Here is a 121,896-nt window from a genome sequence, read left to right as displayed (position 1 = left end):
ATTGCTCTAATGTAGATGTTGTTTTTCTAAGTCTTCTGAAATTACATATGGGATCAACAACCTCTAGAACAGCCTCAAATTGAAGCAGAAGCGATGGTTCAAAGGTCTTGCTCCTTTCCAGAGAAGTTCTATGCTATGAAACATAGCTTTCCTATTCCCTCTAAGATTAGCTACTTCAGTGCTGGTTAGGAACTGAGCTGGGCCAGACTACCTGTGTTGCTTAAGCTCTGGTTATACACCCAATTTATTATTATTATTTTTTTTACAGGCTTTTAATTGAATGAAAAAAATGTTTAGCTTGTTAGTTATTAGAATCATATTACAACCCTAATATGTCTTTTTATTGGAACAAAACAGATTACATGCTGTTCTGATATTTTTTGTGCCTGCCAAATTTCAGTGAGATGTTCCTGATGTTTGCAATATTGCTTTCAGTAGGCTTTTCTGTTGTCTGTAATGAAAAGCAGTAAAATACTGCTCTTACAGTGCAGTGTGGAAAGGGTCTTACAGATAAAAATAGTGATTTTACTAATTTAGCCTGTGTAAGAATAATGTGCTACAGTGCTATCCCCTTTACATACTTATATTATAAATAGATATTATAATTGAAAATCTGATAATAGGACAAACGTGAAAAGGGAGAAAGCATTGTGACAAAGAGGAAAGCAGTGTGGTTATATGAAGCTTATTACTGTTTTTACAGTGCAAAGCAAGTCTAAAAAAGAATGGAACACTGATCTCAAACATACTTTGCATTGATAAAATACATATTTTTGCATAGTCTTTATCTAGGGAAATAGACATATTTTTTCAGTTAGGCTGATGCTTTAAAATAAGACATCAAATATCAATAGAAAAGTAAAAAGCTCTGGTTAACAGCTTATAATAACTAAAAATTGAAACACTTAGACAAAATAAAAGTATGCTGCATAAAAATGATGCGTGGCTTGCACAACTTGTGAGTAATTTTACGAAGCCAGGAAAAATGACCTCATGGTTAACAAACTGGCTGAATAATAATAAATATAAGTACTTCCTCTGCTACCACAGACTTTCTACGTGTGCATTGGTGAGTCACAATTCCTTCATAATTCTGTTCCTTTACAAAACCGTAATAGGATATAGCACTGCTATGCCTTAACAGAGATACTATAAGGAAAAAATGTTTATAATGCTGAGGCATTCAGATGCTACTGTGACAAACGCCATTTAAATCTTTCAAACAAATTAGCAAAATCATACATTTTCTTAAAATAAAACCTGCATCTCACATGGAACTGAAAACACCTCTGCGAATATTATCTTCACTGTTCAACAAATGGATCTCTGCCTTCCTTCGAGGACTAATTAACTCGCACGATGAACGAAGCAGGGATTCTATTCACAACTCCTCTATGTCATTTTTTCGCTTCCCTTCAAGTCTTTCTTCCGTGCTCAGAACCAGAGCTACTCACCCCGTGCCCCTTTGGATAGGGTGCACTTTTGGGTGCGCAGGCGAGCACCACAAGCCAGCCGAGTGACTCGGTGGCTCTCCCAGGCTCCGCAGAGCGCTGCCACCCACTGCGTTCCCACGCAGGGCTTTGCCCTCTCCGCTGAGTCACGCTGCTACCTTCAGCAGACTGTCGTTGGGAAATAACCACCTTTCCCACAGACACAAGGAGAAATTGCAAACACTTTCAAACTTAATCCTACTGGCTGTCTTTCCCAGTAACTACTCTCTGATTTAGGAGCTAAATAGAAGGGACTTACGAGTGACAGCATGTTTCCAACAATAAAGCACCTTCTGGCATGCTTCCACAGTTGTTTATACTTCCTGCTGCTTTCTAAGCTATTACTATAAAATCAGTGCTAAGTTAATACCTTTTGGAAAACGGCAGTGGTCTTTTGTTGGGGTTTTTGGGGGGGGGTTTATTTTTTGTTTGTTTGGGTTTTTTTTGGTTTGGTTTCGTTTTTTTTTCATTTCAGAGACATTTGTACCAAGAGGAGGAACAAATTATCCTGGCTTCCTTGGCAAGGCAAAGGCATTTGTGCAAACAAGTATGTCTTACAGAAGTGCTCCTCAACATTTTCTGATCTGTTGGCAATCAATATCGAGACATCTCATGCTGAGGCAACATTGCAATTTGCGTGCATGCCGCCATTTTCTTCTGTTAATTTTGTGTGGCTGCAAGTAATATAGGAAGCTCTCAAGGACAAGGCACAGCCCAAAAGCCTGGGGAGACATCCTCGTGGAAAGAAGACAAGTGTGTGAAAGAAAGGAGAAAACTGAATGTTCTAAATAGGCTTAAAGAAATATTTTGCTATCTACATTTCAGTGTATTCTTGTATAAACTTTTAATCTTTGACACAAAATAAACATCATTAGTTAAGTGCTTATTTAGTATGCAAATTCTTCATCACTTCTTAAACTCATAAGTAACAAAGATGAGGTGTGACTTATGATACTAGAAGCAGCTTGCCAGTGCTGAGTTTCCTATCTGTGCTCTTTTGTTAATTATAATTTTGTACACTTTAAACTCATCGGATTAAATAGCTACACGATAAATTTACAGTGACAGTTTATGAAGTACCCTCCTGGCTACTCCAAGATATACAGCAAGAGTCAAACTTTCAGGGTACTTCTAAATACTTTCTGCATAAATATGAACATTTCAATTTGCAGATACAATAGTGCCCCTGCTTATTTGAGTACAGTGTGCAATCAGATGGGCTTGAATGTTTTGTGCATACATTTTTAGGCCTGCCAAAAATCTGTTTCAAGTTCAGACAGTTATGTAATTTAAAGGATCAATCCTTTATGGTCCACTTGACCATAAAAATCTCTTTCTTGGAGTATCCTGGGTTCAGCTGGACACACTAAAATGAGCAGAAAGAGAAATCCAAGGTACTTCAGTAATTCTCACTCAAAATTCTGCAGGTGCTTCTGTCTTCTGAATTGTCATTACATTAGTTACCATACAGTGGTGCATTCTCAAAGTGTGCATGTTCTACTTGATGAACTGACAGTCTGCTCTCACAGAACTGACATAAGGAGGAAATTTTGAAAATGATGCTTTTCTTCTTTTGAAAATTGTAAGGTGATAAAAAAGACTGGGATTGGTACATAAAAAGCTGACTTGTTGAATAATTTGGAATGAAAAATTATTTCACATACATAGGTATACAAAAATATGATTATGCATTTTCCATATTAAAACCATTAGAATCTTTGAACCCAGTTACTCTCCAAAAATGAGTAACACTTGAAAGTATGTCCTTGTGTATCACAAAATATCATAAGGCTGTTTGTTTATTCTTCCTTTGCATCATTCCTTGCGTGTGTGCTTGATTTGCTGCTTCTTATTCTGCTTCTTGTTTTATTAATGCACCAGAGTTCAGAAAACATTGTGACCACTGTATATATATCTAAGTTTATAATTTTACAGTAACATTTTTTAGGCAGACCTGAGCAAAAATTTCTGCTTTTTTTTTTTTCTTTATTTCTCCATTTTCTTCTTTAGCGGTCTCTTGAAAAATCCAGCCTGCAGAAAAGAAAAAAGTGACTAAGAACTGCTCAAAACATAGAACCCATATTGGTAGCATTCATGTGCTGGTTCTTACTACTATTTTAATACTGTCAGTACAGTAAAATGTCATTTAATATTTTATCACTGAAGTACAACATTGTTTTTCCTGGAACGGAAAAACTAAAGAGACATGTCATGAAAGCAGACAAAAGGAGTACAGTTAACATATAGTGAGTGATTGCTGAATCATTGTTATGCTCACATAATGTCAAAGGCTAAAATGCTTAATAATATTTGACACTCAATAAATAATACTTTCTTTTACATATGTCAAATTTTTCAAGAGTTTATGCACGTTGAAGTTTATAAACTGTAACCTTCTAATGCAAGTACAAACTAAATATTTAGCTTGCAGAAGAGTGCCCACTTGTGGCAATACTTACACCACAAGCCTAGCATCTCCTGCACAAAGAAAAAAACTGGTTATCAAAGGCCGCGGCCAAAGCTAATTAACCCACCCCCCCCCCTTAATAAACATTTAATAGTACTAAGATCTCTTTATTTTTCTTTTCAAAAAATACTGGCAATACAGGTTTCAGTTTCAGTTGGTTAGCACTGCATGTTACACATCAGAAAAATGTAGTATTACTAGTTATTTTGTCATGTCTACCAGATAATTAGAGACTATCAGTGTCCGTGACGTTCTAGTTATCAGAAAGACATGGCAGAGAATTTAAGCATGTTTGCTTATTTTCATGAAGACAAGAATGTACAGCTTACCTTCCACAAAGCAAATATAAGCAGCGCAAGAATCAGGAGTCCAGCGAAGATACTCAGGAGGATAACCCATAAGGGGACTGTACCCGGTGGGAGTTCTTTGGAAATCTTAATCATGGTCTGCAAAGTGTTCAGAAGGTAAGCAATAAATAAGCTGTCCTTCTAAAATATCAACAGAGCAGTATGACTTTTGTCAGTATGCAGTGATGTTCCAGGGTACTGCTTCATTCTAAATACAGGAATTTGTAGAAGGGAATTGAGAAAACGATCTCCGACATGAAACCCTATATTTACATAACACCTTACACTTTGTAAGTGCATTCATCTCATGAGGGTCGGCCCTGCTATAAATCAGTAGTCATTGTTATGAAGGGTACAGGACCAAACCCGTGAGTAGTTGAAGTGTATGTTAGGGAGTTTCTTTAGTATATTCTCCATCGCTCAATGCCTGCCTCCCTGAAAGGTGTCAGTGATTAAAAATCTTCTAAACCAATTAAATGAAATAAGTGTAAAATGCTGCGTAGATACTAACCTGATTTTAAACCAGGCATATCTGGTGTAAACTAAACTGAAATAAGGAATATTTACATTTAAATAAATGTGACCATGTAGGAGTTTGAATTATTTTAACTTAAGAATTTATTAGAGACATAACTTTATAGTTCAAAAAAGCATTGAAAAGCTGAACACTAAACATTCAACTCAAAATTATGTCTTAAAAAAGGTAATTCTGAAATTTCTTGGGTTGTAAAGGCAGCTCTCAATATCTGAAAGCTTCTCAGCTGTGTTTTGACTCATGGATTGGATTTTAACCTATCACTTAAATGCCTGGGTACAATACCAGCTAATAGTTGACCTGTGATGTTTGTATTTCCAAAAATATTTTGCACAAGACATAATTCACACTGATTATTACTTTGCTATAAATTTTGTAAGTATCGTAACAATAATACCATATAATAAGACTTTTGCTTAAAAAAGTACATTGTAGTATAGAAGCCCCTGCATGCAGAAGTTATCACAGAAAAGCAATATGTGTTAACCACTATAACGTCTTGGAAGAAAGAGTATTAAAAGATAAATAACAAATCTAACAAAATGAAAGACATTTCTCTTTATACCTGACACCAGTACTATAACACCATAGACTTTCTTATCTAAGAAAATGACAGGGAACTTCTGAAAAATAAAAGATCCTGTTTCATATATATCCTGGGTAATGAAGTGGAAAGAAATAATAAATAAAGAAAAAATAAAGACAATATAATGTACAAAGTAAAATCACTTCTAAATGATCCAGGACAATTTTTAAAATACTATTGATTCCTTAAAAGAATTTTAATTATGCTTTTAATTTACATAGATGTAGGAAGCTTTTATACTGCATCAGGCAGAAATATTTCAGACAGTACTTATTCGCACCCAGGTACATTGGTAGGTAATGGGATTTTAGTATCATCATCTGACTAAATCTGACTTTTCTACTGTAACATGAAATCACTTTTAGTTAGAGTAGGGTAATACATTATAACAGGTAACAATCAGTTCACTAGTAATGAACTAAAATGAATAATTCAGTAGCACAATAAATCCTGTGAAGAGTAAATCCATGAATTACCATGTTCTTACCTCCAGTTTTTGATGGTCATTTCTCAAAATCAGTGATGAGTTCTCACTCCTAAGTAATGCTTTCACAACAAGGGTTAAGCTGTGAATACTTGCCTGGAAGAAGAGAGAAATGGCTATAGTTTACATTAGGTATTTTGAAGTAGAAAGCTTTGTAGAAATGAGAAGGGTGAAAGCAAAACTTGATGCGAAAGTTTTGGGAGATGCTGAAAAATGTGAAAGTCATTGAAGCCGCTCATGTGTGTCACCTTTGCACACACATCACTGTTTGCAAGACAGCTTTCAAAGAGTAGAGAGCAGAGATTTCAAAGAAATACTAATTAATCATGTAATACTACTTTGGTCACAGGGATTGATTTGGACTTTCTAAAATTCTTCTCTATCTCCCCTCCTGTCCTGTTATTTTCCACTGAAAAAACAAAGACACAAAAAGGAACTCAGTGTCAGAAATTTATCAGCTGACCAAAACGGACCACAGCCTGGTCATTGTTGCAACTATCAGACAACACTGAGGTGTGCTCTCTCTCTGCTCTTTTTGATCAAAAATTCCATTCTAGACTTGAGAAATATTTCCAGATTACAAATGATTTTAAAATTATATGCTTCTATGTATGCCTCCTTACCTCTGCTGAATTTACTGAGTTTGTGGATGCATACATAAATATAAAAAAAAGGACCATCAATACAGAATAAGTAAGGGGTATCTTACTATGTCCTGCTAAGTTTGAAGTACTTACTTTAAGGATAAGAAAATGCATGCAACTTAGTTTTGAGGAAATTTTAAAATAGCAAGAGAAACAATTTCAAATACTAGGGTACTGTGTAGACTTAAGAAAATGAAAGGTATAATTTTAATAGTCTTTAGAAATGTTGGCTTAAGTTTCTTAAACCTGAGAGTGTTCTGTATACAAATGCAATTTACTTACTTTTATGATGGTAGGTTTCCATACTCTTAATGAAACATTCACTTGATATGTGTCAGATGGGACCAGGGCACAATTAATAGATGCACAGCTGTATGTATCACAGTCCTGTTTAAAAGGCACCAGCATGAATTAATAGGAAGAGACTTTTCACATTACTAAAATAAAACCATGTAAACTATTATATATACAGATCATCGACTTGCTATGACACCAGTACTAAACTGGTATTATCTACTGGGGCTTTTAATGTAAAAACAATGACACTGCAGTATATAAAACGAGTTGAGATATTTGTGCTGTGGTAGAACAGACTCAGTTTCTGCAGGCTCGCTTAGCCTTAAGGAAGGCCTGTTACTGTAGGTGCACAGCAAAAGGCATCAGCAGAGCTCCTGAAGGAGGCACAGCCTGTAACAGCAAGTGTTTTTCTGCTAACACGGCTGTGGCTTCTCTGCAGCTTTTGATCCTTTCAAATCATGGGACACCTGAATCTTTCAAGCAGGGCAGGGAAGTGTGCGTGAAAATTTAAGTATCTTTTCTTCCCAGTATCATTTGCTAGCTGTGAGGGCAGACGAATTACATTCAGTACTTTGGAAACATTTGCTTAGCCTAGACCTAGGACTATGATAAGCATAGCAAAATACTCTTCTTGTGGCATGGTTTCATTTGCCCCAGAAACTCAACTTGTACCTCTATGCTGAGGAGGTAGTACCATGGTTTTCCACCCAACATGCCAACATAACTATGGCAGCAAAATTATGTTGCAACTCTTCCATCTAAATATGAGAGGCTAATTCTATCCAAATGGGATTGTCAATTACATTTCTACCAGTTGTGTGGAAAATCTGTCAGATCAGAGTGCTAGCATATGAAAGTATTTTCAATCATATGTCTAAAAAAGTTTGAGGTAGATGAGAAGCTTTTAAAATATTACCATTTGTTAATTACAATGGGAATACAGAAGGTGAAGATCTACTCAGCTGTCAAATGTGCTACTGTTATTTACACATTTGCTAAATTTTAAAAAAACCCACCAAAATACCCCAAATTCAGTTCCACTTGCAGTTTTGTAGCCAAATAAAAACTAGAGCTAGTCTACATAAAGGTGGCTTTTCAGGCTATTAAGACAAATTGAGTTTCCATAGGATACATTTTGAGAGTAGCTTTTATATATTTATTGCAGAAGTACTCAGCTCAAAGATCTGGGTTAATATCTGGAATGAATATGTATACTATATGTAGGCTTACCATAATTGTGTCCTTTGTAGGTTCTTTTATTTTTGGCAACACAAATGATTTCCCAGCACTGATCTTTAAGGGATCTACAGGGTAACTAGTTTGGCAGATGGCATTCTGTTAGCAGAAATACAAATATTATTCTTATTGTCTGAATATCCAATCTAGTACAAAAAATATTTAATAACATTAATAATATTTACTAACCACTAAATGCAATAAAACTGCATATTACAAGAGTAAAGAATAGGAAATTCAGATGGTGTAGGTAGTGAACTATTATTATTCAAACAACAAATGAGCTTTTTATGAGATAATTTAACTCAAACTCTATCCAGCTACTTAAACATCTGTAGAAGCAGACAAGGGCTTCCTGCAACATGACCACTACATGAAACAGCAAGACTTGGTTATTAAAGGAGCTAAATAGCTTTTTCATGGGAATCCACAGAGGTTCTGCCTTAGCAAGCAGAGAGGCAGGTTAAGTGAAGGATTCAGGAGTCCCCATTGCAGCACACCCAGGGAAGGGGAGTGGGTGCTGGAGCACCACTAGACCTCCATGGCTCCTTCAAAGGCAGCTGAGAAATTCTTTGGTGTTGTCGGTCCAGGGGAATTTGTTTTTTTTCAGTCAGGTCATTTCACTTTCAGATTGCTAGCATGAAGAAGATTGCAAATCCCCTTCAGTACACTTTGGCAGACTACTATCACTAGGGTGCAGCTAGCAGTAGATGAATTATACCCACAGAAAAAGCATAGATTTGTTGAGTTTATGTGCAAACTTGGGTCAAATACGATGATTGCCAAGGAATGAAAATAATGGGGGAAGGAATTTAAGAACAAACACAATTCTGACATGTATTCTAAACATGAAATATTCTGGGGCTTTTGGATTTTTTGTTTTAAAGTGAACCTTGAACTTTCACTTAGACCATTTGGTTTGTTTTTTCAGTGGTTCAACACCTCAAAACTAAGTGAAATATTTGGAGAGACGTGCTTGTGTGTGTATCCAATGGCAAGATAAAAAATTCATTAAAAATTCATAAAAAAAGTGTTTTATGTCACCACTTAGTGATGTTCTTCAGTCATCCAGTTATTGATATTGCTCTAGTTCTAGTGTCTACAAATCTGGAATCATGGGACTTGCTTGAATTGTATCTCCTCCAGCTGCTCTTGAGGAGTGAAATGGCAAAACTCAAATGACGGCTGCAGTGAAAATCATTTGAAAGACATGACCTACCATCCCCTTCAAGAGGTCTCAGTGCCCCAGAGAAGGAAGAAGCCAGAGGACTGCTAGTGCTTGAGAGCAGATATGCAGGAAGGCTAATTTCAGTAACAGAAAGAAGAAGACTAAACAGGAGATTGAGCTCTAGATGTACACAGCAGGACTAGAGCATTTGCAATAAGCACTGCTGACGGTGGAGATAATCTGAGGCTCAGTAGGCAAAACTAAGAGAGAAACTCCTGTCACTCATATCTCAGTCTGGACCTCTCATCACTTGGGAATACCTCAAATTAACCTTGTTATAGTCCGGTTATTGTTCAACACCATGTTAAATTTGCTTGATTCCTTTCAAGAAAATTTATCTCTCTGTCTTCTTAGGCACATCTGTACACCCCAGCATCTTGTCTTTTGGACTAAAAGTAATACCTACCTTGAAGCAAGGCATAATCCCAAATGTTTGCATTTTGCAGTTCCTTACAACAATTATTTCAAATTTAAATTAATCATAAAAATAATACAACTTCCTAGCTTACTTGGGAATGTGACAATGCAGTAAGGTAGAGAAGAGTGTTCTTGGCTGCTGTTACATTGGGAAATAAGATCTGCAGTGTGAGGTTTGGCATTGGAAAGTGTTCACCTTTTTCAATCTATAAAAAAAAAAGAAAAATGTTTTGATTAGTGCTTTACTTATTTTGTTGGTATGTGATTGAGAGTTTTTCCTTTCCTGTGTTTTTCTTTTCTTCTGTGTTTTTTTTAATGTTCCCACAGTCAGTTATGCAAAAAGTGGTGTGATGAACTCTTACTTTTTCCCTGAGAACAGTCAGTTATGAATTAGCAAACACATTCTTCTATGGTTTTTGGTATACAATGCTCTATCGAAGGAAATCAAAGGAACAGGATGAAAGGAGCCATTCTTACATAAATTCCTTCTTGTCATCTTTTTTATTGCATCCTCTTATCATCTAGGACTTCTATTTAAGTTCATTTCCTTTCAGTTCTTAATAAAGCCCTGTGTTGGGTTTGCGTGGCAGGGTTTTGGTGGCGGGGGGGCTACAGGGGTGGCTTCTGTGAGAAGCTGCTAGAAGCTCCCCCTGTGTCTGATAGAGCCAATGCCAGCCGGCTCCAAGACGGGCCCGCCGCTGGCCAAGGCCAAGCCAATCAGCGCCTCTGTGATAACATATTTAAGAAGAAGAAAAACACTTAGAGAGAGAGAGCTTTTGCAGCCAGAGAGAGGAGTGAGAAGATGTAAGAAACTCTGCAGACGCCAAGGTCAGTGCAGATGGAGGGGGAGGAGGAGCTCCAGGCGCCGGAGCAGAGATCCCCCTGCAGCCCGTGGAGAAGACCATGGTGAGGCAGGCTGTCCCCCTGCAGCCCATGGAGGAAGGATGAGGGGGTGTAGAGATTCCACCTGCAGCCCGTGGAGGACCCCACGCCGGAGCAGGTGGAGGCACCTGAAGGAGGCTGCGGCCCGTGGGAAGCCCACGCTGGAGCAAGTTCCTGGCCAGACCGGTGGACCCGTGCAGAGGGGAGCCCACACCAGGGCAGGTTTGCTGGCAGGACTTGTGACCCCGTGGGGGACCCCACGCTGGAGCAGTTTGCTCCTGAAGGTCTGCACCCTGTGAGAGGGACTCCATGCTGGAGCAGGGGAACGATGAGAGGAGTCCTCCCCCTGAGGATGAAGAAGTGGCAGAAACACCATGAGATGAACTGACCGTAACCCCCACTCCCCGTCCCCCTGTGCCGCTGAGGGGGGCAGAGGTTGAAGCCAGGAGTGAAGTTGAACCCGGGAAGATGGGAGGGGTGGGGGGAGGTGTTTTAAGAGTTGATTTTATTTCTCATTCCTCTACTCTGTTTTGCCTAGTAATAAATCAGATGAATTCCCTCTCTAAGTTTGGTCTGTTTTGCTCATGACAACAATTAGTGAGTGATCTCTCTCTGTCCTTATCTCGACCTGCAAGCATTTTGTTATGCCTTTTCTCCCCTGTCTAGTGAATGAGGGGAGTGAGAGAGCGGCTCTGGTGGGCACCTGGCCTCCAGCCAGGGTCAACCCACCACAAGCCCCCCAAATGCTTTAATGTGGGAGAGGAGCCTCTGTATCGGCAGTGGCTCCTGCCAGTTCCTCCTCAGGTGTGCTGAGGCAAGAGCCCTCCTGCTCAGCTGCTCCTCTCCCGTTTTCCCTGAGAAGATCACAGGACATATCTGTAAGCTGCTGCTCCTTCTGAACAGGCCTCCTGTGGCCAAGGATTGAGAAAACACCTAGGTGGAATTGCTGGCAGAGGAATTGGTGATCCTGTCTCTGAAGTGGATGAGCTTAATAAATACTCAAAAACCTGTTTAACTTTTTTCTTCTGACTACTCGTTTGTGATAAGCTGCTTGCAGGAATGAGTTTTGCTTACGAGTGCATAAGTGGTACACTCTGCAGTCCACTAGCTTTGACATTCAGAAAGCAAAGGCTTTGAAATGAGATGAATAATGTCTTAAACATCCACAAAAGCTTCAAGATTACTGGACTTGAACTTTTAGACTAAGAAAAGTAGCTGAGTAAAACACTGTAGGTGGGCTAAAAAAAGAAAGAAAAAATATCCTTTTGCCATTGCTATTTAGTGAAAGCGAGAACTTTCCCATGGCCCGTTTTTTAGAGATAAAAGTTGATTCAGAGACTTTTATCCTTTGTATATGGGACCCTTGTTCAGCTTTGGATTTGACACTGGGAAACAATGATGCTCTCAAGATAACTAAAATCAGTCCTACTTCAACTTGAGGCTGGGCTTCTAGTCCGTTAAAAATCTTTGCCAAGTGATTTTAGTTTGCAGTAATCATTCCATTAGGAAGACAACATTCTTGGAGCATGGTATTTGCCCTTTTCAAAGCCGACTGGATTTTGGAAATATCTGTTCTAAACTGCAATGAACGTAGGTCAAGTTCTCTCTGGGGCATGCTCTCTTTCCCCTGCTTGAGGGCCATAGCTCTAAACCCCACGAGAACTACTCCACGAGGACAGAGCACTCTGATTCAACTTATTCTGAGGCAACAAGAAAAAAAAAGGTGTTAAACACAAAATACCCATGTAGAAGGTTTAACAGATTTCATAGCTGCTATTTAAGTAACAGGCTATCACATTAAGTGATTCAAACCAAATTAAAAAAAAAAAAAATGAAGCCAGTACCTGTATCATACAGTTTTAATTGTTTCTTACCATATAATGTAGAGTAACTTCATCCCCAATCTGCTCTGTTGTGTTAATAGCAGTAGGGACAGTATCATTTGCTGCAATTATAACATGGTGCTCTTTGAAAACACTGTGGATTAAAAAAACACACACACAGAAAACCCCCAATAAGCACAAAACTTCATAAAACCTCTAGCAGTTAATAACTTTTTTTTTTTTCATTATTTCATTAATCCTCCAGGACTAGTCCTGCAAGTAGAAGACCACTGCTTCTTCCACTGAAGTTCAACTTATTCATTTTCTGAGTAGTCCTCACTTCTCATTATGTACTTTTTAAATCTTTTGTTCAGATAAAACTACAAAATAAGCAAATATTGTTCCCAAAAATAATACATCAGAGCTTGATTTTTGCTATTCTTATTCTAGCTGTGCAATCCCTTATCCTGAGTGAAACAGGTAGGGTCCTATAAAAAACAGAACCAAGTGAAAACAGAACAAAATCAGCATGTTCTAAATTCAATCTTATTCTCTATGGAACAAAAAGAGGCTGGATTTGAACCATGAAATGCATCCAAAATGAATTTGACTTAATTATTTACACCTACACACCATGCAATGCAGTCTACTGATAATATTTATAATATTTTTCAGGGATGAAATTTAACTGAATTCTAGCTATTTCTGAAAATAAAGTGTACTACAAGACCTGCATTAAAGTCTATGTCTGAAATGATAAAAGCAAACCCCTGAGAATCTAAAATTAAGGCTAATTTTTGAAGCTGGAGATCAAACACCACACCATGCAATGTTATAGTGATACAAACTCATGGCCATCAGGAAGCTGGAAGTATTTGCTTTCTTATGTACCTGAAACACCTTTGAATGAACAGAGCAAAGTACAAGAATTAACAAAAGCTGCTGTTGTACTTGCAAACTCCAGGTCAAATTTAAATAGATAAAATGGAGATACAGCACGATAGGGGCCGTAACTGCCCCATTATTTCATGTAATTGCTCTTTTCAATGAAGCCTGTGCTTCCTGTTCATGAGCCTAGAAGCTGTTATCAGTAGATAGCACAGCTCAACAACAAAACAATGCTATATTCTATTTGAACACCTGCTATTTACCTTGCTAGCAAATAAAAGTATAGAGAGGCATCAATACCTTACAAATATTAATCCTACTTCATATTTTACTGGAATTGTAACGTGTCCTCTGTTGTCACGCAAGGTCTCAGGGGGTTCTTCACTGTCACTAAAATAAAACAACATATGCCACTCAGGTCAGACTGTACAGATGCAACACTACTACTAGGTGGGAAGGGATCTTAAGAAACTGAAATACCTACAGCTCTGGGCATGAAAACACACTACTCTATTCCAGTTAATTACTATGTCCTAAAAATGAATTCAAAAGACTATTTCCAGTAGCTGAAACGTTAAGTCCCAGCTCAAAGACACATCTTTGTTAAAATTACAGACTGCAGTTGGCTGAATGAAAATGGATGAAGTAATGGCCACTGCTCTCACACCATCCCTGGATTTTGCAGGGACAGCAAACGCTGAGGGGAAGTGCATTCCTTTATCACAGACAACTTCTGCAATGCTCTTGCTCTTTGAAGGCTAGACCTTTTTGTTTAGCGTACTGTGATTCATGTTAAAGTACACAGTAATTTTGTAAGAGAATAAACCTTTTCTGAAGGTAAAACTACTGGAAATTATGACTCATTCATGATTCTCAGACTCTAGAGACAAACAGCTATTTAATCCACTCATTCCACTGCTGGACCGAGTACATCTGTTCAGCTGCCAGCTCTACAGATTGTTTAACCACTTCTGAGTTCAGAAAAGTCATCCTTGTTTTACCACAAAACACAAGGCTGTAGAGCTTTCTAAGAAAAAAAAAAATAAAATCGGAAGGTAAACAAGTGATGATTGCAACTAACCTTGTTGCATATACGTGAACAGTAGCATTTTCCAGGAGATATGATGCGTTGAATTGGAATGATATTTTGAAGGAAATCTGTTTGGAGAAATACATTACACATTTTAAAGGGAAAAAACCCCAAAGAAATAAAAGTACATTAATAAGGTTTAATCTGATGAAAAATGACCAAATTTTTGCTCCTTTTATCTATGGAATCCTTATTCACATTTTAACACTTTTCTATGAATGAATCCACTTTTTTGAATCTGTCCCACTAAGAAGGAAATCTAACAGTTATCACTTACTAAACAAAAGCCTTCAAATTTTCAGAACTGAGAAGCCTCAGTAAAACTTATTACATAGTATATTAGAAATACATAGCTAAATAATTCTTAAACCAACTAGTCTTGCAAGCAATTTATCAAAACTTTTTTTTTTTCTCTAATGAGGAAGAAACAAAGCTTCAAAGGCTAGCCATTACACTGGAGATGAGCTGTCTATAGAAGGCTGCTGGAATCTCACTTAATATACAGTAGAACACCTGGAATACCAAACAGAAATGTTTACAATGTAAATAAATTACTACTAGGTCTCACAAAAATTCCCTACTCATTATAACTACGGCAAATCTGTCACAATTTGGCACTGTCCCAAACATATTCCTCTTCATATCCTAACACTTAAAGGTAATTTTATATGAACCAAAAGGTTTACTATTTGTTACTGTACAGGATTTTCAGCTCAGATTTTTATTTTTCCTTTAATGTGTACAAATCTTTATTACAAAGTGACCCTGACAAAGTTTTCTTAGCTATTTCTTTATATTAAAAAAAAAAAAAGCCAGGAAAAGGCTTTAAAAAAGAATGTATTAGGGATGCTTATTAGTGAATCAGAGACTAATTGATTTCTGAATGCAAAGGAGAGTATGATATTTCTAAATTTGGGGATCTATAGCTACAGAAAAACTAATGATCAAAGCATGAAAGGAAAATGAGAAAAATCGAGTAAAGCTGGGAACGGAGTATTGTGGGCACTGGCATTGGGTAGTATGCTTATTTGGCTGCAAGACAGTAACAGTGGATTTAATTCCTACAAGTCCAAGACACAAGCTGGAACATGTACGTGGGAGTCATTGTTAGAGGACATCTCTCCTGATCCTCCCTCTGTTACGCAACACAGACCTGACATGACAGAGGAACAGACAAGAAACTGCCAGGAAAGACAGTTGGTCTTATTTCCATGCAATTTGACATTTCACAATTCAATATCAGAACTATTTAAGTGAGGCTTAGATGCCTACTTTCAAAGGCTGAGTTTAGCTGCAGCTCCCTCTGTATTCCAGCAGGAGATACAGGCTTATCACTGGAGCTCTGCAAGCTGGAGCTCGATTTTAAGTGGACTGCTTGCTGGAAAGGCCTCTCACTTCCCACTCAGCAGAGGTGAAGTCTTGATGACTGGCTTTGGCAGACCCAGGTTAGCATTTCACATACCACCCTATTCTCTTCTCACCCAACTGACTAAATTTTATATACAAAATAACTGAAGTTATAGTTATACATATTGAAAGCCACAGTATCTAAAGTCTTATCTGCATTTCCTAACGGATATCCTATACACCTGGAGACAGACCCTTCTGGCCAGGTGTGCCACTTGCCTTCTGAGAGTGTAAAGGATGGCAATATGCACCTATTACCTCCTCACATACCACAGCTGACTCCCCAGGTACTGAGGATCTGACGTTTTCCTATCTGGCTCAGTGCAGTTCATGTCAAGGATAGCTTGGGATGGGTTTTGCGGTGAACGCAAGAGAAAAGAAATTCAGACGTGATAGGGACTGTCCTGGCCTTAGAACAACACGCAGCAACGAGAACTTGCATGCAGGGTGACTTTTTACCTCTTCTGCAGGTTTTAGAAATGGATATCCCACTTTACAGGTGATGTTGTGATTAGATTCACAGCTATCTTTCTGTATATCCTAAAGAAAAAGAAAGTGAAATCATGACCTTGTGCAAACTCTTCTTAAATTTTGACTAAGCATCAAGGGCCTGTTGAACGTGTATACCATTGCCACTTTTCATCATCAAAACATCATAAGAGTCAAAGCCTTAACTGAACTGAAACAAAAATATGAAGCCACAACTTCTGCAAAACAATTTCCACCCATGGACACCTACATCAATTAGCAGCCATTATTCCCTTCCAGTGAAAGTGTTTGGAACATTAGCGATTATATACAAACTGGACATGGTGCAAATCAGTCATGGGGTCTAGCAGATCAACATATGGATAAGTACACAGTCTTTACATGTAATTTTGTAAATGTGTTCCTAACTTGGGAAAAAAAGTGACATTCATACTCCATAAATTATTGCCACAGGGTCAGAAATAGTGCTATGGATCCCTAACTTCTCATAATGTGCAATGTGAGGACAGTAGATATAGAAAACAAACTGAGGTGAATTCATAGCACATCTGCTGAGGCAGGCAGAAAAACAGCTACCTTGGAAATACTGTCTGAGGTAAGGATGAGGCAGGGACTGATATATGCTGCCCTACCAAGACAGTGCTTTTTCTATACACATGCAAAAGGTGAATTCTAGAGGCTCAGGAGCTGTTACTGACAAACAATGAGGCATTTCTGGCTCTATTGATGTACAGATGATTCATGGTGCTGACGTTTGTCTAAGATGCAGGCACTTGCAGTCTAAGTGTGTTTGTGAAACTTGTGTCTGTAGTTAACAAAGGCTAAGCAAGAGTCCACTCAGGTCAAAATAAATACAGTCTTTCAGAGGGATAATCAAGGACAGCACTCCTAGGGAATCTCTTCCAATCAACTGAGATGATGCCAGAGTAGTGAAATTCAGGCTTAATAAAAAAGCTTCCTTAGATCTCTCTAGCAATATACGTTATGGTAAATGTGATAATGTGAAAAATTCCTACCTCAATGCCAGCAAAAATAATATTTGGAGAATACTGAACCAAAACTCTGGTATTATAGGCACTGTCTTTTTTGTTCTTCACAGAGAGCTGGATGGTAAACTTATCATTGCGTGACTTTACAATGAATGGAGAAGAGCTGTAAAATAAAGTAAGAATGTTGGACGTCTTAATTTTTGAATCTATTTTTAACATAAAGAGGAACTTCTTTCCGTGTCCAGACTATATTGTTTCTGATTTGGAAATTATGCCACAGTGTTATCTTATTAGACTACAGAATTTATAATTTACATAGAAATTTTGTACAGATACCAAGTGATACAACAAACCCAGTGTAGTTACCTGTCTCCAGCTATGCTTGCTTTTACATTCAGAACAAGATCTGAAATGCATTTATTTTTGGCTCCACAATCTTTTGTGAAAGGAATCTGCAACAATAGTATTTTTATTCTCAATTTTATTGCATTTATTATTAAAATTAAATACTTACATTTTAATTCTTTATCTAATTTTATATAAGGTCTTCTGTTTGACAATCAAAGAAAGTCTTTCCTAATAGTAATAAGTTAAACATGACAATATCCTGTAAAATGCTCAGGTGAAACATACGCTTTCTACTCATTCCCTTCTACGTGATTCATCTAGATTGGAAAAGAGGCAATAGCAGAAGTATGAATGACGCCAAAGCACCATCAATGTATATGACTAACATTCCCCTGCTCTATCTATGTGAAAAACGAAAATAAAATTGCTTGTATTCCCTTCTATCTTCAGTTAACTCTGGACAGCTTTAAAGCCTGAGGCTGGTTCCCAAGCACACTGAATCAAGCTTTTCACTCCTGAAGACTCATTTAAAGGAAACAGCTGGTCAGGCTTAATGACCCTCCCTCTTTAGCCAATTTGTGGACAATACTTTCAGTTCTTGTATGGGGTATGAATTTTATCTTAAATAATTTGGTTATTAATACAGAATCTTGCTGACTTACATATTCGGATATTGAATTTGGCAGGTTGCTATCAAGAACAGGTCCACTTTCTGGATCAGAAAAATTGAACTCCAGCAAAACCTTTACAGAGTCCTGAAAGTCAGGCTTATCCTAGAATATAAAGAAAACAAAATTGCTGTTATGAACATTCACTTTAACATCTAAGGAGGTTAAAAAAAAAAATCAAACAATGCTGAGGTAAAATATTTTTCAGTCATACTGTTGCCATTCTTGTTAGAGAAGCATTTAAATGCTTGCAATTGATAATAAAGCATTTAATGTGCAAGTGAATCCTTATAAATATCTACCAATTTATGTATCTCATCTCATCATAAAAATGTCACATAGCCTAAGCATATCCAACACACTTTCGTTTCATGTCTCAGAACAGCCAACTCATAGACCTTCCTCTTTTAGTTGTTGCTAAAGGATCAGTAAGACAAACAGCAGCAGTATCACCTTGTGTGAAGTCAAACTGAGGCCTGCTGTTAGGACATATATTGCATATTCAAGCAAATTATGGGCATAATTTATCATTATTTTTGAACTGTGATACAACTGTGAAATCACTAAACATTTTAAATGTGGGTAGCTTATAATATACACCTCCATTCACTCTGCACATTAGTTACAATCTGGGCAATTTCATACTCACAGTTGCCAGTTACATTTCTGTTTTGCAGTGAATTAGTATTCTCTATCCAAAACCTAATTTGAGAGCTTTTTTACTGTATTTTAGTAGGAGGAATTGCACCAATATGCAAACTAGACTTCCAGCTGACATGCTCCTGCTGCATTTTGAATGCACCTAAACTACTAACCACACTCGCTGCTTGGTTCCACTAAGTGTATTATGCTCTTTCTTGAGACAGACACAAACAAAAGAGACAAAGGTAAATAGACTGTACATATAAGTAAATAGTTTATATCTATATACATATACGAATACATATATACATATACAAATACATAAATCCTAAGTAGGATGTGTACAAATTTTATCTACACTTCTTAAGATTAATTTTGGATGCAGATTTAGTTGTCCAATTTACAATTAATGGAATACATTCGGGTTATTAAAATGTCAACATGAGAAAAACACTTTAAATGATTTACTTGCCAACATGTAGAAGTTATGTTTAATACATTCTGACCCTTTGATAGTTATATTTTTCTGCATTTTCCTCTCATGGCTTTCTGTGAACAAGCTTCGAGATATTTGTCTTTGAGAGTCGAGAGTAATCCAATACTGCAGACCTGCAAAGGAAGTTGAGATCAATACTACGAACCAATTTGCCTCTACACATTCTTTCTCCCCCACCCCGAATATCTTAAATGCACTTTGAACAGTGAATTTAGAAGAGCTGCATTCCATTTTTGGAGAACTAAATGAATGCTAGCATAGTAGTTTTATAGCATAAAGATTCCATAGCTGAGTGCTTATCTACTTACTAGATTCAAATATATCTTCCTTCGACTTCAGTCTGGCCTTAAAACAAATTGTGGCATTTATGCATATTGTTTTTCTTTTATTTATCTGACAATTTTGTTGTTGGATATTGATGCTTTTGGGTGTAAATTGCATGGAAACATTTACTTCAGCCACATCACGAGACCTTAACAAAAACACAAAGAGAGAAAGTGGCTTGAAAATAATAGCAGCAACTTTTTTTTTAACTTAAGAATGAACTTACAAAATGTGCAACATTCAACATTAAAATACACATGTGAGGGTCTAGACAAATAATTAAATATATACTCTCTCTATAGTATCAGTAAACAAAAATTACAGAGAAAATGATCACAGGGTTTCTCCACAGTGACTTGTTTCAGAACAGATATCAGAAGAAAGGAAATATTTTCAAAAGTATTTAAGCAACTCTACACAGCCAGTCCCAATTTAAAGAGACTGAAGGCCCAGACCCAATATCAAGGGTATGCACAGATGAACATAGACACGAGCTGGAGGGTGGTGTGCCATCTCTTAGGCTGTGGATAGGTAAACAGGATGAGATTCACCACCAATCTGCTTCACTTTAACTTCCCTTTGCCCTTGTCCCTGCAATGCATTCCTGCCTCTCCCTTTCCTCTGGCTCAGCTCCCTTTCGGCCTTGAAATGGAGTATGTCAGTGCACCAAACCAGCAGAAAATTTAGCTGGCAAAATAGCTTTCTTCAGATTTGTGATCTAAACGCCATCTAATTTAATCATCTAGCAGGTGAGTTAGGTGGAACAGCGGGACAGGGAAAACAAGGAGCTGGCTTAGCAATTGCCTTACCAGTGAAAGAAACGGTTTTAGTTGTTCTTTAGAAATGAGGGATCACATGTTTCCTTGCTTATTTCTCTTACTAGTATTTTTCTCTTCTCCCTTAAAAAATATATTGCTCCTTATGCCATCTGAATCACACTCTTTTGTAAAGAAAATGAATTCACAGTTCACCGGAAAGTTTATTTATTTTTTTCCAAGATTTTCTGTAGGGAGTCAAACTAGAGTTTTCTCATTAAATAAGTTTTCCTAGTGATCCCTTTATATTTGAACCTGTCCTTGATATTGCTAATAAGATAATATGCAATATAGTGTGAAAAGGAGAACACTTAGAGGTTTTTTTCGATTTTACTTAATGCCACAAATGGAATCTGTTTCTATTTTGAATATGGTCTAGGAGGACAAGGCCTTCATACTAGGCTAATAATGTTTCTAAAAACATTCCTATATTTATTAGTGTTATCCATTAGGTTTTATACTTGTTCCTCCAGAGAGACATGAAAATATGAAGATTCACAGCCAGTGTCAAAGAATGAGATGAAATCAATGTCCTCACAACAGTCCAAACAGTTGTGCATTCAAGTTACATCGGTATCCCAAGACAAATGGTTATTTTCTGGCCTGACAGCTGCTGTGATCATCCCTACCAGAAGAGGGCAGCCCCACCAAGGCCTCCAATGGTGACATCAATCAGCCCGTCATCGTTTAAATCCATTTCTCCATGCACAGACTGGCCAAAAAATTTCACTTTTTCCCCATCTCCACCTGATGCAATACGCTGTGAAAAGCATTAAGACGTTTATGCAGTGCATATTGAATGATTTTATAAGAACATTCAAGACGCATTTGTTGGCAGTCAAATGGCTTTTAGACTCTTTAAATGTATTAAATTTTCATTACAATACTCCTAAAACAGTTACCATGATGATGAACTACTATAAATTTTCAGAACTGCAAAATATCTACTCTTCTGGCTTTACAGAAGATTTCGGAAGGTTTCTAATAAAAATGTGCAAATATACTTTCTAACATTTTTAGAGTTAAATTCAGTTAAATCAAACTGAGTTTAAAAGCACAGGGCATTTTAAAAAAGAAGCTGTCATAACAGGTGAAGTCACAGTTTGATTCTATGTTGGAAAGACATGGGAAAACAGGATTTGTTCTACATATACTTAGTGTGGCTGCCAATCTGTAAAGTTTTACTTCATACCTGAGAGTACTTTTTACTGATTGTGTTGCCATGACCATGATAAATATAAACAGCTCCCCGATGATCATCCTCTAAGGGAGAACCTATTACAATGTCATTATATCCATCAAGGTTGAGATCCTTGACTGCAGCAATTGCAGTCCCGAAGCGTGCACCGCAAGGCTCATTCTTAAAAACTTTGCAGGTGTCTTGTTTTAATGGTGAACAGCATGTTTGCTTTACAGGTTCAAGACTCATCTGATATTCAAACTTCGTCTGTGAAAGAACAGAGTTAGAGTTTATGGCTTTCCATCAACATTTTAGCAATGCAGGCTTTTAAGAGCTCCTGTCCAGAAGACTGATGAATTAAATGAAATGATTACATCCTATTCCTAGTGATTGAGCACACTGTAGAAACCGTGATTCTATAACTATAATTCAAACCTTCTTTCTGAGCAGTGGGTGTGAAAGACATTCTTGCTCCCTCTCTTTCTGCATTTAGATGCTTCAGCATGTTTCTTGAAGCTAGAGGTTCACAGGAAAGCATAGTGTCATAACAATATTTGGATGTTATTGTAAGTAAACCATTTCATTCTTAAGATAGTGTAAAGAGTTCTTCTAAAGGCATTCTCTTAATCCAAGAAGTGAGCCAAGTTTCTGATGAAACACAGATGGTAATATTCTTATTCCAGAACAAAAGACAGCATTTCTCTTACATAGACTGAATTCTGTCCTCAGTAGACACATACTCCATGGCCTAAAATATATATTCTTTGGGTCCAGTGTGCATCCTAGACCAAAACCACGCATACAGTATGGTATGTAACCAATCTTTCCAAGAGATTGGCCCCAGGAGTTCCATTCTGGAGACTAGCAGCAGCAAGCAGTTGCTGCGTCTCCTTTATTTGGAGATGGATAAAAGAAAGCACAGGAAAAACAGATTTCAAACTCTCACATTACTAGAGGATATGGAATTTTTGTTTTCTTGCCAATCCTATTCACCAGCAATTTGTTGTTAGCAACATGAATGTAGAAACTGGAAAAGTTCCTTGTCAAATAGATCCAGTCTCTTCAGGTCCTTTTCTTGCAATAGTATTTTAGGAGATCATCATTGCTAGGACATATTTTGAAGACAAAAAAGAAGGACATATTGCTATGACATATTTTGAAGAAAAAAAAGAAGAGGAAGTATGCATAGCCATTGGAAGAAGAGACTTATTGAATTAATAAGCTGAGGTGTAGCTGGTATATTCCTCAATCTAGTTGTGACATGGTTAAAAGCTGTTGGATGTATGGAGTTTAGCTCTAGGTTGGTAAGCAAGTCACAAGGATACCGGAGCACAGTGGATGGATGGATAAGCCCTACTGTTCCCTCGATAGTCAAAATCCTGTTTCTCTTTTTTCAAGAAGTCATCTTCCCCAGCTCTAATTATCATATTTCTTTAAAATAAGGATATGAAGACAGTAAAGAGCATGCTCTGTACCTGGTCAATAACCATCATCCTTACCTTGTTCAGACCATAAACATATACTTTCCCTTGCTCCTCTTTCTCAGTTCCCATATACATAGGAGCTCCAACAAGAAGAAGGTCTGTAAATGAGTCCCTGTTGATGTCAATTGTGGTAATAACACCCCCAAAGTATGACCCAATCTGCAGGAAAATACAATGTATAAATCGGAGACAGTCAGCAACAGCATGCAACATTTCTTATTCAGAGACCTGTTTTACGGTTGCTTGCAACAATACCAAATGTTAACCATGAGGCAGAAATTTTCTGTGCCACCTAGATCTTTTTGGTCTGTTTGTCTTTGAAGCTTGTTTTCTGTTTATGGTTTGTTGTCAGATTTTTTTATTTAAGAATGGCCCATTCAATTTTCAACTCTCCTGAGTGTGAAAGGTACAAATGGTGCCTTCTACCTGCTAAGGGGAGTAGAACCTCTTAAGACAGCATTTGAATAGAAGTGTCTTGGGGAAGCTAGTTTTCTCTTCAGTCCCAACAATAATACATAGAAGAAGCAAAATCGATGATCTGAGGCTTACCAGGGGAAATAGGTAGGATGGTGGGCAAAAGCTCTGAGACAACACAGTGCAGTCTCCAAAATTCCTAAGTTGCCACTAAATGCAGAGGAACAAGATCTACACAAACAGCTAGATACATTCATGAGGTGGGTACAAGGTGTGAGATTTATCTGATTGTACTTCACAGCTAAGCTAGACAACATGAGAAGCAAGATGCATCTCATCTCACAGAAGACGCTTCAAGTAGGCCAGATCCCTCAAACCTCAAAAATGCCTACTTTCCTTCATTGACTCTGAAAGGATTGATTGATTAGCTGAGTGAAAATTAGGCAACCTGAATTCTCCTGAAAGAAGTTTGTACTGCAGCCTGGGGAAACCCGAGTAGGCAGATCCTTCAACCCTCATCTGCATAATATTATACTACCATCTTTAATTCTGTGATTACATGTTGTTTTTTTCCTACAGAAACAGCCCTCAGACAGCTGTTACTCAATATAACAAGTGGCTGTTCAATATTTCATGCTATCCCAGCCGATGCTGTCTCACAGAACCCTGCTTGTTGCACCCGTTTCCTGCCATTGACGTACCCCTTCCACTCAGCAGACAGTCCAGAGTTAGCTAGTTGCAAGTACAGAGATAGCTACAACCAGTTTGACACTGGTGAAGGTTTAACCCTCAAAGAGAAAATTTCCAAGGGTCTCCGACTACCGTAGAGTCCACTTCCCATTACTTACTATACCAGAGCATCTACCCAACCTTTCCTTCTGATCTTGCTTACAACTCCGAGGTTCATTTGCTTTTCTGATGTAGAGTTCTCATTTGAAATCATTATTACTGTTTCTCATGCCATATTGCTCTCATATGTTAATCATGAATGCATACTTACTTGTTCTCCATTTAACCTCTGAAGTACTTGTACCTCTCTTCCTTCCATTGTATAAATGATAACTTGGCCAGTGTGATTGTACCGTGGCTGTCCTGCTATGTACAGTACGCCTCCAGGTGTCAATGCTGAATTCACAGTATATCCTAGGAAGCAGAAAAGAAATCAAGATGCAGTACACACAGAATGCATCAGAAATACTTGCTGTGATTCAGAGCCTTTTTAAGGCTTATTGTACAACTAGATGTTTAGCCCTACTTATGCTAGAGAATAACAGCAGAGCTAATTAAAAGGGCTGGATGTGTATTTGCCTACAGTCTCAGGGTCAGGAGCACCACTGTGTTATTAAACCTGTTCACAGGCTGGTGAGTCATGTTCACTTTGCCATTCTCACACAGTGTAAGAATATGATGGTACTGATGAAACAACTCACGAATAGCTGGCTGAAAAGCTGCTTTCAAAGAGCAGTTGTCACTGGCTCACTGTCAAACTGATGGATTCTTCCAAATGTGATCCTGGGGGAGCTGTTTAATATTAACAACAATTTGACAACTTGGGTGAAGGAAGACTTAAAAAAATTGCAGATGAATGAAAACTGTGGCAGAGTTGCAAGTATTATGGAATGTAGGATCTAAATTTAAAATGACCTTACCAAATCTGAGATATTAAAAAAATAGCTAATGGCATTCTGCAAAGAAGACAAACAGTGTACTTAATAAAAAAAAAAGAAATTATTCTAGTGTTCACTCTTCATCGGTGAAAATGTGGCTTAAATAAGATAACAGAATCATGAGGTGTAGAAAGCAAGACCTAGAGGAGAGAGCAAGGCCACGGGTGCTTTTTGGTAGAAAAGGCTGGGAGGAAAACAATAGCCTGCCAATACACAAAACATCATTATAAAAAATAGTTGTAAACAGTTGTTCTTGTCCATTGAGTGACATGAAACAGCTTAATTTTAAGCAAAGATTTAGACTGAATATTATATAAAACTTTTTAACTATCAAGGTTAGAAAAACTTGGTAAGAATACTAGAGGAATCTATGAAATCTTCTCTGAAGAGATTATACATCTGTATTGGGGAAAGTCTAGATACAGTTAGTTCTGTAAGTGTTTGTACTAGTTTTTTGATTGTAGAAGTAGTATTTTTTTAAAAAAGGACAAGAAAATCATACAGTAGACACGTCCATATATTATAAATTTTCGCAAGCTCCTAGAATATAAGATAATACTCTGTAAGATAGTCTTTGTGAATGAGATTTGAGAGAGGTCTTGTAGCATTTGTCAAAAATTTTTGTAAGATGGGCTATTTCTCTTACCTAGATAGGCTGCAAGGGGTTCATTTTTTTCTGAAAGCCTGTCACGAAAAGTGTGATTAGTTGGCATTGAAATACCACTGTCCTTCACCATGAGCACTGTGCCATTCCAGTCATATGCTCCAACTGCTCCAAGCATGATCCAGTCCTTATGCAGAGAAAAACAAGAAGCCAGTTCTCTATGTGAACCATCTTTAGACATTTATTGATCACAACGCTCATATCTGGGTAATGCTTCCTGTATGCTTACATACGTAGCTGTGTTTTTTCTATTATAGTATGGCCCCTACAATCATAGTATGTCTCCCACTTTTTGTTAAAAATGCACCCAACTTGAAAAAGAAAAAGAAAGAAAAAAAAAGATAAAGAAAAAAAAGAAAAAGAAAAGAAAAAGAAAAAAGAAAAAAGAAAAAAGAGAAAGAGAAAGAGAAAAAAGAAAAAGAAAGAGAAGGAGAAAGAGAAAGAGAAAAAAGAAAAAGAAAAAGAAAAAGAAAAAAGAAAAAAGAAAAAAGAAAAAAGAAAAAAGAAAAAAGAAAAAAGAAAAAAGAAAAAGAAAAAAAAAGAAAAAGAAAAAGAAAAAAAAGAAAAAGGGCCACTCAGGAAAAGCAGCAAATGAAACACAGGTCTTACAACTTCAGGCCACCATTCCAGGCCAAACAGAAAGACAAAAGGGAGATTTAGCAAAGCTAATCAGAGAATACAACACTTAAATGCATTCCCCAGACAAACTTTCCGAAACTTGAGCCTTACTCTGTTGATTCTGTGCATCCTGTGCATTGTGCAAGAGCCTTTAGTCAATGAGAAATGGTTTGCTGATCTTTCTTGCCTAAAGGCATGAATGTGGCCTTCTAGGTAAGACAGACAGCAGAGACCCTGAGTCTGTCAATGCAGCAAGGACTGAAGACCCACTTCTGAAGTGAGGTTCTGATGACAGCAAGTCAGTTATTTGTGACCTTCAAGAATATGCTCTAGCAAATAGATAATCTTACAAATAATCCTCATGCTCCCCATCAAGATAGTATTTGTTTCTAAGGTCTGATACACCATCTGAAGAATCATGTGTAACGTAGTGCAGACAGTAAAAATGAACGTAAAGTACTTCTGCAATAAAGTATTTATGTTAAATCATATTGAAGGTCTTATATTGTCTTTTTTGCCAGTGATACACTGAGCTGTATACAAAGCCACGTTGCAGGTTTTCCTACGCATGTCAGTTTATCTTGGATTGCTAGTTGGTTCAGTTCAGTTACTCTCCTATCGTGTTCTTTTCCACTGTCACTACTTTTATGTATCTTTAAAACTTAACTCTTCCCAGTTCTTTTGATCTCATGTTAAATTTTAATTTCATTGGTGCACACTGAGCAGATCATCACAATGATTTTTCAAGAATAAATAAAATACATAGGGTGGATTTTCTGCTAATACAGATTCCCAGGGATTTTTGTATCCCAATTTAATAAATATTCAATGAGTTAGCAGATCTAAGAATATGTTCTGTTTCTAATAATGCAGATCACATCCATGACAGAAATATCCTTTTTATGTATCTTCTGTCTAAATTTCACCAATACAATGCAATATCAATTTATAAATTAACATTTATAGAGAACAGTCTTATAGTTCATAGAATCCTAGAATGGTTTGGGTTGGAAGGGACCTTAAAGACCATCTAGTTCCAACCCCCCTGCCATGGGCAGGGACACCCTCCACTAGACCACGGTGCCCAAAGCGCCATCCAACCTGGCCTTGAACACTTTCAGGGATGGGGCATCCACAGCTTCTCTGGGCAACCCGTTCCAGTGCCTCACCACTCTAACAGTAAAGAATTTCTTCCTTATATCCAATCTAAATCTACCCTATTTCAGTTTAAAAACGTTTCCCCTTGTCTTTCTCTGTCTTAATGTATTACAGACTATTCTCCTGATAGGAAGTTCTATGGGGGCATTAAATTTATAGTTCATGTGAAGAAGGTACTTATTCTCTTAATCTTTCATTGTTTATAATCATTCTTTACATGATTTTTTACCAAAAAATAACTGGATTATGGGAAATTTCCAACAGCAAACAGGACTTTACAAAGAATTCTGAAATACTTACTGCATATTCATGCCATCACCAACAAAAATGTACTTTGTAAAAGAACTATTTTCAAACAGCTTGTTTACCTGAGAATAATGAGCACTGAAACCAGCTTGAGACATTTCCATTTCAAATGAGGCTGCCTGCTGGTCTGTTGTTGCTATTAAACAGAAAAAAATAAGTTTCAAAAATAGATTAGTTTCAATCTCAAAAAGTATCTGAATAGTGTAATGAAAATGCTCATGTGATAGTAAGGGATAGCATAATTCACTAGAATATCCAGTGAATATAGTTTGCCATAGATTTTTATAATAAATACAGAAATTAAGATCTGTATTAAATGCTACCATTAAGTATGAGAGTTTCCATTTTAAGATCATGTCTCAGAATTTGTCCAAGAAATATTTCTGGGCTAAAACTGACCAGATTTGACCTCAGGCTGATGGTAAATATGTTTGGAATGTTTGATTAATATGGTTAAGCCATTTTCCACTTGAGCTAAGCGAATAATAAAACACCAGCCATGTAACCCTGGCCTTGTATTCAAGTAACTAAAAACTCGTAGGCAGCTGGTAGAACTTTAAATGAAAAACACTTGATGTTTGTATGAATCTTTGCAAAAAACAACACAGGAAAATCTCAACTGTCCAAGATTCATAAGCCTCAGGGAAGGGCTTGGGAACTATAATACTGCCCAGAAAGTTACAAGAAAATCTTCCTGTTTCTCTTAAATGACTTTGAATAAAAAAGGTATCAGGTGATTTAGTACGACTTTCAGTATCTTGTCAGGTAGTCATACGCTAGTTATTAAACTCTAGTTGGCTGCTTTGCTCCCAGGTACACTTGAAATATCATCAGGGAACAGAAAGGTCTACCTCTTCCTCCACTTAAAAGCAACACTCAAGGACTGTTTTGCCACCTTAAGCACCACAAGTAAGGTAACGATATTCTGCATATTGATTCCTCCTTGAGAGTGACATATGGGAATAGGCAGTAGAGGGGAACTATGAAATCTGCTCTGATGCTTGTCCAGGAAGAGTTCGCAATTGGCTACCAGGTGACTGCTGAGGCGAACCTCCAACTGTGTGAATGAAACTGAGGCATAGCAAGCCATGGCTGCATGAATTTCAGGCATCTGGACTATTAAATAATACTGAACTTTTGATACTCAGCAACTAAACCACAGAGGTTGCTCCCTGGGACATGATGTCTTTGCTTATTATTGGGATTTATAGCCAGTCATAGGAAGTAGACATGATCTCAAACACAAAATGTTTGACACACAAACAAAAGCAATCATGTTTCACAAGATGTAGCTGCTTTGCTAAGTCTGAAAAAGTCCTTCTTAAGCATGAAACTCTTAAGTTGCACATTTGCTGATAAACAATATTTTCAAGCAGTAGAGGATGCTCCTTAATGAGCTGAGAAAGACAGGACTCTCACAGTCTGAGGCAGAGGACAATGCCAGTACTGTTGGTGTGTGCAGCTCTGAATGCTGCTTAGATAATGGCCCCCAGTCTAACTTTCCATTGAGTTTCAAACTGCCAAGCACCCTACAAAGGATATTTTGTGTAAAAACATTTGTGCCTGCCTACGGGTTGGATAAAACATAAAATTGCTGTTAAAACCAGAAGTCCATGCCATGAGACACAGAGGCATATGAAAAAGATTAAGTGTAAAAATCCACTGGCTGTCAAGTATGGGTTTTTGTTGGATTTGATTTTTCAAATCTCTTGCAATTTTCCTTTGCATTTTTTAAAGGCCAAAACCAAAAAGAAAATAAGAAATCCAAGAAAAAAAATTCAAGTGTACTACTATACTAGCAAGAGGCTATTCAGATTGCGAATTTAAACAGATCCAGATACAGAATTTCAAGAATCAAGGTTCCTGTAACAGAAGTTAATTCAGCTACAATGTATGGTGTTAATTAATCTTTTCTACATTGCACACATCCAATAAGCTGAATTGTCACCAAAAAGCTGGGTGGGACAGAATTAATCTGCTTTTCTCCCCCACCACAAAAATGCATCTATGGACACAGTTGCAAATCTAGAATAACCCCTAAAATGCTTTGGGAGGGGACAGGAAACCATGCCTGAAGAAGCATCAGAAAGTGATTTAGTCAGCACCTTCTAGCTCCAGCCCTACCAACCCATTGGAGCAACTCAACCTTGCTATGTTTTGACAAAAAGCTAAGATCCCATTTTCAGTTTGTATTTTGGTTCCCTTGCAGCCAGAATATGTGATTTCTGGGACTTTCGCAGGTGAAGGAGGCAACATTTCTTGTCTCATATCACGGGTGTCTTATACAGAAACCTTAGCACATCTCTGAGTTCCTACTGAAAATCTGGATATCAAGAAGCCTTCTGAGAGTGGTGAAAATAGTTTTCCACATATTTTGTTTCAAATATATATTTTCTGTAATTCAGCCAAGTCTATATAAAATAAAAATTGAAAATAAGAGAAATATATCAAAGCACAAATATCCTAACAGTTTGTAATAGGTTTACATTAAATAAAAAGTAATAATATCCAAAAAGTACATATTTATTACTGCATCTTTTGCAGAAAATTAAAGCTGACTTCAAGGAGTGCTGCAGAACTTGTTGATATTTAAGAAGTACAATATGCTTAAAGTACCAAAATACTGAAGGACGTGATGATGAGGATTAGTCATCTTTAGAGCTGACTATCATATAAACAGATAACATTTATACAATTTAATTAAACAGTTAGTTTCACCACCATCAATATGACTACTTTTTTTGGATATTTTATTAAGCTACAGACTTTGTTTAATGTTCAAATGTTTTGTAATTTTTTTTTTTTTTTATAATTAGAGGAATGAATTAATAAAGTCAATGGAAGGATCAGAGCTCATGATATAAAGCACTCCCCACCAGCAGGGAGTTCAAGCCAGTACAATTTACTCCACGATTTGGAGGCTGGGGTTTCATGTGACAGACAGGCACTACCTAATGGCTGCTGATTGCTAAGAGGGACAAGGTGGACTCTGACAAAGCGAGACCATTTCTTCCAGTGGCATCTGGTTGTTCAAAGGGTAGAGCTATGGCGTGAAACTTGAATTTGAGTAGAGCCATGTCCAGAAACTCAGTCATGTTAGGTCTTATATCCTTTGTCTGCTGTCATGACTAGCAGTTGATTAACTTTTCATTCTATATCCATTATATTTTATTCTATTAATGAAAGACAATGATTCTTCTCATTTTTATAGAAGTACAAAGCACAAACTGAAGACTAAGTTTTCAATTTCTGTTTGAACAACTATTTTTCCACTGAAAGTGTATTCTTCGTAGTAAACAGGGACTTAACAAAAGAGCCTCCTATTCAATGAACTTTGAAGTACTCAGTAAGCTTAAGTAGGCTAAACTTTGGGCTTTAGCGAGAGTAAATTCTCCTCAAATTAATCTGTTTCAAAAGTGAGGAAACAAAATCTTCCAGAAAGTAAAAAGAAAAGAACATATAAACTGGAAAAAATATTTAGTAATAATCAGCTGAAATTAGTAATATTTGATCAAGCCAAATGATACACACACAAAAATACCTAAATATGTCTGAGAAATATAACTCCAATTTAAAAAACTTTAAAATACTCTCTCATATTTGTACTATTTCTTATCTTTCAAGTTAATATTATCTTTTGTTTCCACACTTTTCCAGTTATTTGGAAAGTTGAGATGTTGAGAAGAATAAGTCCAAATAGATGGATGTTCTCTTTGTATGACACAAATCTCTTCAGAGTTGTCCAATATAATTTATAACAAATAAACTCAGTCTTCTGTTTCCAGTAGCGTGCTTGGAACAAATGGAGATTTGCATAGCGTGGCTTAATTTGGATGGAGAATGTAAGCAGACATTATGAGAGAATGACTTTTCTGTGCTAAAATCTGAGTATCACACACATTTCCAAAGGAAAGATATATGTTGTCCACTCTATGCACCAAGTCCATGTTAACTTGTATAGCAAAGTAATACGCTGTAATTAATAACTAACCAAAAAAAGAACCTAAATGTATAGGCAGATGAACACATGATCATGGGGTAATCAGGATATGGTCTGGCAATGCTTTTTTACCTAAGGGAAGGCAACGTCATGTTTACCCCAGCTAGAACTGGTAATGGTTACTTACCCTTTTAGGCTATTGTCTCCACAGGCTCTTACCCATCTGAATATATTTCACATCATTATCTATGTTTTTGATGTCTATTGTAAAACATTTTTATGATCAGCATGAACAAAATACCCACATAATACATTTTATGCAGCACAAAACATTGCAAAGGAAGATAAAACCACGTGGTTTTCTATTTGCTTCAGTTGTAATGCAGGCATGAAGTAAAATTTTAAATAATGTCATACCTTCCAGGGCAAATATTCTCTCTCCAAGTGCTTCAACAATAGTTACAAGAGCTAATTCATCCGAGACATTGAAGAAATGCTTTTCAGTAGGCTTACTGGCAATTGATTTTATTTCCTCTACAAATTTCTCAGTACTTAAATTTCCTCTGCTGTAGCTGCCAAGAATCTAAAGACAATTTAAAGAAAAAAAAAAGTCAAAGATACATTTTATAACCTGTGTTAAAGGATACCTTTGAGGCAAGTTGTCAGAGAATCATAGAATCACAGAATGGTTTGGGTTGGAAGGGACCTTAAAGATCATCTAGTTCCAACCCCCCTGCCATGGGCAGGGACACCTTCCACTAGACCACGTCACCCAAAGCCTCAGAATATTGGGAAATAATATAACCTTAATTTGTTGTGTTAAAACCTCCCTCAAATTGATTTAAAACCATTCTTTTCCAATGAGAACAGAACTGTATGAGGTCTTAGTTGTTTTTCTGAAAATATCAACAATAGCAAACAAAACAACTGTATGGTGTAATGTCTCCTCAACTGTTCTTTTTCTTCCTTCTTCATAAAATTCTAATGATTTATTCTATGATTCTATGTTTTGTTGAAGTAAGCCTTAATTTAGGAAAAAAGCAACACAACACCACCCAAACCAGAATACACAATTGCGCTGGCTTCTGCATAGGTACCACCAGTTCTCCTTATAACATGGTACCGGAGCAATTAATGACAAGTTAATTAGGCATAGAATAATGCTTTTTTTTGTGTGCAGACACAACAACACTTGCATTCAGTGTTAACAACTCCATCACAGTACAAAACTTTAGATTTGGTTTGCAGTTTTAACACCACTGCTGTAAAAATTCAGGATGCCTCAGAACAGAATGACCCAATTCTCAGTCGAACAAGTATTTTTCATAGAAAAAAATGCTCTATACACTTAATTTGCTTTGAGAGGAAAATAAAAAACAACCTCCCATGTTCTAGCATTCCGGGACACTGGAGCAATTCAAATTTGGTTCTAGACAGGGATTTTTTTGCTAAAAATTATTGGAGCTTTAAGGATGACTTTTTCTTCAATGACCTCTAGCTTTATGAAGGAAAACACTGAAAAATTGTGTGCTGCTGGACTCAGCTTTTATGTCTATCTTTAAATTAAAGATAACATCTTTCTTGAAGTTGTATGGTTCCATACCACCTCATTGTACCAAGCCCAAGAAAGACAGGAACAGAGAAGCAACAATCCAATGTACCTTCAAAATCAGCAAGAGAAACCAGATAATTCGAGTATAGAATACACAAATACAGTGGAAAGTTCACATCAAATCTATCATTAATGCTTCCATATTTCTCGATATGGGTTAACCTCCATCATGTGCATCCTCTCATTCAGCTACTAAGTTTGCTTAACATGAAAATGACAGCTTTAGAATGCCAGCACACAGAACAGCCATAATAAACCTGGTTTTTGTTGATGGTTTACATTCACTTTTTTTTTTTAAAGTAGGTAATGCATCTATAGAAATTGCTCAGAAGATTTGCACTAATCCACTCTGTTCAATGTTGCTCTTAACAAAATGGATTGATTTTAGACTGCCCCCAAAACTCTTTCTCCTTCTTCACATGCACACACACCTGTCATCGCCAGGAAGACAGATAGATTGCTTTGTCTTACATGCTATCAAATCAGAAAGCAAATTTTTAATGGGCTTTTTTTCAGATTATTTTTTTTTCCCTCTCTGAAATGATTATATTTCCATAAAGATTCTGTGAAGTGAACTTTTTAAACAGAAATTACATTTGGAAGATGAAACATGCTTTTAAGATTCTGAATTTCCCCATTAAATTTCACTTACCGCAATAGCAAATCTCTGAATGTTTTCATCTTCACAATTATCAATCACTTCTTTTAATCTGTAGTTGTCATGTGATTCCCCGTCAGTCACAATAACCATTACTTTTTGTACTCCTCTTCGCGCACCATGAGCCTCAGTAAAAGCCTCTTTCCTAAAGGGAGCATAAAGCGTTTGAAGAAAGGCAGTGTCAGCATTTAGAACACGCATCATATTTGCATAGTCAACTGTAAACTAAAATACTTTCTATTAACTAAGAAGCAGGAAAAGGAGATTAATATTAACCATGAACTAATACAAGCAGCAACAATTGGAACTTACATGACAGTTCACAGACAGAGAGTTTCACAAGCATTCATTCATTATTCACTCATTTGAGAGCAACAGCAGAAAATACAATGCTGGATAGTGAAAAATTCTTCCCCTCTCCAAATAAACACCTGGCACCTTAAAACAGCTTTTGGCAACTTAAAAAAACACCCAACCAACACCCCCTCATCCCAAAACCCACATACAAAAACCCCCACCTATTTCCACCCTACAGCAGCATTTCAAGCGGTCAAAGTATTTACTCAGGAAGAGCACGCCTCTGCACACTGCCAGTAAAAATGGGTGTTGGGGCAGAAGTAGGTTGCAAGTGAGCGGAGGCAGGCGGTGGTGACCGGTTGAATTCTACAGCCGCAGAAGGGCAAACGGGCACGGAGGTCTTGGGCAGCTGCTCACCCAGGCTGTGGAGGGCATCGGAAAAGGCGAGGCTGGATTAGGGCTCTGGAGGAGAAGGAAGGAAGTAGGGCTTCCTCTTTTTAGAAAAATACCTCAGAACTCTAAGACTGGCCACACAAGTGAAAGCTAAGATCTACCCCTGGTGATGGCCAAAAGCGGATGGATAGGAAGAGTGCAAGAACAGAGGAAACTTTTGCTGATAGTTTCTGTATATATAAGCCTGCAGTAGTGTGACATGCACAGAGACTTTCTGAGCCACATGTGGTTTCTGAGTGTTTGGCAATTCTCAACCAGCTCTGCTTTCATTAACTTGTTCGGACTCCCTTAAGCTTCTTCTTGTCTCTAAGGAAAACATCACTGGTGACAATGGAAGAATTTCATTGGATTTAAGACATCATATAAACAAAACTTTCGTCAGATAATCAAATAGTTCATAAGAAAGATGCTGCATATCTGACTAAATGGTTGTTTGGAAAGGGCAAATGCCACCCTTTATGGAATTAAGTCATGCTGTCATGTTGGGAAAAAAAGATACCGGGACACCATTGTAGAGTTTGAAAGTGTCTAAGAGATTTTGCATTTACTGTCTGTTCTGCAGAAGTCAGATTTCATTTTTCCCATAAAGGAAGCATTTCTAAATAATGCTATTGCTACAACAGATTTTTAATCTCCCAATGATCCAGAAGCTTGAAAGACTTCAGATATAAATTTTCTAGGCTTTCTGACAAGTGTGGGCTCAAACCCCGTAATAATCTTAACTTCAGAATGAAGACAAATTAACATTAAAAAGTTCTACTTTTTCCTGTTTCCCCTGAAAAACTTAATTTCCTTTATCTCTCTATACACACAGTTCCTACCTGCTCTGTGTGGACATCAAAGATTGTCAGCCGTTTGCTTAGGACTACAAGCTTGCTCCACATCTCTTCTCTTTCCCTATTTCCTCCATTCAAGGCACAGCTGCCTTTCCAGGGTGCCGTGCCGGACAGAGTCTGTTTATCCACCCTGCTCCTAAATTTTGTTTGCTTAGCTAAAATGAAGTCAGATGTCAGCCACATCATATTTTTGATTTATAAAATCAGAATTGTCACCACATCTGTTTATGTTTGTTTCTACCACATGCAGGACAACATTTTGTAGTTTACCTTGCCGTATCTATTCCGAGGGCTGTCATAGTTTGCGTGCCACCCCGCTGGCTTATTCTCGTGGCTGCAGCCATCACATCTTCTGTTGTTGAGTATGTATTCAGGAAAAACTCATGGACTACGGTCTGTCCATACTGAACAATTCCAACCTGAAACGCACAGTTCATGTTAAAAATCAACTACCCTTAAAGAAAACACCCATGTCTCCTGCAGTGGGGTAAATGCCCGTCTGTACCTACAGCCAGAAAAAGAATTGAACTCTGTGTGTTTCCCTCAGTATGAAACACCTATAATCATTTGAGCAAGACTGGCTAGAAGACAATCTTATGAAACGGTTTGGAGTTTCTAAATTTTTTTTATTAAAAATAGGAACAAAGCTAAAAGTGGACTCAACTGCTTGCGCTTCCTCACTCGTGGTAATCTCTGCCACAGCTCAGGTCTCCTCTAGGCCAAGGCAGACCAATGCCCTAACCACCAGTGACAACTTCTCAGAACAGTTTTCCTTATAGCATACTAGGCCATGGTTCACTCACAACTCTCTTCATTCCATCTGAATATAATATTCCTACATCTGATACTTTATTTACCCTAAACCTAGCCTAGAAACAGCACTGCAATGACAAATTTAGGCCCTCAAGATGACTGGAAGACCCAAGTACCCTTATCTTGATGAAGACACCATGGCAGTCCAGGAGACGGCCATTCTCCCAGCAGGAGGTAAGCCAAAGTAAAACACCTAACAGGTGCCAGAGGAGACAACATGAATAAAATGGTGGCTTCTAGAATGGACATGGATGATGGAAAGACTCTAGATGACCTCAGGAGGACAAGTCTTTGTGCAAAAGATCAACACTTGGGATTGGAACACAACCACAAACGCCTGAGCGAACCTGCTGCAAAAACAAGAGTGGAAAAAAAAAAAAAAGACAAGCAATATTCTTAAATATTAACTAATTTAACTCATTCATCTCTGTCAGTGGTAATGTTTTGGCAGGTTCCTGACAGCTTTTACTGGGAAGAATCCACACAATGTTCCATTAGCATATTTCAATTTTATGTTACACATGGCAATTTATAGGTGTTATTTAGGATAATGCAGTATTACGTGGCATTTATGCCTCACTCATCTATTATTAAAAGCACTCTAGCATTTAGGTACTGAAGATCAGTAAGACCTCTGGGATGTTTATGCCATCATATTATTTCAGAAGTGGCTTAGTATGTACTTTGCAATTGCTTTATAGGTGGTTTTTCATGCACTTTCATAGCCTCTCAGATTCTGCACAATGTTTGTTTGCTTGTACTAGGAGGGTTAGACTTGGATAAACATAAACATCATGATGATTATGAAAAGCTAGTTACATATCATTATAAGACTATAATTATAACGGTATGTGGTAGCAAAAACTATCCCATTTAATTTTTGTATGCATTTGAAAAAACAATCAAATCTGGAAGAACTGATGTACATTCAAAGCTACGACAAGTTGCTCCCCTGTAAGATATTTTGATTCTCTCTCAGAGGCATACCCTCATCCACCTCCAGCCGAGAGCATACAGAGGCTGCGTGTTCTCGTGGGCAGCAGCCTGTTAATCCTGCACAGTGTTTACACATCAGGCTGGGACACATGCTGTATTACTTCTCACAGCAGTCACGTGGCACTTGACTAAACCCCACGCTGAAGATGAAATTTTTAATCCGTTCCCTCCAAGGCAAGTATTTTGTGGCATGCATCTAAAGTGGCATACAGCATAATCTGAGCAGGATGGTGCTAGTCATTTAAAAAGACTGCCATTAATTTGTGATAAACAAGAGGTGTTCATTATGTTTGGACTTTTGGAGCAGGCAGAGTGCCTTAAGTGTTCCAGGACAATGCACAAGCGTAGCCAGAGACTAATGTATGCCAGGGAGCCCACCGCTGTGGATTCACGGGCTCCTCATCTGCAACTTTGAGGATTTTATTAGTACCAAGGATTAAATCAACTATTGACTGTTGCCAGCGTGAAATGTACCTGCTAGTCTTTCATGATTCCAGAGACCCATGTTGGTGTGGTCATTTTACTAAAAAAGATTACAGGCTGATATTGAGTTGTATCATTTCCTATTTGAAAGGAAACGCTGTCCATGATCACAGCAAGTAAACATTTTGAGCATTTCCTTCTCGGGAAGTGAATGGAAAACTGCACTGTGTTGCGTAGCTTGTAAATCAGGAAGGAAGGGGGGCATGTGGTTATCTTATGGGATACAATTGTTCTGTGGGACCCTTCCTTAGCACTAGCTTTGAAAACACTGATCATCATGTTCTACATATTTCATGGCATCAGAGATGAGGCATTCCTCAAAAAAGGGTAACGAAAAGCTTCCCAGATCTGACAAAATACTGCTGGGCTGCATGTTCCAGTCTCCTACAGGACCGCAGAATCAAATCCACCTTGTAAAATTAGAATTATATTCTATTAGCTAGCAACGAAGGTTTGAGCGTTTGCAGCCTTTTAATCTAATGGAAAACTATAAACGACACATCTACATGATACAAATGTGCCTTTATGGGACAATAAACCTGTTCAAACTGCGTAACTTCAGCAAGCCCCTGAAAATGATGCCTACAGGCATTGTATGTTTTGATTTGTTTGTTTAATTTAAATCTGGAAAATGCAATAGTACTACACAGAATGATGTAATTCTGCTGTACTCCAGAAAATCTAGTATTTTTCCCAGCATTACTGACCATAATGTATTGAGCGTCATTGTAATTCCTAAGTTTATGTTCCCTTCCCTAGCATTCCATGCATTCCATGGCTTTTATATTACACAAGGGAATAATTCTAAATTGTCACCAGTTCCTGTGAAAAAGTGTTGTACAAGAGAACAGGCAAGTAAAGGACTGTTCTACTTTGGGACAAAATGCTTCTGAGGGCAATTACTCATTGCTGTTCTGTAAGTGAATACAGCCCCTTATTTGGAAAGTACATCCTCGCTTTCTCAAGAAATTAAGCTCATCTATTTGGTAAAAAACAACAAAACAAAATGAAAGGAAAACCATTTAGTACATGGAAATGATAGGCTAGGATTTTCACCACTGGAATGTGAAGGAAAATGAGAAATATTTTTGGTTGTACTTAAATCATATTTAATGTAAAAGAAAAGTAGAAATGCCTTGGGAAGCACTAATGGATAATACATTTTATCATATAGAGAGCTTGCTAAAGATACCTCAATCAGAGCAAAATTGAATTAATTCGACATTTTGTTTGCTCCCAGGGACTTAGATAGGAATTACTTGTAAACTATTGCAAAGGTCTTTCTTCATCCTGCATCTTTTTAATACCTCTTTAATACACTTCTGTTCTTCTGGAGATAAAACTGATCATAAGATTTGACATGGCACCACTTACCAGTCCATTGATACAGTCCCTCTGGAGATATAGTAAGGTACAGGCCAAACACCTATAACTACCCATGTCATATATTAATGGAGAAATAAAACCTGTCTGAACATTTTGGAAGGCCATTCCAACATAGATTTAAGACTGAATTGAACATATCAAAGTATTTCGCTTTCTCTTTTGATATTCTTCTATCACAGAAGGTTGCTCATATGTAAAGGATTAAAAAACACATCCTCATATTAAATAGAGAATTATCTCTACAAAAGTTTAAAAAAGAGGGAAAAAAACCCTATCTTGCTTTGCAGTTACATTAAAATGTGGAATAAGGCTGGGAGAAATGTTTTATTCCTACTTGTACCATTTTTTCTCATTTAACTCCGTCTTCCTTTTCCACTTTTCTATCACCACTTTCCCTTTACTGCTTTTATCCCTAAGCTCAGGATATGCAGTTTAACCATCATTATGGTGTTATGGATTTTCTGGAGAATGGCAAGAGGAAGGGAAGGAAGTACTTCTGAAAAAATTATACCATAAACTTTGGCCTTTTGCATCTGAATCTTCTGCCTTTCACTTTCAAATTTGCCAAACATGGGACACTGACGAATTTATCTTCTGACTTGCCACAAATCTAGTGACCATTGTTCATGGAGAGGGTAAGTGGAAAAAAAAAAATCTTGCAAGCCTCTAATCAAAACACTGTTTTGAACAAGTTACACCCAAGCTGCTAAGGAGTTATTCCGTAATCACCTCATTCCTTTCCCGTGCAAGAGGAAAACAATCTGAAGTCAGTGAAAGTCCACTGATTTCTACAAGCTCAACAATCCCCAGAAGATGAACATGGAAAAATCAATTTAAACAGACAGAAAGTAAACAATTGTTCCTGTATTATATTATTCTATGCTCCCAGAGGAGAGGGGAGAAATAAGCTTGCTCTGTCATTTTTATTCTTCAACGTTCAATACTCATTTCAACACAGTTTCTGAGAAAGGAGACTGAGAGTAGAGGAGACGGTATAAACTCGTTATTGCCTTTGGCTGTGCCAGGGTTCCCAGGCAGGGGGCTCAGAGGAGAGGAGAGAGATGAGGTATGTTCTGGGGAGGGGGGGAAGGTAAGAGGAACCAAAAAAAATCCACCTAGCTTTTGACTTCCATTTCCAGTTTTTCAGCCTCTCTCCTCCTTATCCCATTCTTATCTCCCTCTCAAATGTTTCTGCTCTGTAGCAACCAGACGCCAAAGCTGATATTCTTGAGTGAGTAAGTGTACGTGTGAGAAGAGGGGTAGCTATGCCAAACTGTGGGTAGAAAGGATTTTGTAGGTGGAGATGACGAGCTGTTGGAGTGCCGGCCAGCAAGGGACCTTTTGTGTGCGAGCTGAGCTGCACAGGCGAGGCGGCAGGATTCCAAAAACAAACACAACAGAGGTGTGGCAACGTAAAAATGTAGGAATTGCAGGGTGAGGAAGAGGGGTGAGGGTGCAGTAGAGCTGATTGCCCTGTGTACCATTCCCATGAAGCCCTTTGGGCAGAAGGCAGCATGTTTTCCACGCAGCCATTGCCCTGTATTGGGAAGTCCAGGTTTAAGTATTTTCCCAGGATGGCACATGTTTGAGTAATCACCAGCTTAAGGGACCAGGAAGAATTTATTATTATTTTTTTTTCCTTTCTGTTAGATTTGACAAAGTGTTTTTCCTTCTTCCTCACATCATCTGGAAGAACAGTGTTTTTAAAATAACAGGGCACAATTGTAAAGTTGACAGTTTATAAGTAATAATTTTATCAGCCAGTGTTCGGTACAGCCAACAGGGGAGTTGGGTGGTAACTCATAAACCCCAGTTAACTTGGAAAATGATGGGTATGATACCCTCTGAAGACAGAAGTATCCTTTGCACCTTCTCACAGTCTCCTTTGTGAAGGCAGGAGCTGAACGTTAGAAGCTAACCTGAAGTAGCAAAAATGCTAAATATTGGCCTCTAGCATATCAAATATTATACAGGATCTCAGAAAATCCTTGATTTTGGGAGGGGGGGAAAGGAAGAAGTGAAAGTAAGACCTGATTTGTTCTGTTGCTGTTAAAGCTTTCTGTGTTAAAATGTATCCCAGCATCCATGTTTCCCCCTTCCCCAAGTTCTGCTGGAACTGCTATTTACGTACTCTGTTCAGCAGGCTGTGAAACGTATGTCACATACTCAGCTAGGGTAATTGGTTGTAGCTCCATTAATTCTGGTGGAAATGCCCTGATTTATAGCAGCTGGGAATTTGGCCCTCTCCACTTATTATATAAATGCAGCTTCTGCCATTAATAACATGTGGCTTAACAGCCACTCATTAATTATGATTTCAAGCGTTTAAAAGCTGTGTGCTCAATGCCACACAGCACAAAATATGGAAAGTTACTCCAAAAATCTTATAACCAAAGGCTGTCTGAACTATGCATGTGTGCCTTGGAGGAGCAGAAATGACCTTTGTGCTACAAAGTACAAAAGAAGAAGTGGTTGTGGAGAGGAAGGAAGTGGGAAAGGACAACGTTCAAACAGCCTCGACACACTTAACTTTTGTCTCTAGGTTAGAAAGTCAGTTTCTCCAGGCTGCCTGAGTGGTGTGGGGAGGGAGACCCTCCCTGACATTGCCGCTTGGCAGCAGACACTGACTTAGTTGCGGTTTCAGCTATTCTGCTTTAGTACCCCCTTGCTCTAAGTTCTTGGAATTGAAGAGCTCCGTAGATGTGCTCTCACCCCATTTCCTTTAAATTCTTTTTTTTCTTGCAAATTAAACAACCATAATATATTTACTATGTTACCTGTGTTTGCTGAGGACCTATATCCATGTTTTTCAGGAGGCTGTTTAGGAAGGCTGTGACACTCTCCCATGGATAAATGCTGTTGGACCCATCAAGGACTATGACGATGTCCAACTGGGTTTTACACTCTGCAACACAAATTGCCACATGAGAATTGATACTGACAAGGATCAAATATATCTCACAGCTTCAGTTACTTTTGTGATTAGTAACAAATGCGTATTCTTCTGCAGTGGGCCTGAACTGACATGTTTGACGCCAACTGTCATTCATCAACTTTTGCATCGTGTTTTACACGGTTTGTGTTCCCTTTATCGGCAAGGCACTTTCTTGTAAGTAGAAATTTAAGAATGGGATTAGAAGATCACATAACTGGAGTATTTACCAGTGACCCCTAGCTTCTTCAACACTAATCTGTTGGTCTTCGATTTTGCCCAAGGACCAGGTCTTTAGGATTTTTATCTATATTACTAAATTAGGTTTGTATTAAGTCTTAAAATGTCATCATTACTTAAAAAGAGTCTTTTGGCCATAAGTAAAAAACATAAGCAACTATTTTTAGCACTTGTGTTTGGATGTCACATAGCACTCTACTGATTGTTTATACTGAGACAAATTCCAAAAGTAGCAAGAATTTAGGTCATAATACAGACAATGAAAACATTTACTTAACTTGGTAATGCTGGTAGCTAAATTAAGCAGTTCGTACTTTTTGGTATGCCTATGTGTATACATTTGTCTTGGTTGGCACTTGGTATTCTCAGACACACAAGAGAATTCCTGTGGCATGCATACCTTGCACAGACGGAGCAATTGCCTCAACGGATTCAAAAGTGGAGCTGACATTAGAGCAAACTCCAGTTGTGTAATGCAAACGTCCACATTTATAAGCATAAAGTGGTCCACATGCCTTTAAAAGATGAAAAAAGATGAAATGTTTTTGTTATGGTACCTGAGGAAAAATCAGACTTCTTTCAAAATTGGCAGAAAGTCCTTTCTTACCAGAAAGCCTCCTTTTGGGTTAGTCACTAAGGTTGTTCCAAGAGTCATGTTTTCTTTTACTTCCACGACGTTAGGAACTGAAGTAGCAGCTATAAATAGATTAAAATGTTAAGTATTTGGGAACATGAAAACAAAATGTTGAAGTATATATCCCCTAGCATGGAGCTTCCAGCTTCTAAAATAAATCCCAGACTGACACTGGTTTCGTCAAATATTTTAGTACCCTTCCTCCTTCTTCTTCAATTGCCACAATCAAGAAAAATTTCTGAGACTGGCTTTTATCCCAGAAAGTTTGTCTGTGTTGCTGTCTCAAATAGTTTTCTTGAACCACCAAAAAGAAAAAAAGTAAAAATAACAGCACATCATGAAAGCAAGAGATTACTGTTCACACAGTTTTGTTAATTAGAAAACAAACATTCATTATTTTATCCTGGCCTGCTATACATAACAGCTTTTAGATTTGTTACTGTTATGTTACATTACTGACATTTAGGCTTTCCAGGGGGAAAAAAAAAAAAGAGATAAAAAATACCAAGAGAGGTGTATTTAGTGAAATTCATATTAACAGGAAGTCTCTTCCTGTCTACATCGCTTATCTCTTAACATGAGCAAGAAAATTATTAATGTGTACCTGCATCATATTAAGATGCATCAGCCTGGTTCTGCCTAATTACATTCTCATCAAAGGCTTACTGATGGCATTATGAAGGCGCTTGTTGGCTTCAGAGAGCTTTGGAAAGGGTAATCCATGAATTTATGCTTCACGGCCTTTCTGGCTCCATGGCCAGGACTGCCAACCACAGTCAATTAATGCCAGTCATAATAAAGTTTTGATAACACAGCCAAATGCCCATTCTAAAATTATGAGCATGTTTTCCATAGAACAACAAGAAGCTTTAAAATAAAATTATTTTTGATGTTACAGACACAACTTCCTTCACATTTAGCTCTAGAGACCTATGGAAATTTTCTCCATTGAAACAATTTTAATGCATAGTTACTACCTAAAAATCTCCTAAGATCTGACCTCTATTATTCCTCCACGTGACACAGCTTTATTTTCTTTCATACCTGGCAAGTTCAGTTTTACGCAGGGTGATTGGTTGTCCCTTCCTACAGGGCACTTGTATACATCTCCTGTTCTTTTCTCAGGTTGGCCAACTAATGGTGAACCAATAAGTACCCTGCAAATGAAATAAGTTACCAGAAATTTCTTCTTCCTTAAAAGGCACGAAAGTCAGCAAATACAACTTACAGAGAGAGCATAGCCACAGCAAGCTCTGTACAAAGGGTACAGGATGGAGAGTAAGAAAAGTACCTATTATGCTAGTTCGAATACAAGCAGAAGCAGCCATTCTGTCTCCTCTTTAATGAGGACACAGAATGAAGATGTGCCTGTATACCAAATTACACAATAGAATAACATTTAAAAAAAAATTTCAGTGGAAAATAAAAGCAATATTGGTGGGTGGATGGCATGTATTAAAAGTAATACAGAAAGAAATATGTGTTTTATTCAATATCCCCATGATCTTTAATATATTTTAGAAGAAAATGTATATTCAATGCTGAGAGACCAAATGCCAAAGGAGATGCTCACAAGCACCCAGAAGAAGAATTTGGTCTCAAGTAATGTGGGCCAGCAGTGTAAAATACATAATTTTTCTTCTCACTAATAAAAATCAATGTTATTAAAAGGGATTTAAAAAAATAAATTTTTAAAATGTTAAGAATTTTTATCTTGTGCATTTTTTTCAAAATCTGGTGTGATCAAAAAATCACCATTCTCATATATTACTTTGTAAGCATCACAAATTAGCATCCACGCCTAAATCCAGTTTTCAGCAGGAAATGCTGGTTAGAGATGGACACTGGTTTTGTTCTCAAATGTTCATTAGCTACACTAAATAGGCCAGCACTACCCAACAGATAACAGCTGGCTCCATTAAATGTGTAAAGAACTTGGGTTAAATTAGAATTCACAGCACACACTGGACACAGAAATCCTGCCATAAAGACTAATAGTTCAGTAAGATTTGTTCCTGAACACTTAGAAGATTGTGAAGAGTTATCAAAAGAACCATTTCAGCGTTTAACCATAAATTAATGAGTCCAGGCAGAAGATACTTAAATAGAATGACATAATAGGTAAAATGTAGCCTATGGATTTAAAAAAGACAGAAAGGAGAATTTAAACCCAGAACACAATCCAGCTTTTTAAAAAAAAACCACAAAACAAACCACCATACTGGAATAGGTCATTGTGATCCATTAAGATTTTTTCATTAATAATAAATTAATTAATTCTAAATCAAAATACAATGTTCCAGGTCTACACTGGATCTGACTGCTCTTTCAAGCTATATGCTGTAATGTATGCATTTTTTACACCAAAACTTAGAAACAGGCACCACAGCCTGTCATGCATCCCTGACTTCCATTTAACTGCAGAGAAGCTGAGGGTGCTTGACATCCCACGGGAGGAGACCAGTGCTCAGCAGGATCACGTCCTCGTGCTGTTCTTTTCTCATAAGGAGCAAACCCCGGGAACAGAAGTGGTCTGAAACGCTATTTTGTCTTTTTGCACAGGGATTTTTTCAGGGGAGCCCAGTTTTATTGAGAAACAACCGCAGTCATGTTCACAGAACATCTGTTGCTGAAAAGCTCTATCTGTGGTATCTAGGTAGTGTTGTAACAGTTGACAAAGCATCACAAGGTTGCTTGGTATATTTATTTTATCTGTCAATCTACAGATTTCCTGCTTTGGATGTTGCTATGCTGAAAGCAACATGAAGATTTGACAATTGAATAGCAGGTCTGGAGTTTAATGTCAGAGATGTTCAGATTGAGGACACTAGTTTAGATTCCTGTCTTCCTTCAGCTACTGGAAGAGTCACCATTTCCAGCTCATGTTATTTTTCGCTCTTGAAAGGTTTCAGAACAGTTGACAATAATATAGCTTACTTTGCAAAATCCCAGCTCCTAGAACGGATACCATTTCCTGATGGTCTAAATTAGCTCAGAGAAGGTCATTATTATTATTCCCTCATGCAGATGTATATTTAAACATCCTACAACCCGGGCAATCAAGAGCTAGCATTTTCAAAAGCAAGCTCTGCAATTTCATGTCAGTGAACATCCCCTATAGCTACCGGTGAACGCTGTGTTGCAGTGGGGGACAGACTCTCGGAGTCAGACAGCCCCGGCACTTGCGGGGGGGTTGCTCGGGCACTGCAGAACGGTCTGACCTGGCTGTCACGCAGCCACATGCCTGTCGTCCCAGGCTGCCCGCGGGAGTCCCTGGGTTTGCCAATAATGTCAAATTACTGGCAAAGCTCTGGGAAAACCAGAGCAATCTGCAAAGAATGATGGAGATGTAAGGATTGCCAAACCTTTTACCATTCAATCATTATTTCAGTCCTCCAGCCCAGTGGTTAGCCTGTGAAGTTCGTTCTCACAAGGCAAAAGCATAAGCAGGTGTTTATCAAAAGACCAAGAATCAATGATAGCTGTAAGCACGCCAAAATGCAACTTCTAAATCAGAACAAGAAGGAGGAAAAGACAGGTTAAGAAGAAGGCTCCACATCCCAAATGCGAATATATTACCAACTGCAAGACAGAATTAGCCCTCCAAAAAGGAAGGCATGCTACTGTATTAATAAATATTTTGACAGAGAAATCCTCCCACCACTTAAAAAAACTCAGTTCAGACAACCTCTGACAGACAACTTTAGAAAAAAATACACAATACAGATTACTTAGGTAAAACAGGAGCAATTTCACTGCCAATACATCAACACCAGGAAAAGATAAACAATTATTTTATTTGGTAAATGGAAAAAAGAGGGTTCAGGCATAACACTAAACTTTCTCAGCTCCACCAACGAAGAATTTACCCACTTTGTGAACTCATTTATGTGTTTGAGGCAATAAAAGTAGATATAAATTTGAGGCTTTCAGTCTCCCAATCTTTCCAGGTCTCCTTAGGACTGTGCATGAGTTTCAGAAATATGACTGACAGAATCTGACCCTTACGTAGCCGGCATACTTACAAATAACAGTATAGCACCCGAGTCACTGAATACCTGATAATTTGGAGTTTCCATTTAAGAGAAGAAAAACAGCTTACCATTTCCCTTCCTCATTTTCATACTGTTGGACCGTGTACCCGAACATGTCTTCCAGAGGCCCACTGAAGGTCATTGCATTTTTCACATCAACGTTGGAAGACCCGACGAGGTGAAAAACAGCTTTAAAAAAAAAAAGTAATATTCAGCAATACACATAAAACACAAGACTTTAAGAAATCAAAGTTCAATTATAACTTAACTGAGGGTACAAGACAGGGGTTGAAAGTGGTATTTTGGGCATAATTATCACAGATGGTAATAGATTTAAAATGTACTTCCTTACACGTACGTATGCAGCTGAATTCAGAGATGTTGGCAACCAGACTTCTGTATCCAAAACCTATTTTGCAAAGTCCATCACTTACTTGTAAATCACAATTCAAATAACATTAAGTAAAATATTATCTTTAATAGTAAATAAAATAATATTTTAATTATTTTTACTGCTTTTAGCTCCATGCATTTCTAATGCAAGAATTTGACACAAAATGTTCCTTCCCTCATTCAAGGTAGTAGTTCTCAAGTTTTCATAAATCTGAGAATTAACTAATTTTCAACTGTTTGCAGAAGACATACATAAGAAAAGAATGAAGAAAAGCTTTTAGATGTATTTAATTTTAATTGATACTAGAGGAAAAAACCCATATTGTTTTATCTTAATTATATTCTAGAGTATCTGTAAACCTTTCATATTTGGAAAAGAACAGAATAAAATTTTAATGCAACCAGGTGCTGTTATCTCAAAAGTACCTGTATGTGACTATCTGCAGAAATCCAACATTTACCCATTTAGGAAAAGTGGCTCTACAGTGGTGGTGTTCGACTATGATGAGATCAGTCATGACAGCAGATGCTTCTTCAGACTGATTTCCCATACCCTAAAGCTCAGTGATCATCATCAGTGAAAATACTGTAAAAATATGACTGCATAGCAAGTTTCAGAAAAATTAAGTATATAGGGTGAAATCTCCAGCTTGAAGTGATAGTCCTAACACACCGTGAGGCTCATAAAGAAGCCAAAATTACTATTTATATATAAAAATAAGGCCATTTATCTTTTCTTTATTTTTTATTTCTTATAGTGATCTCTTCCATCTTTGTCCTGTTGAAGTCAGTTTGAAAAGCAACCACTGACTCCACTGCTGCAGAGCTGTGTATTTACTTTCAATAGCCAAAAATTAGTTGAATTTGTAGAACATCAATACTACTCACAAACAAAATTATACACAACTTTCATTTAATTTCAAAGAAGCATTTCATGGTCATTTGCTGACATTTAACAGTTACATAAAAATACCCAAATCCATAGTGCTTGCTGCATGTCAAAGCATCTAAATAATGTCCAGTTACTAAAATACATCTGTGCTATTCACCATTGAGACGATTATATTCTCATAGAAAGTTTGTTACTATAATTAAGCTCCCAAGCGGTCAATGCTATTCTGTCTCTCTCAGCATCTTATTTCCTGCTTAATGCAGTAAAATTATCACAGAAGACTATTTATCATTTAGGAGGTATTTCCAGTTTCACTGGACAGCAGAAAACGAAAAAGTTTCATTTGTGTTATTTTAGTTTTTCTTCCTCTAGTCAGAGTCAGGAAATATAAAGAAGTGAACAAACTAAAACAGAGTTTATTTTTGTTCTTCCAAAAAGATTTATTGCAAATGATAAGGAAAAAATCCATGGCTGACAGTCTGATGGGAAATAATTTGTCAGAAAAGTAATCCATGCATCTTTTGTCTTCCTTAAACATTTATGTGTAAAGAAATTCTGCTATGCCTGTTCATGTGCAATAGGTATTTTCCTCCCCTAGCCTTGGTCATCAAAGCACAATTAAAATTAACAAAATAATTTTTTAAAAATTCAGTCAAATTATTACTGTTCTAATGTTCTTTTGTTAAATTTCAGAGTAAAAATAATTGCTATTGACACCATGTGCGGGATTCAGACCACGTCATTTAGACTCTCAACCTACCTCCTAGACAATGAAATGGTTCTAATGAGATCGTCTGCTAAAGTAACTAAGTTCATTATTTAGCTGAAGAGGAAAGGTAGATGCAAAATCTATCCATGTTGACTTGCCTCTTAAAGATGTCCAAAAGTCTGTCCACTTTAGCCTCTCAGTAAGATGGACAAAGCATCCTTCTAAGGTCTTCAGAGGCATGTTTTCCCCCCTTTCTCAACTTATGATGACATTTAAAACATATTATGATATGAAATATTAAAGGCCACAGATTCCAGCTGATGTCTTCCAATTTACTTTCTCCTAAAGATACCGAAGGCTACTCTTGCACTCTCTGCTCTGTTCACTACATTACAATATCTTCCATCATCATTCTATCATCTGCTGATAGACAAGGAATTTATTCACAATGACACAGTATTGACAACTATTGTGATTTTTACTGTGTATTCACTAGACTAAATTGTCTTGAAGTTTCCTGAATATCTGATGCGGTATACTGAAATCTCATGATTTTAATGAATACACTTCTAATTCTCATAGCTGTAACAGAAAGTTTGAAAATGTGAAATGCTAAAACAAGAAAACTAGAAGAGGAATAAAAAATGCCAGCTATTTGCTACTAACCCCCCAAATCCTCGTGCTTCTGAGTGAGGTCAAATTAGAACCAGCAATAATAAGCGTTCTTCTAAAAAATAAAGCTAGAGGAATCAAAAGAAGCTAGATGGGCCAGGCTGGTCAGAAGTAAAAAGGACGTGACTCCACACAGCAGGGAGTAGACCTGTAGACCTTGTTGACAAAGGATGTTTTAGTTGCTAAACGTTATGTATTAAATGGGTAACTGAATAAGTTGATGGAAGACAAAACCACTGCAGGTTACAGCCGGTTCAGGAAATCCCCTGAGCTGGAAATATTCAGAAACTGGAAGAAGAATATTATATATGCTTGCTCAGTTATTTTTTGTCTCTAGCTATCGGATTACACATACTCCTGCAGACGTGACACTGGACAAAACACGGTCTTGATTTGATCCAGTATGGCTATCCTGTTGCTCTCTCATCTTCTCGTTCTACTTTAGCCAGAAATCAGATGCTTTAAAGTTTGACTTCATACACAAACTGTGTGGCATATTTTAATATACAAATGTATTACATGACCTTCTGTGGCTTCCATGTGCTATAAAACATCATGATCATAATGTTTTTGAATAAAAGTAAGGGTCATGATAAGCAGTGTAAGATTAATTTATAAATAATTAATAGATTTAAAGGTATCTTATTACATTTTCTACAGATTCTGCAGAAGGAAATCTTACTAGTGAAAGATAACGTTTAAATCTGCAGATGGTAAATGGAAAAGTGGAGTTTACGGTGATCCACGTTACACTGTTAACTAACAATAATCTACTGACTTACGGCAACCTGGCTTTCACATTTTGTTTCATTTTTCTGTACAAAGAACATTTTACATGAGCTGACGATTCAGAACATTTACAAAAACCCAAACTGATTGCCACTGTGAAAATGATACTTTATATTAATAATAATATCTAGCTTGCAGTCTTCCAAACTTCCAGTTTCTGTCTATGCACACATTCTCATCTGTTTCTAGCAAACTTGCACATATGAATTAAAAAGACTATTGGCAGAAGTAGCGGAATAAGAAGAGCTACAGGAAAGTTGGAGAGGATTCTTTTGAGACTTGTGAGGATTAAGGAGAAAAAAACAATTTTTGGGGTAGGTATGTAGTATTTAACTATATCATTAAACACAACTAATGTAGGTAAATTAAACTAAGATTTTGAATGATTTCATGTTGTGTTAACAGAATGACTAAAAATACAGATCAAAACACTGATCAGAAATGCAGAATATAAATGTTTATCAAAGGATAAACCCGAAGTTCCAGGTTTAACTTCATGTTTTACAAGAAACAAGGCACTGTAGGAAACGTGGCACAACGTCCCCCTCACTACCAATTTAAACTGAGAACACTAGCTAATGCCTGCAACATTCTTTGCTGAGCACAGTTTGTACCTATACGTGAAAGGTTAACACTCCATCACCAAGACAACAATCCAAATATTTCTATTACAAACCTAGAGCAGTAGCTCATACTTGTCCAGTAGCTACTAATAATTTTTTTTTCTTTTTTTTTTTTTCTAATGAGATCTTTTAACCAAACATGCGTGCTGTCTGCTTGGTTAGTCTGCCTCTAAACTGTGCAAAACTACATTTCCCTGGCACTTGTCCACATGCATAGTGCCTGGCCACTCTAACCTTTGCAAACAGAGAACTGCAAAATAGGCACCCTTATTTTCCTAGAACAGATGGATATAAACAACCTGAACTGTAGAACAAAGCCTAACACCTGGCTCTTTACTGATGAAAAATAAGGTCACTGCAAACAACCCGCAAGAAGTGACATCACAAAGACTGACTTAGCCAAGAGAAGAGAGTAAATTAACTTAGCATATTTTATCTGTGTATAGTCTGTAGCGAATAACAATTGCGTCCTCTATAAATGGTGGTTATTCTGAGAAATACAAATGGTTTTACAAAAATGGGAAAGGACGAAGTTGCACTTTGCATTGAACAGGGCTCACACGTTGGCTGCTCACTACTTCACCCCACCAGCATGTGGTCAAAGTGTTATATTTGTTCCATTTCATACTTACTGCTATAGCATTTCAGGTGTCCTTATTAATTCTTCTGCATTTTGCAAGAGACTGAAACAAAGCAGGTCTGAGTGCAATCAAGAAGGACAACAAGCCAAATAGAAATGTCTTGTAAAAGTATGCACAACTGGAAAATATTGGGAAACTCAAAAAAAGTTATTAGCAGAAAAAAAAAATCAAACTGCTTCCATCCCAGAAAATAAAAGGATAGAGAAATCTAAGCTGAAGATTAAAATGAGATTAAAATGTTTTATGGAGTTCTCAAATACCTGGACCTCTTGGGGGGAAAAAAAAAAAAGAAAAAAAAGAAAAAGCAAAAAAAAAAAGCCTTGTACAGCACATATTACAACCAATGATGCTGTGAGGATATTTTAAAGACCTGCAAACAAGACAGGAGTGCAATACAGAAACACAGAACAGTCCATCTGATCAAAATGTACTGAGAGCTAAGTGATATTAGGAAGGATGTTGATAAGGCAATAACTGATTGCTTTTAAAAGGATTTTATGCCGATATTGCAAAAGACTAGCTGTCTCTGTTGTGATCTTAGAAAACATAACAAGCAAACTGCATAAAAGGAAGCAATTGGGATGCTGGGGAGAGTTACTCAGTGAGGGGAACAGGACTGGAACCATTGGCCTGGCCTCCCACAAAGGCTTATTTTAAAAATGGTGGAAAATAGCATCATCCTCTGCATTTAGCAAACTCTTTCACTTGAGGAAATTGATACCACTGAGTGTTGGCATGTGCAAGCCTGTGCTGCTGCTCTCAGCTAACTAGAATCAAGCCAGTAGCAAAGAAAAAACTCTGTCCTTCAGTAAGTGCAGCACTGAGCCCCAGCAAATAAAATGTCCTCAAAGCCGGATCTTGTCAGCGGCACCAGCACAACACCATGGATTTGGGTTCGAGGCTGGACTGCATCTGGCTGGTAGTAAGGGAAGATTAAACATGCATCTCCTTCAAAGACATACCTATAAAAATGCTATTTGTGAAATCAAGGCTCAAACACATGAAAGTGGATTCTTTGCTGGACCAGCAAATGGGAAAATCTTAATATTTTATTTTTTGCTTCATTTGCAATAGTGTCACTGCAGGATTATACAGTCTTGTCTTACGAAAAAGAGATTTAGTCCCAGACATCCCAAGTGGAAGAAAACACGACGGCGTTGTACAATTGCCGTCTGTGAGCTCGGGGGCCGCAGTGCTCTGCCCTCGTTGCGGAAGGCCAAGGAGGCTGCAGCAGGAGTTCCTGCTCCATTCAGTTCTGGCTGGCTAAATATCAGTGTGTTTCAAATAAAGCTGTATAGTAAAAAAAAAAAAAAAAAAGTTTCAACTTCTGAAACTTTTTCAGTACTGCTTAAATCAAGCCTTTTATTTTTCAGGGCTACAAAAGAAACTTTGTATAATTTTGCCTCCAGCATTTTTTCTTTAATCTTTAACCTTTGAAGAGCAAAAGATTGACTTTCTGGAATGAGACCAAATAATTAAAAAAAAAAGACTTCTTATTAGAAGTAGATAAATATCCCCAAAAGACAAAGAAATATATATTTGAAAGTGCTTCCAGATTCAGTAGCCACATGCTTTTCAAAACCATGTTAAATGCTTTGTACAACCCATTAAAGAAAGCTTCCTTTGCTGGTTATGTACTGAATAATTTGTACTGGAAAATAGCTGTCTAATGTGGTGTCAAGCCTGAAAATATACTGAATCAATGCTTTGTAATGTGGTCCCAAATGAGTAATACAATGCAACAGGCAAAACTTTTGGAAATACAATAGCAGAGACCCAGAATATGTGCCCCACTCAGTTGACAGTCATCAGAATAAAACTATTTTGTTCAAAGTTTGGAAAGTAGTCCTCTCATTGGCACAACTCTTAGCATGTGGCAGTTTCTCACGGAAGGGAGAAAAAGCCTTAGAAATACGCAGTCATATACAGAAAACTTTGTGAGGCCAGCTACTAGACTTGTACAGAGGCTGAGCAAATTTAGCAGCTTGATGGAAATGAAACTCCTAGAAAATGTTTCAGCTTGTCTCCAGTGAACTCCAGTCCATCTTTCTGATGCAGTTCTTCCATCAACACTTAACTCCATTGAAGTCCATACAATCTTTGTGTTCCTCTCTAGGCCCACTCTCCTTTGCTATCAAAGAGCATTTCCTCCTGAACGTCCCACTGCAACTTTTGTTTCCGATCATCTAGCTTTGTCTATAAGCCCCAAGGACCCTTCATCTCTTGACCTTTTTTTTTTCCTGAGGTAAAAGATATTTATAGTCATCTATAATTAACTCACATTTCACACAGAAAGCATGGTTAAAATGAACGTGTACGTTATTTTTCTGAAACAGAATCCAGTAGCTTGAAAAGGAGCAAGACATTAATTTCATGCAAAAAGTGAATAAACATGGACTCTGACCTAAAGAAAAATGTGTTCTTCACAATACTCTCCGAAACTGGTCATGGACCTGTAGGGTTTTCACTGCACAAAATTCCTCTAGATTGATAGGAAGAGTCAAGTATGATGTTTAGGCTGGTTTTCTACAAGCTTTTTACTTGCTCAGTTTTTCTGAATCCCAGTTTTGTAGGCTGATGTCCTGCTGCTGTAAGCTCTCCACTGTGTGGCCTTGTTGAAACCAGACAATGTGAATCATAGCACACAGAAAAAAACCCTAAAAATCAGCCTATCATTGGATCAGTCTAGACTACTTTATTAGTCTACCCCATCAAACTTAAAATCACCCATCTATAAAACACCCCAGGAGGGCAGAAATTCCTTTTGACCATTCTGGAAATTGTGATAACCTGAGAACCGATGCAAAAATAATGCCTAGCTGAAAACTCATGTTACTGTCTCCCTACCAGGATGAAGGACAATTATTATCATTTTGCCTTCCTGACTTGATATCATCGTTCATTAATTTTCACCTCCCCCAATTGTTTTCAGGGATTGTTAGGTAATTTTTCTCAAAGGTCAGCAGTCTTAAGGCTAATATCAGAGTGGAAATGCTTTGGTGACAATAAAGGCTTTCTGAAAAGCAGCAACTTTTTCCATTTCTTTACTTCACAATGGCTACAAACTGCTGTCTTTCATCACCTTATGCTGAGCATAATCATTGGCTCGCTTTCAACCAAATCACTCAAGGCTTCAGGAAGAGAAGAAATCCTCCAAAAGGAAGTGCAAATATCCTGATATGACCCTCTCACACCCAGCTAGCCAGAGCACCACAGAACTTAAATCCAAGCCAGTTTTTATTTAGTACAGCAAGAACATATGCAATAAACATGCATGCTAAAAGCCAATAGCTCATATTTTATGTCCATAAAACACAACAGCATCAATTCAGCTGTGATCCAAGAAACTGTAATAAGTGCAGTGGAAGGGAAACGATAGAAGCTTACAAATATCTCTTTTCCTTTGGTCTCATACAACTCTGCTATGAAGTGATCTGGGGGGAAAAAGAGCCCAAAAGCAGAGAGCTTGACCAAGCAAAAATTCCAGAGCCAAGCAAGGATGGACACACTTCTGAATTAAATCTCAGATGTGTATATTAAAAGAAAATCCACTTGCAAACTATAGTCAAATTGTACAGAGAACACCTTTCCTATTATTTCTGATAATACAGCATCTATGAAAATTTTCACTGGAACACAACAGAACATTCATTTTTTTTATCTGAGCCATCTTCTAGTAGAGTAAGAGGAAACCACTATGTTGCTCCAGCTTCTTATGTCACAGCTACGTAAAAAAGAATTGCATGTTTACCTGTTCACAGTATGTACTCCCATACTTCAACAGGGACTTGAAAACTCTTAAACTTTAAACTGCTTCTTAGCACAAAGACTTAGATTATTTTTCAGACAAACTCATTATATAAAGCTAACAGGTTCCAGCAAATTGTAAATAAAGGATTTTTACAAAACTGAACTCCATTTAAACTGCACAGGGAGATGCTACAACAGTCTAAGATAGAAAACACTTTTACAAACGTAAGTATTCTAGTAAAGTTTAAACCGATTTTTTTTGTATGTAATCATACTTGCAGTTTTCTGAGAGCTGAACTGGAAAGTAAGGGATGAAACCTACTGTTGCTAAAAGTGAATTTTAAAAGGTTTAGAAATGCCTGAAATTGAGCTTAGACTGAAAAAAAATGAACCATCATCCAAAAATTTCCTCCTTTCTACTGCATATGTCAATTCTTTGCAATGAATCAACTGTATTGTCAGTAATATTGTTCAAGATTTTTTAAAACCTTTTTCTCCTATCAGTAACCAGAAAAATTACTACAGTGAGAATATAGTTGATAAGAGATTGCTACAGGCAGTAATAGAAAATAAGTCACCTATTTGCTGAAATGCTGGAATTCCACCACGAATGGTCCCCAGCTGCTTGCGCTTTCACACCATGAGGCCAGATGGAAGTCCCTCTTCATCCCCATCTGTACAGCAGCAAAATGCCTGCAGGGAACGTCAGCACTGTCCTGCAAGAGCACGGGGGAGCAGGCACTGCCTGTTTGCACAGATCAGCTCTGACCTGCTCGCCAGCAAAATCCTGAGCTTGTCTCAAGCATGCACTGGCATGGGCAATTATGATACCAACTCTCTACCAAGACATACAGAGCTTTTCTGGTTTGAAACTTATGACTGCTCACTGCTAAAAGAGAAGAGAATCCTCGGCCACTGTTTCCTTACTCGCCTCTACCTAGGAATTGGTAACCATGACAAAAAGCTTTTCTTGCACTGGACAGTTTAAAGAATATGGCTCAATGAAAACAAAGAATATGGCTCAGTGATAACATACATTTTACATTTTTAACTGAGAAAACCAAGCGGACAATAACGTGGGACTGCAAATGACCACAGTGGTCATTCAATCTAATCTTCCATGAGCATAAACAACTATAAAATAGCTGCCTAATCTAGAAAAAGCTACAAAACCCACCACACATACACATCACAAAAGACACTGCACCCCAAGAAAAACTGAAGATCGGCAATACAAACATTTGTTCATTTGGACAAAAAACACCCACAAGAACAACTGGTATTGCACAAGGCAATTCACAGACTGCTGCTATGTGTATTTATTTACTGTATTTAAGCAGCTTTGCTCATCTTATCGTCTAAGACAATCACAAGGACTTTCACAGGCTTGTTGTTTTTGTATGTCAGTAGCTAATCTCCAGTCTACCTGTGAGGTGGACATAATTTACAGGCAACAGATGAAATCAAACTTTCTGTAAATGGATTTAAGTACCAGTAAGCCAGGAAGTAGCACAGTGTTCACCTGAGACCATCAGAAAAAACAACGAAGCCAAAATACCAGTTTCACACCGGTACTGCTCCGCTGAAATGAGAATGAAAGATACCGCTCTAGGCATGTTAGAAACTTATTCCCTGAAATAATCACATGTGACATAAGTGAAGTAGAATATGATCAAGTTCAGTGCCTCTACCATTGTCATTTCACAGTCCAGTTCGGGAAATAAAGTAATTTTTAAAACTGCAGTAACAGTTTATGGGGATTTAATATTCTTCTTTTATGTGGTATATTTTTATAGTCAACATACTTTTTTTTTTCCAATTACAAAGTTAGTAAATTCCCCAAAAGCTAGTATATCACCATGAATTATCAATATTGAATAACAACCTACTGAAAAACTTAGCATAATAATATGCCTCATCAACTGTATCTACTAATTTTTAAAGACTAAGACACTCAAGTACCAGTAAAAGCATAAACACATCTTTTGCTGTAATGTTGGTGTAGGGATTTTACTAGTAAACCAACTGAAAGCACTACGGAATTAATCACAGGTCTTTTTACTGCAAATGTTCTTTTTTACTGGTCAATAAACAATTCAGGGAAATTTGGAGCTAGCCGTGAAGAGATTATAAGAGAAAGGTCTGTTTCCCACCCCCAAATTAAAGCTGGACTCTAGAGGTAGAAAAACATCCTGTTTTTTAGATGCAGTTTAAGATAGAGCTTTCTACATGAATTACTGGCGCTAAAAACTTACATTTCCCACCCACAGCACATGAAGTACACCCATGATTTTAAGGTATCTGTCCTGCCCAGTCCTGTTCAGAAAGTATTCTGGTGTTACCAGGAGTTCCAAAAAGAACCTGTTACTATTTCTTTCAAACACCTGCATCAACTTCACGAAACTCCCGTGGAAGCTTAAGAGTGATGAAATTTTATTTTCTTGTGTAGATGCCACTTGTCCTGGCTAAAGTGAAGGCTGCAAAGCTAAGGTAAATTTTGGTGTTATTTAAGAGTGGCTCAGTCCTCTAACGTCAATGGGAGCTGCGATGTTAAAAAAGGACCGCCTAAAAAGGCACAAAAGAACATCGTGCCACCACCTTATGTCCCACAATACTCCTTGTTGCAAATATGTGCTACCTTAGCATAGATTTAACATCAGCTTCATGCAAGTAGCACCTCAACTACAGTTTCAGCAGCAGAGAGTGACAACGGATCACTTCCAGCTTGGCAGCACGACAGTGCTGATGCTGCGCTCTGTTTTTATTCTTCTTTGGTCTAGAGCTCTTTGGATAAAGAAGTTGCCTTTGAAACAGACTTTTCTAAGCTGTGCTGATATACACAGAGGACCAACTCACATCAGCTCGCTTCAGAATCGTTGGAGAAAACATGCTTTCTAAAGGAAACACAATGATCGATGACTTGAGTCTGATGTCTGTTTACAAATAAAATGCTCAAAAAAATTTTTTTAATAAATCTTTATAGCTCCTGGAGGGCATCAAATACTCATTAAATTTCAGCTAAAACATTTTAAATAACCAGACTAGTAAGTCAAGTCAGTCAAATGGCAAGTTTTTAGACTTTTTCTCCTGAAAAAGTATGAAGTACCTAATATAAGCATCTTTGTGTCACCAGCTCAGACAGCTAACCCCTGTCTGACACGAGGTCAGTATTGTGGTGCAGCCTGTGGTGTGAACGTATGTGCTAAGGATTGGACTGATCTAAAGAGGCAACACAATGCTCCACTAAAATAACAACAGCAAGTGCTCTGCTTCTGTTCAGAGCATAGGGTACAGGATTGCTGAATTGATTCCTATCTGTTGCTGGCAACTAGATCATATTTTTCAGGGTAAACAAATTCCATATAAAAGCGACCTTTTGCTCTTATTTTTCTGACTGGAAGGCTGTTCCAACTTCTTATTTTTCCAGTAGTAGGAGTCTTTGCTCTCCAACATACATGTATTTCTTGCCAGTTCTTATGTCAAAATAAAAGTGCTTCAGCAAGGGAGCAAAGTAGTTTTAAAAGTGTTCTGAAAGTAAAAGTCAAAACTTCAGTTTCAACATACTGCTGCCTAAAGCCCTAAACATTTTTCAGTGACAATTTCAATACTCCCCCCCCCCCCCCAAGACTATTATGAATTCATATAACCTATTTAGGCTAGAAAGACAAGTTTTCAAAATTAGGAAAGGTTAGATTCACAGTTGTCAGCATTAATTATCAGCATTAATTTGGTTTGTTCTGAACACTTAATGAAACTTTTGTCTCCTAACAAAAATACACATGACCATGCAAGTAGACCTGGATAAAACATATGCAGACGGCTTGCCATTTTTCAAGCAATCATTAATCTGTTGTTTACCAAGATCAAAATACTTGACTGTGTATTAATAGATTTTTAAGAACTGATTTCTGAGGATCTAAAGAGAAAAAGTCTAAGAACTTGCCATTTGATTGACTTAACTTACTAGTCTGGTTATCTTAAAAAACAGTGCTTTAGTTGAAACAGCCTGAAACACTGTTAAAAAGCCCACCAACGACAAACCTTTTAGCATTATTTTTGTCTTTCTCTTACAGTTTCTTCCCATTAAGCACACCCTCAAAAACTCTGGAAGGTTTATTTCGCTCAGCTTCTGCTGTTGGTTTTTTTAATGTCTGACTAGAAATTTTTCCTTTGCTTATCATGCCGATTGCCACCACATCAAGGTGTTTGTTTCACAATGCACTACATACTAGTTTTGTAAAAGAAGGCAGCTTTCGGACAGGTATCAGAAGGAAGACAAAGATAAGTCTCTCACAAGCCTGATACAGCAATGACTCCATGTGTGACACCTGTGCAGCAGGCTTGTCAGAAGTTAGTTACTCCACAGTGACAGGATTAGCAAGGTCTCAAAATCTCAATTTCAAGTCACAGCCTCAGGCTCAAGGCTGCTCTCCCTCAGACTCAAGCTTAACCACATCAGCTTGCATGTCACCCTCAGCTGAGGATGAGCGAATAGAACTGAGTACAGCTATTTCAAACACCCACTGCAGCTCTCTTTGGAGAGTCGCATCTCATGTTTTCCATTGAACCACAGCTTTTCATCTTTCCTCCCTGCTCTGGAACTCGGAGAAGCTCCCTCATGAGGCAGCTGCTCCCTTCCTGCCTCTCACCACGGCCGTCCCGGCAGCTCCTAGGTACATCCTTGCAGCGAGGGCAGCCGCTGCCCCAGGAGGCACACAGCTGATGCTCTCCCAGCACCGTATCTGAAGAAAGTCCATTTCAGCTTCTCTTAGCCACCCTACTGCAGAACAGTAATTTCCACTCAGAAGAGGAGTAAATTATATGGAATAAAACAGTTTTCTTTACCAAATGGAGTGGAAGTGGTCTTGTGGCAACTATTCAGGTAAGATAAACAAATGCAATTAATTTATCTCACACCTTAACCAAAATGCCTATACCAGTACTAAAGACTTGAAGCCACAAGGCTGAACACTGCAGGTCAAATAAAAGGCAATTCTCTTCAGTAAAACCTGCTGCAGATTTCAGAGCTTCAGAAACCGTTGAACGGGATGCTCACGAGCATTCAATAACCATCACTCATCCTAAATGTGGCACTTGCTACCAAGTTCCTCCTACCATAACCAAATCTTGAGGCCTGAAGATAACTATTGTGCCTGTGTCCTGACTCAATCTTTCAGCTACCAAAGCAACTACAAGCTAAGAGTTATTAGCTTTTTTTTTTTTTTAACATGAAGATACTTTGAGGATATACAGTCTTGGAGGATACTGCATCTTTATACACATATATGTATATATCTTTCCATATATTTTGTGTTTCCTTTCTTTGTTCTGAAGTCCTTTCAGTAAAAAGTCAACTAAAAACATTTGTTCTAAGTAATGTAAATGTCTACGGGTTTGTATTAAGGCTGTATGGAAAATTATCTGCCTGTCTTCAAAAGCAGATTTGCTTGGCTGTCACCAGGTCCAAAATCTTTTTGAAACACATAGCTCTACTGAGGGCTTTTTTCTGACACATGAAGACTACAGCTGGAGTGTGTTATACAGGAACAGCCCCAGCTTTCAATCACTTTCCCCTCGTATTCAGATCAGAAACCTGAAAACTGTCTCACACATCCCAAGAGGTATCACACCTGAGACTGTTATGGTTTAGCTATCTCAGCCAAAATATAAAAATATTTATTTGCTTATACACTGTGGAACAGTACTTACCAAAGACACTGACAGAAAAAGGAGCATCGTTAGCCTAGTGTTAACAATGAAACAGAAAAGGGTCTTAAGCTTCTTATCTTCTGTCCCATATGACTCCTTAAACCCCTAGACTCTTTCTTCGCTATGCTAGGCTTCGCTTTGATTAGAAATTCCATTTTGGACCAGAGAAAAAACTTCCCATCGAGTCTGGTATGTGCATTCCTAAAAAGGAGGACTGTTTTCAACTAATTAACATTGTCTAATGGCACAGCTATTTTGTCAGAGGATTCATGATCAGCTCTAATCTGACTTCTGTCTAACTATTAGAGAAGCATGACAGTAATTATATTAGCTGTGAACTAGCATTTCCCAAAAAAAAAGAGCAATAAATTAGAGATCTATATAGCAAAATCTGACGAGGGCTGGCAGGGTTCGAAAGCTGCTGCTTCATGTTGCATTTCCCAGAAGACACTGACTTGGAACCAAACGCTGCTCTGATATCAGCCCTCCTCTGTTTCTTGTACAGCCTTCAAGTGGGACAAGAGGAAGAATTATTTTCAGACAACAGAATAAACAAGTATGATTTCAGAGCCCTCTTCCTTGTACTCTGTTTTAGGCTAAGACACCTTAGGAGACAATTTTTTCACATAAATGCCATACTGCATTTCTAAAACAGTCAAGTTCAGAAGCTTACAGAGAACACGCACTACAGTTTGGTTGTTAGACTAGACATTTCTTTTCTTTATATTCTGTATCATGCATACGGTTATCCTCAAAGTCAATGCCCTACTTGAGTCAAGCATAAAAACTGTGGCAGGACTAAACACTAGGCTTATTAAGTAATTCTTTGGGCAACTGTCACTCAAGAAGCTCCACAGCCTATTTACTCTCTCCACTGCTGCAAAAGCCCAGGCTCAACCCATGTCAGAGCCTGAATTAAGAATTATAACAATAATCACAAGACCCAAATGGTTAGGTATTTTCCTAACTCTAAGTTAGCAGAAAAATGACCTTGCAAAATACTCTCTTCCTGTACAAAATCTGAATACAACAGTCTCTACAAGCAAGTTGTGGCCATTACAGAAGAAACACAGGTAGTGCAAAACAATCTACTGCGATGCCATGTGTCTCTCCTGTTCCCATCGGCTGCTAAATCAAACCAAAACTGAGAAATCCTAACAACATCAAAACTTTTATCACTCACTTTCTAACAAGTTCCAGGTGTATATTTAACAAGAACTGAGAAAGGAATGACACCCAGACCTGTATCATTCCCCACAATAGCATGGCTTGAAGATGAAACTTCTTCTGTTTAATAGTCATCAGCCTGAATCACGTCAGCTGCACCTAGCTCTACATTTTAAGAACTTCATTCCAAAATAAACATTTTATCTTAAAAAAAAAAAAGGAACTGATAAAATCAATTGGCATATCAGAGAGCAAGAAAAAAAAAATCAAGTCTGAAGTTTTGCTGTATCTAAAAAGTACAAAGATAAGTGGTTTTCTGAAGTCATTCCTTCATTTTTTTGTTATTATGTGTCTTGCAGGAATTCTGATTTTGGGTTATAAACAAGGATTCCCAATTGCAGACTTTTTAATTGCAGTTTCACATTTTAAAAAGTGTTTTCTTAGATCTTTTGTAAAAGAAACAGACCACACACTGCACAAATGTGGCTTCAGATAAAACAGTAGGATAAACATTCTGAGAACATGTTTTTTCCTGCAAAACTAGACATCTATTCCTTTAAGAAACAGGCTTGTTTTCTTTAAAAACAGAGATGAAAATCTGAGAGAAAAGTGAATGGACTGGGTGACTAAAAAAGATCACATACACGTGATTACACCTTTTATCCCCACTTTATGAAACTGAGCACTTTTTCTGGATGGATAATGCAGCTTCCAGAAAGACATTAAAAAGGCTCAAGCTGTAAATCAGTCAATTGAGAAGGTAGCTATAATATACCATCACAGAAAAAGACAAACCAAGGTCTGCAGCTCAGAAAGAAGTTTAAGTAAAAATTTTCAACGGGTACCTAAGATAGTTTTAATATTCAGGGCTACTTAACCTTTGAGAGAACAGGAGCAAATAAAAATTACTCCAGACATTTACATGGCTTTAAAAAACATCATGCCAGTTAGATCACAAATTAAGCTGAAGATCTATGGGCTCTTGTTACAATGGTGGTCAGGCAGTGGTCAAAAGATCATTTATTACCAGCATTTTACTTCTACAGTGTACAAGGGTGAAGATAGGAGGAGGGAGATGAGGCATTCCCTAGGTCAAATACTGTTAAATGCTTTACAGTTTTACAGAAAGATTTGTCTTTTATAACTAGTAGGATTATTTTGGTCTCTTGCTGGTGGCAACCTCATGTTTTGCACCAAACTTTATTTGGTAAGCAACCACAAAAAATTGACATAATAATATCTAGATTTAAATGCCAAAGGAGATAAAACTGAATTTGCAAGAGAGGTTTTATGAACTAAATTAATAAATGTATTTGAATCTCTGAAGCTAAGAGTGCAGCAGGGTTCAGGATGAAGCTGATTTCATGATACTTTTGAAAGCTTTATTCCCACCAAATGTAATAAACATTAAGAAGCCCTAGAAGAAGAATGTGTATTTACTTATTTTGAAAACTGAAAAATTGTAAGATAAACCATGCTACTAAATCACAGAATTATGTCAGAAAATAATCAGAAACTAAACCAAGACGCTGTTCAAAATTACTAAATACTTTATGGTGCAATTGCGGACAGTACTTAGTTCATCTATGTTTAGTTCCAAAGAAAAGACACAAAAAATATTTTCCCATAGTTGTAGCACTTAATCATTTCATCTGCAGATAAAAGTGCATTTCTGCAAAAGTGCGATCTACAGACAGAGATTAAGGTCTGTGTTAAGCAAGCATCTTTGTCAATATGGACTTCTCAACTATTTAAAAATCCTTTAAATGTAAAAGATACTAGCAACCCTGGAAGTCTGCCAGGTCAAGCATCTGCAACTACTGAACACAGCCTACTTTCAATATCAAGCCCTTAAGATGTTTCCTGAAACAGGATGCATTTGTCTCATACTGATTGTATATTTATTTTACTACAAAAATGCTTACAAAAAAAGTTCCCACCCTTCCATACTTCGAGCAACTAGATATGTATTTCTTTCACAGACTTAATGCCATGATAGCAATAGCTAAAAAAAAAGCCAACCTCATAAATTGTAAAGTCAGTGCAGAATTTGAATTCTAAGTGTAAATAACTCAAAGGATCACTGTGGACATATTTTCTTACCAGATGTTTGCTGTTATATCTTAAAAAAAAAAATCAAATAAGCCGCTAAATGGCTGCTTCTTTTCTTGGTGATACACTACCACAAGCACAAAACACAGAATAGCAGAACTGCCATTGTAATCTTCTTACAGTACGCAGCAAAAACTCTTCATAATTTGTTTAAAATTGAATAACTGTAATCAGTTTGGTCTAATAAAATAGCAAACCATTTCACAACTAAGGAACAGTCTGATTTGTCTCTCAGTTTGCTGCAAATTAAGAATTTCCTGGTGTATTACAATTTTGAATGTATCATTTGTGCATTATTCCAACAAATTGTCATTACTTAGAAGGTAAATACTAATATACCAGCTTATCTTAAAGAAATTAAGAACTTTGTTTAGGTATTAGGAGCCCATTTAAAGCCATAGCTTGCTTCATATAAGTAATATTTATTGAAGGTCAGATTCTTCTGTTTCATACGTTCTTTACCTTGAACTCCATATAGCAGGAATTGGGTGCTTTCTAGCTGGAAAAGCTTCTAATCAGTTTAGGCATTCGACATGATTCAAGACAAAAAAGGTAAAGCTCAAATAACAGTTTATCTGTGCAAGCTGACTCTATAAACAACTGTCTTAATGGGCTTCCTTGTCTTGAGTAAGAGAAGAATCAAAGTGTTAATAAAGTACAGTTCTAACCTAAGTTCTGTTCATGCATTCCTTAGACTGTGGATGATGGAAAACCCAGAAGGACTTCTCTATCAAGCAGTTTAGGCAGATGTTTCAGCTAGCAATAGATACTATCAAATTCACAGAGCTTGCACACGGTACCATTAAAAATGCTTTTTCTAAAATTATTCTACCCAGACTAAAAGTTTTGGTGGTTTTATTTTTAATCTTCCATTGTTATGTCCCTTTCTGTATTTCAGAAATCTTCCATGGTTTTCTTCAATGAAACGTATTTTTGGCAAGCCAATACTGTCCGTCCCCACCCCCTCCCATTTTTTAAAAAAATGCTTATTTACACACACAACCTACACCATCAAACACCATTTTAAATTGAACAAACCCCTTGCAGGTATGTCAGAATCTGAAAGCAGTTTCTGCTTCCTCAGCCTAAGATTTATTGTCTAGTGAAGAAACAAAACTCATGGTGGCTGCCGATACTTCAAGCAGATCATGTAATTGGAAAAGTAATTTTTACAGTTGTCAATCTTAAACTGAAATATTTGTAATCCTTCTGTATCACAGCTTAAATATGTTTTTACAGAGGTACACAAATACCAGATTATGAACTTAAACTATTTGTTGTCAAAATATTCCTCATGCAAAGTAGGGCCCTGATTTTGTAAGCCTTTTCATATACCTTCTCAGGACTGGGTGCTAAATAATCCCAATGCTAATTCATCAGAACACAGTCAATGCCAAGATATCACGTATCTTGTTAACTTTCAGGACAATCTCCTAAGATAACAGCATTCAAAAAGGTAACTGAAATGGGTGCACTGAGCTTCACAATTTGTCTTGCGCATTCTATTATATCAGGGAGGAAATGGTTAATTTAAAGGGTCTAGTTTCTGGAAGATTGCTTCAAATGTTTCACAGAAATATGTAAGTGGTTAGACTCCTAACACCAAAAAAACCCCTAAGAGATGTGTTGATCCCACTCCATCTTAGGAAGAACAGTGAGTTCCTAATAAGATCAAGCACGGGTCTTGCATGAAAAAGTTTACATTTGTTTTGCAATACTGTTTTCAAGCATTTAAACAGAAATAGACAGTCTGACATAGTTTTCTTCCTATTAGTTTATTATCTTTTCATACACATTCCAATACACTAAGCTGCCAGTCTGCCTTAAGATGCAGAACGAGCAGCTTTGGGGAGTCAAATGAGTTTCTTGTACTGCTGGTGATTCAGAGTGTGACTTGCAAAAACAGTCAGCTCCAATGCACAGTATACCAATAACTATTACAATACAACAGATATCCATTAGCGTGCTGAGCAGAGCTACATACTGTAAGAAATACTATCAAAAACTTAAATAACATGTCATGGCACATCTGCATACAGTACTTGGGAAGGAAGGGCCTTTAATGTCATTTCAACATGATCTGGAAAAGTAACTGCGGCATAAAGTCACTGTTATCAATCCTCTTCAGAGCTAGATTCATCTTCCTGGTCAGAGAGCTCAGCAACAGGAAAGCGCAGGATGGCTGCTACTCCTGTCAGCTGGCCAAGCTGCTCTCCAGACACATGAAGGCTGGAGAAAATGCGTACTGTGCCCATGTTCTCCCGTACACTATCTACCAATTTAACATATCGGGCACGTGTAGCCACATCCTGGTGCCGGAAAAGCTCATCGCTGATCAGCAAGGTATCAATGGCCATGGCTTCATTGGCCTTCTCCACATGTTTTAGACCATAAAAAGCCCGGTCAGGCTCATGCTGCAGCATTTTATAGAAGTCATCTAAGGCTTTGACCTCACCAGCTGCCTTAGTGTCAGAGAGACGGCTAGTTACAGCTGGGTCGCAGAGGGCTTCCTTCAATGCGTATTTATGTCCTGAGGAAGAGTGGACCTAGAGTAAAAAAAGTCAAAGGTTTGGTTTTTTTAAATAAAAAGGACCATTTTCTTGATTAGCCAATCACAAAAGCTTCCACTATACATCATATTTATCTTTATTATTATTCAAGGAAGTTATCTCTTTCTTGAAACCTACATGGTTCTTTTCTTAAAGGATCTCTCCTGCAACCCAAAGCCTATACCAAATCCCTTAAACTGTACTCCTACACTTTAAGAAGTGTAGGAAAGCTGTTTCTCTTGTTCAAAGACTAGGTTAAATATGCAAGCTGTTGCAGACAGTCCTCAAGGTAAGGTTACTTGAAACTACTAAGAAATTAAGACCTAAGACTCTTCCTTTGAAAGTGTTCCAGAAGAGGAAGACCTCCTAAGACTGCAGACACAGAGTGTAAAAGTATCCAGTCTTGCACAACTGCGTGGCTGCTATGCTCGCAAAGCTGCGTGGTACATTAAAACTTTTCATGCTTACTATTGTCACTTTGGTACAAATGCCAAAGGAGGCTTCTTCATGCAATTTGTCTCCTAAACGTTGTGACCATTAAATACTGGGACGTGCTTCCCCCCAGCCTTCCCACCTTGCGCAAGCATAGATTACGGGCCTACTCCAATTAAAAAATGGTACAACTATCCTTATGAAAAGGAAAACTTATTTTAGGTTCTAAGTTTATCTACTTCAGTGAATGGCAAAAAAACCCACATACTGCATCACTGAGATGATTAAGTAACAGGAAAAAATGCTATGGTCTGCATAACCTTTAACTATGTAGTACAAAACTAACACCACAATCAACTAACCTCTATCACATCCAGATACTTTCTTTTCTTCTTTAAAAAGCTTTAGAAAGTTGTTATTAAACATGCATGCTATATAGTATGATGGATTACCACTACAATTAAACTACTTTCCAACTTGTACTTCACTCTTAATTGGAGATGAAATATGCTATTATAGGGAAATTAATAGTTTCTCTACTCCACATTAAGGTATCCTAGGAAAGAACCATCCCTGTATCCTGCATAACTACCTTACAGTAGAATAATTTCCTTATGATGCTCAGACATAAATTTATTTTCTCTAATAACTGAATTATTTGCCATCACCTTTGTAATTATCTTGTGTTATCACAGACAGCTCTTAAGCCTCCTTTTACCTGCTCTGGAAACTGTTTAGCTCCTTACCTGTAGGAACTTGGACCTGTTCTCCAGCAGAAGCTTGTTGTCAGTCTTGACCGCCTGCTGGAACATGTAGTCACAAAACTGCTCCCGTACAAAGCCTGGGCTAGCCACCAGTACACACTTCACCACCTCAAAGTTGATATGCCGCTGGATAGCTTGCACCACCTGCTCGTAAAACCTCTCCAGGGCCCGGTCGTGCTGACTGCAGTTCCCTTTCCGCTTGCGGGGGATGTTCACCTCCACTTTGGCACGGGTAAGCGTCATGCTTGGAGTGACGAGGCAGACGTGAGCCAACCCTTCCTGCATGACCACGGCTGCCACATCGGCGCTCCAAGCTGGGTCACAGGCCTGCTCAATGCGCTCCAGCACCACGCTGTCCCACTGCTTCTTTGCCAGCGTGAACTGCCGGTTAGGCTCCAGCTCGATGGTGTGGTAGGCCCCCATCTTGACATACTCATTCTCTTGGATGTTAGTGCCCTTGACCCGCAGCTGGCAGGCCTGTGAGTCAAAGTCGATGGCCTCCACGCAGAGGGTGAGGGTGGTGCGGATGCGGTTGCTGCCCACGCTGCCAGTGGCCGACTCGGTCTGCACCTTCCGGATGGTGGAGGCCCGCAGGCTGTCACCCACCTGCAGCAGGTTGTAGGTGTGCCACATGTCCTCGGGCTCCTCGGGGATCAGCGTCACCTGCCCCGCATTATCCTTCTCCAGGTCCTTCCTCACCAGCTTCATCCTGGCGGTTCTTTGCGCCGCCGCGCTCCCCCCAGCTTCCCCTCAGACGCGGCGACAGCGGCCAACAGGCCTGCCCCGGGAGGCCTGGCGGCAGGAGCCGGCGGGCTCCGGTGGACGAGCGGCCTTTCCCAAGCACCGGCCTACGCCGGGCCCGCGGCGAAGCCTGGGCTGAACCTGAGGCCCGCCCCGGCGCGGTGCCTCCTCTGAGCACTCACGGCCAGCTCCCCGCACCGCTCAGTCCGCATGCGCCCCAGAGCAGCCAGGCGGTACGCATGCGTGTAGGCCGTCCTCCCCCCGCCTTTTCTCCTCTGCTCCCTACACGCATGCGCACGGTCGCTTCCTGCCCGCCGCCTCTGCCTCAAGAGCCGGCGCACGCGCGGGGGTGCCACGGGCAGGAGGGGCGCCTAAGGCGGGGGCCGTGTACTGGGGAGTGGTGCGGGTAACCTGCCGCCTCCGGGAGCCAGGCCCACGCAGGGTCCGAGATCCTCAGGGGCAAACCTTCCGTGGGGACGAGGAGGCAGCCGCGATGCTCCTGCGTGTTGTGAGGCAGGAGAGGACCGTCAATGGGTGCGTGTCCCCGCTGCAGCCCCTCCGTGAGCCGGGCGGGAGGGGGCCGGGGCCCGCGCTGTTCCCTCCCCTCTAGAACCTTACAGCGACGATTCAGACTTTCAAAGGCTTCTAACACAGCCCCTCACGTTTGAGAAGAGAAAAAAAAACCCAAAACAACACAAAACCTAAACAGTTGTGAAAGGTTATGGTTACAGATCGAGAGGAGAAAGGTATGGCTCGGTAGCCAGTGTCCTGGGTGTGGTAAGGGAATGGCGTGGTACCTCGGAGTCGGGGAGGACAGGCAGCGCTGCCTGACAGCGGCTGGTGCGTCAAAGAGGCGGCTCGTCTGGCGACCGTCACCGAGGGAAATGAAAACCAGACCCAGGCAACATCAGAACCTGAACTGTTACTTTGACATTGCTCTTAGCTGAAGTTCAGTTTTAAAGGTTTTCGGTTAAGCTTGCAAGTTATACATCAGCCTATACTGAAACTTGACCTGCTTCCTGAAGCTACTGGTTAGTCAGAATGAGACAGTTCTGAGAAGCTTCAGAGGCAGATAAGCACGTTTCAAAAGAAGTTTGATGTTGACAAATGTAAATAATATGCCTTAGAAAAGCCTTTTAATTAGTACTAACAGATTAGTTCAATGATACTTGCACAGAAAAGGGACCTGAACAGTAACTACACAGCTCAGTTTGCAGCCTAGACAAGTTTAACAAGCCAGAAATAATATATTAAAAAAGTCATTATGCAAGTACTGCAGCTTATTTTGAAATGGTGTACAACACTGAAAACTCCATTTCAGAATGAATGTTGCAAATTTAGAAAGAATGAGGAAAAGAATGGAGACTAGAAAAAATGTGGTATGAAGAAAAGTTAAAAGAACAAAAAATATTTGAGAAAGTAGACAAATTAATGTGCCATGATTAAATGTATCAGGGCAACTGGAACAGATTCAGGTAAGTTTGGAATGTCAACATACTCAGTCTGAGAACTGAAAAGCAAGAGGGCATCCTCTTAAAGATGAGAAAGTGGCAAATTTAAAATTGTTAAAAGGAAGTTACTGGTTTCTTTTAGTTTTTTGGGGGTGGTTTTTTTTTTTTTAAATCCTGTGGATTATGGAATTTGCTAACTTGGAAAGGCTTTGGAGTCAAGGATTTAATGAGATACAAGGCTACTCTGAACAAAAATCATCCCATATCTCCTATTACGGTGTACATAGAAATTTCAAGTATCTAGCACTAGTCACTTGTGACAGGACACTGAACTCAGATCTGGCTCAGTAATGTGCTTTCCTTGTTTCTGAGCTTGATACTGATGTAAAAACAACTTTATCAGATATTACATAATGGGATTTATTTATGAGACCTCAGACTCTCTTCCTGTGAGTACACATGCTTAACTCTCTTAGCATGAATAGTTTCACAGAAGGAAGCTGGACCACCCAAGGGAATATAACATAAGCACACATATAAATAACTGTTTGTTTAATTTGGGCTTGTACATACTCATAATTTTGTATTAATGTTTTGTGGCTTAGGCAGTGTGCATTCAGCTTTTCACTTATTTATAGAAATGCTGCATGGTAAATTTATGGTGGATTTTCTTCTTTACATTCTTTGCGATTATAAAACTGCAAGGGTTGACCTCATGCTGTTCTCTCAAGAAAAATTAGCTGTAGTGCATATTTACCTTCCATGTTAATATTTATTTTATTATTTATTATTTTGCTGCTATTTATAAACTTTGCTTGTTGGTTCAAGTCTAATTTTTTTACAAGCAGCCTCACATCCCTGGAGATGGGATACGTTTTAGATAAAGGTTGCAAGTTGGCATCCAGTAGAAAATAAACATTCCATTCATGCAAGCATGTTACTCGCTGGGTTAAAAAAACACAAATAAAAACAAAAAACTCAACTGAAAACAAAGAACAACAACCTTGAAACAAAATTGCCACTCAACATATTAAATTGGCTGTTGTAGAAAGAGACATTTTGAGCTGTGCTGAAGTCCTTTCTCAAACAAAAAACCATGAAATTTTGTACAGTTATGAACCCACAAGTGTTTAGTGGCAACTATAAACCTCAGTGATGTATCCACGATTAGCAAGATCATTGTCAACTTACAAAGGAAAACATTTACTAATGATGATGCTTTGCCTACTCTGGTAAAAAGTTAAGTACTGGGTATTGTTATTTGTTTGAATATGTCAAAGAATGACCAGTAGAAGAAAAATAACATTTTGAAAAGTTTAAGTACCTTATAACTATTTAAGTTTGTAAGTTCATATTAATTTTGCTAATGTTAGTGAGATAGATAAATTTCACCCCAGTAGAGCCAAAACAAATGAATAATTTTAACTCTACATACAGTTTCAACATAAAAGTTTAAAATTACATGGTCTGTTCCAGTCTTGGCAAAAGAATAAGACTAAGTTCAGAACCTGACAGTTCTTGGCATTTATCACTAAGAACAATTGTATAGGTACTAATAATTGCAGCAATTTGGCATCCATTTTTAGACCTTTTTAAGAACAGTACAAGACAAGATAAAAATGGTGATAGCATATATTCATAGGATTTTGGAGCCATGCTGTTTTTGTAAGATTATTATTTTGAAAACATTTGAGACACTGCCCTACATCTTCAAGTCTTAATCAGCTGCTTTATGAAGATGGGTTGTGTACAGATTTTAGACAAGAGGTCATGTTCATAGGAGACTCCCTCTCCCCTATATTATAGCCATTTTAGCTAGAATTCATGCAAGGTCCTGAATAAGGAAAACTAGTGAGAAGGAATGTCAAATATAGGGGAAGTCTGCTGAGAAATGTTGGACGTGATTGTTGCAAGAGCAAAGGAAGATATAAAGATGGAGAGGGAAACTGCGGAAAATATGTTTTTTCATGCTTTCGCTTTATCCTGTGTCTGTCCTGCCTTTGCAGGCTCTGTACAGAGACCACTTCATTTTCTGCATACAGTTCTGTCTTTATGATTACTGATCTTTTCTGTTACAAAGATGAGCAGTCTTAATCAGTACCAGCAGCATGATCATCACCAATGAGGAGAGAATTCTGTGAGGGAACAGGCTATGCATAAAACTGTAAGTGAAGAAACATTTAAATGGAACCCTTTGGATTGATTTCTTCCCTCCTCTTCTGTTGAAACATAGGGCTGAAGAAAACTTCCCTGGATCCCTAGTCAAACCACTGACACTGAGGCCAGGTGAAGCAAACCTCAACCATCCCTCACAGGTGTTTATCCAACTTCATCAAAACTTTCAGTGAAAGAGATTATGCAGGGGTGGGTGTTTTTGGTAGCCTGTTCTAGCAGTTCATTACTTGAAGAGTAAGAAAGTTCTTCTGAATATTCCCCAAGTTTTTTGCACAGCAAGTTATGTTGATTTTCTCTTGTCCTTGTTGGACGTGAAGAACCAGCTATTCAATCTCTTTATAAACCAACGTATGCAATATAGAAAGTCATGATCGAGTGCTCTCACAAAACAAGGAGACATTTGGAAAAATATTCTCACTAATAATACTTTTGTAAAAAATACATATTTGAAATGTTCACCACTTTGCCCTTAGTTTCCTCTCTTCTAGATAAGCAAGCCTAACTCATTCAGACTTTGTTCATAGACCAGTTTCCTCAGCCTTTACCAGTCTTGTCACTTCTTTATGCAATTCCGCCTGTTTGCATCTGTCAGAATTCCTGTACTCAAGATTTGCAAGGGCCTTATCAATACCAAGTTGAATTAAAAAAAAAAAATCTGTGTAAATACACAATCACACACCTCTATGCAGGTCCTTTGTTCTAGATTGTCTGCTAGTGCATGCCAGATGATTTGTCTTCTTTTTAAGAGGAGCACATAATTAATTTACATTTATTTTTTATTTCACTGTAATTCTAAAACTCCTTGTACTTATTTTTATAACATTTTGACTTGTTTATGTAGGACTACTTCTCTTATTTATCTGAGATAATTTGAATCCTATTCCTAGTATCTGTAATGCTTCCTCTTATTTCTAAGTGTATTCTATTTCACACCAACTTTAAAAACAACAAAACCACACCAAAAACTAGTAAGTATCTTACAGATCTGGATGGGACCCACCTTTGAGATGTTTTCCTACCTGACATTAAACCTTTTGTCATTATTAGTGAATTATCTGTCAGCAGTACCAGTGGCAACTTTGCAACTCTGAAAGGAAGTTGTGGCACACTAAATTGTTGCCTTTACAAAGCCTCCTTCTGTGAAGGAACACAAACAAAAAATGTGTTTTGGAGAATATCATCATGTAAGAAAAGTAATAAAGATATCTATGAACAAGGGCTAAATGTGGCACATTGAAGTACTACATTCAAATTTTCACATTTTCATCTATCTGTTCTTCCTTGCACAATAAGTAAGAGGGAAAAACCCTAATCTTGCCTTTTCCCCACTTACAGCCGCCTAAATTTTGACAATTCTTATGAAATTGATTCCTTCTTCTGTACTGCCTCAGGTTCACTGTGTGCTAGTTCGCAGCACAAGAGCTACTGGGGAGCTCAGTGTCCCAGTTTGCAAGCACGTGAATCTCAGCATTCCTTAGCCTCTTTCCCACTTCTTGGATTCCCCTAATTTCAGATCCAAAATGTTAGTACAGATTGACTAACTTGGGGGATTGTTACTTGCTGTATTTATTTTACTAAAAAAGCAAGTAAGTCCCTATAAGGAAATATTACATATTCCATCTCCGGATGAACTCCTCTTTCTGAAGTTAGTTGGGTGCAGTTAACCGCTTCCTCACTTCCCTTCTGAAAGCCAAACGGAGAAAAACAGAAAAGCTACCCTAATTTTAAAAAAGTTGCCAGGTGCACCTCTTTTCACCAGCCAGATTCAATTGCAATATTTCTCCTTGCCCATTCGTCCTCATTTAGCAGCCTCCCCCCAGCCCCCCGGGTTCTAAGACTGGTTCAGGGATTAAAGTTCGCAGAGAGAAGCAAACTGAAGATGTCCCTCAGGGGCTCCGGCTGGAGGACAGCTCCAGGCAGGGCATTCCCCGGGCATATGGAGGGATCGGGGAGTGGGGACACGGTCCCTCGGGTGCCAGGCTCCAACAGCTTCATCCCCCTCCCACAGGGAGCAGAGCTGGTTTCGGGACCTGGGTCTTCAAAGCAAGACAGAAAGGGGGCTTTCCTCACCTGTCAGTATCCAGTAGGAGGCAGCCATGCCTGGGCTCCTGCGAGCCCGGAGCCGGGAGCCCGGGCCGAGGGCAGGGGTAGCGGGAGCGGTCCTGCCGGCGGTGCTGCGCTGCGAGTGGAGATCAGTGCTCTGCACCGCCCGCCTTGCAGCCGAGTTAGGCATTTCCTGTTTGTTATTCAGTCTTTACGTTGCTTCTTCGCATCAAGAAAAATCTAGCTTCCTCCCCCAGCACGCAACTTTCTTCCCTCCCACCCCCCCAAAGACCTCTGAGTTTTGGACACCCCCCTGTAAAACTAGCCCAGCACCAAGACGTACAAATAAAGCCAAATCAACATCTTCTTCTTCTTCTTCTTCTTCTTCTTCTTCTTCTTCTTCTCCTCCTCCTCCTTCCCCCCCCCCCCCAAAGTCTCCAGCTACAGCTTTCAGAAAGCGCAGCAGACCTTTAAAAGGACATCTGCCTGCTCATAATTGATTAGTAAGTTTCTCCTGCCGGCCAGCTCCCCTCCCTGTAGGGTAGGAGAGAGCTGGGTGTGCTCCACGGTCACCTCTCTAGCCCTTCTCGGCAGGAGAAGCACATCGTTGAGGTAGGGGGTGTGTTTGGCTGGTCAAGTTTAATTTCTCTTACATCACGTCTAAAAAATGCACTCTACGGCTGGTCATTTGCCTGCAGGAGGAAGCCAGCCACTGCCTCCCCATTCTGAGCAGCTCTGGGGATGCAGTGAGCCATCGGACAGTGGACAATTTTCTTGAGTCTTTGTGTCTTCCTGTGCTTTGCTGTGTGGAGGAAATAGCAGACAACTGCCTTTACCCTCACCTACTGAATATTTGCACGGTGTTCCTTCTGCCTCTTTCCCTGCCCCCCTGAATGACTTCACTAATAAATAACTGAATAAATTGCAGAGGTAATAATCAGCCAGAGTCAGGCTTGTGAGTAGGGTTCATTTCAGGATTCATTAAACCCTCAGTAAAAGAGCAGCTTGCAGGACTTTTTGTGTTTACCAGAGCGATGCTTAGGTGGGGTGACATCCCTTCAGCAGTGTATGAGTTCTTGCACTGGATCTGGTGAAAAATCATTTTGTTGTTCATAAAACAAGAGAACCCTTGGTCCCTCAAGCAAGAAAAAGAGAAATCAAAATACACTATGAGGATCTGGAGATCTTGGTTCTACTAGAAAAATTGCCCATTTTTTCTTTGAATTGGAGCACAGAATTTGGTGAGTTAGTGGAATTTTTTGTAAGTTCCTCTGAGGCTAATAAACTACAGCTGTTAATCATCATTATAATAGTTAAAGATGTCTTCCAATTTCTGTCTTAATTTTATGAGAACACTTTGGGTGCACCTTTACTTATAGATCTGTGGAGATTTTAGAAATTTTAGAAAACAGTGCACAATTTCAAAGCTGGGTTTAAGATCAAAGGTCTTCATTCAGTAATAATTTATGCATATGCTTGCCTTTACACATTATAAAACATATTTAATTACCACAGTAGGACTACTCAAAGTTGGTGAAATTAAGCGCATGTGTACCTTTTGCTGAATGAGGATCTGAACTCTGTTGGTATCAGTTTAAAAGACTAGACACTTTTTTCCGGTTAAAGGAAACCAAAATGTCATTCAAACTAAAAGAAGATTAAGATTTTGGAAAAAACTTTAATTTCATTTTTGCAAGTGAGTTTTATTGCTACTACTGGTTTTACCCCAGTTTTAAAGGTTTGGGTTTTTTAAAAAAGGCTCTTTGTATTCCCTTTCTGTTAGTATACTTCAACTAAATGCACATGGACGAGTTGAGCTTGCTTTCAAATCATAGTGAAGGATTTCTTTCTGTGATGCAGTTACCTACGCCAGAGGAAGAAACAGGAAAATTAAGGACTTTCACATGGATTAAAATAATCAGTTCAAACCTGTTTGAAGTATATGTGATATTTGGTACATATGTGGGGAATACACATCATGCTGGAGAATAAAAAACATTCCTGATGTAGAGTTATTACCAATTTTTTTCAAATTATTCTTAGTATTGTTATTTATTAATTTCATTTTCTGGTGATGTCCTATGCATCTTGCATCAGGCAATGTCAAAAGGGAGGCATTAGAAGAGATGAACTGCTGGACCGAGCTATCGTTTCTTATTAATTTGCACACATTCAAAAAAGTAAAATACATTACAGACTAACAGACCGTTATTTATTTTGGAATGCCAAACAAATTCAGAAAAAAGCAAAATCCTTTTGCTTGTAGAATAGCTGCTGCATCTTTTCACAGTCTTTGTTGCTCAGGGTGCATTCATTCAGGCAACAGTTCATAACGTATTGCTAATGCTTTTCTTGGAGTTTAAAGTTTTATACATTAGTAGTAAGGAACACAGCTATATTAAGAAGGAATCCCTAGATGAGGTGCATTCTGGCCCAGAAGTAATTAAGATATTAGGTAATTTCAATATCTGCATAACAATTATTATTAGTTTCAACGGGTTGTAATGTGCCTTTCTAAAGTTTCACAGAATGCCAAGGCAGGGTTTTTTTTTCTAACGCTATAAATTAAACATGATTGGTCATTTTGAACTCTGCCTCCCAATTTGGTTTCAGCAAAGTATTTTAGAATACACATTATAGAATCAGTACACTAGTAGTTCTAGTGTACGTGGAATCTGGTAGAAGTATTTGTGATTAAAGATTAATTAAAGACTTTGTATGATTAGACTTTGAAGAGACAACAAAAATTAGAAATATCATGAAGACCCAATTCTTCTCCCTTCAAGAGGGTGTTATTTCAGTAAAAAACAGTGGAAATCCGTTCTCTCCCAAAGGTAAGGGGTAAAGAAACAGGAACCAAAGCTTTTCAAATAGTTTCAAAGGCAGGCATTATTCTAAATAATATGACTATAATGTACATAGAACTAATTTTCCATGGAAATTGTTCTTCCATTCTTATATAGGATATGAGCAATTTTAATTTATTTTGATATTTAGGTAAAAAAAGGTGTCTAACCTGTAGCACAAGAGAGCAATCAGTAATGCAAGACTCAGACTTCAAATAGCCAGAAGCATGCTTAACTTACTGCCATTAAAGGAATAGTATGACAACATCAATAATTGTGAGAGAGATGTAACGTGTTTCTTCAATGTTCACTGTTGTTATTACACTGTATTATGCACAGCATGGAAAATACTACAGAGCTTGCTCATATAGCTTCTAAGTGAAGATTTATCATTGAAAGCTCTTATTGTCTTCGATGGTTTATATTGTACTGTATATTAGTGATGATTTACGTTTACATTTTTTTCTTACACTTGCTTATTCACAGTCTCCAAGATGTCTTTCACCTTGATTACTCTGTTGTTCATTTTCATAGTCTCCATTTTTTCCTATCTGATTCTAGGGCTATGCTAGAATTCACTTGGCAGAACTTGTAGGGCTGTAGTCTTATTTTTATTATGTCTGAGATACTCAAGGGCTCCTTCTTCAAGTACCAGAACTAAGACCTTGCAGAATTTGGTATGGTTCCAGCAATACTCTGTGCATAAATCTTTTCATGTTTTACAGCTCAGCTTTTAGCTGATACTTGATATTCTTGGAGAATGCCCATGTTTCTGCTCCATCTGTATTAACTAGTGGTAGATATGTGCCAAAAATCCTTTTTACTCTACAACGGGATCTTAATAAAAATTTTGTTTTGCAGCTTGTGTTAGTTTAATTAAAGTTGGTAGGAAATGTTATGAAAAGTGCCCTTTTGTGTTCCATGTTAATGTTCTCTACAACATATTTTATGTCTTCGTTGATCTTTTTTTGGATTATATACCAACTATCACAGAGTAATTGTGAACCAAATTAATATACAGTCTCTATTCTTACCGAAACAAAATAGTCAGATTTTCCTCCTTAATAGATTTAAAGTATCTCACATCCTCAGTCATTCTGCTTTTCTTTCCACCTTTTCCTTCGATGCATTTTTTCAATATTAATCCTAAATTTGTAGAGATCAAAACTACCGGTATCACAAAAATACAGGAAGACCAGGAAGAGATGAGTTTTTATGACATCATTTACTGTTATAAATCTTCCACCAATCTCTTTATTTGATGATTGTCATTTTATACTCATGTAGCAGGATTTTTATATTAGAATAGAATTTAAGATTCTTGCAGGTTACCTCTAGTCTTTTAATCATTTCTTGTGCTATTTCTATTTCCTTTGAGTCAGCTTCTAACAATTTAAATCCTGATTCACAGTTTTCTCTTGCAACATCGAGGAGCTTTTCTGCTTGCTTATTTACTTACCTATTTATCTATTACTATGTCAACAATATATCTTTGAGTTCTGTAGTATATTTCCAGGCTTTAGCATTAATGTGTATTTCTTCAACATATGCGCTACAAGTAAGGGTAGAAAAACACTAGCTGTTTTATTCAACTTGAATGAGGTACTGATCTCTCTGACTTGAGTATTTCAGTCTTTTTTGTGCTGAAGCACTTTTTCTGCAGCAGTGAAGTCATTGGAGCTATGGCGTTGAGTCTGGGGGGAATGGAACTGGTAACTTCAAGTGTGGGGGGACGAAAGAAACAAATTCACGTTTTATTGTACAAAATCAAGGGGCTGAACTAGAAATTGCAACATTTTTATAAGGTTTTTGACTGAAGGTACATATAACATCCCAGCTAATGTTGGCCTATCAGTGCATTAGCTCTACTGCATTATACAAATGAAATGATTTGAAATGATGCCATAATTCAGGGGCAGAAGATTAACTGAATCTTAGTATTACCTTGGGCTTTCTGTGGGCTCCGCCCACACTTCTTTTTATTACAGCTTCTTAACAATTAAGTGTCTTTTTTTCAACATGCCTCTCATGGTATATTGCATAACCAATATTATTTATTGTTCAGATAGATTTCAGTTATGAAACTGTTTAAAAGAATAACTTACTGAGAGCGTGCTGTGAAAGGAGACTAATAGATGACAATAATTTCTCATAATAATTGCATAGTCTGCAGAGTTTTACATTGTGTTGCATTGCACTGTATTCATTGCCTTCACAGCTGGTCTGCATAATATAATTACTTATTACTGTTTGGTTACTGAAAAAGGTAGCTGTGACTGCAATAACCATGGTGAAAACTCTCAGCTTATTCTAATTTTTCTTTCTATTTTACATAGATAAAAACATTAACTTTCCCCGTTTTCCTTGATGCATGCACACATTCTTCTTCCATTTCTGTTACTTTCCTCAGTTAAAAGCAACGTTTAAATACAGATCACTGTCCAGGCTTTCCTTTAATCTTCATGGTCAGGAAGAAAATCTTGCGTTTTGCAGGAACACAAGCCTGGTCATGATACTAGTGTATGTTTTATGGCATACATTAAAAAAACAAACAAAACAACTAAAACCAGAATGATTTGGTTTTGTGGCCTGAAACCCTTTGATGTTTTTATCTTAGTGGTTAAGTCACTCTAGTAAGAAGGCAGTCCTGGGCTTCATATAGAAGCCCATATTGCGTTTTATTATCCTTTATTGGGATTTCCAGAAGTAAGTTGATTATCAAACACATGGATAAGTCTGGAATCTCTTTTTCAAGCCTACGTGTTTTAGTGCAAGATACAGACAGACATCTCTAGCCGCCTTAGGGTGGAGTCTGGAACCTTCTGGACATGAGTTAGAAAGAAACAGTGGACAGCTGACAGAGAAGGTAATATACATCATTTTGTTAGCAGACTAATAAAGCACTCAGCTTCAAAGTCAGAGTTATAAGTTGGTGTTCATTTTCACATTGAAAGACTTAAAAAACCATCTCAAATCTCCCAGAGTCATGTTAAAACCAGCAGGCCTTTACCTAACTGGCTGTAGCATTCTGTTGAAACTGATACTGTATAGTGGAGAACTAAGGTTTCCTCAAGTCAGAAACAGGTAACAGTAGCTCTGGAAGTTACTGCAATGAGCCTTTTTTACCCATGCAGGCTGAGTTGCATAGCTCTTTATGTCATGAGATGTGCTGTTCTCAAGTAAGCAATACGTTAAAATGTCTGTCACATGACTGAATCCACATGTATGTGCAGATGAGTACAATGCAGATATTCCACGACATTGTGCTTTTGCATATCATGCTGCCTACTCTGTCACTCTACCCAAACAGCCTTCAGGTATCCAGGAGGAGGGCCTTAAACATGACTGAGTTGTTCTGATACTCTGGATCCACTCAGTCATTTTAGGTTAGTTGACTTACACAGGAGTGTCTTGAACATTGTATAGAATGCTTATGGTCCTAGGAGAAGGAACCAGAGATTAAAACTCTCATTGGCACAATGGCAACTTAGCCATCTTGTCAAAGGACTTAAAAGTTGTGAAATTACCTTGGGATGTAAGACATTGTGAATCTGTCCAGATTGGGAAGGGAGGTGACTCCAATGAATGCTGTAAACATTAAGCTATTATAGAAAGGCAGACATAGTCTTTTCTTCCACCCATGCCTTAAAAGGAATGGTGGCAACTGCATTTTGTGAGGAGACCAATCCTATCAGTTTGCGCTAAGCATACTCGGAGTGCATCTACAGGATCTAGCTCTTCAGGAAAATTGAGGGGAAGAATGTCTGGTCTGGAGGTCTGATCCAGACACCAAACTGCTTTGGAAGAACAGTTCTAGCCATGCAAAATCAAAATGCTACATGTCTGGAGAATTTTACAGACTCAAACAGGTTAGCACCAAGCAGAGGAGTTATCTCCAAGTTCAGAGAAGAGGTGAAAGAAGAAATTTTACAATACAATTTTGGATTTAAGTACCCAGTTTAATTTAGGAATTGCTTTACAAGTATCAGCGGATCTAGATCGTAGAATCAGAATCATAGAATCATAGAATGGTTTGGGTTGGAAGGGATCTCAAAGATCACCTAGTTCCAACCCCGCTGCTATGGGCAGGGAGACCCTCCACCTGACCAGATTGCCCAAAGCCCCATCCAACGTGGCCTTGAACACTTCCAGGGAGGGGTCATCCACAACTTCTCTGGGCAACCTGTTCTAGTGCCTCACCACCCTCACAGTAAAGAATTTCTTTCTAACATGTAATCTAAATCTACCTTCCTTCAACTCAAAGCCATTATGCCTTGTCCTATCACTACATGCCCTTGTAAAATGTCCCTCTCTAGGTTTCCTGTAGGCCCCTTTCAGGTACTGGAAGGCTGCTCTAAGGTCTCCCCAGAGCCTTTTCTTCTCCAGGCAGAACAACCCCAGCTCTCTCAATCTGTCTTCGTAGGAGAGGTGCTCCAGCCCTGTGATCATCTTCATGGCCCTCCTCTGGACTCGCTCTGTTACCAGAAAGCAGCAAAATAATTCACTCTCTAAGACTTAATTTTGAAGTTTTAGAAAGCAGGCATTCTTTATTGCAGCACTGGGTGCATGGGGGATAGCTCCACGCAGCATGTGCACCCAAAAGACAAAAGTTCATTCTTTATATACTCCGCTCTTGTGAGACCCCACCTGGAATACTGCATCGAGCTCTGGGGGCCCAGTACAGGAGAGACATTGAGCTGTTGGAGCGAGTCCGGAGGAGGGCCACGAAGCTGATGGGAGGGCTGGAGCACCTCTCCTGTGAGGACAGGCTGAGAGAGTTGGGATTGTTCAGCCTGGAGAAGAGAAGGCTCTGGGGAGATCTAATTGTGGCCTTCCAGTACCTGAAGGGGGCCTACAGGAAAGCTGGTGAGGGACTGTTTATCAGGGAGTGTAGTGACAGGACAAGGGGTGATGGGTTTAAGCTGAAGGAGGGTTGATTTAGATTGGATGTTAGAAAGAAATTCTTTACTGTGAGGGTGGTGAGGTACTGGAACAGGTTTCCCAGAGAGGTTGTGGATGCCCCATCCCTGGAAGTGTTTAAGACCAGGTTGGATGGGGCTTTGGGCAACCTGGTCTAGTGGATGGTGTCCCTGCCCGCTGCAGGGGGGTTGGAACTAGATGGTCTTTAAGGTCCCTTCCAACCCAAACCATTCTATGATTCTATGATTCTATGACAGTGTCAAATGCTTTGCACAAATCCAGGTAGATGATATCAGTTGCTCTTCCCTTATCCACCAACGCTGTAATGCCATCATAGAAGGCCATCAAATTTAATAGGCACAATTTGCCCTTAGTGAAGCCATGTTGGCTGTCACCAATCACCTCCTTATTTTCCATGTGCCTGAGAATAGTTTCCAGGAGAGTCTGCTCCATGATCTTGCCAGGCACAGAAGTGAGACTGACCGGCCTGTAGTTCCCCAGATATTCCTTTTTTTTCCCTTTTTAAAAATGGGGATTATGTTTCCCCTTTTCCAGTCAGTGAGAACTTCACTTGACTGCCACGACTTCTCAAATATGATGGAGAGTGGCTTAGCCACTTCATCCACCAGTTCCCTCAGGACCCACAGATGCATCTGATCAGGTCCCATGGACTTGTGAACCTTCGAATTCCTTAGATGCTCCTCAGCCTGATCTTCCCTTACACTGGATGGTTCGTCATTCTCCCAGTCCCTGCCTTTGCCTTCTGTGACCTGGGCAGTGTGGCTAGAGCAGTTGCTGGTGAAGACTGAGGCACAAAAATTGAGTACCTCAGTCTTCTCCATATACTGGGTAATCATCTCATTCCAGAGGGGGCCCACATTTTCCCTTGTCCTCCTTTTATCATTGATGTGGCAATATTTGCTGATATGAAAATTAAGAAGCTATGTTCCATTTCTGTAGAATGATCCTTGGGTATAACAAGTATAACTTTAGCCCTTCCTAGAAATTTTATATAGTCATAATGAAAGTGGAAGTTCTGCTCTGACAGTAGGAGTTTGTGATTAGTAGTTTTGCTTAGTCTGAAAACTCATCTGTGAAACACAGCAAAGTTGCTTACGCTGTATGATTCTCTTTTCAAGTGTATCAGCAGCTAGAAATTAATAGAAGTTATACTATACATGTGTATTTGTATATATTGGTTTTCGCTGAGATAGAGCTAATTTTCTTTGTATAGCTGGTATAGTGCTGTGTTTTGGATTTAGGATGAGAATAATGTTGGTAACACACTGATATTTTTAGTTGTTGCCAGGTAGTAGTAGTGGTGCCTACACTAAGTGAAGGACTGTTCAGCTTCCGACGCCCTGCCATGTGCACAAGAAGCTGGGAGAGCACAGCCAGGACAGCTGGCCCAGGCTGGCCAAAGGGACATTCCCTACCATAGACCGTCGTGCTCCCTATGTAACTGGGGAAGCTAGCCGGGAGGTGGGATCACTGCTCGGAAACAGACTGGGCATCAGGGCTTCTTTTTTTCCCTTCTGCATGTGGTGAGCAATTGCATTTGTGCATCACTTGCTTGGTTTATTATTATTATTGTTGTTGTTGTTGTTGTTGTTATTGTCTTCCTTTGTTATCCTATTAAACTGTCTTTATCTCAACCCATGATTTTTTTTTTTTTCCATTTTTCTTCCCATCCCCCATTGTGGGGGGCAGGGTGAGCGAGCAGCTGCATGATGCTTAGTTACTGGCTGGGGTTAAACCACAACATATTGTTATGCTATTTGTGTGATGACTAAATATTTTCTGTTTGTTGTAGAAGTATAATCTGGAAAAAGAAAGATGCAGATATTTCATTTAGCCCTCAGGAAATTATAACAGGTTTTAGAGACCAGAACTAACTCAAAATTTAAGGGGCAAGGAGAAAGTTATCTCTTAGGTGGAAATTTTCAGAACTGATGGTTATCACTATCATAAACCAGGAATCCCATGGACACATGTGCAGTGTTCTGCAGCAGGGTAGTGTTCACTCAGATGATACAGCATTAATAGAGGCAGCTTCAGAGTCACCTGGGTTTTGTACACAGGTGGAAGTAAAAAAAAAAAAATCTTATTTTGTACAAATTTGTAAGGTCTAAGGAAACAATTTTTTTTCATCTTCAAGATATTCTCCAGTATAACAAGCACAAACAGATCAACCTGTTTCTCCAGGCTATGTAATATGCATTCTCTTTAAAGAAATTCTGTCACCTTCATCAAAGATGGTTTATTAGAGTACAGCAGAGTCCAAGCATTGAGTGACCACAATGGGGTTGTTAAAATAACCAACATATCTACCAGAGGCAGAGTTAATTTTATTAATAATAGTGTGCTTATTGATGAGTCAGTGGATATGAGTATTATGCCTGGGTTAATCTGTGTTTATTGTCTATGGAAATCTTATTTCTCCAGTAGGGCTGGGGTCAGAGCCAAGACCTTAGTTCAGGTCAGCAATCTGTGCAGGGACTTTAAAGTTAGCTCAGCAATCCAAGTAACTCCCTGTGGAGCAATTCAGGAGAACATTCCCCCCAAATTCTGCAGCCAAACTAACCTCTTTGACCTTGTCCAAAACTCACAGGTTGCAGCTTCTTGATTAACTCAGTCTGGCACCATTATCAAATACCTCTGCCACCTAACATGCATTTACCTGCCTGGGATCTTCAACTCTTTTAGAAGTCTCTAATGTAAGGTCTTGTGTCACCAGGACATAGTTTAGTTTTGACTGCTAAAAGAATGACATTTGTTTGCTTTCATGAGTGCTCTTTGAGTGCTCTTATTAAAGTAACATGAATGGTTATATCCTTAACCATGTTTGTTCTCATTTCCATTTCCTCTCATGTTTAGAGTTTTCTGAAAGTATTTTACTCAGCCAGGGCAGAACAGATATCTCATAGATGTCAAAACTTTATTTCTTCTAGGAATCTGTTGCCTCAGTTGTCAAAGTCATTATGGCTGCTGTAAAGCTGATTGAAAAAGCTAGAAGAAAAATATTTTTGGTAGGTCTTTGAGATTTTGAAGTATTCTGCAGCTGAGAATTTTTTTCCAGGAATGGTCCAAAGTTGGTATCCCACCAGCTTGTCCATCTGACATTTGCAGCCCACTTTGGAAGCTGATTTGGAACCAGTCATCACAAAGCTCCAGGACCTGTGTTTTGTAGATTCACAGTACCTTATCACATGTGGTTCCTAAGCTCCTGGATTATTAGTCTGAGAAAGAGTTAAAAACATTAATTCCAGCATTCAGGTTTATCGTTTCTTGAATGACATGGGTACTGGTGTATATGGTTCCAAGTAGGCTGCTGGATGGACTGTACCAATTAGGAAAGTGAGGCCTGTGGCAGTGTGGAGATATGGGCTGGTCTGCCGAAAGTGTTTCACTTGCTTCATGGAGAAGGATAAGAACTGGGTGGTGACTTGGAACAGACCCAAATTATACAGGATAAAAATCACCTTTTCACATACAGATGAGTAGATTACACTGCCTATACTGTAGCCATTCCTATAACTCATGTAGACACACTTGGAATTATTTTATAGCTAGTTTTGTAATTACGTTTAAACTAGCTATATTGGAGTGTTTGTGCCAGGTAGCCAGCTAGTACTTGGAGCAGCACGGAGACCCTCCTAAGTAGCAAGATAAAGAAGGGTGCAGAAAGACGGGAATTTAGACCACAGTGGTCTCCACATTGCTGTGCCTTGTAGTCACAATATCTAATTTAAGATAAGACAGCCATCTTAGTTGCAGCTATGGCAAAAAGATTCATAGTAGAGATTACGATTCTGAATCAGCATTGTGTGTTTCACGTGGGAAATAGCAAGGCTGTGGAGAAGAGAGCCTTGAAAACTCACAGGGTTTCTAGTTGTCAAAACAAAGTCACTCAAACTAAAAGAGAAAGAAACTTTGAGACCAATTTTTTTTACTGTTATTAGTCATATGTACAATTTCAAAGCCATTTATGCAGCTGGATACATAGTAGCAGTGTAGGTACATAGTAAGATTTTCTGGAAAGACTGAACTTTCCAGTTAATGGCACCCAGTTTGCTATTTGAAATTTTGCACGTGGTATAACTATGTGTTTCTTGTGAACCAATAAAGCTATAAATTAATGTCAAGAACATTTTGAACTTTGTGGGTTTTTTTAGTTACTGATTTTTCCAAAATTTGTCTGCATACAGAGCTTGATTGGCAAATTAGTAAGGCATCATTTTGTGAGTCAGATTGATAGTAAATTCATGCATTTAGTAGAATTAAAATTAGAGTAAGTAGTATAATAATGTAAGATGATAGACAATGATACGAGCACTGTAATGATAACACTATATAATAAAACTAGCTCCTTATAATGTCATTTAACCCTTCTTGATGCATTATATTAGATTAATTTTTTATATTGGTTTAGTACTGTTTAGCCTTCAAAGACTATTTTGGTGGGAGAAATATTTTTTAAATTCATAGAAATGCTCAATTTTGTACTTTCTTTAAGCATTCAAAATCCAATATATAACATAATTTTTAAATAATCCAAGTTATTCAATCAGTTTGATTTGATATTTTGTGGTGTCTGCAGTCCTGAGATGCTGTTATTTTACATTATAAAAATAATTTACTGCATGTGTTTCAAGACACATTTTATTGACTTTCTCTAAATGTCTAGGCCTGTGAAATACATAAGAAAACCTGTCACAGTGGTGGAATTGTATTTCCAGTGGGATGGCCAAAAATTTATTTCAAAGTGAACAGACTTTAAGACCAGGGGAATTATTATGATTGTTTAGTTTGACCTACCTACTGTAGAGCACAGAGTTCTGGTTTAATATTATCTTTAGGTCAGATAAAAGCATGAAATACATTTATAAAATATTAGACAAAATACAATTCCACCAGTTTAATAGAAAAAAAATAATTCTTTTATCTTAGATCTATCTAACCCATTAATTGTTACCTTTTCCAGCAGAGCTGAGAATTTTCAGATGACACTTCAATTCCAGCCAGTAGGGTTGAAGGAGAAGTTAGAGAACCAAGAAAGGAACAAAATTAGAACTGATATCGCTTTATATCCATTTGTTAAAATCCTTGTTCTAAACATTGCCAATAACTTTTGTCTAAGCAGGCAGCAGATAAGCTTGACTTGGGTCTATTTTTCAGCTTTTTCATAGACTTCAGAAGGCAAGCATCAGCCAGTTTATAAGAGCGAATATGTGCTTAAAAATATAACAAGGCATGTTATGTTGTTATTGAAATGCAACTTTTACATGAAAATATTACAACCAGTAACAACAACATGTTTCATTAACAATTGAGTTCAGTCATTACTGTATTTTGACTGGTTTTAGGAAGTATGCAAAATCAGAATTTACAGGTACAATGAATGAACACTATATTTTGGACTATAAATGTAAATTGATTGGATTGGAGTAGGTCTTGGAGATTTCAAGGTGGAAAGTGAGAGGGGCTTAAAGGGTAAATTTTGGAATATTTTCAAAATATAAGGAATATTGTGAAGAAAAGGACAAAGCAGTATAATCTTACATAGCAGGAGGCAAAGAGTTAAGCTATAAATAGCAACATCATTAGTCCTGTGTTTATTATGAACTCAACATAGTTTCCTGTTCACAAACTGTTTTCTATCCACTCCCTAGTATAAATAAAAAACCTCCACAACTGTCAACATTAACTTAACCTGTGTTAATGTTTATCAGAGTTCTATATATAAAAGAATCCTATTAAGGCAGCTAAGGAAATAGTTTAGCAGGCATGCACGTAACAGACAGTGAACAATTCTGACATTTTCTCCTGTCATGGCCTTGCAAAATGAGTTCCTAAAAAATGATGTCGGAACATTTACATAGTCACAGCATCCAAAAGAAAGGATCTTTCTTAGTCCCTGTAAACTAGAATTCTATCTATTTTTTCTTTTATTGGTTTGTTTGTGTGGTGGGTTGACCCTGGCTGGGGGCCAGGTGCCCACCAGAGCCGCTCTCTCACTCCCCTCATTCACTAGACAGGGGAGAAAAGGCATAACGAAATGCTTGCAGGTCGAGATAAGGACAGGGAGAGATCACTCACTAATTGTTGTCACGAGCAAAACAGACCGAACTTAGAGAGGGAATTCATCTGATTTATTACTAGGCAAAACAGAGTAGAGGAATGAGAAATAAAATCAACTCTTAAAACACTTCCCCCCACCCCTCCCATCTTCCCGGGCTCAACTTCACTCCCGGCTTCAACCTTCCCCCCCTCAGCGGCACAGGGGGACGGGGAGTGGGGGTTACGGTCAGTTCATCTCACGGTGTTTCTGCCGCTTCTTCATCCTCAGGGGCAGGACTCCTCTCATCGTTCCCCTGCTCCAGCATGGAGTCCCTCTCACGGGGTGCAGACCTTCAGGAGCAGACTGCTCCAGCGTGGGGTCCCCCACGGGGTCACAAGTCCTGCCAGCAAACCTGCCCTGGTGTGGGCTCCCCTCTCCACAGGTCCACCGGTCCAGCCAGGAACTTGCTCCAGCGTGGGCTTCCCACGGGCCACAGCCTCCTTCAGGTGCCTCCACCTGCTCCGGCGTGGGGTCCTCCACGGGCTGCAGGTGGAATCTCTACACCCCCTCATCCTTCCTCCATGGGCTGCAGGGGGACAGCCTGCTTCACCATGGCCTTCACCACGGGCTGCAGGGGGATCTCTGCTCCGGCGCCTGGAGCTCCTCCTCCCCCTCCTTCTGCACTGACCTTGGTGTCTGCAGAGTTTGTTACATCTTCTCACTCCTCTCTCTGGCTGCAAAAGCTCTCTCTCTCTAAGTGTTTTTCTTCTTCTTAAATATATCACAGAGGTGCTGATGGGCTTGGCCTAGGCCAGCAGCGGGCCTGTCTTGGAGCCGGCTGGCATTGGCTCTATCAGACACAGGGGGAGCTTCTAGCAGCTTCTCACAGAAGCCACCCCTGTAGCCCCCCTGCTACCAAAACCTTGCCATGCAAACCCAACAGTTTGAATGACAAAGTTTACTTAGGAATTACAGTTAAAATGATGTTGCAAGATGAAAACTCTGACTATTTTACATGAAGAAGGGAAATGCAGCTACAAAGAAGTTACACTTTACATTGATAGATGCTACTTGTAGTTCACAAAAAACTTATTAGTACTGGCTGTCTTCACCTGCAACTGAACTAAGTCCTGTGAGTAAAATTTATCTGACTAAATGGAGCCATTTTAGGCTTTTCTTACAATCAGTGAAGAGAAACAGGCTTTCCCAGTGTGTGAAAGATGTCATATTGTAAGAAGTCTAAAAAAAGATAACTCATAACCTGAAACACCTGTTTTCTCTTTGTTGTCTATAAGGCACTCTGATAGATAGCTGAGCTGTAGAAGTCTACACTACAGACTTATAAGCTAAAGAATTGAATCCATCCTGGGAGTGAAATCCATAATTTAGAAAAATCCACGACAAATCCTTTGATGGCTTCAGTACGGACAGAATGTCAAGCTGGGTTCTGAAAGATACGTACACACTATATGGAAGGTAGCTAGGATTACAAAAACTGGTTTTCGACCCCTAATTTTCCACCTACATAATTGATGTAATTGCCAAACGTTCATTATGTGTTCATTGGTAGGAAGAAAATCTTGCTATTATATTGTGGCCCACAGAATAAACACATGGGGATTTCATTGTTCAAAGAATCATTAAAAGAGAGAGAAACCACTTCTGACATGATTTATTCAAAGAATACTAGTAGGCATGTTTAGAGAAATAAGCCAGAGTTAAAATGTGCTTGATGTGCATCTATAGTAGTTACCAATCTTTTCTGCATATGTTGATGACAAAGGAAGATTTTTCACCATGATTAGGAAGGTAGAAAAAAATCCACTTGCTTTAAGATAGACTACAAAAAATAATATTTTCACCTGTCTTTGTGATGGCTCATAGTATCAGTGTTTATTGTTTGGAATACATGGGTATTAAATGCTGTTTTGCAGTGAGCTCTCCTGTCACAGAAAGAAAAAGGGAAAAAAAAAATTCATAATGAAGAGATGAAAAGGATTAAAGGGTGTCATATGGAAAAGGTATTGGAAATCCACCAGATAGATTTTCCTTTCAAATTTTCTTACATGTTCATTTGGTCTATATTGCTAGACTGGAGTACATGGCATACATAGAATTCACAGTCATAGTACCTAGTCTTTCATTGTATCCCTTAAACGAGATTTCTCCTGTTCCCATTTCTTTGTCCTTACAAAGGCCCTGCTAAAATGCAAGAGAATAATTTTGAGTAAATGTGGTGACCCCATTTAGTCACGTAAATGGTGTTTTCAAAAGATGACAAACATATTTCCTTTTCAGCTTTTAATTTTCTGATTTTAATCACCCTTCTAGAGTTGAAGATTGTGCAATTATGCTGTCAGTTTATCAGTTTGATTGCATATGTGCCATTTTCCCAAGTAATCTTTGAACCTAGCAGTCAGTTTCAGCTGGTTCCAGTTGAGGGAGAAGCAGAGGGCTGAGTGTGGTCTCACAAGTCTGGGGAAGTGTGGGCATTAGTCATATGAGAACAGGTAAATTAGAGCCTTATCTTTTCCACCAGTTCCCCACAGAATCATTCAAACAGTTCGTATTATACCAGATATTGAAAGAACTTTGTTCTCTTTGCAAGAAATCCAATTAAAAGACTGAAGCTTGTGGTAAATTTACTGGAATTCTGTGGCAACATCTGGGAACTGACTGGGAACACCTATCTGTTCAAAGTTACCAAACAGTTTTGTACACCAGTGAAGAAAAGGTGTTGCAACTTTGCAGCCACTGTTGTGGAAAACAAGAATATGAAAAGATATTGACCTCCTGTTCTCTGTATACCTATAATATTGAAGAAAAATCAGATACTTTGCATGCTCAATTTAATCTAATAAGATTATAAAGATTTTGAAATATCAGTCATTAATTGATATATGATACATGACTTTTTTCTGGTTTTCTCTCTGTTGAAATAGGGACCAAAACACTATGAAGTCAAAAAAATACAAGAGGGAATCTAGAATTAAAAGAATAGGATAACTTCAACAGCATGATTGTAGTATGATTTTTTTTAATAGTTACACAATTTCAATTTGAAGTACATTTATAACTGAAGCGTAGCATCTATAGTTAGAGGTATGTCATGGTTTAACCCTGGCCAGCAGCTAAGCCCCACACAGCCTCTTGCTCACTCCCCCCATGGTGGGATGGGGGAGAGAATTGGAAGAGTAAAAGTGAGAAAACTTGTGGGTTGAGATAAAGGCAGTTTAATAGGTAAAGCAAAAGCCTCGCACGCAAGCAAAGCAAAACAAGGGATTTATTCACCACTTCCCATGGGCAGGCAGGGGTTCAGCCATTTCCAGGAAAGCAGGGCTCCATCACGTGTAACAGTGACTTGGGAAGACAAACGTCATCAGTCTGAACGTCTCCCCCTTCCTTCTTCTTCCCCCAACCCCTTATATGTTAAGCATGACGCCATATGTTATGGAATATCCTTTTGGTCAGTTGGGGTCAGCTGTCTTGGCTGTGTCCCCTCCCAGCTCCTTGTGCACCTCCAGCCATCCCACTGGTGGGGTGATGTGAGAAGCAGCAAAGGCCTTGGCTCTGTGCAAGCACTGCTCAGCAGTAACGAAAACATCCCTGTATGATCAACACTGTTTTCAGCACAAATCCAAAACAGAGCCCTGTACCAGCTACTATGAAAATAAAATTAACTCTATCCCAGCCAAAACCAGCACAGGTATAACTGTAATACATATTTTTTGTTATGAGTCAAATATGTAGTTAAATACAGTGTGAAGAGTTGTACTTCTAAACAATAGTTGTGTACTATTTGCTTATGAAAATAAGCTGATGAAGTAGTTTTTTAAAGTTGAGGTCCAGCTTAACAGCTTCTTTCTCCAGCAACTTGCACATAAACACACAGATTTCCTCCAGTGTTTTTCTGCAATGGGACTGTGCAAGTTATATTGTGACACAGGCCATCCAGAACTGCAGAAAAGTCAACACAATAGCAAGAAAGTGAGATGTTATTTATATTTTTTATCACCAGCTTTATTGGGTCACTTGTGCTCTGTTTCCTGTTATAGAGGTCAGTATAAAGGCAGATGCTATAATAATTAATAGATTATATTTTCCCACCTATGAAAGGCAATGCAGATTTTCATACCAGCTTAACTTCTATCTAGAACAGAAATATTTGAGGGAAAACTATATACTATATTTTGCCGTAGGAAACAAAAACACTGGGAGATGTATATTCCCAAAAGAACAGTGTTCAATAAGAAGTGGAATGGATTTAAAAGCTTTATAACAAAGCAAATTCCTTGTAAACATAGTTTTCAGGAAATGTCGTATGCAAGCTATCCACGCCTTTTCCTGACAATGCATTGTATGATATCTCTAAAACCACAGGTCTTTATCCCAGGTCTAACACTTACAAGGATTTTAGTTATCTTAGACAAATGGAGGGTCAAGGTTTAGTCTGCTTTGTTTAAATAAAAATTGCTGAGGAGTTTTACATGAAAGATAGGTGGATTTAAAAGAACGTGTAGAGGTCAGTGCAGAGAGTGCCTTGAAGTTTGTGGGATTTGTTTTCTCAGACCACTGAACAATCATATTTGCATGTCATGCTCCTCATATGCTGGATAGTTCAAGCTTTTCATACTGCTTGGAATATAAAAACTGGTTCCCTGAATTAAGTTTGTACAATGTCTTCCATAAGAGATAAAGTCAATTTAATGAAATTTCCCTCGCTTTGTTTTTTACTGAGTCAGATAAAATTTTTTATCTTATTTCCCCAAAATGCAGTTTAGCTTTTAAAAACCCTCATTCTCTTGAACAGTCAAGTAATTATTTAAGTTATAAGAATCAATTATCTCTGTGCACTATTTGATTGTTATAAAGTCTCATCTAGGTTAATTTTCATCTAACATGATAAAATTATTTGGCAAAACCCAGAATTCTCATATGCAACCAAGTGAAATAAAAATATGATCCTTTGAAGGCTGGAAAAGGGACATAAAATTTGAAAGCCAGGCACACATACATTAGATTCAGCCTTGGATGAAAGCTAGTGCCAATACAGTGCATATCAGATACAGGGGTTTTGATCTTCATTTCTGTTACATTTCTAAACAGCCCTGACCCTGAAATTCAGTAATGGAGAGGATACCTTAGTAAGTTATGCCACTGCATTTTGTGGTACGATACATCTTCTGCATTTTAAATGTGTCTGTCTAATCTAAGCCATTTGTCAAGGTTCGTTTTGCAGTCAATGAAACGAAGTAACCCCCTAGCCATGTCTAGTCTACTTTTCTCAGAATAGCTACAGTAGCTCTCCTGTACCTTCTTTTCTCCATCAACTCTAGAGGGAGTCTACCTGCTATCCTAGGCAAAGAGTATAAACAGTTAAAGGTTAAAGGAGAAGTGAAGTCTGCATTTTGTTGACTTTCTATGTCTATACATAATATGGAAGTATTACCATTGTGATTATTAGGAACACATCTATTAATATCAGCTAGATCATAATTTGATTCGTATGGGCATTTTTGTTTATTGCTCATTTCCTCCTCCTCTAGTTCTCTAGCTTTGAAGTACTGTTTTTACCCTCTTCAAATCCTTTTTTTCAGTATCAAAATGTGATTAATGTTTTCTTGGAAATTGTTCATAAGTTTGGGTGTGTTCTTTTTGTTCAAGTTAATTAAATTGGAAGTGAAAGTAGCTAAACAATGCATGACCTTGAATAAACTAACATGATTTTAGCACAATGTGTGTGAACCTCCCATCCAAAATAAACTATGTGGCAAGTTCTTGAAATGATACAACACATGTTGTTAACCATTAAAAAAGCACCATGTGAATAACTCCACATTTGAATACTCAGGATAAAAAATTCACAGCTTTTCCCAGGTGCTTCAACATTCAGGGATGCAAAAAGACATTTTCATTGCTTGTCTTCCAGGAGGAGAGCTGCAGTGAGTTATAAAATAAAACCAGAACTCTTATTTACTGTCAGGTTCCTAGCTGGGAAATTAGATTAAAAAATGTATCTGCTGAGGTTTTTCTTGCAACTGTAGTTTAATCCATGGGTGGTTAGAAATTGGATTGCCCTAGAATGATATACTGTAGGAGAGCTTGAGAGGTTTTCAAGTAGCTAAGCAGGAGATCTGAACTGGAATTAAAGGAATTTCCTCATTTAATATCAAGAATTTGCAATATTGTCTTTTCTGTTTCAGTTTTTGGATAGATCTGAAAAGAATTTTCTGACACTGATATGGTAAAATACTACATTCCTTAATCCTCAGGTTTGTTCAGACTCAAACTGACTCAAGGGTTCTATGTATATTTTGCCAGAAATGGGATTGGTTGTATCTAATTTTTGATGTTTGAGAATGTGGAGAAAGATCATTTTTAAAGCTTTCTCTATAGTTAAAGAGCGAGAGTTTCTCCAGGAACTGATTCTTCCCATCTAACAACAGCTGTATGAGAACCTATGCCCTGGAGAAGCTCTCTCTTGGAAGTGTATGCAGAAGGAACCTAAATAGTGAATTGGACTAGCCATCTAAGATATAGATGGCTACATTTAGTAAGATTAGTTACACCCCAAAGCTCTAGCCCCTGTTATAACTTGACAGTATGATATCCTCCTTTTCTTCAGGAAACAAGTGTGTTTGACATATAAATATTGTCCCTAGACTAGTCCAGTCCCTTAGAGGAGTTCTACTCAAAGATAAAGGAATATTATCAGAGACAGTCATGTCCTTTGTCTTCCGTGAAAACTGCCAACAACTCTGCTACAATATTGTTTTTATATGGGTAAATCCTTTCTTACTCCCTCTGTGAACAGTTCCATGGAGAACTATGTTGTAGGAAACTCCTGTTAATGTGTTTGTCACATCACTTTCTGACTGGAGTACAGGCAATCCTGGCCAACCCATGTATCATTACAGTCTCTGACAGATCTTCAGAAATCAGTGTGCATATTCAGAAAAAATGTGCATTTCAGAGATGAAATACCTATCTGTGAGGGTTCTCACCCAATAGAGCAGAAAATTATTGTCCCTGAACACCAATTTCAGAGAAATCTCTTTCTCCATCTTAATATAGGTAGGGATTCAGGACTGGCATCATAGAGAATATTTCTTCCAGGAAGTCATGATCTGCTTCCACTTTAGCAACCAAGTGTGGGCTGTGCCCCATGTTCAGTAGCTCTATCACTTTCTGTTGTAATATTACTGCAAAGAAAGATGTGCTTTAGGTTTTATTTCAGTAGCTTGCATTGACTGTCACAGTTTCAGGTGGACTTCCTTACAAAAGTGGAGGAAAAAGCATCCGGATCTGTTACAGCTTAGCTGAAGATGATTTCTTCTGGGGCTTGATAGGAAATTTCAGTGGTTTTAAGAACCGCTGCAATACAAAATTACAAGGATTTTTTGTTGTTGTTTTAGCTCCTGGTTTTTTGTTTTGTTTTGTTTTGGGGTTTTTTTTTTGTTTGTTTTAACTGATAAAAAACCCCCAAACCCAAAAACAAACCCCAAAAAGCTTAAAAAATTGGTGTTGTTATTTCTGCCAATATCACTACAGGTCTGAAGATTAAGCAATGGGACCACCATCCTTCAGTCTTCCTGTTAAGTCGCATCCTTAGGAGAATGGGTGTGCTAATAAGCATTTTCTTTCAGCCCTAACTGGACTTTTATGCTACAGAATTGTAGAAATAATTGAAGCATCTCTTTCTACATAGTTGAAAATCCTGATTGTTCAAAAATAATAATTTGAAATAGCATAAAAAGCAACAAGAACATTTTAGCTTACTGCTGACTGCTGACTGCAACGTGGGAATCCTCTTTGCTGAGTCAAGTAATGACCTCTAGTTTACTTTTAACAAGAAATTAAATAATAGATCAAGGTAATTTTTGCAATGTTAGTGTTGAAAAGACTATTTGGCCTTCAAGCTTGTGATAACAATATACTTCCTTGTCATTTCTGTTATGTAACTAACAAATATTCTTTCTCAGAGCATTTATACTTGGAAGAATTACTTCTTGCTTATGCAAGTAGTCGTTTCAGACCAATTGGGTTTATTCACTTAAGTAAATACTGCTTTAGTTATCAAATACTGCAGGACTGAACTCCAAATATAAAATGTTTTTCTGGATTTTAAACCAGATTTTCTCACATTTCCATATTGATTTGTATGTTTGCTACAAAGACTTTCATATATTATTGTTTTCATCCAAAAGAAACAAAACAATTTACAGTGTGACGTGATTCCTATTAACTTCATCCCACAATATTATATCCATAATTAAGGTAGAGGGCAACATTATAAGCAATGGGATTCAGGTGGCTGTAAAGGGTACTATGAAATGTCAGAGAGTGAAATTTAAATTTATATAGTGCTTAGGTATTAGCACAAAGATTAATTTCATTGTCTGTAAATTTCATCTTGGGACTTATGAATGATGAAGGAGCAAAGCTGTAGCCAAGTATTCTAATAAATCTCTTTTTAGGGTGTCACACTTTTACAGATTGGCTTAGATTCATGTTCTGTTTCATGGTTTGAGTATATATGAAACCTGAACTTTTCCTTGCCCCATGACAATTTCTTTGATATGTTACCTAAAAGCACCTCTTTTGTTTGGACTACTTTTATCCCACATCTTCACTAGGACATGCATGTGGAATAGCCTTCCATTTCTTTGACTATGGCTATTCTCCACCTCAGTCGTATTAAAAAACAGCTGGAACAGCTGGATTCAACAATGCTGACAAAACCCCCTTGCTGCTCACTTGTAGCTGAAGCCTGCGGTCTATGACACTGCAGAATAGTAAGTTGCATTTCCCAAGTGTTTTTCTTGATCCCAGCTGGGGACTATAGATAGAATTCAATGTGGGCAGGAATATCTGGATGGAAAGTCATTTATAGAAACACATGTGATTTTCTGGTCTAACTGAAATAGTGTATTTTGGAGTTATTAGGTATCTGAATCAATTGAGAAGAAAGCCAAAGGCAATAATGTACAACCTGGAGTCAAAAGACAGCCCTGCTACCATAAGGGGCAGATAGATACATCTCAGAGAGTGACATCACATTGGAGTACACCAGAGCTTCTGTGGGAAGAATGTGAGATGATCTCTGAGACCAGTTTTCATGTGCTGGGAATACTGAGGAAAACTAGAATGAGAAGCATCTGTGGTAGAAGAGTCAAAAGGAGTGAAGTCTAGGGAAGAGGCAGGAGGAGAGCTTCTGGGAGCGAGGAACCTTAAAAAAGATGTCCAGAATCAATGCAGTAACCTGACTGCCACAACAGACATTTCAGTGGACACATTCTTCCCTCTCCATTTCTTCTTTTACCTGCTTCTTTTTTGTGGCTTTATGGTAGATTTTTTTGTATAAAACTTTTTTTGATGGGAGTGTGCTTCCAGTCCAGGTTCCTTGGAAGTTGAACTTTGTTAGTCATTGCTTGCATTGTGCTTTCTGGAGCTCCCTAGTCACCTCTGCTATAATGTCCAGGTCACACAATAGCAAGTTGAAGCCACAGATGTTCTTGGCTGACCCAAAGTAGAATTTCTCTGTGAGTGAAGCACCATCAGCCACAGTTAGCCTGAATTAAGAACTATCTAAATAGCAGAAGTTGCTTATTAATTGTGATGCTCACTGTCAGCTTTTTGACCTCAAATGAGCTTGTTATGAAGTGGCATGGATATGGATTGCCAGATTCTGAGTGATCAAATCACCTTTTTAATGGCCATTGGCATGTTGGTTTCATGCCCCTCCAAGTAAGGAGAGTACTTAGGGGTGATCTTCAAATGTCACATCTCCTCTCCCTCAGTTTTTCCTGATCTGGTGGTATTCCCACTTTTTGCTTTTCTGATTGCTTTGCTCAGCTTTGCTCTTAGGATTAGAGTTGATAGCTGTGGGCAGCAATACAGCGTAGTAAGGGTATGCAGGACCTCAAGCACTGTCAGACTAGTTACCTTTTTTCCAGAGTCCCTATGTACAGCCACTTCCAAAATGTGATTTCTGATCCCACCAGCCTAGAACCTGAAGGAACCAAGGAATACCAGAGCACATCATGAGGAGAATCCCATGGCAGACACAGACAGGCCTGGAGTAGCTTGTGGACATGGAGTAAGAGTAGGCCTTCCACTATAAAAGAGTTCATCAATTCCACCAAGATCATGCCTTCTCCAGGTACAAGACCTAGGCAAGGTCAGGTATACTACTCCTGATGCAGATATACTGAGAAGCTAGAAAGTAAGGGATGAGATAATGGAAGTGGATATTTCGTTTGGAGTGTCTTCAATTCTGAACCTCCAGCTCTACTTCTTGCTGTAGACCCTGTCAACAAGGAACAGTCTGAATACCAGGAGAGATGGTGGCTCCTCCAAGAGACAGGACTGGTTGATTTTTACAGCTGTGGAATTCTGATCAAATTTGTATTGATGTGATCTAGTAATGGACAGAACTGATACAACAATTCTCTCAGTGTTGCATGAGCCAAGTTTGCCACGAGCTAACTGAGGGATGTGTACCACAAAACTGCATGAAACTCATTTGTATTTAAAAATTCATTGCTGGAAGAAGAACAGAGAAAGTAAGCTTGCTGGAGTTTGCTGTATGCAACAACCCTGTAATGCAGGATGCTGGTTCCTCTTTGTTTATTCTGAGAGTAATATACTTGCTAGTTTTGCTTGTTTGTTTGTTTGTTTGTTTTCGTGAGTAGTTTGCTTTATTGGTAATGCTATTTGCTGTTTTAACACTCAACTTTGTTTCTAGCAGGACACTGGCAGAAATAACACGGCAGCAGCTGCAATGATGGAAGCTGTAATTAAAAGTGTTCTGAAATTAACTGCAACAGCAGGCAGCAGCATCTTAGCGAAGAATACATGTATTAAATCAGGAAATATATAATGTACCATTTATATTTGCTTCCCAAGCCTGTGCAGTAACTTGAAACAAAGTAGTAATCCCTGTCTTACCAACCCCCTTCTCATAGCATTGTAAAACTTTTCAGACCTGGATACACAGCTCTAGATACTGCTGATAAAAAACAGAGGGCCATTTTAATGAGAAGAAATCATAAATCTAGTATTTAGTTCCCAAGGAAACAGGTCAGGAGCTAAAGGAGAGGTAGGCTGTTTCTAGTTTAGCTAGCTCTAACAGGATAAAAATGTAAAGCTATTCTACCTCTGTCCTTTGCCAAATATCTGTCAAGAAAATATCTTTCTGAATAGAGGAGAGAGTGTTTTGTTTCCTGTGAGGAACTGTGCAGGTATCAAGCCTGAGGACAGCCAATATGCCTATAGTGGTGGAAGCTCAGGTCTATTCCTTTGGGTGGAGTCTGTGTTGCAGAATTTTTGTGGTATTTCTGGGAAGGGATTTTAGAAAGGCTGTTTGTGTCCTCTCCTTATGTCTCCTTAAGCTCAGAGATGAATAATGGTTCCATCCTTTGTCCTTTAGCCTAAAGTAACCTGTTGCAGTTCAAGAACTCTGTCAGGAGTTTCTGTTTGATGTTACGACACAGAGATATTAAGAAGTGCCTCAATGTTTAAATCACTATGAACTGAAAAGGTTGCTATATGTGCCTACAAAAATCAATCATTAAGCCTTATAATTGCCTAATCTAGAGGAAATGCCTCGGGACAATAGATGGCTAAAGATTTGGTGAATTAGGCCAACCATGTTTATCTGCAAAGATAGTTTTGCAGAATGGAAAATCCCCAGGCCAGGCAAGAAGGGCTGATGTAAGGCTTTCTGAACCAGAGACTGGTGGGGTCAGCAATGACTCTGTGATCCATAGTACATGCTTCGGTCAGGAAACGGAAGAGGTGGGGATGTTACATGATGTAAATGTGCAGAAGTTCCTGTTTGACAGATGGAGGGCTGAGGAATAAGAAGTGTGGGGGGGTGGGGTGGGGGGGGGTGGGGGAAGCAGGGAGGCAGAGAGCTAGGGAGAGAGAGAGAGAGAGAAGAGGGACCCGGAATTCTGGGGAGATGCCATATGAGTGATGACATCCTGCCCACCTCAAGTCACTCAGCTGTTTTATTTTGGGTTTTTTGTTGTTTTTTTTTTTCTTTCCCCCCCAATTTATTTTTAGTATAATGTGAAAAGAAGACAGAGAAATGGGTTACTGTGAAATTTTTTAAAATGTAAATTAAGTGTAAATTAAGTATCAATACACTTTTGTTTTAGAACCCTAAACAAAGTTTATTCGATACTTACCTCATGCCCCTGCTTATTGCATTGTAAAAGCAAAGTGCTGGTGTGTTGGACTGCATGAGGAAGGGCACATTTTGGTTGAGTGGGGAGGCAAGCACCGACCGAGGGCTGTGGAGTCCCTGTACTGTGAAGCAACATGTACCAGGCTGCTAGGAGAAACAGTAATGCTTCCTTTGTGGGCCCAGGGAAGCTTCAGAGGCCCTGTAAACCAGAGGAAAAAAAAAAAAGAAAAAAAAAAAAGAAAAAAAAAGACAAAAAAAAAGAAAAAAAAGACAAAAGAGACTATATATGGACTGTGCAGCAGGAGGAGTATAACAAGTGCTTTAATATATTGGAAGGACAAGATCTTTTAACCTGAGCAGGACCATTCCTGGTAATAAGAATAATGACAGCTCACGATGGCAAAATTTAGTACTGAATTTTGGGCTTTTTTTTTTAATAGAAGTATCTATTTATTTTTATCTGTTTTAAAACATATAAATACTACTTGAGTATAATAATATACACTGTAATTTAAAATGTGGATGCCAATAAAGCAGAGTTAAGGGACAAAAATCCATTAAATAAATTGAGGAAAATGACTCTATTATCATTACTGTTAGAATGACAATAGTGTCTATAGCAAGTCAAATATTTTTGACACTTCTAGATGGTCTCAGGCCAGATTCTTAGACAACTTTAATAATCACTGACATTAATGGGGGCTGTATTGATTGATGGCCTCTGTGAGTTTGTCTCCCCAGTTTTGCTATGAAAATCTGAGTATGTCTCCAGGTAAACCAACACAGTAGCCAAACTTTTTCTTTTGATATTTCTTCTTCATTCTCTGTTGTCAGTAGGATTCTCAGAAAAATAAAACAATATAGTTGGCCTGATACCAAGATTGCAGACATCTAGGGAATCTGTCGGTTGCCTCTCCCCCTCACCCCAACATGGCTTTTGGATCGAGCCTGTAACATGGGAGAGGAATACAATGTAACTGTGAGTACCTGCTGAGTTGTACTAACTCTTGTTTTGGTTGTTAGCAGGAGACTTGGCTTTTATAAACAAATAAATTTTTCATTACTTAGTTCTCTTCATTTTCTCATTCCGCTTCTTTTTCCTTTAGCCTGAATTATAAAATCTAGGAGTTTCTATGCTCACTTGCTAGATAATGTTCAATTCCAGTATGAACAACAAATTTTTAGGAAAACAGTCAGGGAACATCATAAACACCAACATTAGTTTTAGTGCATAGTAAAGTATTACCTAATTCACACTTCTTGTCCCTCTGAGGGACAGAGGCATAGCTGAGTAATGCTGAACACTGATTGATGCCTGCAGTTTCTCTGAAACCCCTAACAAAGCCCACTTTGTTCTCCGAAACTCCAGTTCACTCATTTCTGCTCTTCCCCATCCTGCTAGGGAGAAATTCTGAGATCCTACAGTCCCATATCTGTATCCTGAGCACCCAGAGGCTCCCTCCAGCTTTCTCAGCCCTTTTCTTTACCCTGACTTCCACTGAAATATTCCAACCTGCTAAAACTCTGTCTGACATTTCCCAGGCTCCCTCCCACCTCCAGAACTTCCTGGACCCCTCCCAGCTGCTTGTACAAAAATACTGCACTGCTGAGTAGGAGACTGGCTCTGTTCAGGTAGACCATTACAAGTTTTAACAACAATATACTGGAATGTAAAACTCGGATTCAGTAACAGTTCACAGGCTGCAGGAAATGCTACATTTTTTACAAGTGCTTCCTGGTTTGCACTAACTGGAAAGCATAAGACGATGGAGTTCTGTCAGGTTTTACAACAGCTATTGCCATACCCCAAATCTCAGAAATAGAATTTGTCTTAGTGTTCAGTGGAACACAGATATTTTTCTGCATCAGAATCAGTTCAAGAAGTAGATGTCAATACCCAGCTATTCTTCAAAATACGTTGCTTAAGTAACAGTCCCTTCTGGGTCAGATCTCTGGTCCCTGACATGACCGTGTAAAGGAACTGCAGAGCTCCTTTAATGCAGATAGCTGAGAAGTCTTCCTGGTGTGGAAGAATAATGGTTATCAGAAAGCCCTTGGGTCTTGTTCTTTATGTTGTCTGCTCCGCTACGTGCTGTGGCAAGCTGAATCTAAGATTGGGACATAAGATCTTACATTCAGTTGGCTTATTGTAGTACTAATACAGACATAGGAATAGTAATGGACTTTCCATAGAAGACAACCATTTGCACTCTGGAGAGAATGAGAAAAGAGGAAGAAATATAAGGGTGATCAGAAGCTATTCATCAGCTGCACGGGAAAGTCTTTTAAGCCCATGTCCACTAAATATTGTCCTTAATAGAGAAATATTTTTTGAGATACAAAATATTTGCCTTCAAGATATATACCAGTAATAAAATCAGACATTTTTGATTTATAGTGGATAAAGTAATTCAAATATTCAACTAATAAAACAGATTGATAGATAAGGAGAGGAATAGTAAAGGCTTCATTTAAACTAGCATGTGAACAGGATAAAAAAATAGAAAGTGAGATAATAAAGCACAGGCAGAATAGGTGTTTTAAAATGAAAAAACTGTATGAAACATATCAAAAATTAAACAGATCTGGAGTATTGAGTAAAATCATAGAATCATAGAATGGTTTGGGTTGGAAGGGACCTTAAAGACCATCTAGTTCCAACACCCTGCCATGGGCAGGGACACCCTCCACTAGACCAGGTTGCCCAAAGCCCCATCCAACGTGGCCTTGAACACTTCCAGGGATGGGGCATCCACAGCTTCTCTGGGCAACCTGTTCCAGTGCCTCACCACCCTCACAGTAAAGAATTTCTTTCTAACATCTAATCTAAATCGACCCTCCTTCAGTTTAAAGCCATTCCCCCTTGTCCTGTCACTCCATGCCCTTGTAAAATGTCCCTCTCCAGCTTTCTTGTAGGCCCCTTCCAGGTACTGGAAGGCTGCTCTAAGGTCTCCCCAGAGCCTTCTCTTCTCCAGGCTGAACAACCCCAGCTCTCTCAATCTGTCTTCGTAGGAGAGGTGCTCCAGCCCTGTGATCATCTTTGTGGCCCTCCTCTGGACTTGCTCTGTTACCAGAAAGCAGCAAAATAATTCACTCTCTAAGACTTAATTTTGAAGTTTTAGAAAGCAGGCATTCTTTATTGCAGCACTGGGTGCATGGGGGATAGCTCCACGCAGCATGTGCACCCAAAAGACAAAAGTTCATTCTTTATATACCTTAAGACATGAATATTCATACATTTTCCAAGAAATCACCTCTCCACCTATCTATTACATTTCCAGAATGCTGGCATTGCAAAACTACGCTACGCATGCGCGGGGGGCCTTGGGTTGTCGCTGGTGGTCATTTGGGGAGTTAGCTCCCCACTCCTTTTTCCCTTTCATGGTCACGAGTCTTTGAGGACATTTTCTTCTCCTTGGATGTTTCCCAACTCTGTTGTCCAGCCAAGCTGTTCTTCCTTATCAATCCTGTTTGGGCAATCCTGCCAGGATGTTTCTGTTCTCAAGGTTAGGATATCTTCTCCGTACACATTAATTACTCATAGGCCTTGTTAAATTCAAAGCTAATCATTGTTTGGTAAAAGAATTTCTCAACATTTAAATATTCACAGGTATCAGCTCCAACAGCTCCATGTCTCTCCTGTACTGGGGCCCCCAGAGCTGGACGCAGCACTCCAGGTGGGGTCTCACAAGAGCGGAGTAGAGGGGCAGGATCACCTCCCTCGACCTGCTGGTCACGCTGCTTTTGATGCAGCCCAGGACATGGTTGGCTTTCTGGGCTGCAAGCGCACACTGCTGACTGACGTTGAGCTTTTTATCAATCAACACCCCCAAGTCCTTCTCCTCAGGGCTGTTCTCAGTCCGTTCTCTGCCCAGCCTTTACTTGTGCTATATTTTGAGATATATGAAAACACCCCAGCAGCATCCCCTTATTTCTGCTGTCTCCCTAACCTAAAGAGTAGAGCAAATGAACTACAGGAAAAATAGATCTTACTTTGATATTAGTCATAGATGAAATTATATACTGCCAGTGGATAAAGCAAACCTTTCCATTTATAAAAGATGAATGGATGAAAAAAACATGAAAGAGGCAATACAGTACAGTATTCCTCTGTGATGTCAAAAAGCTGCTAAAAGTGGAGTTTGCTGCCTTTCTGTGATGAGTGAAATTAGGCCTTCATATATTGCTCCACCCATAACAATTTGCTAATTGAGCAGTAGGGCAAAGTCATGTTACCTCAGCTTGAAAAGATACTTTGTGTCATTGAGACTTAAGTCTATGCTTTTGACGTCCTACTTGCTTTGTTTGTGAGCATTTACATGGTCAAGTGGTGCATCACGTGTAACATTAAATCAAAAAATTTAGGTTGCATGTTGAGATGTCAAGAGATGAAGCTGATCATATGCATTTTCTTAATAACAAAATGCTTAGAAGCAAGGATACTGTTAAGATAACACTGACATCAAATTCTAGCCTAGGTAAATTCTGAAACTTCAGATTACGCTATTCCTATATCATAATTTTCAACTATGATGAATCTACAATAGTGATGCACACATTAAAATTACTTTGACATGAACTTCAAAATGTAAAATCTCATGTCTGAGCAGCTGGTGTTATTTGAAATAATTTATTGAGATTTTTTATTTTAACATGGAAAGGTTAGAATTTCTGCTAACATTTATTCGTGATCTGCTAACCACTCCAAAATAAGTATGATTGGAATTGCCACACATGATCAGCTTTGCGCACCAGCCAAATATTTGAGCAAAGATATTTAGTGTCCTCTGTTACCTTTTGAAATGCATTATGTATAACATTATTCAAGTGTATATGGACACAGTTGTCGAGCATTATCTGGGCTTTGAAGACATGAACGGATGAATGCAAAGGGTGAATTTTTCACCATAATGGATCCAAAGACTATGTGCTTGCATTTTAAAAATGGCAAGAGAAGTAATGCCTCAAGGCAGGCAATGTATACTACGGAAGTTTAGGATTATGCTTGTTACGAGTGAAGTTCACCATGAAGAGGAGCAGAAGAGAAATGTGAGTGAACAAATGAACATCATCCTATTGGCCATTTCCATTCAAAGAGGAGGAAAAGAATCAATGGCCTGTTCAAATTACTGGAATTAACATTTTGTCTATAATTCATATTGGTTTTATGTTCTCAATACATGTAAATTTGTAAATTTGTCCTGCTTCAGAGACAGACTCAGCTACGATCCTAATCCAGAGAAACTGTCATTTTGTCTGTCTTTAATATTATTGAATAACACTATTTCCTAGAATCTTGACTGCTGATATGGTAACAGCGAGATTTTCAGAAGTCTGCATTGGCAGGAAGTAGTATGCAATCTAAATACCAAATTTTGTGCATGTGACAAGGCCAGTTGATTGCATTGTGCTAACAGGCGTCACAATGCTAAAAGTCAAGGCAACATGTCTACAGTTTGTCTGGGATGATGTGCATTTGTTTTAGGCAATGGCCTGTCCTCACTCCCATGTTCTCGGTACCTATTGTAAATCTTATTAAAACAAGTGGATATTCTTGGGATTTTTTGGCATGCAGCCATGTCAAAATATATCTCCTCGAGAAATGAGTTAGAGAGCTGTGTCATAAATAGCCAGGCCCAGTTATTTTCATGTTAATTCCTCTACAGTATATAGCAGAAAAGAGTGTCCAGAAGTATGCTAATTCTTAAGTGGTTTTCTTCCACACTTCACATCAGAGAGACTGACTGCAGTTACAATAGTTTGTGCCTCCTCTTCTTTACCTGATGCAAGAAACTTTCTGAGTTGTAGCTTTAAAAACCAAATGAAACAAAACAAAACAGTGGACTGGTACTTCAATGGCATTGCATTACCCCGCAATGGCAGTGGGGGAACTGAGGTCTACCCTAAAACATCAGTTGTGTGTATATTAGAACATGTGTATGTCAGTCTTGCTAACCCAGTATTCTGCCCTTATTTTTAAAAAATCTCAGTGCTCCAACTGAAACCACATCATGTGCCTTGTATGCAGGAAAGTACTTAGATGTGAATATGTGTTTCATTTCCTGGGAATGCGAAGAAAATACAAAACTACCGAGAAGAATATTATGATGGATTATCCTTTTGCCTTTAAATGCCTTTATATTAATGTATCCTCATTAGGATAAGGGGAACCTCAGTGGCCATGAGGGGACAGTCTTGTTTTTTTGTACAAAATATGACTTAGGTATTTTCCTCTCCTGCCTTCCATACCTATTCTTACGCACTGGGCTGCTGATGCCATGGGCAGCAGCAGGCTTTTCAGATGCGGAAGTGCAGGAAACAGGTTGGTGTAGGATTTTCAGGGACTGTTGTGTACTGGTTGGTACGATATTATTTGCTTTTGATTTGTATTTTGTTCACAGAAATAAACTATTCAGGAATCATGCTAATCATTCCAAGAAAATGTTAACCCAGGAGATGACAGATATGACAGAATTACATACTGGTTTTTCAGCTTTACATGATTGCCTAGTTACTTGCAACTTTGAACAGGGAATAGAATAAAGAACATCTTGAATAGAACAACTCCGGGCAACTATTGAATATATCTGGGTTTCATATTGATGCAAAGTGCATATTTGAAAGACTTAACATATTTGAACTATTACTAACAAACCTGCAGCAGTCCTTATTCATACTGACATCAATTTCAATGGGATTTTTTTTTGGATTAACGTTTTAGAATCTAACAAAAAATGTGTCTTTCTGATCTAATGCCAATGCTAGACCATTGCTATTACTGTTTAAAATTTCTCTAAGAATGCCCTAATATTTCTTAGATTCTCTCTGATCCCTTGTATTCTACACAGGAATACTATTCTGCAAGAAAAATGACACTACTGCAATTATTTTTGAAATGTTAGAAAGAGCCCTGATTTGTCATGTCATACATCAATGTATTTGCTTTTATACAGATCCCCAGGAACTATTGCAATTTTTAATCTGTAACTTCCAATAGACCAGGAAAATGGATGTGGGAACCATCATGCTAAATCAGACCACTGCTGCACTGAATCCATGTCAGTGTTCAATCTCTAACCAAAACCAACCAGTTCAGAGCAGGACACATAATCCTACAGAAGATTGGTGATTAAATCTGCCCACGTCTTCTTGACTATTTAGGTCTGATCACACCTTAAAACTCATCATTAACATTAGTAGTCTCTGCTTTACATCTGACAGCTGTATTTCAAACACTCACCCTCTATAAAGTACTGGTTTCTTACTTCAGCTTTTCTAAAACGGGAGCCATTAAAAATAAAGTGAGAATTGAAATGGTGAAGAAACTAAGATGGTATTAAGATTATTATGTTTTGCCTAGGCTTAGGAAATCATTAGTTACCAAGTACAGGTGCTCTCAGGAGCAGTAAAATATTCTAGACTGTGCTGTCAGACCAGCAAACAGTAAACCACTGTGCTGAATTTCTGGTTAGACATGTTTTTCTCTGGTTATGGTTAAGTGTCATCTAGCTATAGTCCTTTAGGTGGCTCATACAGAATTAGATATGTAATTGATTTTGTTAAGGTTTTAGTAAGTTGATATGGGATACAAAAGTTTCAAGAATGTGCACAAGAATTTGAGTAGAACTTCTAGAGTGAGTTAGTGCCTATCAAAATGGTAACTGTTTGAACAGTGTACCTGGCATACATTGTTGTATAGGTCACTGCAGTACAAAATAGCTTGTCCAGCAGAGCTGCAGTTGAAATTTCTGGTTACCCTCAAGTGGCATGTCAGCTCTTTCTAGACTAGAAGGTAATTCATATATCACCAAGGAACTGAGTTGAAAATCAAATGAAGATTGTTTATTTCTTCAGATACATGGGTCCTTGTAATATCTCCACAGACAAAGATACAGATAATACAGATGCTTATTTTGCCATCTACTGGTTCTCTTTTTTACTTATGAACAACAAAAAAAATGGTTGGGTTTTTTCTGTACATTTACTATGTAATAATTTTCAGAAGTTGTAAGTACAGAGCAGTTGTCACTTTTAATATATCTGTAATCTGCATCTATAATATGTATCTAATCTGGGCTATAAGATTTTGCAACATTTTATTTTTAGTCACTCCATTATTAGTAATTATAATGATGCCCTGCTAGTCAATTAAATATTAATTTTGCTCTTTCTTATGTTTACATTGCCAGTGCTTCCTAGATATCTTTAGAAGGTTATGAGTTTGGACAGTTTGCCATGCCCTTTCTTGACAGAAAAGGGATCAGCAATTCCATAACATCAAATAAGGTAGTAGGAAACCTGCTTTCTGGCATGGCCAAAATGATAATTTATGCAGTGTTCTGACTGTATCAATAGGCCTAAAAAGAGAGAGAAAGAAGGGGAAAAGGAGGGAAAGAGAAAAACCAAAGCATATTCCGAACATCAAATGCTCATTGCAGCTGAAGACAAATACCTGAATTTCTGCCACAAAGGGAGATTAGTGTTGCCAAGAGCATTGCAATGACCACTTGGCATTTCAGTTGTCGGCCCTGCATATAATCACAGAGTGAATTTAAGTTCTCCAGCAACTGAAAATCTACTAAAAATGTTGTATTCTGACATCCATCAAGCTGAAGGAATGACAGGTAAAAAAGAATATGTATGAATATAAATTGTGTTCTTCCTGAGGGTGCTTTTTGTATAAATGTGATTGAGTCTGCATTTGAGTAAGTTTTTTTCATTCTTCTATGCAATCCTTGAAGTCACTTGGTAACAATAGCACAATGTAGTTGTTTTATGAAGCTATTATGAATATTTAGCTTCATAACGACTACCTGTGCACTACGCAGAGAGAAATTTTCCACTGCTGCTATATGGCAGTCTCTGTGCCTTTGAAAAGTCAAACGTCTCAAACAGTTTTAGGGATGGTAGTGAGGGTCTTGGAAACCACAGCTGTCTGTCTTTCCTGCTCCTTTGGAAGCTGTCTGTGCTAACAGCAATAACCTCTGCTCCCTTCATGTGATGACATTTCCAGAAGAAATATCTTTTATGCAATGGCTTCCACGTCATAGAAAATAAAAGTCAGAGTGGCCTACGTGATGAAATCTAAAGAACTGGAATGAAATACCAGCTTGGTGGTGACACAGGGTAGAAACCCCACATCATAGGAAAGTGGCAGTGGAGCCCTTGCTGACCTCTGTCATTGTGGGCTTCTGGTTGAAAACTTATCTTCAAGAGCTAAGGTATTAAGATCCCTGCCTAACACAGCATTGATACATAGGCTTAATGTTAAGTATATTGGTAATTCTACTCAGTCAACGATAGTTTTCAAGTCGTACAAGAACTTTCCAGTTAAAAGTCTTAAGTAGGCGGTGCTATGCAGGAAGAATGTTGAAGAATTTAATGAAAAACATATTTTAAGCCACTAAATTAGGAATATCTTCCACTGTAGACCGAAACATGAATTTTCTTTCTCTTCTGGAAATACAGTCCTTGAAACATACTTTCTTCAGCTCCATCTCAGTAGTGGCAAAGGGACAAGTCTGAAGGTCAGACTTTAAGAAAATCCTTTATTTCAATACTTGCAAAGGTATTGAAGAAAATAAAGCTGTGCTGTAAGTAAGTCAGTCTCCAGTTTGGGGCATCAGGGACACAGCTAAACGGGATTATTGGCAGCAGCCTAGACTCATTAATGTATGCATTCTCTCAGACTAAATATACCTTGCTTACCTGGATATAATAGCTTCATCTTTCTTCATGGCACTTTGTTGGATCTTGGAGGTGTAGTTTACACAGCAAAATCTTAATTCTTTTTTAATTTTATTAGAAGTTGTGTCTAAATAATGACACAAAAATGAATATTCTGCATCTGGACTGTTCAAACCTGGTTCAACATTAACACATATTTACCTGAGTTTACAAGCAAATGTACAGCTAAAATAATGTCTCCATAATAAACTACTGCTGCAAGCATTATGACAATATCTGCATCAAGACATGCCAAAATGATGACTCAGGACCATTTACTGTAACATTTTTCTTGAACAGCAAGAGGATAATGAAAGTGCCCAGCCTCCACTATACCCTTCAATATTTGTCTTATGACAGGAGCACTTGATGTCTCAACAAATCTTAGGATTATGTACAGTGTGAATGTAAGAAGACAAATCTTGTGTTCTGATGTTCATAGAATCTCAAGAGCAGTCACAGCTACCACAGACCCAGACTGAGGCCAGATTCTGGGCTTGACTGGGGTAGGAGTTGTGTTACTTCAGTGTAACAGCTAGAAAGCCTCTACAAGCAAGGCAGCATTGGACACACAAAATGAATTTAAAGCTACTTGTCTGATAGAAAAATTAAGACAGAAAGATGATATTAAATGCAGGCCAAGAGGCCACATACAATCCCATAGCTGAATATTCCTGAGGGAAAAAAGAGAAAGGAAAACAAGCCCATATGAAGAGGTGCCCTTAAATTAGTCTTGAAGCAAAAATCTGTGGTGACCACTGATGTGAGATTGTTTATTCCCCATCTTTAGCTGTTAAGTGTACGGATCTCAGCTGGGCCTACTTGGTATTTGTCCTTTCTCTAGGGAGAGAAGGGAAAAAACTGTGTACAGACTTCCCAGTCTTTGAAAGCCCAAAATAATAGCTGTTACAGTTCACATTGGCTGACCTTTATGAGTGAGGACATGCCTCCAACTGGCTCAGCTATTTTCTCAGTAGAGATGTCAGTGTGCTGCATATACTCCACGTTACCAAAGGAAACTTTAGGCACATCTTAGTAATCAGGACTCCAATGAAAGCAGCTGTTATTTTCATGAGAAGATTCCTTCCAAACTGCACCTGGCAAATTAAGAATTCTTATGAGTTCACTGTGTTTAGATTGTGTGATACCCCTAAACCTAAAAAATGGTATTACTTCATAAACATATGTTTTATTGTAGTAATGCATCAGGAGATGATGTCCTAAGATAGTTCTTCAGACAACTCTGCAGGCACTATGAAATGATTACTTCAAAATATGAAAGCACAAGAAAGACTGTTCTTCATAGCCTGTGCTATAGACTTTATGACCAAGATTTTAGCTCCATGTGGTCTAGACATTTTCTTTGAACTTCAGAACTATGACAATAAATGTGGCTTAAAAACTAAGATTGTTTTTTGTCATGATACTATGGCTGCCTAACAACTCTTTTCTCCTTGATAGTGCATCAGTTACTATAGTAAGGGCTGGGATCAAGTTTAATAAGGCTGTGTCATAAAAAAAGAGGGGGAAAATGATAAAAAATGAAATCAGCTTCAAAAGAAAAGTACTTCTTACTCCAAAATGGTCCACTGCCTGGGCCATAAAAAGATCTCAAGGGAAAAGGACAAATGAAAGAAATGTTCTTTCTTGTTCTTCTGTGCATGATATCAAAGACCTTACTATTTAGGTGGCAACTTTACAAGAAAAGAAATCTCTGAGACCGTGTGAAGCACCTAAACTTGTGGATGGATTTCAACGTGTGGAGAGTGGTAAAAAAGACATTCCCAGTATTGGCTTAGTAGTAGGTTGTGTGTTAGGTCCCAATCCACAGGAAGTTAAGAGAGGCTTGGATGCTCCATTTACATTTGTGTATGGTATGGCTGGATTCTAGATAAAAGCGTGGGGAGCAGAATGAATTAGATGGAGCCTCTTGAGCTTGGAGGTGTGGAATATTGGTTTCTTTACAGTTACTGGTCAGACGAATAAGTTCTAGTTTGCAGTTGCTGTATGGCCACCTCATATACATTTTGAAGTCCTAACAGCAGCTGGTGTGAGGTTCAAAACTACTTTTGTTCAAGACATTCTCTATTGCAGTTCAGATTTTAGAGGCCAGAATTAGAGAGCACTGAATTCTTTCAGCTCCAACTAAAACCAGCAAAAGTTGAAAGCATGCAGATTGGACTTTGAAGATACCAGCTGAATGTCTTGTGGGAAAACTGTGCTTACATGATCATGCTGCTCCATTTATTACGCATCTTGGAAACATAAGATTAATGTTGTGCAGGAAATACTGTAAAGGGCCAGAAAACTAAACAAACAGCAGTCATTCCCCACTCTCAGCTATTTCATCAACTTTCTTCTATTGTTGCAGATGGTTTGACTGAAAACAGAGAGAAGTGAGTCTGAGCACCCCACCTACAGGAAAACCTCCAGTGCCGCATAATGGGTAAGGAAATCTCTGCAAACTCTATTAGAGGGTTCTTCTCAGTCTTTCCAAATGGAGAGGGGAGGAGACAAGGTTTGCTTTCCTGTAAAGGGACACAGCAAATTCCTGGGGATATCAGCTACAGCCTAATGTCAGAGTGATCCCAGGCAATCAACTGCAGGGCAAACCATTCAGCCATGGAGGTATCTCATAAACTTGCACAAAAGATAATCCCTGGGGAGAAGCCTCAGGAGTAATCACACACATAATCCTATTATGAAAGAAGTCCCTTGTAAACTTTAAAGGTGGAATGACATCAAGACCCTCCCAAAATAAAAACAAAACAGATCATCAGGGAAATTTTTTCTGATAGAATATCAGAACAGTGTTGCCAGTTCAAACACTCTAAAGGACATTTGTCTGAGAAACCATATGATATAATTCATCAGACAATGACCTGCACACAGCATGCTGCTGTCTAGCTGCTAGTACTGGGGTCATGAGGAGAGGAAGAAAAAATTTGCTATGAAAAGAACCACCATAGGATTGCAGGCAGAAAGTTCAGCAAATTAACTGAACTTTTGTGGAACCATGATTCACAAAAAGATAATTCCTTTTCTGGATTACAGACTAGGAGAGGTGTATGGATTCCTAAAACCTGTTAAAGTTTCAGGTACATATGATGCCTCTGAACTGAGAATATTCCACAGTTTACTGAGCATGGAGAGTATTCATGGTATTACTAACCAGTCATGATCTGGTGTGTGTATTGGGTTTGCATGGCAAGGTTTTGGTAGTGGAGGGGGCTACAGGGGTGGCTTCTGTGAGAAGCTATCAGAAGCTTCCCCCGTGTCCAACAGAGCCAATGCCAGCTGTCTTAAAGACGGACCTGCCACTGGCCAAGGCCAAGCCCATCAGCGATGGTGGTAGCGCCTCTGGGATAACAGAGTTAAGAAGGGGAAAAAACCTGCCCAACTGCAGCCAGAGAGAGGAGCAAGATGTGAGAGGAACAACTCTGTGGACACCAAGGTCAGTGCAGAAGGAGGGGAGGAGGTGCTCCAGGCACCAGAGCAGAGAATTCCCTGCAGCATGTGGAGAAGGCCATGATGAGTCAGGCTGCCCCCCCTGCAGCCCATGGAGGTCCATGGTGGAGCAGATATCCACCTGCAGCCCATGGAGGACTCTGTGCTAGAGCAAGGGGAGGCACCTGAAGGAGGCTGTGACCCCATGGGAAGCCCAGGCTGGAGCAGGCTCCTGGCAGGACCTGTGGCCCCATGGAGGGAGGTGCCCAGGCTGGAGCAGGTTTGCTGGCAGGACTTGTGACCCAATGGGGGACCCACGCTGGAGCAGTCTGCTCCTGAAGGTCTGCACCCCATGGGAGACACCCACGTTGGAACAGTTTGTGAAGGACTGCAGCCTGTGGGAAGGACTCACATTGGAGAAGTTCATGGAGGACTGTCTCCCATGAGAGGGACCCCACACTGGAGCAGGGGCAGAGTGTGAGGAGTCCTCCCCCTGAGGAGGAAGGAGCGGCAGAGACACCGTGTGATGAACTGACCACAACCCCCATTCCCCGTCCCCCTGTGCCGCTGGTTAGAGGTAGAGAAAATCGGGAGTGAAGTTAAGTCTGGGAAGAAGGGAGGGGTGGGAGGGAAGATGTTTTAAGATTTAGAGGGGTTTTTTCTCACTATCCTACTCTGACTTGATTAGTAATAAATGAAATGAATTTTCCCCAAGTTGAGTCTGTTTTGCCCATGATGGTAACTGGTGAGTGATCTCTCCCTGCCCGTATCTCAACCCACAAACCTTTCCTTATATTTTCTCTCCCTTGTCCAGCTGAGGAAAGGAGTGATAAAGTGGCTTTTGTGGGCACGTGGGGTCCAGCCAGGGTCAAACCACCACAGTGTGTCTCAAGCAGGGCAAAATTGGATGTCTTTGTTTTGAATGAAATAAAAAATGCTCCAGTGTGACAGGCAGTTCAATAAGAAAGCGGAAACATAAAAAAGGGTGGACATGAGAAACATGCAACCAGTGTGTGAAACAAGTGAAAGCGAAGGTACCCTGAAAGAAAAGGCTGGCTGCAACATGAAGACTGGTCCTTTCATAATGTACAGCACTGGGCTGTGATAAACCCAGTGTTATCTGCGAGTGTTTTTTCTGCCTCTGATTTATACATTACATTTAGATACAACTGAGTTCTTCAAGTCATATCAAGGGCACCAGCCCTGAGACCATTAATTTTGAACATATGGATCTGGAGTATGTGAACCATCAATAGCATATTTAATTATTACCTTGCTTATTTAACTAGCACTTACATCCTCCAGAAGAAAACCAGAACAATATAGATTGGTCATCAGGCATTTGAATGGCAGACTGATCCACCTGCAACACCATAGAGCAGTTCATCTGTTATTTTATCTCTTTTGCAGTTGTGGTGCTTCTCCCTACCTTTGGTTGACCCAGGATTTCAGCTGCCATTGTTGACTTTTCAAACAAGAACTGTTAGATCTTTTTCCAATCCTGACATTTGTGTTTGGAAGGAGATTTCCAAGATAAGAACGCCACTATGTCCAGCCAAATCCATCTTTTTTTCTCTTTTCTTTTCTCTTTTCTTTTCTTTTCTTTTCTTTTTTCTTTTCTTTTCTTTTCTTTTCTTTTCTTTTCTTTTCTTTTCTTTTCTTTTCTTTTCTTTTCTTTTCTTTTCTTTTCTTTTCTTTTCTTTTCTTTTCTTTTCTTTTCTTTTCTTTTCTTTCCTTTCCTTTCCTTTCCTTTCCTTTCCTTTCCTTTCCTTTCCTTTCCTTTCCTTTCCTTTCCTTTCCTTTCCTTTCCTTTCCTTTCCTTTCCTTTCCTTTCCTTTTTTTCCCTGTGATGCCTACAAAAGCTCTGCAATAGTTATGTTACTGACATGTAGACCATTGTTTAGGATGGTAAGACAATATCTTTGTTGCCTGTACTGCTTCATCTGGCTCTTTCCATCCATTGATTCCTGTAGACTGCAAGACATTTTCAGCCAGGATTGTAATTTTCTTCTGTGTTTGTAAACAGCCTAGAGCTGGGACTCCAGAAGGGTTGTTAAGAGCCAGGGTGAACAGCACCAGCACCAGCACCAGGCAACAACAAAATAATGCATGTGGTAGAAATACTTCTGTTGGATGACTATATATTTAATGGAGAAGACAGTATATTTTTTTTCTTAACATTTTTGCATAATTTTTTATTAGGAAGTGAATGGCGTTACCAAAATGAGTAAATTAAAAAAGATGTGCTGAAAGGATTTTAACTTGATACCAAAGACATGAAGTTTAGGAGTTGCTTCTATCATTTTGAGGGAAATAGCTAAATGGAAATCATGAGTTTTGTAGTGAAATAAATGATAGCTGGAATCTGTGCAGGTAGTTTTTAATGAATGTGAAAGGAAGTGAAGATACGGGGGGTAATGTATACAAGGAATGAACACAGGAAGGAGGACTTGTCTAAAGTAAGCAAATGGATGACAAAAAGAAAATTATATTAAGTAGCGAAATAGATCCAGGAAGAATGAAGAAAAAAAAAAAAAAAAGAGGTGTTTTGAGGGAAGAACAATCAAAAAGTAGAGACAGGTATTGGGCAGTTAAGAACATCAATATTTGAAAATGTTTAAGATGCCTGTGTTTCAAAAGAAAACATGGGAAATTAAATAAATTGAACATGGAGTACTTTAGCAATCAATTAAAAAAACAGGACCAATAAAGTAATAAGAATAGAAATTTTTTTTTAAAACAGAACAGTCAAAGGAGTTTGCAAAGAAAAAAATAGAAAACTCAAAGATTTAAACCATTATTACTGTAGCCTGTTATTAAAAATAAAATAAGTGATCATGCTTTACAGCATTGTAATCTGGGAAAACATATTCAGTAGCTGAATTTAAAAGATACAAAGATGGTAAATTATCTGTGAGAGCTGAAGCACACTAAACACGTATGAACTGTATTACACAGTTATGCAGTTATGCAGTTTTCAAGTTACCAAACTATCCAATTTGATGGCACAAATATGTTAAGATGCAGTTATTCAAACACCCTCCTTTGGAAACACTTATTTGAGATTTGACAGAGCATTTCTGTGGGGATTCTTAACTCAGTATATAAAAGGATGGTAACAACAGAGTTGATATTCTGCATCAGGCCCATGATCCGCCTAACCCAGATCTCTCTGACTGGCCACCAAAGACATTTAGTTCAGAAATATTAGAACTAAAGCAAGCACCGAGTAATACTTTTTTTATATGGATACAGCATTCATTTATTCACTAACATAATGATGCTTCTTCTTTACTCTCTGTGTCTTTCCTAACTTTGCTTTTATTTTGTTTGTATTTTTAATTTTATTTCATGCTTCAGCCAATCATAGAATAGACATTTTTCAGAGAATTTAAATTGGTGGTTCTCTTTTCTGGCCAGTAAGAGCTAATTCAAAGGGCAGATTTTTTTTCCTGGATACCCTTAGAAAGAATTGGGCAATGAACAGTCCCACAGGAATGCCTATTCTTTGCCCCAGTAGAAGATTTGTGAAGATTCTTTTAGAATACTCCTAGCTGTTTTTTTCTGTGGTTTTTTTTCCTTTCTTTCTTTTTTTTTTTTTTTTTTTTTTGAGAAAACCTTGTTAAAAGTGAGTTTGTCACAAAGGGCTGCCAAAAAGTAGCAGTGAATCCAGTAGGCTTATTGTATGAAAGGTGCACCATATGTGGCACGATGCTGACAGTATGACAAGAAGTATATAGAGTTTGTGAAGTGCCCCTGTGGTCTACCATGTAGTGCCTGCTTTCTTGATGCAACAGCTGGGGAGGACAAGTTTCAAAGAGTTTTGCTCCCTTGCCCTGAATTTTGAAGCTAAAAAGGTCAACTGAATCTTTAGCACGGGCAATCATAGACACAAAAATGGGTTTACAAATGCAAAGAAAATAGGGATATAAACACAGGGTAATTTGTACATTTGCAGTGGGACAAATTCTACTCTCAGTTATAGCTGAGACAAAATCTTGTTGATCCAATTAACATTACTCAAGGGCAAATTAGCCTGAAGCTGAGCTGGCCCCTTCTTTTTTAATAACATGATTATTTGGAGAGGCAGCTGTAGGGTAGTCTTAAAGCAGAAGTGATTACTCTGATATGTTACATTTAGGGCTAATAAAACTGTAGTATCTGAGTATATTGAATTATTGAAGAAGACAGAAGATCCTAGGTGAAGTAATAAAGGACAGATAATACAGACAAACATTACAATTAGTAAGTATCACTGAAGTAACATATGGTAGCTTATGATTAGTTTTCTACAAAGGAAATTTGCAGCTACAGTAAGTGAAAAAAGAAAGTAATGAAGTGAAAAAGAAGCATGCTGGATATAAACTAATAGAGAAGATGAACAAGAATAATAAGGTGATTTATTGAAAATTGCTTTGGTTGTTTTAAGGATGAGTGGCGTCACAGAGAACATCTTGAATTCATATTGGAGTTGAGGGTTTCTGGAAAGACATTATCATTTCTGCTAAAAAATTGATTCACATTAATTATTTTCACAGGAAAAGTTTTCAAAATTGCACAGCAATGAAAGAATGTAGTAAACAAACTGAAATGCTTCCAGAAGAAAACAGACAGTACTATATATAACCCTGAATAATTCAGAATTCAGTAATATTTTTGTAATGCAAAAGATACTAAAAAGTGAAATAGGAATTTTGGTGAGAACTCAAATGTTTGTTTCACTAGCTTTAGTAGGTTTGGCATAGGCCAAGACAAAAATCTCATTTTGAATGTAACTACATGCTAATGAAAAATAGCAGAAGCAATTAATAGAAATACAAAAGCTTTTGAATGACAGTAATTCTGTCTCAGAAACTAGGCCTTTTAAAGACTGTTGAGAATTGTCTGCTTCTATCTGTGGAGACAATTTGGTCAGATTTCAGCTTCAGAGACATTCTTCTCATCATAAAGTCCATATTTAGGCACAGATTCCCAAGCTGATGATTAACTTGAGAGAAAAAATTATCTATCTCCAGCTGAAGGAATTTGAAAGGTTCCCATTGGCTCCAAGCAGGCTATGTGTAAGAAGGCAGTCCCTAATCTCTCTAGCAGACTAACTCATCTTTGCTGCTTTTTAACCTAAGCTTTCTAGCACTGCCGGATCAAACAGTTTCAGTTGCTAAACATGCTGTCAAACCAACAGATTTCTAAGCTACATGTGCTAGAACAAGCAACCTGGTTTAAATAGTCAACTCCGAGCAAAAAATAGTAAAACAAAGATAAAACTGCTCATCAAAGTAAAATAGGATCAACTTGAAATAAAAGTAGCCTTAAATCCTATCTTGCTGTTGTTCAAAGTAGCACTTCGGCAGATGTTAATTAAAGTTGATTTCTATCGGTATAGGTGGAGAATTTTAATACAGTCAAACAGGGAGGAGCATTTCTCTCTTGTGGTATGACAAACTATTTCCTTTTTGTGCCTCCCACCTCAGTTCTTGTGTATAATGCTATCTTTTCCCACTTACACGGTTAATGCTGTTTTCTGGAATAGAAAACATTTCCTGGATTTGTTGGCCTTCAAAACAGTGGAGAATATTTCCAGACATTAGGAAAATTGTATGTTAAACACATTTTGCAGTTGAAATGTCTTCAGTACATTTATTTGTTGTGCCACAATACCATAAAAATCTTGATGCAAATAGCAACATCAGGTTATGGGGAAGCAAACCAAATAGTCATAGATCCTTGGCTGGTGCACTTTGGCTCTGTGTCCTACTGTTGCAGGATTCAAGCTCTGCAGTGGCTATCAAGCTCTGTAATTTTGGGTTTAGAGGTTTTCCTGCTTCACCAGAGTAATTAATACAGTGTTGTTCCTAGGAATGGTTGAAGTGGAGGAGTAAGATGATAATTCATAGAATTGTTATGCTTTTGCAGAATGAATTCTCAGATAGTATTTCCATTTATGTTTCTTTTGAAATAAGTGAAGAAGAGTCAGAAGGTTTCCTGACAAAGGGGATGTGTTGTTTCTTCATTATAGACTTTACAAATTGGTATATATTCATAGATTAAGAAGCAGACAATTTTAGGGGTAATTACAATGCTTATATGTTTGCATGGGCATAAAATTTAGCTATCTTACTTTCTGCCTCCGAAAGATGAGAGTCCTTAACAGCTGACATGTAATAAGATACTGTGCTGGAGCTATGTTATGTATTATTAATTCAGTTTTGATAATGCTGTAGATAATGCTGTAGGATACAGGGGGGATGATGGAGGGAGGGAGAGAAGATCAAGTGAAAACCCATTGCACTCAGTTTCACAAGTAGAAGAGGTAGTTCTTCATGCAATAGGTAGCTGATTAGTGCGACTCCTTGCCAAAGAATGCTGTGGATAGTAAAAATCTACATAGATTCAAGAGAAAAGTGAAAAATTTAATGGAATAGAAATTCATTGAAGATTAATAGATGTATGGAAACCATTTCTAGCTCATGAAGAGCTGAAAATACTTGAAAGCTGGAAGGTTTTAGTGAGAGACAAGGTAAATATACCCTTGCCCTGTTCTTACTCATACTTAAGCATCTGCCTGTGATCCCTACTGCAGACCAGGCTCTGGGCTTAACAGAGTTTTGCTGTCATTCAGGATGGCTTTCTAGTGTTCCTGTGTTTTAGGAATCAAAGTTTAACATTTACTGAATACAGTAAATAATTTTCACTTACCATACTTGATAAATAAAATATAAATATATAAATTATTCCTTACATGAAAAAGAACTATACACCACAAATATGTGTAGTACCTCATTTTCTTCTGATGCAATATTCCATGAAAAAATAGTGATTTAATTAGCAGGAAAGCTTAAACTGAAGGTGCTTAGAAGTAAGATTTTCGTACGGGAATTTGAATGCTTTGCCACAGAGAGGATAATCAGAGTACTCTGAATACCAGGTGTCTTCACTGGGGCATTTAAAATAGAAGCGTTAGAGAATTTTGGTGACATGACATATGCTTTTTCTAAAAGAAAACATTTCTTCAGCCTAAAATGAAATACACATGGACAAACCCCAAATCCCTTACAGTGAAAATCAGTGCAGGGAGAAGGGTCCACTGGTACAGATTAAATTGTGCGATTGGATTCCAAATATGTACCTCCCCCTGCCCCCTGCCCCCCTCCATGTACAGCACACTGAAGAGTTTTCCAAACATGAAACATGTGGTCAGTGATATATCATTTTGGATACCTTTCTGATAGCATCCCATAACCCCTTTAGCAATTTTTCTGCCTTGATATGATAAACAGTGCCATGCATTATGGGGTGAGAACTCTTTGATTTATGAGCTTTTAAAAGGAGCAACGTGTACTTGTTCATTTGGTATATGCAAGAACAAATTCTAAAAAAGCTTGGGTGTCTTTTGCTTTGGTTTGTTTTGCTGAAATATTACAAAATTGAGTTTTAATATCTAAAATTTAAAAAAATGCAGAATTTGATTATTTTCTGTAGCTTGGTCCAAACTCCTTGAAATCAATGGGTTGATTTGATTTTTGTTGGTCTAGGATCGGCCTTTTAGTCATCACAAAATAAAGATCAATTCTTTTACGATCAGGCCATACTAGCACAAAACTTCATATTTAACTCTGTACTGTACTGTATTATGTTAATGTCTTTTAAAATATATTTTATTTTATTGCTTATTCTGTATGTTTAAATGGATTCCT

At 38.4% G+C, this 121,896-nt stretch overlaps 2 protein-coding genes across 3 annotated transcripts; both read right to left on the bottom strand.

Moving 5' to 3' along the window:
- Window positions 1-2,154: 2,154 nt before the first annotated feature.
- On the bottom strand, window positions 2,155-75,277 carry ITGA1 (integrin subunit alpha 1). Of its 2 annotated transcripts, XM_054809080.1 has the most exons (30): window positions 75,037-75,277; window positions 47,466-47,586; window positions 44,408-44,520; window positions 43,337-43,425; window positions 43,130-43,244; window positions 42,335-42,462; window positions 36,150-36,298; window positions 34,288-34,438; window positions 32,441-32,606; window positions 28,146-28,219; window positions 25,984-26,128; window positions 24,671-24,813; window positions 23,272-23,415; window positions 21,785-22,039; window positions 21,222-21,352; window positions 19,762-19,925; window positions 19,430-19,566; window positions 18,310-18,420; window positions 17,666-17,751; window positions 17,327-17,462; window positions 16,281-16,361; window positions 14,406-14,482; window positions 13,625-13,714; window positions 12,488-12,590; window positions 9,824-9,937; window positions 8,081-8,185; window positions 6,836-6,940; window positions 5,913-6,005; window positions 4,287-4,403; window positions 2,155-3,521 (listed from the first exon to the last, which is right to left on the bottom strand). In XM_054809080.1, the coding sequence occupies exons 1-30, from the start codon at window positions 75,197-75,199 to the stop codon at window positions 3,477-3,479; spliced, it is 3,651 nt and encodes a 1,216-aa protein (XP_054665055.1). In that variant the 5' UTR covers window positions 75,200-75,277; the 3' UTR covers window positions 2,155-3,476. The 2 variants fall into 2 exon arrangements, with proteins under 2 accessions (XP_054665055.1, XP_054665056.1); XM_054809081.1 differs by lacking the exons at window positions 44,408-44,520; window positions 75,037-75,277.
- Window positions 66,611-75,175, bottom strand: PELO (pelota mRNA surveillance and ribosome rescue factor). The gene is made up of 3 exons (XM_054809082.1): window positions 75,037-75,175; window positions 68,582-69,839; window positions 66,611-67,400 (listed from the first exon to the last, which is right to left on the bottom strand). Exons 2-3 carry the CDS (start codon window positions 69,305-69,307, stop codon window positions 66,969-66,971), a joined length of 1,158 nt encoding a protein of 385 aa, XP_054665057.1. The 5' UTR covers window positions 69,308-69,839; window positions 75,037-75,175; the 3' UTR covers window positions 66,611-66,968.
- Window positions 75,278-121,896: the final 46,619 nt, after the last annotated feature.

This window comes from Grus americana, chromosome Z (assembly GCF_028858705.1).
Source record: "Grus americana isolate bGruAme1 chromosome Z, bGruAme1.mat, whole genome shotgun sequence".
Taxonomy (NCBI): domain Eukaryota; kingdom Metazoa; phylum Chordata; class Aves; order Gruiformes; family Gruidae; genus Grus; species Grus americana.
Note: the sequence above shows the minus strand (reverse complement) of the source record. Positions and strands in the feature narration are given on the sequence as shown.

Bases quoted from the DNA above. Each gene is read 5' to 3' on its own strand.
- PELO (XM_054809082.1), bottom strand. From the start codon at position 69,307: ATGAAGCTGGTGAGGAAGGACCTGGAGAAGGATAATGCGGGGCAGGTG. The intron at 67,401-68,581 runs GTAAGGAGCTAA...TTTTTACTCTAG, and splicing joins ACAGGTCCAAGTTCCTACAG to GTCCACTCTTCCTCAGGACA.
- ITGA1 (XM_054809080.1), bottom strand. From the start codon at position 75,199: ATGCCTAACTCGGCTGCAAGGCGGGCGGTGCAGAGCACTGATCTCCAC. The intron at 19,926-21,221 runs GTAGGGATGATC...GTTTTTGTTAAG, and splicing joins GGTGGGGCTGCCCTCTTCTG to GTCTCGTGATGTGGCTGAAG. The intron at 18,421-19,429 runs GCAAGTAAATCA...TTTATATTCTAG, and splicing joins AACATAACTTCTACATGTTG to GATAAGCCTGACTTTCAGGA.